Source organism: Phyllobates terribilis, unplaced genomic scaffold, assembly GCF_046119375.1.
Source record: "Phyllobates terribilis strain yellow unplaced genomic scaffold, ASM4611937v1 Scaffold_11__3_contigs__length_659146591, whole genome shotgun sequence".
Classification (NCBI taxonomy): Eukaryota; Metazoa; Chordata; class Amphibia; order Anura; family Dendrobatidae; genus Phyllobates; species Phyllobates terribilis.
This window is the reverse complement of record NW_027362771.1, coordinates 242,298,887-242,443,065: the sequence shown is the minus strand read 5'-3', so window position 1 is coordinate 242,443,065 and position 144,179 is coordinate 242,298,887.

Here is a 144,179-nt window from a genome sequence, read left to right as displayed (position 1 = left end):
ATAATAAGAACTGTGAGTAAAGGCCCTGGACTGCATCACTGACTCCGTGTCGTTACTGCTGCTGCCCTGCACCATCACCCCCATCCTCCGTATACACTGCCCTGAGGCTATACTCCTCCCGTGGGGAGTTATGCTACGCTCTGCTGCACCCACAACACCAGCCTCAGCGGTCTGCCCTGGAGCGGCGGTTCACTCTGACCGCAATCCACGGGTGGCGTAGTCGGACATTTAAACATCAAAACCACATAAATAGTTCCGCCACTGGTTTGACCGCCCTGAGCCACGGAACCGGGTTGCCGCCACGGAGACTACAACCACCAGCATCCACCAAAAAGGGTCCGGCTCCGGGTGTCCCAAGGCCCAGGGGGCGCGTCAGAACATTTTCATCACCTTTCACAATCACCAATGGGACAAGGCAGGGATGTTCTCTGTCCCCTCTCTTATACATCCTAGTGATGGAGCACCTGCTCTCATCAATTCGCCATAACCCCAATATTAGGTGGATTGGGGTGGGAGGCACCGAGTACAAGTGCTCTCTATTTGCTGATGATGTCCTAGTATATATCACTCAATCACATATATCCATCCCTGCTGTTATGGCTGAAATAGATCACTTTGTTACATGGTCAAATTTTAAAATCAATGCAGCGAAGTCTGAGGCCCTCGATGTCTCCCTCCCCAAATCCATATAGGATTCCATCCAGTCCAACTTTCCCTTTGCCTGTCCCTCACAGGGTATCAAATACTTAGGAATTCCTATTCATAGAGACCTCTCCCATCTATGTTATCTAAATTTTGGGCCCTTTATTGAACAACTCCATACAGACCACGGTTGGCAAGTTAGAACTGTAAGATTCACTACGTGAACCGCTGGTGTTTTGTGGAAAAGCACATGTACACTGCGTTCCAAATTATTATTCAAAAAGTGTTTAGGAGTGATAAGGGAAGAATTTGTTTGTTTGTCAGTTAAACTCATTGATGGTGATGTGTGTCAGGGCTCTTTATATCACTGTAAGCAATTGCAGACACCTGTGCTAATTAGTTTGGCAGGTGTGTCCAATGAAAGGCAAGACTACTTAAGAAGGCTCTCTCACATTATTAAGCAGCCTACATTTTCTGCCAAAATGGGAAAGAAAAAGGATGTGTCGGCTGCTGAGAAGCAACAAATTGTGGAGTGTTTAGGTCAAGGCATGACTACAATCAACATTGTGCGATGATCAGGATGAAGTGTCTTGGCAATCAAGAAGTATGTAGCTGATTCACAGTACACACGTGTGCGTGCTGATAAGGGCAAATTGAGGACTCTTTCCTACAGGCAATTACGTCAGGTTGAAAGAGCAGCGGCCAAAAAGCCTTGTCATAGCAGCAGACAAGTTTTTGAAGCTGCTTGTGCCTCCAACGTCCCCCGAACAACAAGATGCAGGGTCCTTCAGAGATTTGCAGCTGTGCATACGCCATCCTGTCGACCTCCTCTATCCACTTCACACAAGCAGAAACGGCTCCAGTGGGCCAAACATTACATGAAGACTGATTTCAAAACAGTTTTGTTCACGGATGAGTGCCGTGCAGCGCTCGATGGTCCAGATGGATGGAGTGGAGGATGGCTGGTTGATGGACACCCCACGCAAACACGGCTACAGCGCCAACAAGGAGGAGGTGGAGTAATGTTTTGGGCTGGAATCATGGGGAGAGAGATTGTCGGCCCCTTTAGGATCCCTGAAGGCGCTAAAGATGAACTCCATAATGTATGTGGATTTTCTCAAACAGCACTTCCTGCCATGGTTCAAGAAGAAGAACCGTGTATTTCACAGCAAGATCATTTTTCTGCATGATAATGCACCATCTCATGCTGCACATAAAACATCTGCATCTCTGGCTGATATGGGCATAAAAGGGGACAAACTTATGGTGTGACCCCCATGCTCCCCTGACCTCTACCCCATTCAGAACCTTTGGAGCATCATTAAAAGAAGTGTCTATGATGGCGGGAGGCAGTTCACATCTAAGCAACAGCTCTGGGAGGGTATTCTGTCCTCATGCAAAACAATTGAAGCAGAAACCATCCAAAACCTGACAAATTCAATGGACGAGAGAGTTCAGAAGCTCCTTTCGAACAAGGGGTCCTATGTGAAAATGTAACATCACCTAGAATAAAGTTTTGAGTTGAAAACTGTTTGATTTCAGTTTCTAACAACCTGCTAATGCTTATAATTTCAAAAATGACCATTTTTTTGGTCTTTATTAAAATGAAAAGGTTGATCGAAAAGTTTGGGGGATCTAAGAGTGTGGCAACCCAGTAGTCATGATTACTTCGAATTCTGACAATATGAGGGTCATGCTGCAGGTAGTGCAGCAAGAAGGCACTTATGTGTCTTGCGCATCTCGGAGCCCCAAAATTATTTTAAGGGCTAGATGCAGCTAAAAATTATTTTTAATTTTAAATCTGGTGAAGCTTTAGTATAGATGGCCTAATAGGATCAGTGCTGCACACTGCTACAAAGCCCAAATTATTTTCCAGTCAAGATACAGATAAACATGATTAGTAATTTGAAAGCTTAAAACGGTTGGTAGGGTGATTTTAACCAATCATCAAGCTTCTACTCTCCCCAGGATGACACAGGGGTAGAAAAGTCGTTTCGGATCCATGATTTGTTCATCTTTATGAACGTGAGTCTGTCTACATTATCAGTGGAGAGCCGCGTGCGCTTATCTGTCAGCCCACCACCAGCAGCGCTGAACACACGTTCAGACAGAACGCTGGCTGCGGGGCATGACAAGATCTCCAAGGCGTAAGTGGCTAGCTCCGGCCATTTATCCAGATTGGAAGCCCAAAAAGAGCAAGAGTCCAGTGACACAGTCGTGGCTTCAATGTTTACTTGGAGATACTCCTGTACCATCGTCTCTAGGCGTTGACTATGTGTCAGACTTCTTGTCTCCTGTGGCCTTGCAAAGGATGGGCTAAAAAAGTGGTGAAATGATTCCGCAAAATTGATGTTACCAGCAGATACTGTGGTTCTGTTACGGTTTGAGTGCTGAACACTTGACGGTCCCACGGTTGGCAAGTTGGAACTGTGAGATTCACTACGTGCACCACTGGTATTTTGTGGAAAAGCACATGTAAGATTCTGCAACAGTCTCTGCTGATACTCCTGCATGCGTGCATCCCTTTCTATGGCAGGAATAATTTCTGCAAATTTACTTTTGTACCGGGGATCTAACAGTGTGGCAACCCAGTAGTCAGGATTATTTCTAATTCTCACAATTCGAGGGTCATGTTGCAGGTAGTGCAGCAAGAAGGCACTCATGTGTGTTGCGCATCCAGGATCACCAAGTCCCTGTTGTGTTGGTGGCGAGGTAACAATCATGCTTCCTTCCTCTGTCCTCTCCCCCCAACCTCGCACAACAGAAATGTGATCAAGGTCTCCCTCATCTGATGAGTCTTCCATCAGTTCGTCCTCCACTTCTTCCTGGGCTCCTGCACCTTCCTCACTAGTTTGGCTGCTACCATGCGCCCTGGTAAAACCATCTCCCCCACCCTCACATGCCTGCCGCCTTGGTGCTGCCGACCGTCTGGACCTTGCAGATGTTAGCCCTTCCGCATACAACTCCTCCTCCTCTACTTCCTCCACCTCCTCTTGTGCCACCACCTGACTCCGAATTCTGTTTAACATGTGCTCCAGCATGTAAATCACCGGAATAGTCATGCTGATAATGGCATCGTCAGCACTAAACATCTTCGTCGCCATTTCAAAACTGTGCAGAAGGGTGCATAGGTCCCTGATCTGAGACCACTCCTCCAGCGTGATTTGCCCCACCTCTGAATCTCGTTGGCCCAGGCTATACGTCAGAACGTATTGCACCAGGGCTTGTTGGTGCTGCCACAGTCGCTGCAACATGTGCAGAGTTGAATTCCACCGGGTAGGCACATCGCATTTTAGCCGGTGAAGTGGCAGGCCCAACGACTTCTGTAGAGATGTAAGTCGCTGAGCTGCGGGATGCGAACGGCGGAAGTGAGCACACAGCGACCGTGCCCTCTGCAGAAGGCCATCTAGCCTGGGATAGTGGGCTAAAAATTGCTGGACAACCAGGTTCAACACGTGAGCCATACAAGGCACGTGTGTGACATTGCCCCGGCGAAGGGCCGCACCCAGGTTTGCAGCATTGTCGCACACGGCCTTCCCTGGTTTCAGGTCCAGTGGAGACAACCATTCATGAAATTGGTTCTCCAGAGCTGACCACAACTCCTCAGCTGTGTGATTCACATTTCCCAGACATTTCAATGTAAAATCCGCCTGATGACGTTGAGCCCTACTGCCAGCATAGTAAGGAGGTGTGCAGGATCCCTTCTGCGCAGTTAGAAAGCTTGTGGCATGACCAGACAGGCTTTGGGTGCAGGTGGAAGACCGAGAGGAGGTTGAGGAGGCAGAAGCAGTGGAGGAACTTTGACATAAAGAGGATTGACGCACAACTCGTGGGGACGGCAAGACTTGGACAGCAGCCCCTTGTCCTGCTGTCACCATAGTTACCCAGTGCCCAGTCAGCGAAATGTAACGCCGCTGTCCATGCCTACTCGTCCAAGTGTCTGTGGTGAAATGCACCCTGTCACACACAGAGTTTCTCAAAGAAGCGGTGATGTTGTGTGCGACATGCTGGTGGAGCGCAGGCACACCTTTCTTTGAGAAGTAGTGCCGACTTGGCATCTGGTACTGGGGCACTGCGACGGACATAAGGTCTCGAAAATCCTCTGTGTCCACCAGGCGGAAAGGCAGCATTTCTGTAGCCAAGAGCTTGCAGATGGTGAAATTCAACCTCTTAGCTTTCTCATGGCTAGGAGGAAATGGTCTTTTACTTGTCCACATCTGAGGGACCGAGGGCTGGCTATTGTGCTTAGACGGGGTTGATAAGGGTGTCCCCGGCAAACTGCTGGTCTGTGAGGAAGATGCAGGTGGACATGTTAGGTTGCCTTGATCCAAAGGTGGTGCTATCGATGTCGGACAGCGCTCAACACCAGCTGGTGTTCCCACCTCCAAAGAAAATGATGACCTGCCAATCACGCTGGCTGTTGCGGGTATAGAGGTGGCAGGTCTGCGCCCCAAAACAGGTGTGACTGCTGTCCCCCCAGTCATAGAGGATGAAGAGGCCGCGGATGCACAAGATGGCAGACGGTGGTTGGCCCGGCCGGCTAGGCCGCATTGTAGCACACTGAGCTTCCCACTGCAACTTATGCTTCATGTCCATGTGCCGGTTCATGCATGAAGTACTCAAACTATGTATTTATTGGCCTCTACTTAGCTTTTGCTGACAAATGTTACAGATAACACGAGTTGGGTCATCTTTATCGATCTGAAAAAATGCCCAGGCTATGCAAGGCTTAGCACCCATGCGACCTGAAGAGCCACCACGACTTGTGGTGAGAGGCAGAGTTGTGTTTGAGGATGCAGTTGTTGACGTGCTTCCAGTACTACGTCTCTGTCCAGGAAGGCGCAACCTGACCTCGTCGTCATTAGCATCTTCCTCCACCTCCTCTGCTGACCTCATCTCTTGGCTGACTGTGGGTTGACAGTAAGTGGGATCTCCAACCTCATCATCATCACCCTGTGTGTTATCACACCCGTCGTCCTCAGAGCCAACCTGTTCCTGCCCTGACAAAAAACTAAAGTTGTCGCTCCAATCAGGTATTCGAGTCTTATCATCGTCTTCCTCATCGTCTCCACCAACAGGAGTTACAGTTTGGGAATGAGGATCTACATTATGGTCAGAACCTTCTGCGTCTGGTCCTGGATCCGACTCATAAAGATTCTGGGCATCAGTGCAGATCATTTCCTCGTCTGGATTCACAGAAGCGCTGGAGTCGACCTCTGATTCCAAGGCTATAGTATGAGTAAACAGCTCTGCAGACTCAACCATCTGTTCTACCTCATACTCAGACGGGCAGCTGGAGATTTGGGAGCTGTGAGGAAGCAAGTGCGATTTGTGTGACACCTTTGAGGACTGGAGCATTTGTGATGTTGAAGTTGATGTGGAGGAGAGCCCACTTAAAGGAGCACTTGATATCCGTTGAAGCACCTGCTGTTTTTGTGCCTCATCTGGAATTTGTAGCGATTGGCGTGGCCGTAAGAAAGGGATCTTATCACATTGTCCGCTAAAAGAAGTAGACATTTTAGTTTGGCTGGAAGATGGTCTTTCTTCTGCAGATGTTACTGTTGCTTTAACACTAGTGTTGAGCCACCCCCGTAGTGTTCGAGTTCGGTTCGGTTCGTCGAACACCCGTGTGTTCGCCGAACTGTTCGTCGAACTGTTCGTCGAACACCTTCGAACACCGTTAAAACCAATGGCAGGCAAACAAAAACACATAGAAACACATAGAAAACACCTTCAAAGGTGTCCAAAAGCTGACAAACTGCTCAGAAGACACAACTAACACATGGAAAAGTGACAAGTACATATAGTCATGCGAAAAGAAAAGAGGTGGAGGAGTAAAAGGAGGGGGAGACACAGATATAGGCATGTCATGCCCTTCTAAAATCCAAAAAGTGAGAAGCCGAGACGGCCAGTCCGCTCCTGCCCGTGCCACCTCTGTGTCGCCGGGTTTGTGCCAGAGCCGCGGTGAACCCTGACGGCCAGCCCCCCTCTCCCAATACTGGTGCCTGTCCGCTGGTGGGTCGAGAGAGCCCCCCTGTGGTGGAGGCAGCTCTAAGCTTTTTAATTTAAATTGTCCCTCTAATTTGAATGAATACACTTTAAATCCATTTACAAGGATCTATTGGAGGGCAAGTCTCATGCCAGCAGCCGCGTAATTCCAGCTCCAGTAGCGTCCACTAAAGCTGCTGCAGTTAAAAAGCTTTTATAAGGATCGAGCTCGGCTGTCCACCGCAAGGCATCCTAGTGCCAGTCCCAGCCCCTATGCCTTGGGGTGCCTCCTGATGCTCTTCACTAAGTATCCCGTGGTCCCGAAGCATTTCCTTTGAAAAAATTAAGTGTCCAAACTACAGGTGGTGTAGCTTGCTTAACAGCCGGGATAATCCGCTGACTAGCAGACACTGCTACTAGGCACAAAGTATTTCCTGGGCTAGATGCAGTTAAAAATTTGTAAGCAGATACTCTCGTTGGATGCTGAGAAAGCATTCCATAGAGTCTCCTGGCACGCCATATATGATTCTCTTAAAAAGCTTGGGGTAGGGGTCTAGGGGACCCTTTTATAGCCAAAATCACGGCCCTGTATCACAATACGTCACCTAGGCTGAAGATAAATGGAACTGTAGCACCGAGGGCTCGGTTGCTACAGACGTATTGCACCTCACCCAGAGGTGTGATATCTCACTCTCAGATAAGGATGGAGTGTGGATCAGGACCCGACACCTGCATGCATTACACCACATTGCCGTGGGGCAGGGCGACCAATATGCCCCTGAGATGGGCACGACAGTCCCTGTCCCTGGCTGGAGTGGGGGGAGGGAACACTGAGGAAGGGGAACCCTGCAGTGCAGGAGCAGGGAGGAAGCAGTTCCTGGGTGCATTGAGAAGGGAGTATAAAAGGTGGGCACCATCTTAGTTCAGTGCAGAGAAGTCTGAGCAGAAGTGGCAGGGAGCAGGGGCTCTGCATGAGCTCTGCTCCGGAGGTGGGCCTAGTAACAGAGGCCCAGGCCTGCAAGAGAGAGAAGGAAGGAAGAGGAGCGGAGAAGGCTCCAGGAACGAGGAATGAAGGGATCCCAGGGGTGCGGACGGGCGAGTCACCACCGCACGCCCGAATCCACCTGCGTGGAGGGGTCAGGCCAAAGGGGGAGACCGGTCCCCGAACTAGTGGAGGCAGGAAACGACCCTCAGCTAGAAACCGGAGGCTCTGACATTTTATGTGGCGCAGCCCCTTGCTCCACCCGCTAGGAAGGCACCACATAGGGTCAGGGAAACTGGCGCCAAGTTTACCAAGAGGAGGCCCGCGGCAGCCGGACAGAAGTGTTGGTAAGAAAGGCCAGACAAAGGACACACAAAGGGGGTCCTGTGAAGCGCTCCAAAGTTATCTGGGAGTTGTCTGAGCCCCTCACCTGGTGAGCACAGTACGACGTGGGCAGCCGTTACCTGCAGACGTGGTCTGGATAATAAGAACTGTGAGTAAAGGCCCTGAACTGCATCACTGACTCCGTGTCGTTACTGCTGCTGCCCTGCACCATCACCCCCATCCTCCGCATACACTGCCCTGAGGCTATACTCCTCCCGTGGGGAGTTATGCTACGCTCTGCTGCACCCACAACACCAGCCTTAGCGGTCTGCCCTGTAGCGGCGGTTCACTCTGACCGCAATTCACGGGTGGCGTAGTCGGACATTTAAACATCAAAACCACATAAATAGTTCCGCCACTGGTTTGACCGCCCTGAGCCACGGAACCGGATCGCCGCCACGAAGACTACAACCACCAGCATCCACCAAAAAGGGTCCGGCTCCGGGTGTCCCAAGGCCCAGGGGGTGCGTCAGAACATTTTCTTCACCTTTCACAATCACCAATGGGACAAGGCAGGGATGTCCTCTGTCCCCTCTCTTATACATCCTAGTGACGGAGCACCTGCTCTCATCAATTCGCCATAACCCCAATATTAGGTGGATTGAGGTGGGAGGCACCGAGTACAAGTGCTCTCTATTTGCTGATGATGTCCTAGTATATATCACTCAATCACATATATCCATCCCTGCTGTTATGGCTGAAATAGATCACTTTGTTACATGGTAAAATTTTAAAATCAATGCAGCGAAGTCTGAGGCCCTCGATGTCTCCCTCCCTAAATCCATATAGGATTCCATCCAGTCCAACTTTCCCTTTGCCTGGCCCTCACAGGGTATCAAATACTTAGGAATTCCTATTCATAGAGACCTATCCCATCTATGTTATCTTAATTTTGGGCCCTTTATTGAACAATTCCATACAGACCACGGTTGGCAAGTTGGAACTGTGAGATTCACTACGTGCACCACTGGTATTTTGTGGAAAAGCACATGTAAGATTCTGCAACAGTCTCTGCTGATACTCCTGCATGCGTGCATCCCTTTCTATGGCAGGAATAATTTCTGCAAATTTACTTTTGTACCGGGGATCTAACAGTGTGGCAACCCAGTAGTCAGGATTATTTCTAATTCTCACAATTTGAGGGTCATGTTGCAGGTAGTGCAGCAAGAAGGCACTCATGTGTGTTGCGCATCCACTAGCACCAAGTCCCTGTTGTGTTGGTGGTGAGGTAACAATCATGCTTCCTTCCTCTGTCCTCTCCCCCCAACCTCGCACAACAGAAATGTGATCAAGGTCTCCCTCATCTGATGAGTCTTCCATCAGTTCGTCCTCCACTTCTTCCTGGGCTCCTGCACCTTCCTCACTAGTTTGGCTGCTACCATGCGCCCTGGTAAAATCATCTCCCCCACCCTCACATGCCTGCCGCCCTGGTGCTGCCGACCGTCTGGACCTTGCAGATGTTAGCCCTTCCGCATACAACTCCTCCTCCTCTACTTCCTCCACCTCCTCTTGTGCCACCACCTGACTCCGAATTCTGTTTAACATGTGCTCCAGCATGTAAATCACCGGAATAGTCATGCTGATAATGGCATTGTCAGCACTAAACATCTTCGTCGCCATTTCAAAACTGTGCAGAAGGGTGCATAGGTCCCTGATCTGAGACCACTCCTCCAGCGTGATTTGCCCCACCTCTGAATCTCGTTGGCCCAGGCTATACGTCAGAACGTATTGCACCAGGGCTTGTCGGTGCTGCCACAGTCGCTGCAACATGTGCAGAGTTGAATTCCACCGGGTAGGCACATCGCATTTTAGCCGGTGAAGTGGCAGGCCCAACGACTTCTGTAGAGATGTAAGTCGCTGAGCTGCGGGATGCGAACGGCGGAAGTGAGCACACAGCGACCGTGCCCTCTGCAGAAGGCCATCTAGTCTGGGATAGTGGGCTAAAAATTGCTGGACAACCAGGTTCAACACGTGAGCCATACAAGGCACGTGTGTGACATTGCCCCGGCGAAGGGCCGCACCCAGGTTTGCAGCATTGTCGCACACGGCCTTCCCTGGTTTCAGGTCCAGTGGAGACAACCATTCATGAAATTGGTTCTCCAGAGCTGACCACAACTCTTCAGCTGTGTGACTCACATTTCCCAGACATTTCAATGTAAAAACCGCCTGATGACGTTGAGCCCTACTGCCAGCATAGTAAGGAGGTGTGCAGGATCCCTTCTGCGCAGTTAGAAAGCTTGTGGCATGACCAGACAGGCTTTGGGTGCAGGTGGAAGACCGAGAGGAGGTTGAGGAGGCAGAAGCAGTGGAGGAAAAATGACATAAAGAGGATTGACGCACAACTCGTGGGGACGGCAAGACTTGGACAGCAGCCCCTTGTCCTGCTGTCACCATAGTTACCCAGTGCCCAGTCAGCGAAATGTAACGCCCCTGTCCATGCCTACTCGTCCAAGTGTCTGTGGTGAAATGCACCCTGTCACACACAGAGTTTCTCAAAGAAGCGGTGATGTTGTGTGCGACATGCTGGTGGAGCGCAGGCACACCTTTCTTTGAGAAGTAGTGCCGACTGGGCATCTGGTACTGGGGCACTGCGACGGACATAAGGTCTCGAAAATCCTCTGTGTCCACCAGGCGGAAAGGCAGCATTTCTGTAGCCAAGAGCTTGCAGATGGTGAAATTCAACCTCTTAGCTTTCTCATGGCTAGGAGGAAATGGTCTTTTACTTGTCCACATCTGAGGGACCGAGGGCTGGCTATTGTGCTTAGACGGGGTTGATAAGGGTGTCCCCGGCAAACTGCCGGTCTGTGAGGAAGATGCAGGCGGACATGTTAGGTTGCCTTGATCCAAAGGTGGTGCTATCGATGTCGGACAGCGCTCAAGACCAGCTGGTGTTACCACCTCCAAAGAAAATGATGACCTGCCAATCACGCTGGCTGTTGCGGGTAAAGAGGTGGCAGGTCTGCGCCCCAAAACAGGTGTGACTGCTGTCCCCCCAGTCACAGAGGATGAAGAGGCCGCGGATGCACAAGATATGGCAGACGGTGGTTGGCCCGGCCGGCTAGACCGCATTGTAGCACACTGAGCTTCCCACTGCAACTTATGCTTCATGTCCATGTGCCGGTTCATGCGTGAAGTACTCAAACTATGTATTTTTTGGCCTCTACTTAGCTTTTGCTGACAAATGTTACAGATAACAAGAGTTGGGTCATCTTTATCGATCTGAAAAAATGCCCAGGCTATGCAAGGCTTAGCACCCATGCGACCTGAAGAGCCACCACGACTTGTGGTGAGAGGCAGAGTTGTGTTTGAGGATGCAGTTGTTGACGTGCTTCCAGTACTACGTCTCTGTCCAGGAAGGCGCAACCTGACCTCGTCGTCACTAGCATCTTCCTCCACCTCCTCTGCTGACCTCATCTCTTGGCTGACTGTGGGTTGACAGTAAGTGGGATCTCCGACCTCATCATCATCACCCTGTGCGTTATCACACCCGTCGTCCTCAGAGCCAACCTGTTCCTGCCCTGACAAAAAACTAAAGTTGTCGCTCCAATCAGGTATTTGAGTCTTATCATCGTCTTCCTCATTGTCTCCACCAACAGGAGTTACAGTTTGGGAATGAGGGTCTACATTATGGTCAGAACCTTCTGCGTCTGGTCCTGGATCCGACTCATAAAGATTCTTTGCATCAGTGCAGATCATTTCCTCGTCTGGATTCACAGAAGCGCTGGAGTCGACCTCTGATTCCCAGGCTATAGTATGAGTAAACAGCTCTGCAGACTCAACCATCTGTTCTACCTCATACTCAGACGGGCAGCTGGAGATTTGGGAGCTGTGAGGAAGCAAGTGCGATTTGGGTGACACCTTTGAGGACTGGAGTATTTGTGATGTTGAAGTTGATGTGGAGGAGAGCCCACTTAAAGGAGCACTTGATATCCGTTGAAGCACCTGCTGTTTTTGTGCCTCATCTGGAATTTGTAGCGATTGGCGTGGCCGTAAGAAAGGGATCTTATCACATTGTCCGCTAAAAGAAGTAGACATTTTAGTTTGGCTGGAAGATGGTCTTTCTTCTGCACCTACCCCACGGACACAACCTTTTTTCCCCTTCCCAACACGCCTATTCCCCTTTCCACCAGCAGCAGGCCTTTTTCCACTCATTTTGGTGGTTAACTAATTCACAACTCTGGAGTTGTTTGCACAAAAAAACAATGGATGGTAACCGAGCAGAGCTGAGTGGCCAAACTGTGGTATTAGGCCAAAACTATTGGCTGGGTTAGATGCAGAAAAAAATTATTTTTAATTTGCAACCTGATGGAGGTCAGTATAGATGGACTAATAGACCAAGTCCCACACACCGCTAGAAGCCCAAATATTTTTTCAGAGCTAAATGAAGAAAAAAATTATTTTTAATTTGCAACCTGATGGAGGTCAATATAGATGGACTAATAGACCAAGTCCCACACACCGCTAGAAGCCCAAATATTTTTTCAGAGCTAGATGCAGAAATTTTTTTTATTCAATTTGCAACCTGATGGAGGTCAGTATAGATGGACTAATAGACCAAGTCCCACACACTGCTAGAAGCCCAAATATTTTTTCAGAGCTAGATGCAGAAAAAAATTATTTTTAATTTGCAACCTGATGGAGGTCAGTATAGATGGACTAATAGACCAAGTCCCACACACTGCTAGAAGCCCAAATATTTTTTCAGAGCTAGATGCAGAAAAAAATTATTTTTAATTTGCAACCTGATGGAGGTCAGTATAGATGGACTAATAGAACAAGTCCCACACGCTGCTAGAAGCCCAAATATTTTTTCAGAGATAAATGAAGAAAAAAATTATTTTTAATTTGCAACCTGATGGAGGTCAGTATAGATGGACTAATAGACCAAGTCCCACACACTGCTAGAAGCCCAAGTATTTTTTCAGAGCTAGATGCAGAAAAAAATTATTTTTAATTTGCAACCTGATGGAGGTCAGTATAGATGGACTAATAGACCAAGTCCCACACACCGCTAGAAACCCAAATATTTTTTCAGAGCTAGATGCAGAAAAAAATTATATTCAATTTGCAACCTGCTGGAGGTCAGTATAGAAGGACTAATAGAACAAGTCCCACACACTGCTAGAAGCCCAAATATTTTTTCAGAGCTAAATGAAGAAAAAAATTATTTTTAATTTGCAACCTGATGGAGGTCAGTATAGATGGACTAATAGACCAAGTCCCACACACTGCTAGAAGCCCAAATATTTTTTCAGAGCTAGATGCAGAAAAAAATTATATTCAGTTTGCAACCTGATGGAGGTCAGTATAGATGGACTAATAGAATGATGCTATGCCCAAAAGATTTTACTTCACTAGGTGCAGTAAAAAAATTGGTATTCTATACACAGGTGGTATATCTTGCAACACAGATAGGCTACTCCACTGACTAACACACTCTGCAATAGGCCAAAAAGGATTAGCTTTGCTAGATTCAGCCAAATGCTGTGAAAAAAGCTTGCACAGCACTGGCACAGACCTGCCTGGCAAAAACTGATAGGAACTGATGTAACCTAGTCCTGAAAAGGACTCCAATTACAATTAGTCTTTACTCCCACAATCTATCTATTTAAGAGCACAGACCTGCCTGATAAAAGTCGTAGGAAATGCTGTAACCTAGTCCTTAAAAGGACTGCAATCACAACTAATCCCTACTCCCAAGCTATCTGTATATTTGTGCGAAAATTGGCTTGAAATTAACAAGGTATAGCGCACACAGCAACAGCGGTGCCGTCTAACACGCAGCTGCAGCAGTGAGAAAATGGTGGTGACGGGGAAAATGGCTTGGTCTTATAGGGCAAGGACATGTGACATACACTGCCAATCACACATGCCCTTGCTTGTGTGAAAAAAAGCACTTCGCTCCGTGTGTGCGCTGCTGATAGGCTGACAGATTGCACCTCCCCACTGCAAATGCGGGAAAGAGAAAAAAAAATGGAGATCTTCATTGTTCCTGCAGAGATCCATCCCCTGCCCCTCCCCCCGCCCCGCTGTACACTCAAACTGCGTATTAACATTAATTTTCATCATTACTGAGAAAAAATCCAGTTATGATTTTGGTGCACGAACAGTTATCGAACATAACCTCGAACAGCCGAATTTTTCTCAAATTGTTCGTGTTCGCCGACCGGCTCGAACACCGCCCAAAACAGCTCGAATTTGAGATTGGCGAACAGTTCGAGTAGAACAACGCTCATCTCTATTTAACACCTACCCTACGGACACAACCTTTTTTCCCTTCCCAGCACGCCTATTCCCCTTTCCACCAGCAGCAGGCCTTTTTCCACTCATTTTGGTGGTTAACTAATTCACAACTCTGGAGTTGTTTGCACAAAAAAACAATGGATGGTAACCGAGCAGAGCTGAGTGGCCAAACTGTGGTATTAGGCCAAAACTATTGGCTGGGTTAGATGCAGAAAAAAATTATATTCAATTTGCAACCTGATGGAGGTCAGTATAGATGGACTAATACAACAAGTCCCACACACAGCTAGAAGCCCAATATTTTTTCAGAGGTAGATGCAGAAAAAAATATATTCAGTTTGCAACCTGATGGAGGTCAGTATAGATGGATTAATAGAACAAGACCCACACACAGCTAGAAGCCCAATATTTTTTCAGAGCTAGATGCAGAAAAAAATTATATTCAGTTTGCAACCTGATGGAGGTCAGTATAGATGGATTAATAGAACAAGACCCACACACAGCTAGAAGCCCAATATTTTTTCAGAGCTAGATGCAGAAAAAAATTATATTCAGTTTGCAACCTGATGGAGGTCAGTATAGATGGACTAATACAACAAGTCCCACACACAGCTAGAAGCCCAATATTTTTTCAGAGGTAGATGCAGAAAAAAATATATTCAGTTTGCAACCTGATGGAGGTCAGTATAGATGGATTAATAGAACAAGACCCACACACAGCTAGAAGCCCAATATTTTTTCAGAGCTAGATGCAGAAAAAAATTATATTCAGTTTGCAACCTGATGGAGGTCAGTATAGATGGATTAATAGAACAAGACCCACACACAGCTAGAAGCCCAATATTTTTTCAGAGCTAGATGCAGAAAAAAATTAGATTCAGTTTGCAACCTGATGGAGGTCAGTATAGATGGATTAATAGAACAAGACCCACACACAGCTAGAAGCCCAATATTTTTTCAGAGCTAGATGCAGAAAAAAATTAGATTCAGTTTGCAACCTGATGGAGGTCAGTATAGATGGACTAATAGAATGATGCTATGCCCAAAAGATTTTACTTCACTAGGTGCAGTAAAAAAATTGGTATTCTATACACAGGTGGTATATCTTGCAACACAGATAGGCTACTCCACTGACTAACACACTCTGCAATAGGCCAAAAAGGATTAGCTTTGCTAGATTCAGCCAATTGCTGTGAAAAAAACTTGCACAGCACTGGCACAGACCTGCCTGGCAAAAACTGATAGGAACTGATGTAACCTAGTCCTGAAAAGGACTCCAATTACAATTAGTCTTTACTCCCACAACCTATCTATTTAAGAGCACAGACCTGCCTGATAAAAGTCGTAGGAAATGCTGTAACCTAGTCCTTAAAAGGACTGCAATCACAACTATTCCCTACTCCCAAGCTATCTGTATATTTGTGCGAAAATTGGCTTGAAATTAACAAGGTATAGCGCACACAGCAACAGCGGTGCCGTCTAACACGCAGCTGCAGCAGTGAGAAAATGGTGGCGACGGGGAAAATGGCTTGGTCTTATAGGGCAAGGACATGTGACATACACTGCCAATGACACATGCCCTTGCTTGTGTGAAAAAAAGCACTTTGCTCCGTGTGTGCGCTGCTTATAGGCTGACAGATTGAACCTCCCCACTGTAAATGCGGGAAAGAGAAAAAAAAATGGAGATCTTCATTGTTCCTGCAGAGATCCATCCCCTGCCCCTCCCCCCACCCCGCTGTACACTCAAACTGCGTATTAACATTAATTTTCATCATTACTGAGAAAAAATCCAGTTATGATTTTGGTGCACGAACAGTTATCGAACATAACCTCGAACAGCCGAATTTTTCTCAAATTGTTCGTGTTCGCCGAACGGCTCGAACACCGCCCAAAACAGCTCGAATTTGAGATTGGCGAACAGTTCGAGTAGAACAACGCTCATCTCTAGTTATGGGTTCAGTGATGAGCAGGATGGTCACCGGAAGGAGTCTTCCATCCACGGAGGCGACTGACAATGGTTCAGCCAGAGGTTTGGTGGGAATCCGTTATCTCTCTACCAGGGACTGGGAAATGAGGTTTCCAGCAGCTCCAGAATCCAGGTGAGCCATTTCAAAGTAACGGTTCTCTCCCCATGAGATAGAGACAGACAAGATCAGGGACGGAGAGGGTTTACTTTTGTCCAGGACGACCTCTCCGAGCGGTCCTAGACACTGGAGTTTCCCGGCTTCTCTGGGCAGGAACGGATAAAGTGCTCCTTACTGCCACAATAAAAACAGCTTCCCTCGGCTCGGCATGCCTCTTGGCGAGATTTGACCATCTTGGTCTGGTCGATCTGCATAGGTTCGGGCAAGCATGCCTGGGGAGTAGCTGGTTGAGAGTCAGGCCACTGGAATGTAGGAGCAAGGCAAGGAAACTTTCACTCCCGGGTAGTCTCTTTAGCATGTTCCAAGAAACGGATGTCGAGCCAGGTAGCAAGAGACAACAGATCATCCAAGATGGCGGGAAAGTCCCGGCCGGCTAACTCGTCCTTAATCCGACTGGAAAGGCCCTCCCAGAAGGTAGACACCAGGGCCTCATTGCCCCAGGTCAGCTCAGAAGCAAAGGTACGGAAGCGTATGGCATACTGGGCCATGGTGAGACTCCCTTGGCGGAGACTGAGCAATGAGGAGGCAGTAGAAATTCTTCGTCCGGGCTCGTCGAAGACATTCCGGAAGGCAGAGAGGAAAGCCGGAAGATCAGACAACAGGGAATCCCCTCTCTCACATAGGGGGTTGAGCCATGCCAGTGCTTCCCCGGTGATGTGAGACATGATGAACGTCACCTTGGCCCGGTCGGAGGGAAACTGATGTGTCAAAAGTTCAAAGTGCAGCATGCACTGGTTCAGAAAGCCCCGACATGAGACGGGGTCACCTCCAAAACGATGAGGCGCAGAAAGCCGGGGACCTGGGCTGGATGCCGTGGTATTGGTGGGCAGCGGCGCTGCAGGAGCGGGAGTCGGACGACTCGAGGTGGATATAGGTGGGACAGACAGCATGTCCAGACGGGAGTTGACATTCCGCAGGTAGTTCAGAATGGTTTCCTGTTGGGATCTCTGACGAGAAACCTCCTGGTACAGGTCCGTAAGCGAGGGGACTTGGGGGCACCGGGTTCCATGGCCCGAGCAAACTGTTACAGGTCCGGAAGGTGGAACCTTGTGCTGCGGTGCAAGGAGGAACCCAGAGGGGCGTAACTAGGTATCAACTCGGAGCTACCAAGATCGTACGACGGCTCAATCGAGGATCCGAGCAGAGGGACCAGGTGCTACTCTGGGGATGACCTTGTAAGGGAGCAGGTGACTCCCATGGTACAGATGGCAGGGACTGACCAGTAATGCAGATGGGCACAGCAGGCAGGCTCACGAGTGATCCGGGTTGATGGACTGGCAGACATGGCAGGTAACAAGCAGGAACCTCCGGGTAGGTACGGTAGATAACAGGCAGAAGCCTCCAGGTAGGCTATCAGGTAGGTACAGCAAGTGCTGGCAGGAGTCTCTAGGTAGGCATGGCAGGTAATAGACAGGTAACAGGCAGGTGCTTCCAGGTAAACGGGCTGGCAGGCACGGCAGGTAACAGGCAGGTGCTTCCGGGTAAGCGGGCTGGCAGGTAAGGCAGGAAACAGGTAGGTAGCAGGCAGGTGCTCCCAGGTAAGCAGGCTGGCAGACACGGCAGCAACTGGGCAGGTAACAGGCAGGTAACAGGCAGGTAACAGGCAGGCAGGACTAGTAGTCAGGCTAGCAGCGGGACCTGAGGGCTGAAGCAAATGTAAGTAACACTGTGCGACAACTATTGCTCGGGCACCTCCATTTTGGAGGAGGTGCCTTATATATGGGAGGACCCTCGACTATTGGCCGGGGACTCATTAGGACGGCGCGTGCAGCCCCTTTAAGAGGGTGCGCGCGTGCGCACCCTTAGCACAGTGCCCGGGGAGATGCGCGTGCAGGCAGCAGGAAGAGGAGCGCTGGAGAACGCAGAGTGGAGAGCGAGGAGGTGAGTGGGACGGCGTCTCTGCCTGGCAGGGGGCAGAGACGCCGATGCTACACACAAGATGTCATGACATGATTCACTCTACAATTTCATGACATCTTTTGAAGCCCAGTAGTCAGTACTGGCACCAGAGCTAGAACGCCAGCCAGTGGCAGAACACGCAAAAGCTGTGGTGTCAGGACATGTGAAGTGCGAGGTGAAAATAATTTTTTTTATTTTTTTTTAATCCCTTTTCGGTTCTAAAGAGAACTATGCTAAATGTCAGCAGGCAGCCATTTTGCTTGATTAGCACAAATTGAATCATAAATAATTAGCATTCTGGCAAATCTGAATTTTTTGTGAGATGTTTAGTAAATTCAATTTGTTTGACATCAATTCCCTCGGCTCTAGTAATTTTATTATTATTAAATTATATATATTTAATTTAGCCAGAAAATTATTTTATTTATCTGATGCCTAATCTATTTATACAGCTTTTTATTAAAAAAAATCTGTAAAATATTTGTGTTGCTTTGTTAATCTATGCAAATATTCATGTACAATTTGTTTGTACAACAGCTGTTAGCTTTTTAACGCAGCACAATAAATTACACATAGAAAATATATCTTTGACACTTTATGATTAAACTTTCTGAATTACTATTTAAAGATCAATAAAATGGAATAAAGTCTGGTAAATCAATCATATCAAATAACCCAACTTACAAACAACTACACCTAAAACAATATTAAAGTCTAAAACGTAAATGTTTATATGAACAATATTGGATAAACATTTTTACATGTTTTATACTGTATTAACTGTAGGAAACAGGAGAGGATAGAAGGATATGAGCTGATATTGTCAACACATTTAAGGGAGATGTGCTATTCAACTCCATTTAATATTTATATTCAGCTGCCACCAGACCTAAAAGTAGCTGATCATGTTGATGCTGAATGACAGACCGCCAATGATCAGTTATCGATGACCTATTATAGATATATGTCATCAATATTAGATGGCCAGACAAACCCTTTATGATAATAGCACACTGTAATTATTGAATATATAGCATCCCTGTAGCCAAAAATTACCTTGACAGTTCATGAATTCGTACTTCCCTATAAATATTCCTTTAAATTTAATACTACCTACTTTCCTGCTACTTTGTGATAGCCAAATTTGCTCACAGTACTGTATGACAGCCCATATTAGCACCTTTAGTTTCCCATACCCCAGCCTGTTACTTTTTCAACTCTACTTAGACATCCACATTTGTCAAAAATGCCTTCAACATTTCTTCTCAAAAAAAAAGAAACAGAAGCATGGCATAACAAGGTCTCTTTTCTCAAAGCCATGGTTCACGTGTTGCAATAGTATTAATCTGCATGGCCCATTACTGTGCAGAAAAACTAATTTTACAGTTACGTGATGCAGTTCATGGGGATGTTATTTAACAGGTGGGACATGTTCAAAAAAATTAGGTATCTAATGACAGCATCACAAAGTCAAGGCAATTCATAATAAAATGCATATCATTTTGTTGCGTGGTAATAGGCAGTGCAGTACATTATTGCAAGATGTGAACCCAGCTCCACCTTAGCCTCCAAACCTTATATGTAACTTAATGGAGTTATTGTACACAGCCAGCAGACATCACACACCTTCACATGCATTAGCATAGGGAGCAAGAACTGTACCTGCCAACATTTAATAAGTGGTCAACAGATGACATATTAGAAGAACCTCTAACCTCCAAATGTGGAAGTGAAAGGGGCCAAATAACCCTTTTAGTTTAGCAATTTTTCAAAGAGCCTTATGTTACACAGGTTTTTTTTTCAATTGTAAATATAAATATCCTAATATTTTAACTAGCTACTCATAACATATTGTTCTGCATATTCACTGGTCACTTAGGACTTACGGGTAGAGATGAGGAAAGAAATTCCCAATACCCTTGTCAGGATCCCTCTGAACAGCCTCCTACCTTTCGGCATCTATGGCTCCTCTTTTAATTAGCTGGCCTGATGTGACATCAAGTGATTGCTTCTAAACAGGCTGGCTAATAAAAAGGGGAGCCATGGATGCCATAAGGTAAAATTATTTTTGTTGCAGGGCTCCTGTCCATCAGCTATGAAATAGAAACCTGGCTGCTGGACCAGGGTCCTGTAAACAATTCTCTCATCTTTACTTACAGGAGATACTTTCAATTTTGTATAGATAATTTTTTTAGAGTTTTAGATGCAGTTTATGAGCCAATAAAGGACTCAAAGAACTACATCAAAAATGACCACAAAATCTGTTCAGTGTTATTGCACTCTAACTTTTTAAGGCTGGAATATGAAAGGACAGAATCATGTCACTAACTATAGGTTACAAACATAGCTCACCTTTTCTCTGTACTGTCAGCATTGCACATGTAACATAGCATGCTCAAAATACTCAACCATAAAAATTAAAGGGAAGCCATAATCAGAAATGACCTATTGTTTAAATCAGGTTTTTGTGTTATATTTACTGTTTTGAAACTTTTGGCAATGATTTTTTTTTTTTTTACAAATCGCAATGTGAATGTAAATTGAAAAAATATAAATCTTGAAATTTTCATGAACGACACTAGTGATTTCTTAGACTCCAATTTCCCATCAATTTAGGGAACAACATATGGACATAGCCAAAATGGCCAAACTCCAAACCTATATTTTGTGCTTAAATATCTAAATAACCTGTGCAAAGGGCATTCTGAAGGAAGGGGAAGTGGGGTCAGCTGTGACATCACCTATTGTGAATGGTGGATCTTGTATTATCAGCAGAGGATACATCTGTTACCTGTCATTGTAACCCTTCCTTTGTTAAAATGAAGCCTCCCTGGAAACCCTTCCTGAAGGGACAGGAACTATGAACCGAAAAAGCCCTAGTAATCAGTGGGAAAATTACTATTTTGATTTTAATAAGCATCCTGGTATGAAAAATGCCAATCTTTTTTTTTTTTACAAATACATGTTACGCAAACATCTGATTTAAAAAATAGGTCATTGCCTAATTATAGATTTCCTTTAAAGAGTGATTTTCTGATAGAGATGAGTGAATTAGTTTGAGGCAAATCAAATACCCTGAATTGTACAAAAAGTTAGGTTTGGCCTAATTCTAAATATTTGGGATTTGGTTAGGGCAAATCCATGAAAATAATGGTTAGCCATAATTATCCTGTATTGTAGAGGGCCAGGAAGGGGTTTAATTAAAAAAAAAATTATAGTCACTCCGCCCTAATCTATCCTGCTGAATAGTCTTGCTCTGGTCTACTTCTGTCTGGTTAGTGATGTTGTCTCTTCAAGTTATCTTCAGCGCCAGTGGAGCTGACAAAACACTATGACTTCCTGATATTTGTCATTCCACAAAGTAATCAAATTGTGAGGCCTAATCAGTGCCAGTGATGTCTTTGAAGATACTAAATCAATGACCGGAGAGAAAAAGATTACATTGGGTGTGGTAGTACAGGTGAAAGTTGGATGAGGATATGTTTTACATATGTTTATTATGCTGTGGTGTCTGGAGAGACATCAAAGTATGATAATGAACATTTGATTCACATTGAATATCTTCAATGAAAATTTAATTTTCTATTCTCATTTTTAATTGCATTTCTGCAGTTTGATAATTTATTATAATGTAATCCAACACTCTGGGACACTCAATACTATTCTCTCTGGCCAATATTACTAGGTGAAAGCATTACCTTTTCTCTATGGAGCCTGCACTTTTTCTACAGGCTTTACCATTCCTCCATCTATGTCACCAATTCCTCAAAACTAGCCAAGGTTCACAGGCTATGCTCATCTTGATTTTACAATTCAGAGAACCCTGTTCTGAGTGCTACTGATAGTGTTAGAACCCTCCTGTTTGTTTTTCCATCTTGTGTTTTGCGGTCACGTGACCACCTGCCTTTATATTCCAGCTCCGCCCTTCTGGCTGTGCAGGACTTCAGTGTTGTTTGACTGTTTTGCTATCCAGGTGCATCTGTGTCTATCTCTGACAGTTCGCTTTGTCCTTCTGGGACCTCTAGTACCTTTTTGTCTGTTTGTCTTTTTGTATTCTGCAACAACTTCTCTGTATAGGAGGTGTCCCATTTTTCTTCCAGTCCTAAGTTCTTTTAGGGACCCCTACCCTTATGCTATAGGTCTTCATTCAGACTAGCCGAGGACTAAGGCGGGTCTGTTCGCTAGGAACAGGCAACCCGCTACATCGTAGGGATTCAGCTTAGTCTTACTGTAGGGACAGTTTTCCCCTTTCTTTCCTTAGTACATGTTGCAGATCATAACAGTAAGTCCAGCCCAAAAAACTAAAAGGAAAGAAATTCGGGGATCAGTATGGTTTCCGTCCAGGATTTGGCTCAACACTTGCAGGGATTGTCTCTGGAGGTGACCGAGCTTCAGCAACATGTGAGTAGCTGTTCTGGAGCGCATTTTGTGGAACCCAAGGTAGGACTGCCTGATGTTTTTTATGGTAAACAGCAAGATTTTTTTTTCCTTTAAAAATGCTTGTTTGTTATATTTTCGTTTGAGACCAAGGTCCTCTGGGAATGAATCACAGCACATTGGTTTTATTAAGTCACTTTTTTCTCTCCAACCTAATGATCCATGCTTAAGGTCTGTAGAAGAATTTTTTTTCGGCTATGGGTCTATTATATGACGATCCTGATCGAATCTCATCTGCTGAGGCAGAACTCAGGAGTTTGAATCAGGGGTCAGGTGATGTTGAAAATTATTGCACACACTTTAGAAGATGGGCTTCAGAAGTAAAATGGAATGATCCTGCTCTGAAATGTCTATTTTGCTGCTGGTCTGAATGAAAGGGTTAAGGATTTGCTAATTGCATTCCCCGCACCTGAGACTCTGCAGGATGCCATGCAATTAGCTGTTCATGTGGACAGGAGGCTGAGATTTAGGCAGAATGAGGTAAATACTCCTGTAATGCCAGGTCCTAGTCCCCAGAAAATCTGCTCTGACGGCGGATAACCGATGGAGGTTGGGGCGAAGTCGCTCTCCTGTCAGGAAAGAGACCGGAGGTTCACTGAGGGATTGTGTCTTTATTGTGGTAATTCTGACCATTTGATTAAGAATTGAGAGCTTTGTTTAAGTAAAGAAAAAAAAGAGGTCAGTTAAGCCCGAATAGCTTGTTTACGCTCTGCAGGAGTATTTCTTTGAGGGAGTACTACTTTGCAGGAAAATTTGATTGAATTCAAGGTATTTGTGGATTGTGGTTCAACACTTAAAGTGATTGATAAAGGGTTTTTAGAAAAACTTAAATTGAGATCCAAACCTTTGTCATCACCTATTTCTGTGATTGCAATTTATAACACTCCCTTGAAATGTATTACTCACAAGGTTGCTGCATTTCCCCTCACTATCAATGGAGTTCACGAAGAAATTTTGGACTTGGTTGTATTAGATAATTTACCCTCTCCGGTTGTTCTAGGTTTGCCTTGGTTAAAACTGCACAATCCTTTACTGGACTAGTCTACTAATGTGATTAAGTCTTGGAGTCCGAAGTGCTATGATAAATGTTGTAATGGTCACATTGCAGCTGTGGAAAAAGGGGAATTACCGGTACCTATTCAAGATTTCTGGAGGGTTTTTTCGGAAGAGGAGTTTTACCTCCTCATAGGGATTATGATTGCGCCATTGAGTTTGTTCCGGGAGCTACTCTTCCCAAGAGTCGCTTGTTTAATCTGACTATCCCTGAAAGAAAGGCCTTGGAGGAGTTCATACAGACTAGCCTGGCTGCTGGTCACATTAGACCTTCTAAGTCGCCTGTGGCAGTTGGATTTTTCTTTGTTAAAAAAAAGGAAGGGGGTTTACGTCAATGTCTGGATTTTCGTGAAATTAATAAGAATACCGTACGCAATTCCTTCCCATTGCCGTTAATTCCTGACTTGTTTAACCAGTTGGTGGGAACCAAGTGATTCACTAAAATTGATCTCCGGGGAGCATACAATTTGTTACGAGTGAAGGAGGGTGATGAATGGAAAACTGCTTTTAACACTCCAGTAGGTCAGTTTGAGAATCTGGTGATGCCTTTTGGTCTTACCAATGGACCTGCATTTTTTCAGAACCTTATTAATGACATCCTGAGACTTTGATTGGTAAGAATGTGGTTGTGTATTTTGATGACATTTTGATTTATTCGCCAGATCTAGAGTCCCATTGCCAGAGTGTATGTGAAATTTTGCAGTTATTGAGTGATAATTCACTCTTTGCTAAGCTGGAGAAATGTGAGTTTGCTGTGCAGAAAATTAGTTTTTTGGGCTACATTGTCTCCAGCGAGGGCTTTGAGATGGACCCGGTGAAGGATCAGGCTGTGCAGGAATGGCCTAGGCCTATTAGTTTGAAATCTAAACAGAGATTTTGGGGTTTTGCCAATTATTACAGGAAATTCATTAAGAATTTTTCTGTAATTGTTAAGCCTCTAACCGACCTCACCAGGAAAGGTGCGAATACGGTCCAATGGACTACTGAGGCCATTGAAGCATTTAAGTACACTACCGTTCAAAAGTTTGGGAACACCCAGACAATTTTGTGTTTTCCATGAAAACTCATACTTTTATTTATCAAATGAGTTGCAAAATGAATCGAAAATATAGTCCAGACATTGACAAGGTTAGAAATAATGATTTTTATTTGAAAGAATAATTTTCTCCTTCAAGCTTTGCTTTTGTCAAAGAATGCTCCCTTTGCAGCAATTACAGCATTGCAGACCTTTGGCATTCTAGCTGTTAATTTGCTGAGGTAATCTTGAGAAATTTCACCCCATGCTTCCTGAAGCCCCTCCCACAAGTTGGATTGGCTTGATGGGCACTTTTTGCGTACCATAAGGTCAAGCTGCTCCCACAACAGCTCAATGGGGTTGAGATCTGGTGACTGCGCTGGCCACTCCATTACAAATAGAATACCAGCTGCCTGCTTCTTCCCTAAATAGTTCATGCATAATCTGGAGGTGTGCTTTGGGTTATTGTCCTGTTGTAGGATGAAATTGGCTCCAATCAAGCGCTGTCCACAGGGTATGGCATGGCGTTGCACAATGGAGTGATAGCCTTCCTTATTCAAAATCCCATTTACTTTGTACAAATCTCCCACTTTACCAGCACCAAAGCAACCCCAGACCATCATATTGCCTCCACCATGCTTGACAGATGGCGTCAGGCACTCTTCCAGCATCTTATCAGTTGTTCTGTGTCTCACACATTTTCTTCTGTGTGATCCAAACACCTCAAACTTTGATTCGTCTGTCCATAAAACTTTTTTCCAATCTTTCTCTGTCCAATGTCTTTGTTCTTTTGCCCATATGAATCTTTTCCTTTTATTAGCCAGTCTCAGATAAGGCTTTTTCTTTGCAACTTTGCGACGTGAAGGCCAGCATCCCGAAGTTGCTTCTTCACTATAGCCGTTGACACTGGTGTTTTGAGTGTACTATTTAATAAAGCTGCCAGTTGAGGAGCTGTGAGGTGTCAATTTCTCAAACTAGAGACTCTAATGTACTTGTCTTGTTGCTCAGTTGTGCAGCGGGGTCTCCCACTTCTCTTTCTACTCTGGTTAGAGCCTGTTTGCGCTCTCCTCTGAAGGGGGTAGTACACACCGTTGTAGGAAATCTTCAGTTTCTTGGCAATTTCTCGCATGGAATAGCGTTCATTTCTAAGAAAAATTATAGACTGTCGAGTTTCACATGAAAGTTCTCTTTTTCTGGCCATTTTGAGAGTTTCATAGAACAAACAAATGTAATGCTCCAGATTCTCAACTACCTCTAAGGAAGGTCAATTTTATGGCTTCTCAAATCAGCCAAACCGTTTTCAGCTGGGCTAACATACTTGTGCAAGGGTTTTCTAGGGTTTTCTAAACATCCATTAGCCTTCTTACACAGTTAGCAAACACAATGTACCATTAAAACAGTGGAGTGGTGGTTGTTGGAAATGGGCCTCTATACACCTATATAGATATTGCAAAAAAAAAAGACGTTTGCAGCTAGAATAGTCATTTCCCACATTAACAATGTACAGAGTGTATTTCTGATTCATTTAATGTTAGCTTCATTGAAAAAAAATGTCCTTTTCTTTCAAAAATAATGAAATTTCTAAATGACCCCAAACTTTTGAATGGTAGTGTATCTAAAAGAAAGGTTCAGTTCAGCCCCTATCCTTATGCAGCCTGATGAGACTAAGCCTTTTTTGGTCGAGGTTGATGCTTCATCGGTGGGGGTCGGAGCAGTTTTGTCTCAGGAGAACAGGGATGGAGTACATCCTTGTGCCTTCTTTTCGAAAAAAAATTCGGAAACCGAACTGAATTATGATGTTGGAAATCGGGAGTTGCTGGCTATTAAACTCACGTTTGAACATTGGCGTCATTTTTTGGAAGGCACTAGATTTCTTATTCAGGTGTTCACAGATCATAAGAATTTGATCTATCTGGATGCTGCCAAGCGCTTGAATGCCCGTCAAGCTAGGTGGGCACTTTTTTTTTCTCGGTTTCAATTTTCTGTTACCTATATCCATGGTACTAAGAATGTTACAGCCGATGCTTTATCTCGCAGCTTCTCTCCTACGGTCGGTGCCGAGGAGGAGGAGAACATTTTACAGAAAGGAGTTGTGGTGGCGGCATTGGACTCCGTTTTGGAGAATGGGATTCTGAAAGCTCAAGATGAGGCTCCATCTAACACTCACCATGGGAGGTTGTCTGTGCCTAGAACCTTTAGGAGAGATTTGTTTTTGGAGTGTCATGAGTCTCGGTTGGCAGGTCATCCAGGAATTTCATAGACTAAGAGGCTTATCAGTTGCAGTTTTTGGTGGCCTGGATGGCAGAAGGAAGTCATCAAGTGGGTGCGTCAATGTACTGTCTGTGATAGGTCAAAGGCTTCACATATTCCTGCTGCAGGGTTGCTTTGCCCTCTGGAGGTTCCTAGTGCGCCTTGGACGCATCTCACAATGGATTTTATCACTGATCTTCCTGTGTCAAAGGGTTTTACTGTCATCTGGGTGGTTGTGGACCGTTTTAGTAAGATGTGCCATTTGGTTCCATTCATTAACTTGCCCTGCGCCAAGACACTCGCTAAGGCGTTTGTTAAGGAGATTGTCAAGCTTCATGGCGTTCCCACGGATATTGTTTCTGATAGAGGACCTCATTTTGTGGCTCGCTTTTGGCGTGCTTTTTGTGACAGCTTGGGAGTCAATTTGTCTTTTTCGTCTGGGTATCATCCTGAGTCTAATGGACAGACTGAAAGAAAGAACCAGGATGTTGAACAGTTTTTGCGTTGTTTTGTGGCGGACAATCAAGAGGTGTGGTCTGAGTTTCTGCCTCTTGCAGAATTTGCTCTTAACAATCATGCATCCTCCTCTGCTGGGTGTTCTCCTTTTTTTGTTGTACTGGGAGACATCCGTCTTTTGGTTCATTCTCCAAATTGGGGTCGGCGGTGCCAGAGGAGGAGAATTTTTCTGGTGATTTGGAGAGAGTTTGGACTAATGTACGTTGCAACCTTCAAGAGGCTAACAAGAAGTCCAGGAAGTATTTTGACAGGACATGTAAGGAGGTTTTGTTTACTGTGGGTGACATGGTTTGGTTATCCTCAAAGAACCTGCGGTTGAGGATTCCCTCTAAAAAACTGGGTCCTAGGTTTGTGGGTCCATTTAAAGTGCTTCAGGTTGTTAACCCGTCCGCGGTTAGGTTGGATGTCCCTACTTCCTGGAAGATTAATCCTGTGTTTCATGGTTCCTTGTTGAAAAAGGCTGATGTATCAGATAGGGATTCCACTGTCACAGTTCCTCCTGTGGTGGAGGACGGCGAATGTGAAATTTCTCGTATCTTGAATTCTAGATGGCATAGAGGGAGATTACAGTATCTTGTCTCCTGGAAGGGTTTCAGTCCCGAAGATAACTCTTGGGTAAGGGCGGATGATGTCTCTGCTCCTAGGCTTATTAGAGCTTTCCACAGGAGGTTTCTGGATAGGCCTGGGCCTGGAGGATCCAGAGGATCCTCATAAAAGAGGGGAGTACTGTTAGAACCCTCCTGTTTGTTTTTTCCATCTTATGTTTTGCGGTCACGTGACCACCTGCCTTTATATTCCAGCTCCGCCCTTCTGGCTGTGCAGGACTTCAGTGTTGTTTGACTGTTTTGCTAGCCAGGTGCATCTGTGACTATCTCTGTCAGTTTGCTTGGTCCTTCTGGGACCTCTAGTACCTTTTTGTCTGTTTGTCTTTTTGTGTTCTGCAACAACTTCTCTGTTTAGGTGTCCTATTTTTGTTCCAGTCCTTAGTTCTTTTAGGGACCCCTCCCCTTATGCTAAAGGTCTTCGTTCAGACTAGCCGAGGACTAAGGCGGGTCTGTTCGCTAGGAACAGGCAGCCCGCTACATTGTAGGGATTCAGCTTAGTCTTACTGTAGGGACAGTTTTCCCCTTTCTTTCCTTAGTCCATGTTGCAGATCATAACAGATAGAGTCCTGCGTGCAGGGCTGTGCTTGATTTACTGAATGAGGGACATTATGTTATCCACAGGTGCTTGCTATATATAACTTTCTGAAACTGCTTTTGAAGAAACTCATACTTGCCAATTTAACCAGAAAAATTTATGGTTTTATGCTAATTTGATTGTAAAGGACGTGTATCTGTCTGAGATTGGTGAGCTTTACAGTTTGTCCTAGATACAGAAGTTGGTACCTCAGTAGTTAGCACTATTAATTTGTAGTGCTAGTGTCCTGGGTTTAAATTAGAGATGAGCAGATACATTTGCAGAAAATCGAGTTTGAGTCGAATTTTATGAAATTCGTGGTTTCAAATATTTTGAGTTTCGGTATGCAGCTCGCAAAAAACTTGCCCAGCACCATTTACCAGACAGAAAGCAGGCAAATTTGTCTCACTGAGAGCTGGCAAATATCATTTTGCATTAGTGTGTGGGCCTCCCAATAGTGCCCTACAGCTATGACAGTTTAAAGATTTTCATACATTGTGCATTGGTGGAAAGTACCTGGGTCATCAGAAATCAGCAGTTCCCAGTGGAGCACAACTTGTTCAGCACAGTCATTTTCTAACTCCAGAGTTACTGGGTAAGTCTCTCTTCACTGTAGAGTTTAAGCTCTTATGGTCAGTGGGGTCCTCTCTCTCTCGCCTGTAAATTGTAAGCTTTTATGGTCAGCAGAATCCTGCCTCTCTCTCTGTAGAGTGTAAGCTCTTATGATCAGTGGAGTCTTCTCTCTATTCTCTCTCTCTGTATAGTGTAAGCTCTTATGATCAGCGGAGTCCTCTCTCTATTCTCTCTCTCTGTAGAGTGTAAGCTCTTGTGATCAGTGGAGTCCTCTATCTCTCTTGTAAAGTATAAGCTCTTATGGTCGGCGGAGTCCTCTCTCTCTCTATTCTCTCTCTCTGTAGAGTGTAAGCTCTTATGATCAGCAGAGTCCTCTATCTCTCTATTATTTTCTCTGTAGAGTGTTAGATCTTATGATCAGAGAAGTCCTCTATCTCTCCTGTACAGTGTAAGCTCTATGATCAGCGGGGTCCTCTCTTATTCGACTATAAAGTGTAAAATCTTATGGTCTGTGAGTTTCCTTCTTTTTCCTCTCACCCACATGCTGCACAAAGAAAAATTTGCTTGTAAACTACAACTCAGCCAATGAAAAATGTTTTATAAAGGAAAAGAACAAAATATATCCATAAATCTATTAAAGTTTCCATGAAAGTAATCAAAATGTATTCCTTATATTTTTTCTAGTAGTGGTGGTAAGCGCTGGATTTATATTGTCTGATAACTTTCACTAAGCTATCTTGGAACATGTTTTATATTGTAAAATGAAAAGGCAAGTAAGCCCTGAAGGCAACTGACAGTTATGATAGCAGGGTCTTTAATGTCACCTGCAAACATTTTCATTGCACACATTGATTTGTATGTAAAATGTTGTATTACATTAGTAAACTGTGTCAATCAATTATTGGAAGTGCTTTACAAGATTAGGGAGCTTCAATTATTTTCCTAAGAAAAAAGGAAATGTAAACTGTGCATTTAATTTTGTTTTCCTGTATCCCCAAAGTGCAAAGACATGCCGACAGACAAAAGTGTTCTTTGTGTTTCATACAGAAGTGATCACTTGCAACAAACAAAGACGCTTTTGTACGCTTTGCAAGCGATAAAATACCCAATGGACACAGGAGGCATATATCTGGAATCTATCCTTTAATGGCCTTGCTTAGTCCTTGAGCCTCTTAACATAGCATGTATGAGACCTGAACAGCTTATGGTTTGTTTATATACTTATTTCATCTTCCTTTATGGTGATTGTTATTCATTAAGTGGTGATAGTTTGAGTGTCATTTATACGAATAAGCTCAATGTCTTTACATAAGTGTTTCTCTCTTTTCAGAGACTAAAAGCACTTTTACTAATATGATTGTTATTCAATATATGTTGTAATGCAGCGGCTTGCTGCATTGCTAAAATGTCCAGGGGGTGTTTCTGGCTGACCATTTCACCTCCCCCTCAGGTGACTGATCACATGACTGTGACATCAACACAGGTCCTGTGTGCACAAAAGGATATATAAATCCTGGTGGTTTTGAAACAGAGAGAGAGAGAGGCCTGGGGAGGTCTGGTGAGGCCTGGTGAGGCAAGGATCTATGTCTGGGGCACCATTAGCCTGGAAGGCTGAGGCTGGATCCCTGTGTCTGGGATACCAGTAGTCTTGGAAGGCAAGAGGCCTGGTCCCTGTGTCTGGGACTCCATTAGCCTGGAAGGCAGAGGCTGGATCCCTGTGTCTGAGATACCAGTAGCCTTGGAAGGCACATGGCCTGGAGACTATGTCTGGGAAGCATTAAAGCCACAGATGTGGCAGAACCGAGCTGATAGAAGCAGCTGAGACCCGGCAAAGGTAAATTGGCGCTTTAAGTGAATATGGTTGCTGTACCTTGCTGAAGTCTGTATTTCAAGCCAAGCGGGCACAGCTGCCACTGAAAAAGCTCTAGGATACATGTGTAACATTCCTGCGAGCCACTGAGATGGACTATGTTATGAGTGGTTTATGATGTGTAATAAACTGCTGGCCTTCATATTACCGGAAAACGTTGCATGTGTGCTTTAATTGATCCAGTGAAGCGAGTGCCCTCAGTGTGATGAATAGCGCTACCTTACAATTGGTTGGAGAATGCAGACAACTGCAGCCTGGTTGCTAGGGGTAACGGCACAGGACGGCGATTGTGGATGCAAGCATCTTGCTGTGGCTCGGCGGGGTCACGAAGATTAAAGCATCTGGCTGTAACTTGGCGGGGTTACGAAAATTGTCGTCGCACTCAAACCTGGTTTGCTGTGGCTCGGCAGGGTCACGAAGATTAAAGCATCTGGCTGTAACTCGGCGTGGTTACGAAAATTGTGGTCGCACTCAAACCTAGTTTGCTGTGGCTTGGTGGGGCCACAAAAATTTTCCGGGGAGAGAGTGGTGTGACGTGTCTAGTGTGAACACCATACCGTGATTGGCTGTGAAGGGAGCAGCAAATGAGACTGAAGCTGTTGAGCGATTAGAGTGCCTGTTAAAATCGCAGCAGCAGGTATTTAAGAAACGACAACAGGACATGTTGCAGGAACGGCAGGAGCTGTTGGCACTGTATAGAATGGCGGCAGCGGACCATTCTGTGAGCTCTCCTGGGGCGCCGGTATTGTTCCAGGGTGCCCGGGGAGGTGGTAAGAGATGTTGTGAACTGGGTCCTAAGACTATTGCTGTTTTTTTTGTAAAGTACCCATTACCGGTGTGGTTGTTAAAAAGGGGGTGGAGTCAAAAAGGGGGTGGAGCATATAAAACAAGAATTGGTTACTAGTTGTGTGTTGGTACCGCCTAAAATGACAATTTGACCATTGATAACGGGGTAGCTCCAGTAGAAGGGGTTGACGTCAAAGTGGGAGGTGATTTGTTCGTCCACAACACCATGGGGATTGACACAGACCCCATAGCTGATGGTGACACTATGAAAATAGAAAGAGAGTTCAGTCAGGAGGACCTAGACGAGGTGAAAAAGTCCCCCTCTCGTCGTCGACGGCGCAAAGGCCACAAAACAGTTGCTCCTGTAGCCTTTGCTGAAAGGGCAAATAAAGAAAATGCAAAGTTGTGTGCCTTTATTCCGAGTGTGGATCCTCCTTTAGAAGCAGAAGAGATTAGGATTGAAGAGGAGGTGACGTTGCCAGTAACAACCTCCGGTACAGTATCAGTCAACAATTGGAAGGAAAAGTTCCTGAAAAATAAAGAGGAGGTTTTTCAGTTGGAGCTTGACAAAGCGGAGTTTTAAGATGAGCAGTGTGAAATGAAAGATCGTTTCTCCCTGGTACAGTTAGAGCTGATGCAGGTGAAGCAAAAGCTGGATGAGGGTCTACACCAGAGGGATCGGGAGCTGTCTGCTTTAAAAGAGGCGCTGCAGGATGAAGTTTCTAGACGTGATCAAAACCTAGAATGACTGCGCGAACAGTTCAACCGCGAGCTGTGTGAATCCAAGAAGGAGTATGGTGAACTCAGTAAGGATCTGCAACAAATTAAGAGAGACTATGAGGATCTCCTCAAGGTTAAGGAAAAACTAGAGGATGATAAGGTGGATGCAGAACACATGCGCCAAGTGATTGAGACCACTCTACAGGACACCCCGGATGAGAATGATGATCTCCGAAAAGATCCCAGGACAGGAAGCTCAGGTGAAGGAGCTGCAGACGTTCTGTGGTGATCTCCAGAGGGCAGAGACGTGCCTTAAGGATAGAATCTGCAGGAAAGAGGAGTCTATCGGAGAAGGGAGGTATGAAGCAAATGCCTCTTCGAATAATGCAAGCTTGGGTGATTCGGTGGATGTAAGAGCCGAGATAAGGGAGCTCAATGAGTCACTACAAGCCCATTTGAAGCAAGAGAAGCTTGAGAGACTGGCTGTCGAGAGCCAAGTGGGCGCATTGGAGACAGAGAGGTCTGAGAGAATTCTGCTGATAAAGGCGCAGTTGAAGCAGGAAGAGCTTCAGAGATGGGTTGCTGAGAGGCGAGTAGCTGAGCTAGAGGAAGAAGTTGTCAAGCTCAAAGGTCGCCTGGCAAAGTACCAATCAGTGAACGAGGCCTCCTTGGAGAAAGAGAAGAGCAAACAAATTGCGCTTAATCCTTTAAACCATGAGAAGGTGGACCTGAGGAGAGCTGAGAGAGTGTTAAAAGAAGATAAGTATGAAATGGAAGTGGTCAAGATGAGAATTCTTGAATTCATAGCTGTGAGTCAGCTCAGGGGAATCATACTGGGTGAAGAAGCTAAAAGTCAGTTGTCCCTGAAACCTGAGCCAGATGATCATTTGGAGACCACTGGTGAGACAGAAACGTCTCGGTACAAGTGTCTCATAGATGTACCCCAAGTTTTGAGAGAAGAATGCTCCAGAGAGTCAGTGCATGAAGAGTTTAAGAAGGCCGTGGGAGCCTGTAAGGTGTACTCAACCTCAGAAGCTAAACAGCTGGTGGTCCTGTCCACAACCGAAGTCACAGTGAAGAGGGTGGCTATCCTAAGTGACATGCACTGGCGATGTGTTCGCACGAAGGGGTTTGTCCTGTTGAAGACGGAACAAGCCATTAGACAACTGGAGCTTATGAGAAAAGCTCAAAGTCTGCGGGAAGAAGTCATGCGGGTGCCTCATGCTTTGGTAAGAAAGCTCATTGGGAGAAATGGCCGAACCATGCAAATGATGGTAAAGAAGTCTGGTGTGATGAAAGTAAGCAGTCCACATGATCGTCAGGACTAGATACCATATGAAGATGGCATGGTGTCATTCTCTGCTGTAGGCACGGAAGAAAATCTTGCATATATACGCATGCTGATGGAGTACCGAGTGACCTACCTGCGAGAGGTAGAACAGTTGAATCTCGCCAGACTGCGAATGGAAAGACAGCATCGCCTGAGCAGCAGAAGATGGCAGCCGTCTATAAATTGTTAGACCAGACAGAGAAAGGGCCCTTCAAATAATAGGATGGCTACAGTAGAAGTTAGAGACCTTTCAAGATTTCCTGAGGATAGTGGGCGTGGGTTTAGAGGTAGTGAGACCTCCAGTAACTCAGGTCTGAGAGGCCCATACAAATGACCCAAGAGAGTACGGGACAGCACAAAGTCAGACCAGACCCTCGTACAAGGGCAAGTAAGTCACACTGCTGTATCGACCGCTGGGAGCGGGGGAGGTCTGACATGGTTACGACTGACCGCTGGGAGCGGAGGAGGTCTGACAAGGTTATGACTCGGAAATGTGACTTGACGAAGTTAGTGACAATGACAGATGGTAGGTCCCTAAGGAATAGGCTAATGTTGATGACTAATGTTCCAGGGGCTGAGCAGCGCATTTGTCAAGTACATGGCCTCCGTGTGAACCGTGGGTTATAATGTGATTGTGTATATTATGTGTTCAACCTCACAAGTTTGAATAGGGGGGGGATATGTAATGCAGCGGCTTGCTGCATTGCTAAAATGTCCAGGGAGTGTGTTCTGGCTGACCATTTTACCTCCCCCTCAGGTGACTGATCACATGACTGTGACATCATCACAGGTCCTGTGTGCACAAAAGGATATATAAATCCTGGTGGTTTTGAAACAGAGAGAGAGAGAGAGAGGCCTTGGGAGGCCTGGTGAGGCCTGGTGAGGCAAGAAGCCTGGTCGCTGTGTCTCCGACACCATTAGCCTGGAAGGCTGAGGCTGGATCCCTGTGTCCGGGATACCAGCAGTCTTGGAAGGCAAGAGGCCTTGTCCCTGTGTCTGGGACTCCATTAGCCTTGGAAGGCAGAGGCTGGATCCCTGTGTCTGAGATACCAGTAGCCTTGGAAGGCACATGGCCTGGAGACTACGTCTGGGAAGCTTTAAAGCCACAGCTGTGGCAGAACCGAGCTGATAGAAGCAGCTGAGACCCGGCAAAGGTAAATCAGCGCTTTAAGTGAATATTGTTGCTGTACCTTGCTGAAGTCTGTATTTGAAGCCAAGAGGGCACAACTGCCACTGAAAAGGCTCTAGGATGCATGTGTAACATTCCTGCGAGCCACTGAGATGGACTATGTTATGAGCGGTTTACGATGTGTAATAAACTGCTGGTCTTCATATTACCGAAAACGTTGCACGTGTGCTTTAATTGATCCGGTGAAGCAAGTGCCCTCAGCGTGATGAATAGCGCTACCTTACAATGTAAAAAAACAAGAGTGAACACCAATGTCACTTTTGTTGTTATTTATTTACCAGAGCTCATAATATAGTACAGTGCAATGAGAACATTTATAAATGTCAATGTGTAAATAGTAGACATTTAAAAGCTGGTTACATGGAAGTTATGTATGCACTTTTGAAAGCACGTGTCATATTTTTGTATTTAAGTGCTAATAAGTATAATTTTTTATTACTTTACATGTTATATTGCATTGTAAATGTTTTTTGTTGCATTAAAAATGTATATGTTTGTGTGTGGTCAACCTATGCATGTACAGGTGCATCTCACTAAATTAGAATATCATTAAAAAGTTAATTTATTTCAGTTCTTCAGTATAAAAAGTGAAAACTCATATATAATATAGAGTCATTACAAACAGAGTGATCTATTTCAAGTGTTTATTTCTGTTAATGTTGATGATTATGGCTTACCGCCAATGAAAACACAAAAGTGTTTTAAATTTTTTACTGCACCTAGCCAAGTAAAACCTTTTGGGCATATTAGCAGTGTGTGGTACTCATTCTATTAGGCCATCTATGCTAAGCTCCACCAGTTTTCAAATTACTAATAATTTTTAGCTACATCTTGCCTGTAAAATAATTTTGGGCATATTAGCAGTGTGTGGTACTCATTCTATTAGGCCATCTATACTAAGCTCCACCAGCTTCCAAATTACTACTAATTTTTAGCTGCATCTTGCCTGGAAAATAATTTTGGGCCTGTAGCAGAGTGTGGTACTCATTCTATTAGGCCATCTATACTAAGCTACACCAGCTTTCAAATTACTAATAATTTTTAGCTGCATCTTGCCTGGAAAATAATTTTGGGCCTGTAGCAGTGTGTGGTACTCATTCTATTAGGCCATCTATACTAAGCTACACCAGCTTTCAAATTACTAATAATTTTTAGCTGCATCTTGCCTGGAAAATAATTTTGGGCCTGTAGCAGTGTTTGGTACTCATTCTATTAGGTATCTATACTAAGCTACACCAGCTTTCAAATTACTAATAATTTTTAGCTGCACATGTTAAACAGAATTCGGAGTCAGGTGGTGGGAGAAAAGGAGGTGGAGGAAGTAGAGGAGGAGGAGTTGTATGCGGAAGGGCTAACATCTGCAAGGTCCAGACGGTCGGCAGCACCATTGCGTCAGGCATGGGAGGGTGGGGGAGATGGACTAACCAGGGCACATGGTAGCAGCCAAACTATTGAGGAAGGTGCAGGAGCCCAGGAAGAAGTGGAGGACGAACTGGCGATGGGCATGGAAGACTCATCAGATGAGGGAGACCTTGATCACATTTCTGTTGTGCGAGGTTGGGGGGAGAGGGCAGTGGAAGGAAGCATGATTCTTACCTCGCCACCAACACAACAGGGACTTGGTGCTCCTGGATGCACAAGACACATGAGTGCCTTCTTGCTGCACTACCTGCAACATGACCCTCAAATTGTCAGAATTCAAAATAATCCTGACTACTGGGTTGCCACACACTTAGATCCCCTGTACAAAAGTAAATTTGCCGAAATAATTCCTGCCATAGAAAGGGATTCACGCATGCAGGAGTATCAGCAGAGACATTTGCAGAATCTTTCATGTGCTTTTCCACAAAACACCAGTGGTGCACGTAGTGAATCTCACAGTTCTAACTTGCCAACCGTGGGACTGTCGAGCCTTCAGCACTCAAACCGTAACAGAAACACAGTATTTGCTGGTAACAGCAAATTTGCGGAATCCTTTCACCACTTTTTTAGACATGCTTTGCAAGGCCACAGGAGACAAGAAGTCAGACAGATAGTCAATGCCTAGAGACGATGGTACAGGAGTATCTCCAAGTGAACATCGAAGCCATGACTGTGTCACTGGACCCTTGCTCTTTTTGGGCTTCCAATCTGGATAAATGGCCGGAGCTCGCCTCTCACGCCTTGGAGATCTTGTCATGCCCCGCAGCCAGCGTTCTCTCTGAACGTTTGTTCAGCGCTGCTGGTGGTGTGCTGACAGATAAGCGCACGCGGCTGTCCACTGACAATGTAGACAGACTCACGTTCATAAAGAAGAACAAGTCATGGATCCGCAAGTACTTTTCTACCCCTGTGTCATCCTGGGGAGAGTAAAAGCTTGAGGATTTGTTAAAATCACCTCACCAACCATTTTAAGCTTTCAAATTAATAATAATTTTCAGCTGCATCTAGCCCGGAAAATAATTTTGGGCCTGTAGTAGTGTGTGGTACTCATTCTATTAGGCCATCTATACTAAGCTCCACCAGCTTTCAAATTAATAATAATTTTTAGCCACATCTTGTCTGGAAAATAATTTTGGGCCTGTAGCAGTGTGTGGTACTCATTCCATTAGGCCATCTATACTAAGCTCCACCAGCTTTCAAATTAATAATAATTTTTAGCCGCATCTTGTCTGGAAAATAATTTTGGGCATAGTAGCAGTGTGTGGTACTCATTCTATTAAGCCATCTATACTAAGCTCCACCAGCTTTCAAAGTAATAATAATTTTTAGCTGCATCTTGTCTGGAAAATAATTTTGGGAATAGTAGCAGTGTGTGGTACTCATTCTATTAGGCCATCTATACTAAGCTCCACCAGCTTTCAAATTACAAATAATTTTTGTTCTCTCTGAACATGTGTTCAGCGCTGCAGGTGGTGTGCTGACAGATAAGCGCACGCGGCTGTCCACTGACAATGTAGACAGACTCACGTTCATGAAGATGAAGAAATCATGGATCCGCAAGGACTTTTCTACCCCTGTGTGATCCTGGGGAGAGTAAAAGCTTGAGGATCTGTTAAAATCACCTCACCAACCGTTTTAAGCAACTCTGGGACAATTGATGCCACTTAAGTGGTGTCTGTACCACAATTTTGGGAAAAAATGGAGACTCTTTTTGGAGTCCCCTTGCTGTGTTTTACATGACGTTGCCATCGTCAATTCCAGGTGTGTCAGGTCTCCCCCCCCCCCTTTTAACCATAAGAAACAACATACACTATGACTTGGGGTAACACAGATGGTTGAGTCTGAAGAGCTGTTTACTCATACTATAGCCTGGGAATCAGAGGTCTGCTCCAAAGCTTCAGTGTCTGCTAGTCAGCGGAGTAGCCACCACCTGTAGATCTAATTACAATTTTTTTTTTCAAATTCAAGTTTTTTTTTATTTTTGTGTTGAAAAAGTACAAGAAAATACAATATACATAGTAAAAGGGGTAGTATAACTATAAATCTATGCATAGTGACAGTACATTGGGGGGTACAGGGATGATTTTCCATCAATATCCAGATCAAGCATGTATTTTTCCATATGAAAGATAGAGAGAGAGGGAGCAGACCACGTCAGACCACCAATCAATAGAGTGTGATTATGATCATTGTTGTGCCGACATCACGGATAACTTTAGTTGGGGGCTAGATGGTAGGTGTCAGAGTTTTGCAAATCAATCCAATCGCTCCAAATCACACAGTATCTATCAACATCAGCCTGTGAGATGGCAATCAGATGCTCCATCCTATTAAGGAGGGAGATCTCCGCAAACCATTCCTCCACAGTGGGTGGGTCTCTGCTTTTCCAGTGTCGTGGAATGACATTCTTAGCCGCCTGTATTAGGTAGCCTATTGATGACCTTTTATAACTACATTTACTTATTGGTAACATTGATAAAAGGAGGGCTTCTGGCGTATTAGGGATAGTCAAACCAGTTATTTTCTCAATCATGGGAACCACCTTTTCCCAAAATGCATTTATTATAGGGCATGCCCACCATATGTGTGACATTGTCCCTTCCCCCTCCCCACATCTCCAACATCTATCTGAGACCACTGGATACCATCTATGAAGGACTGCTGGTACCCGGTACCATCTAGAGATAATTTTGAAGGAGGTTTCCTGAGCATTGGACCCTATTGAGGTTTTATGTGTTAGGAAGAAACATTTATCCCATTGTGAGTCAGAGAAGGACTTCCCCAGTTCCCTTTCCCATGCACCGCAGAATCCTGGCCTATTGTCAGTTACCTTGGCAATGAGGAGATTATACAGTAGGGAGATGGAGTGTGTAGGGGGTCACAATGATAGGCTCAATTTTTCAAAGTTTGTGAGATCTCTATGAAGATGTGTGCTCTTCTTCACAGTTGAATAGAAGTGTTGTAACTGGCTATATTCAAAATTAGCCTTCGGGGAGGTGTCTCTTCCCTGTAACAAGTCATTGAGGGGGAGCAGCGAAGTATTGGAGATGACATGAGAAAATAATATCGGATGGGATTTATTTGAACCGAGAAATCTATTTGCAGATAGTCCTGGTGGGAAATCTGGATTATCTGAAATCGGGAGCAAGGGGCCCTGGGGGTCGATTCAGGATAAGCTTTTTTTGGGGATCTCAAAGCCAAAGCAGTGGCATAAGTACTATATGACATGAGGCCAAGAGAGGGGACAATTAAATGGGCGCACCATGGGAGAGTGGTAAGAGCTTTAGGACAAATGGATTGAGGTATTTTGATCCACAATTTCCCCTTCGAATGATGGAAGAAGTCCAGGATTCTAGCGTGAACTGCTGCCATGTAATACCTTCTACAATCCGGAAGGCTAAGGCCCCCCTTTTGTTTGTGTCTGATCAGAACATCCCCCCGAAATGCGTGGATGCCCACTTGCCCAGATAAATCTGCAAAAGCTACTGCGTAGTCTTTTCCCAAAATTTGAGGGAATTACCACGGGAATGACTTGGAAGAGGTATTAGAGTTTAGGTAGGACGTTCATTTTTAGCTTATTTATTCTGCCGAACCAGGAAAAATCCTTCACCGTCCAAGAAATAAGATCTCTATGGAGTTGTTGAATAAAGGGCCCAAAATTAAGATAAAATAGACGGGAGAGGTCTCTATGAATATGAATTCATAAGTATTTGATACCCTGCGAGGGCCAGGCAAAGGGAAAGTTGGACTGGATAGAATCCTGTGTGGATTTGGGGAGGGAGACATTGAGGGCCTCAGACTTCGCTGCATTGATTTTAAAATTTGACCATGTACCAAAGTGATCTATTTCAGACATAACAGCAGTGATGGATATATGTGGTTGAGTGATATATACTAGGACATCATCAGCAAATGCAGAGCACTTGTACTCGGTGCCTCCCACCTCAACCCCCCTAATATTGGGGTTATCGTGAATTGATGAGAGCAGGTGCTCCATCACTAGGATGTATAAGAGAGGGAACAGAGGACATCCCTGCCTTTTTCCATTGGTGATTATTAAAGGTGATGATAATGTTCCCTTTATCTTCAGCCTAGCTGACGGATTGCGATACAGGGCCATGATTTTGGCTATAAAAGGGTCCCCTACCCCAAGCTTTTTAAAAGAATAATATATGGCGTGCCAGGAGACTCTCTGGAATGCTTTCTCAGCATCCAACGAGAGTATTTAATTACAAATTTTTAACTGCTTAACTGCATCTAGCCCAAGCAATACTTTGGGCCTAGTTGCAGTGTCTGCTAGTCAGCGGATTAACCCAGCTGTTAAGCAAGCTACACCACCTGTAGTTTGGACACTTAATTTTTTCAAAGTAAATGGTTCGGGCCCCTGGGACACTCAGTGAAGAGCATCGGGGAGGCACCCCAAGACACAGGGACTGGGACTGGCGGTAGGACGCCTTGCGGTGGACCGCCAAGCTCGATCCTTAAAAAAGCTTTTTAACTGCAGCAGCTTTAGTGGACGCTACTGGAGCTGGAACTCTTTTTTTATTTTATATAAAAGTACAAAAACACAAAAACAAAACACAAATATAAACCACAAATACAAACATTATACAAGAAAAACAAAAAACCCCAGCAAGACATAGCCGAAATACAAAATTATATAGAGTCCAACAAACTAACACATGACACTTGACTCGAAACATAAGACACAAAACGTCTTCGTTCTTTCCAAAAGACCTCCCAGCAAGGGAAGACCTTCCGTACCTACCAGCCAGGCCACGCCCTAAAGCGCACAAGACCCCTAACATCCGCAACATTCATACCTGCACATTCACACCTAACCCCAAAAAAGAAAACTAAATAACTGGCCCACTGCCAAAAATAAGAGATGGGCCACCTGGCCAAAACTAACACTCTACAACACAAAAAAAAATTTATTTTTTTTTCTTTTAATTTTTTTTTTTTTTTAATTTTATTTTATTTATTTTTTTTTCCCCACCACCATTTTTAAACACCCAAGGTCCCACGAAAGTCTGTGGCCTCTTAACACCAACAAGGTCCCACGAAAGTTTGTGGCCATTTACGCGCAAAAAGGGTCCTTTTTCCCGCATCCCGCAGGATGTCCATTTTTCTTTTTTTTTACAAAAACACCCCTTCCCCCACCCAGCCTAAAACTACACCCCCCCACACGCAATACACATATATATACATACAATACACATATACATACAATACACAACATAAAAAGTCTGTTTTAACACTTAGCAGTAACATGATAATTTCAAACCACAAAGAACCAACCATAAATCAAAAATCAGACCCAAGTTCAGTGCTTGCAAGCCCTATATTCCGATTCCGATACCGCAAAACAAAAAACTACAATGTGAGGGGAGCAGCCCACCACCAGGAAACTGGAGACTACAGAGGCTCTCACCCTAATCTAACACACAACACCCTGTCCCTCCCTATAAAAAAAAAAAAAAAAAAAAAAACAACACCTGTCCCTAACGCCCTACCAATCTTTCCCCACCTGTCCCTACCTGTCCCTCACTGACCCTCACTACCAACCTAATACTAAACTACCTATCCCTGATGACTGTCCCTGTCTGTCCCTCCCTGACCCTACACGACTTCCTGACCCTACAAATAAATATAAAGTATAGAAGGAGACTAACTCACCCTATCACAGACACGCATAACCTAACTCTCCCTAGGGCACATTGAATGAGAACCCCCTCCATAGAAGGGAAGCCCTCCCTGCACCCAGCCTCTCATACTCCAGCGAGCGCACTTTTGCCAGGTCACCCAGGATGTTCCTAATCACCTCTTCCCGGGGGAGGGCTTTCTGCTGGGTGGACACTAAGCACCGTGCGTTCCACGTGTAAAACCTAGTCACTAAGCTAACTAAGAAAACAGTGCCCCGATCTCGGCCACCCAGGGACCTGAATGCCCCATAGGCCCACTCCGCATAGGAAAGGCCTGCCAGCCTGGGCCAGCCAATGGAAGCACCCACCCTATTGTAGACCTCTGTATTAAAGGGACACCGAAGCAGGAAGTGCTCCATGCTCTCAAGCATGCCGCCATACTCCTCGTGGGGACAATCCCGGTCATCAGAGTTCCTGTACTTCAGGTTGTCCCTCACATACAGTCTCCCATGGAAGCAGCGCCAAGCCAAGTCCCAAAACTTCAAGGGGATCCGTTTAGAGTTCAATAACCCAAGCCCTACCTCCAGATCCTGGCTTGGGCAATCCTTGAGTGCCAGGGGCTTCTGAAAGTGGGTCAACAGGACTCTATTTTCAAGTAACCTCCTTGACAAGGTCCTAATCTCCCACACTCCCAGACCCCACCGACGGATCACCTTCAGAACCGGGGTAGCATAAGCCGGAAGATGCCCATGAGGCGTTCGAAGGTCCATCACCTGCCCTCCTGTCTCCCAATCCTGGAAGAAAGGCTGAAACCATCCCCTACAGGAGAATACCCACGGAGGAGCCCTCTCTAACCAGAGGTTGGCGATGTTTGCCTTAATAAAGGTGTTTACTAGGAACACCACTGGGTTGACCATACCCAACCCTTCTTGTCTCCTCGTGCGGTACGTGACATCCCTCTTGATTACGTTCAGCCTATTCCCCCATAATAGTTGAAAGAACAGGCTGTAGACCCGTGTCCAAAGAGGCTCTGGCAAGATGCAGACACTGCCCAGGTATCTTAGTAAAGGAAGCCAATACCCTTTGGCCAGGCTAACCCTTTCCCTCAGGGTCAGGGACCAGCCCTTCCACTGATCCACCTTCTGGGCGGCAATCTTAAGTCTGCCCTCCCAGTTATGCTGGGGGTAGTCCCCCGGGCCGAAACTGATGCCTAGTATTTTTGCTGTGGCCTGAGGCCCTGGAAGAGTGTCCGGGAGATCAAAACTAGGATCTCCCCCTCCCAGCCAGAGACTTTCACACTTATCCCGGTTGATCATGGACCCGGATGCCACCGAGTAGCGCTCAACCTCAGACATGACCCAATCTGCCTCCCCTCTCGAGGTTACAAAAAGGGAAATGTCGTCGGCGTACGCCACTACCATCAAGGTGGCATCTGGCTCCGCCTGGTCCATCCCGACTCCCACCAACGGTCCGCGCTCCACCCTCCTTAGAAGAGGGTCAATCGCAAACACGTATAACAGTGGGCTCAGAGGACAGCCCTGGCGAACACCAGACTTCACCTCAAAAGGGGGTCCGACCCAACCGTTCACAAGTGGAAAAGTCTCTGCCTCATTGTATAAAACTCTCAACCAATCAACAAACCTCCCGGGCAGACCGTACCTCAGAAGGACGGACCAGAGGTACTCGTGGTTAACCCGGTCAAAGGCTTTCGCCTGGTCTAAGGACAGCAAGTACCCCTTCCAGTGACCTGCCCTGCTCTGCTCCACTGCCTCTCGAACACCGAGCACAGCACTAAAAGTACTGCGGCCTGGAACAGAGCAGTGCTGGGCCCCCGAAAGGAGCCGGGGTGCAAACTTCACCAACCGATTAAAAAGCACCTTTGCCAGAACCTTTCGGTCCGTATTGAGAAGCGCTATGGGACGCCAATTCTCAATACGGGACGAGTCTTTACCCTTTGATAGAATAATCAGGGCTGACTTCCTCATTGAACTGGGCAGAGCGTCCGAGGAGAGACACTCATTAAACACCTCAGTCAAGAGGGGGACCAAGGAGTCCCTAAAAGTCTTGTAAAACTCGGATGTTAAGCCATCCGGACCAGGCGACTTTTTGGGCCGGAGCCCATCTATCGCCCGTCTCACTTCCTCTTCCCTGATTGCTTCCGCCAAAACATGAAGAGAGGGATCATCCCCTGGCTCAGGGATGGTTTCAGCCAGGAAAGCCGACATCTCATCCCGATCAGGTTCCCTCCCCCCCAAGAGATGCGAGTAGAAGGATCTGACCACCTCCAGGATCCCTGATTTGGATCTGTTCAGGGACCCCGTACTGTCGATCAGTCCTGTTACCACCTTACAACTCACTGACATCCTGCAGTTCCTGTAAGGGTCGGGCGAGCGGTTCCTCCCGAAATCCCTCTCAAAAACCAAGGATGTGTGCCTATCATACTGGCACCCCTTGAGCAAGGCCTTCACCCTAGAGATTTCCTCACGGTCCCCTCCAGTCGAGACGAGCTGCTCGAGTTTCCTCCCCAGATCCCGATACAGGCGGTGCCTGTTCAGGCCCCTGAGGCTCGAGAGCTGACGGAAGAACCTTGCAACCCTTCTTTTGAAGATCTCCCACCACTCAGACTTAGTACTACAGAGACCCAAGAGAGGTACCTGGCTCTGAAGAAATTCCTCAAAGGATTGTCTTACATCAGCTTCTTCCAACAGGGATGAATTCAGCTTCCACAGGCCTCTCCCCATCCGATGGGTCTCTGTAACATTCAAGGAAAAGAAAATGAAACAGTGATCGGAGAATTCCACCTCAACAGCGGACACTGCAGAAGAGACGGCCTCCTCCTTTAAATAAAACCTATCTATCCTAGACCTACTGCTACCCCTATGAAAGGTGAAACCCCCGTGACCTGGGGTGTGCCGGATGTGGACATCCACCAGGCGAGCTTCACTTGCTATGCTATTCAGGGCTATGCTTTCATAAGCCAGCTGGTCTCCGGGGCCTCCCCTATCACGGGATCTAGTTACAGTGTTAAAATCCCCACCGAAGACCACCTGCCGGCTTGTAAAAAGATAGGGCTTGACCTTCAGGAAGAGACATTTACGGTCCCACTTCGATTGCGGGCCGTAGATATTAATGAGTCGGAGCTCCTGTCCCCTCATGAAGACGTCAAGAACCAAGCACCTCCCCATTTCTACCTCAATCACCCGTCTGCATTCCACCGAAGCGGCCTTAAAAAGGACCGCTACCCCGCTATACGGCTCGGCCGCAAGAGAGACCAGTATGAGGGCCCACACCTCCACTCCCTCTTTGCTTTATAAATGGCCCCCATGTCCGTTAGTCTGGTCTCCTGCAAAAATAAAATGTCAGCCTCAACTCGGGTGAAAAAATCAAAGGCAGTAAATCTGGCCGCATCTGACTTTATACTGGCGACATTAATCAACGCCAGAGTCAACGGGGTAGGTTCCGCCATCATGGGTGATTGAGTTAGATGGCCTTCTTTTTCCCCGTACCCCCCTTTTTCCTCTCGCCTTCTGAGGAGGAGCCCGAGTCACCCCTCCTCTTTAGGGATACCGAGGTGTCCATGCCCGCCCCTCCAGCATCGGACACCTCCTTCCTAGCACAGGTTTCCTTGCCTCCGGGACCCCGCCGCCCCCTGAAGGCACCCCAGATGTTGTCTCCGGCTCCTTACCCCCGACCTCCGACACAGCAGAGTCATCGAGGGCTTGGAACCGATTGGAGAGGGGGATCAGAGGGGAGCCGGTGAGCCCTTCTGTAGGCACCGTAGCGGTCGGGGGGGGGGGGCTTTAGGTTTTTTTACCCTTTTCCTGTTCTTTTTCCTCCGACTACTGGTACTTTTGTCACCTGATTTTTTTGGCTGCTCCACCACCTCCTCATCCAGACTTTCATACTGGGAGGTGTTATCGGAAGCAGCCGCCTCCTCCCTCTCCATCCTCCTGATCTCCTCGCTCACTGCCTTTTCCCCCAGGGCCTCAGAGGCTCTGGCTGCAACCTCCGGGGAGGGGACAGTCATCACCCCAGTCGCCTGGGGCTTATCCTGCCCCCTGTCCCTTCGGCGCCTCACCTGTTGCCACTGGTGGGCAGGTGTATTCGCCTCGCCTTTCCTCCCTGACCCCTCAACTCCCCTCCTGCCCCCACCTCCAGTTCCAGCAGAAGATGAACCACCGCGGCCCTCCTCCACCTGACCAGAGATGGTGTTGGAAAAGGAATGTGGGCAGCGGCTATACGGGTGACCTAGATCACCACACAGGTGACACCTAATGTCTCCACAGGCCGCGGCCAGATGACCTACCCCGCCATACAAGGCACATTTCTGCAGCTTGCAGCCCGCGCTGAAGTGGCGGAGGTCACCGCACCTGTGGCAGACCTTCGGCTGCCCTTGGTAGAAGATCAGGATCCTCTCCCTCCCCAGGAATGCCGAGGAGGGGATGTGAGTGACAGTACCACCTGAAACCTTCAATTTCATCATGAAGGTCCAGCCCCCTGACCAAATGCCAAACTCGTCCCTGTTCTTCTTTGGGACCTCTGTGACTTCCCCATAATGAGAAAGCCACGTCATAATATCGATCCCTGAGAGTGACTCGTTATTTGTTAGAATGGTCACCCTCTTTACGCCATTTTGGCGAGACACCGCCTGTACGGCAAAGTCTCGCCAGCCGGGCTCCCCCTTCACCAGTTCAAAATTCGACCAGAAAAGCTCTAAGCCCTCCGGCCGAACAAAACTGATGTCAAAGATGGAGGTACCAAAAGGATGGATCAGGGCAAAGATGTCAATTGCCCTGAAGTCCATCTTCAGGAGGAGCTCCACGACCCTCGCTCTAGGCGGGCACGCTTCACTGCCCCTCCACCAAAGACGGACCACATTCCTCCTGGCCACCCCCTGCCCGGCTGTCGGGAGGGACCACACTGTTTCCCCCTCCCTTTTATCTTGGAAGGCAGCCTGGCCAGGCCTGTCCAGCCAAAAGGTCAGATCCACCTCTCTTCCCTCTACCATGATCGTCCGTTCTCCCTTCTTGAGGGCCTCCAGAAAACGGCGTCGCAAGTCACCGTCCCTGAGGTCCAGAGGCGAGGAAACCCCCCGAAAGAACCCCGACGCCCCGGCCACTACCCCCGCAAAACTCCGGGGGCTCGCGGCCGGGGGAGCAGATGGACCAGTCCCCCTCCCGTGCTCCCCGCTACCAACAGACACTCCATTCACTCACCCTACCGCAGACACCCCACCATTTGCATCCCCAGCCACAGACACATTCGTACCCACACCATCCCCATTTGTGTCCACAATCACCCCACTCGCCCCGCTCCCACTCCCATGTGCACCGAGGTCAATGTTTTTCTTGTTTTGTGTACACTTTCTGGGCACAGTTTCACTACCACCGTCCATATTACTTGTGTTGCCGGTACTGCCGCCTGCTGGTGGCGTCTTCCCTGCCGGGGGGTTCACTTTTAATGCTGCTGGCCTATCAAGCACCACGCTGCAGGACTTAAGCAGTGCAGCACCACTGCTCCCAGGATACCTGGAGCTTCCTGCTTTACTGGCAGGAAGAGAGCCAGGTGTAGCTCCTCCCACTGCACCATCCAGCCCTGCTGCAGCTTTCCTGGATACCCGCAGTGCTGGAGCCCCTGCTCCAGGTAAGCCCCCAGACATAGCGGACCCCGGCACACAGGCACCCGCATCAGCCACAGCAGCAGCCCCCACACTGGCACTGGCCGCAGCTGTGGTCTCTGTTGCTCCAGGAGCAGCCACCGGTGCCGGCTCTAAGCCCCGCCCCCGGGTGTGGCCACGCCCACATGGGCAGACCCGGCTCGGGAAGCCACGCCCCCAGCGCCCGGCAGCACAGTACTGCTCACTGTGGCCACTCCTACATGGGCGGCCCCCGCCTGGGAAGTCACACCCCCTGCACCCGGCAGCACAGTGCGGCCCTCCGTGGCCACTCCCACATGGGTGGGGGACGCCAGGGAGGCCACGCCCCCCCAAAATGGCCACGACGGGACCCCCAAAACCGGCCCAGAGCCCGGTCTACTCTCGGGGGTCCCCGGTCCAGCGGCACCAATTCCCGGAGGCACAGCACCCCCCACCGTCACTCCCTTAGCCACAAAGAGCTTGGCCACAGCAACTCCGGCGGCCGGCCCCAGGCTAGGCCACTCCCCCTTGGCATCCACCGGCGGCAGAGCCCTCAGCGCCGACCCCTTACTGGGCCCCTGCGCTGGGGGCCCCGACTTCGCCACGGACCCCGCCGGGGGAGCAGGCCCCACCACCTTCCTTTTACGAACCGGCTCTGCAGGAGCTGCAGGCCCCGCACTTTGTGCCCCACCAGATGCCTTACCGGGTGCCTGGGTCCCCAAAAGTGATCCAGATTTAACGGATCCGTGAGTGAGGGACCCAGACACTTTCCCAGCACACGCCGCCGGAGATGCGGCCCCGGCTGCCGGTGTGCCGCCAGCAGTGCAGGTGGCAGCGGCAGTTACGCTCGCCGCCCCCCGCACGCCAGCAGGCACACCAGGTGCCAGGCCAGCCCCCTCTCTCACAGGGGACCCAGCCTGAGCACCACCATGGTTTTTGCCCGCCGCCCTCCGTGCCATGCTCCATGTCAGACACATCCGACACACCACCTTCATTACTGCAAACAGAGGCGGCGCTCTGCGTGCCATGGCCTATAGTCTTCCCGCCCCCTCGCTGCGGACCCACATCAGGGCCCGAGCCGGGGTGGGTGGCGGGTGCCGCACAACGGGACCGGGGGGCCCCAGAGAGGGGGACATACACAAATTTATGTGTTACCGATGTTTTCTTTTTCATCACTCTCTTCGCTTTCCTCTTCATCCCCCTCCTGGTTGCCTCGTCCTCGCAGATCTCGTCCCCGAACGTCAGCTGGTTAAAACGTACCGGGGACCCAATCTGCCTGATCTGCTTCATGACGAGGTAGCCCTCCTCACTAGTACTACCACCATCCTCATCCTCCCCTTCGCTCCCGCTGCCCTCTGAAGGGCTAGAGTCAGATGGGAGAGCCATCTGCTGAGGGGCTATCCCGCTATGCGATGCCTGGAGATCACTTACCAGGCCACCAGATGGCGGGTAGGGCGCAACCTCCTCCTCACAGTCCTCTTCCTCCTCATCCTCCACCACCACCACCTGGCTGGAGCTCCGTGACCCCTCCAGAGATCCACCGGCCATGGCTCTGAACCGGTCGTCATTCTCCAATTTTTCTCTGAATGGCCCGCTGCCGGCCAGGATGGTACACCGTCGGTTCTCCACCTCCTGGATGGCCTTCTTAATCCTCCTGACCGCGGCAGATAGCTCAGGCTTCTTGCTGCTAGAGGCCCTGTCGGACCTCTCCTGAGCTACCCTCAACTCCCCCCAGAGGGATTTTAGCTTCCTAGAGGCGTCCTCATACTCGCAGAGGTGCGCATGGATGCGGGAGCGATAGATGACTGTGGACTCCTTCGCCACCTTGGTGCCCCAATCAGGGGGCACCGCTGCAGCACCCCTGCACGTACTCGGCCTACCTCCGGGGGGAGGAGCTGCCGCGGCCGTGGCCTCGGGGGTCCCTCTGGTCTTCATGACGGACCCCTTGTCTTTTCCGGACCTGGTCTTCCCAGCCACGATGGTATTCCTCCTGTCCCCCGCCGGCTTGGACCGGGGGGCAGTAGCTGGGGGCCCAGCCCCGGAGGCCAATCCCACAGCAAGTCTCCTTTCCTGGGAAGAGGGCAGACAAAAAGTCCCAGATGGAAAAGGCAAAACCTCCCTTCCCAGGAGCTCTCTCCACACACCAAACACAGCAGCACACGGCAGGCTCCTCCTCTTCCTCCTCCTGCAACCGTGGCTGCTGGCATGAGACTTGCCCTCCAATAGATCCTTGTAAAAGGACTTAAAGTGTACTCATTCAAATTAAAGAGACAATTTAAATTAAAAAGATTAGACCTGCCTCCACCGCAGGGGGGCTCGCTCGACCCACCAGCGGACATGCACCAGTATTGGGAGAGGGGGGCTGGCCATCAGGGTCCACCGCAGCTCTGGCACAAACCCGGCGACACGGAGGTCGCACAGGCAGGAACGGACTGGCCATGTCGACTTCGCACTTTTTTGGTTTTAGAAGGGCATGACATGCCTATATCTGTGTCTCCCCCTCCTTTTACTCCTCCGTCTCTTTTCTTTTCGCATGACTATATGTACTTGTCACTTTTCCATGTGTTAGTTGTGTCTTCTGAGCAGTTTGTCAGATTTTGGACACCTTTGAAGTGTTTCTATGTGTTTTTGTTTGCCTGCCATTGGTTTTAACGGTGTTCGAAGGTGTTCGACGAACAGTTCGACGAACATACGGGTGTTCGACGAACCGAACCGAACTCGAACACTACGGGGTGGCTCAACACTAGTACCAATCTGTGACAGAGTTTTTGCAAAAAAAAGTGATTTGAAAATAAGGCAATCAAGAAGTAGTGTAAAGCCACGCCAAATATGTCCTCTAACATGAGCCATTGTGATAAACTTAGTGCATTTTCAGTCTGTCTAGTGTAAGTTTATGCAGTCTGTCTACATATTAGACAGGATTAAAAAAAAATGGCCAAGTCTTTGTTTGCAGTCTGTTAACCTGTCAAGTTAGTACTATCAGAGTCAGAATGCATAGAGAGATGCCCCACTGACAGAGGAAGTATTAATGCCCAGTTATCAAATTTATATATATTTCCATGCAAAATGGCAATGAATTTAGAGCTCTAAGGAAAGATATTCTACCTTTATTTCTTGGGAAATACAAGTCTAAAACAAAGATTTCAGGAGAACTAACAAAACTTTAAAAAGACCCAAGTATAAACAGTAATCGGAGCTAAATATATCATTCATACTCACTCTAAAAGCATAGCAAATTATGTGCAGCATAACTGATGTCCCACCTCATATCAAGCTTTAATGGCTATGCCTTGTAAGATCGAAACTACTATACTGCATAATGCACCACTTACTTATTAAGGTTGATACTGAGTTTTGATTGGATTACCACAAAGCACATGCGTATCTTGCCTTTAATACTGTATAGTACTATCTTTTTTCTACTATGAGAATAAAAATAATAGACACATGTAAGAATATGTCAACTATCTACAACTATCTCATATGAAAGCATTTAACATGATGACTTCAACTCTGGCAGAAAAATATTGTTAAAACTAGCAAATACAATAGGGTAAATAATCTGGGCATGTGCAGAGCACCCTTTTTCTTAAAGTTAACCATCTTCATGTCCTGTGTATGCAACTTTACAGAACAATCTGCTCATCTAGTGCTATTAACCCTTTCACGACATGTGCCGTACATGTACAGCGCATGGTGTGCCTCTCCCTTTGACACGGGCTCCGGAAATGAGTTTGCACCTTTCCAGGGACATGACAGCTGATAAGATCAGCTGTCATATGCCCCTAACAGCTGCAGGTGGAATCGCGATCCACCCGTTGCTGTTAACATGTTAAATGTAGCTGTCAATCTCTGACAGCGGCATTTAAGATGTCAGTGGCAGAAGGAAGACAATAGTCCTGCCCATGGGCACATGTGTCACATTACTGCGGGTCACCGATGGGTTGGCATAACAAATATAAAAGTTAAATCACCCCCCCCTCTTCCCCCATTCAAAATAAAACAATAAAAAAAATCAAATATACACATATTTGGTATCGCTGCGTTCAGAATCACCCGATCTATCAATATATAAAAATAATTAATCCAAACGATAAACGGCGTAATCAAAAAAAAATCAAAACTCCAAATTACTTTTTTTGTCGCCGCAACATTGCAATAAAATGCAATAACAAGTGATCAAAACATTTTATCTACCTGAAAATGGTATCAATAAAAACGTTAGCTCAGCGTGCAAATAATAAATCCTCAATCTGGCCCAGATCCCAAAAAATTGAGACGCTACAGGTCTCGGAAAATGGCAACTTTTCTTTTTTTTTTAACAAACTTTGGCTTTTTTTTTCACTACTTGAATAAAAAATAACCTATACTTGTTTGTTATCTACAAACTCTTAATGACCTGGTGAATCCTAATGGCAGTTAATTTTTAGTATTTAGTGAACATGGTAAAAAAAAAACTGTGGAATTGCACTTTTTTGCAATTTCACCACACTTGGAATTTTTTTTCCAGCTTTCCAGTAAAAGATATAGTAAGACCAATGGTGTCGTTCAAAAGTACAACTTATGCCTCAAATAAAAATGCCCTTATATGGCTATATTGACCAAAAAATAAAAAAGGAATGGCTCTGGGAAGAAGGGGAGCAAAAAATGAAATCATAAAGATGGAAAAGGGGCATGGCGTGAAGGGGTTAATCAATAAAGCAAGGGAGAAGTTCAGCAGGCAAATTGACCAAGCAGGGGTAATTCTGAGTGCATTGAGCAGATAATTAGCATACTGCATTAAAGTTTGCTTTCTGGAACTCTAACCCATAGAATTTGAAATTAAAAGTATTATATACAGTGCTGGGAAAAAAAGTGTTTGCCCCCTTCCTGACTTCTTATTCTTTTGCATGTTTGTCACACTCAAATGCTTCAGGTCACAAAACAAATTTAAATATTAGACAAAGAAAACGCAAGTAAACAAAACATGCAGTTTTGAAAGAAGGTCTTTATTATTAAGGTAAAAAGAAATCCAAACCTACAGGGCCCTGTGTGAAAAAGTGATTGCCCCCTAAACCTAATAACTGGTTGGGCCACCCGTAGCAACAACAACAACTGCAATCAAGCATTTGTGATAACTGGCAAATGGCGATGAGTCTTTTACATTGCTCTGGAGGTATTTTGGCCAACACATTTTTGCAAAATTGTTGTAATTCAGCCACATTAGAGGGTTTCCGAGCATGAACCACCTTTTTAAGGTCATGTCACAGCATCTCAATCAGAATAAGGTCAGGACTTTGACGAGGCCACTCCAAAGTCTTAATTTTTTTTTTTAAGCCAATCAGAGGTGGACTTGCTGGTGTGTTTTGGATCATTGTCCTGCTGCATAACCCAAGTGTGCTTCAGCTTGAGGTAACAAACAGATGGCCAGAAATTCTTCTTCAGGATTTTTTGGTAGACAGCAGAATTTATGGTTCCATTTGCCACAGCAAGTCTTCCAGCAAAACAGCCCCATATCATCACACTACCACCACCATATTATACTGTTGGTATGATGTTCCTTTTCTGAAATGCTGTGTTACTTCTATGCCAGATGTATTAAGTCATACACCTTCTAAAAAGTTCAACTTTCATCAGTCCACAGAGTAGTCTCCCAAAAGTTGTGGTAATCATCAAGGTGTTTTCTGGCAAAACTGGGACAAGCCTTTATGTTCTTTTTGCTTAGCAGTGGTTTTCGTCTTGGAACTCTCCAGTACATGCCATTTTGCCCAGTCTCTTTCTTATGGTGGAGTCATGAACGCTGACCTTAACTAAATGAGGCTTGCAGTTCTTTGGATGTTGTTGTCCACAGAGGTCTTTTGTGACCTCTTGGATGAATCTTCACTGCTCTCTTGGAATAATTATAGTAAGCCACTCCTTGGAAGGTTCACCACTGTTCCATGTTTTTGCAATTTGTGGATAATGGCTCTCACTCTCACTGTGGTTTGCTGGAGTCACAAAGCTTTAGAAATGGCTTTATAACCTTTTCCAGACTGATAGATCTCAATTACTTTGTTTTTCATTTGTTCATAAATTTCTTTGGATCACAGAATGATGTTTATCCTTTGAGGCTTTGTCAGGCAGGTCCTATTTAAGTGATTTCTTGATTGAGGACAGGTGTGGCAGTAATCAGTCCTGTGTGTGGCTAGGAAAATTGAGCTAAGCTTCCCAAACATTGGATAAACCACAGTTAATTGATGTTTTAAGAGAGGAGGGCAATCACTTTTTACACATGGCCCGTAGGTTGGATTTATTTTTCCCTTAATAATAAAGACTTTCATTTAAAAACTGAATTTTGTGTTTACTTGTGTTATCTTTTTCTAATATTTAAATTCATTTTATGATCTGAAACATTTAAGTGTTTCAAGCATGCAAAGGAATAAGAAATCAGGAAGGGGGCAAACACTTTTTCAGACCACTATATTTACTGTATACAAGAAAATTCCACGATGACATGATCAGGGATAGTAGAAATTCTTATTTCTAAATGTGCCCATTTGCAAGAGAGTGGATATAACACACTTACCAAATGGCACATTACTCCAGCCAAACTTCACAAACATGAAACCCAAAGTGTTGTAGATGCCTCTCTGAAATTGGTACTTATTACTATTTGTGGTGGTTATGTCTAGTGATGAGGGACCATGCTCGCCACTGCTCGGTACTCGCCCGAGCATCTCAGTAATCGAGATGCTCGGAGCTCACCGAGTAATTGCGCGATGCTCGGGCGGGAGCTCGGGTCCCCGTCCTGCATGTTTGGCGCTATTTAGAGCACCAATCATGCAGGGATTGTCTGCCACTCACTTTAATGCCACAGCCATGGTGGTTGTGGCATTTCAGTGATTGCCCACATCGATGGGAACAGTGCTCACAGTGAAACATGAAAAGCCGGCAATTCAGCAGCGGCATACACTGGTACCCGACAATTTAGAATAGAAAGAATAGAGCATCACACAAAAATTAGATAGAAAGAAACATGTCAGTCACATATATAATAAGTACAGTGACATTGTTGGTTACTGTACTTGTTATTTAGTGTTAAAATAAATGATTTATTAAAAAAAATAATAGTGTTTTCATGCACCCGTTTTTTTAAAAAAGCCAGCCGGCAATTCCTCAGTGGTATACATCGGTACCTGACAATTTAGAACAGAAAGAATAGATCATCACACATTGATTAGATAGATAGAAACATGTCAGTCACATATATAATACGTACAGTGATAGTGTTGGTTACTGTACTTGTCATTTAGTGTTAAAATAAAGGATTTATTAAAAAAAAAATTGGCGTGGGGTTCCCCGTAATTTTAGTCTCTAGCGGAGGTTAAGCTGACAGCTGGGGCAGATGTTTGAAGCCTAGGAAGGGGGTAATACCCACGGAGCTTACCAGGCTACTAATATCAGCCCCCAGCTGAATACCTAGCCTTTACTAGCTATTAAAATGGGGGACCCAAAAAAACATGACGTGGGGACCCCCCGGTTTTAATAACTAGCAAAGGCTATTCAGACAGCTGGGGGCTGATATTAATAGCCCAGGAAGGGTGTCATGAATATTGGCCCCCTCCCAGGCTAGAAACACCAGCCATCAGCCGCCCCAGAAATGGCGCATCCATAGGGAGCACCAATTCTGGCACTTAGCCTCCCTCTTCCCACTGCCCTGTAGCGGTGGCAGTGGGGTAATAGGGTTGGGGTTGATGTCAGCTTATAATGCCAGCTGACATCAAGCCCAGGTTAGTAATGGAGAGGCGTCTATAAGACACCCCTATTACTACTAACCCCATAATGAAAGTTAAAAAAAAACACAAACACCCAGAATAAAATCCTTTAATTGAAATAAAGACACAATTCTTTAATGTTCTAAATTAAACTCTACTTACCCTCACGCCCATTCCAGCTGAAGCCAACGATCTCCTGCAATAAAAGTAAAATAATAAACCAACCTCATCCTTACCTTTCCATGGTTCCCAGGATGGCTTCAGCTCTGCTACATTGACATGACAGGCTGGATCGCAGCAGAACGCTGCAATCCAGCTTGCCATGCCGCAGACACTGAGAAGCTCCTCAGTGGAGCTTGATGTCAGCTGGCATTATAAGCTGACATCAACCCTAACCCTATTACCCCACTGCCACCGCTACAGGGCAGTGGGAAGAGCGAGGCTAAGCGCCAGAATTGGCGCACCCTATGGATGCGCCATTTCTGGGGCGGCTGATGGCTAGTGTTTCTGGCCTGGGAGGAGGCCAATATTCATGGAACACTTCCTGGGCTATTAATATCAGCCCCCAGCTGTCTGCCTAGCCTTTGCTACCTATTAAAATAAGGGGGACCCCACATAATTTTTTTTGGGTCCCCCATTTTATTAGCTAGTAAAGGCTAGGTATTCAGCTGGGGGCTGATATTAGTAGCCTGGGAAGCTCCATGGGTATTACCCGCTTCCCAGGCTTCAAACATCTGCTCAAGCCATCAGCTTAACCTCCGCTAGAGACTAAAATTACGGGGAATCCTTTATTTTAACACTAAATGACAAGTACAGTAACCAACACTGTCACTGTACTTATTATATATGTGACTGACATGTTTATATCTAATCTATGTGTGATGCTCTATTCTTTCTGTTCTAAATTGTCGGGTACCGCTGTATGCCGCTGCTGAATTGCCGGCCGGCTTTTTTAAAGAGACAAAAAACACTATTATTTTTTTTTAATAAATCCTTTATTTTAACGCTAAATAACAAGTACAGTAACCAACACTGTCACTGTACTTATTATATATGTGACTGACATGTTTCTTTCTATCTAATCTATGTGTGATGCTCTATTCTATCTGTTCGAAATTGTCGGGTACAGGTGTATGCCGCTGATGAATTGCCGGCCGGCTTTTTTAAAGAGACTGGTGCATGAAAATCGTAGGGCACTAGTGTGTTCTGAGTGCCCTGCTATGTTTTTCATGCACCCTCCTATATACCCTGCCTGCCTGTCTGCCTATATATTCTGCCTGCTTGACGTTTAATTGAGGTTCGAGCACCTGAGAATTTTAGTGCTCGCTCATCACTAGTTATGTCCTACAATTACAACCTTTAGGTCTGAGATCCTGTGCTCCATGAAACAAATCCTTAAAGTCCAAAAATATGCCTACTATCCTTTTTTCCAAACAAAATTTAAAAAAACGAACTATCTCTCCTTAGACACTTATTAGCATCAGCCAGAATTATAATCCCAGCTAGGTGGAAATTAGTGTTGAGCGAGCATGCTCGACCCTGCTTGGTACTCGCCCGAGCATCACGCTACTCGGAATGTTCGGCGAGCACTGAGCATTTCCGGGTTACTCGGGCAGGAGCTCGGGTCTCCGCCCTGCATGTTTGGCGCTCTTTACAGAGCCAATGAACATGCAGGGATTGCCAGCCAGTCACTGTAATGCCACAGCCATGTTGCTTGTGGGCATTACAGTGATTGGCTGGCTGCACAGTGTCACCTCGAGTTCCTAAAACCGGGCGCCGCCATCTTGGACACAGTCGCTCCGGACTAGGCAGTGTAGGGACAGCGCTGCTGAGCTAGGGAGAGATTTATCCTGCGAAAAAGTTAGTGTAGGGTCTGTAAAGTCTGCCAGATCAAACAAACAGTCCTTCTCAGGACTAATATCCATCCCAGATATCAGGCAGGTTGGCTGGCAGGCTGTACAGGAGACACAGTGGTTATACCAGCAAATGCTGCATTACAGTCCTGTGTGCTCCTGTTTCTGAAATTGCTGGACTTAGCTTCAGGTTTCGGGGTCAGTAAAAATCCTTTTTTTTCATCTAAATCCTTTTTTTTTATCCTCCATCACACTGTGCAAATACCCATCTTATTAACCTATTGGTGTCCCCCCCCCTCCAAAAAAAAAGTGTGTCTCTGATTTTTCAGACACAAATATATCTGTTGAAAAGAGTCTGGTATAGGCCACAGAAACAGAAGTGTGGTTTTGCAGTTCCACGGGTCAAATCTCTGTAGTATCCAGATTTTGGCCTTTTATATCTAAAAAAAAGCAGTTTGAGTGTGTCGTTCACTGTTTAGCCGCAAATCTATATATTTTAAAAAGTCTGGTATACACCAGTAAATTAAAACTGTGGTTTTGCTGTTCCACGGTAAAAAATCTCTATAATCCTGTTTTTGCGAATTTTTTGCCTTAAAAAAAAACAGTAGTGTCTCCTGACTGTTCTGCCACAAAAATATATCTGTTGAAAATAGTCTGTTGTAGGCCCGACAAATCCCAGGGTGGTTTTGCAGTTCCACGGGTCAAATCTCTGTAGTATCCAGTTTTGGGCCTTTTGTATCTTAAAAAAACAGTTTGAGTGTGTCGCTCACTGTTCAGCCGCAAATCTGTATATTTTAAAAAGTCTGGTATACACCAGTAAATTAAAATTGTGATTTTGCTGTTCCACGGTAAAAAATCTCTATAACCCTGTTTTTGCGAATTTTTTGCCTTAAAAAAAACCAGTAGTGTCTCCTGACTGTTCTGACACAAAAATATATCTGTTGAAAATAGTCTGTTGTAGGCCCGACAAATTCCAGTGTGGTTTTGCAGATCCACGGGTCAAATCTCTGTAGTATCCAGTTTTGGGCCTTTTGTATCTAAAAAAAACAGTTTGAGTGTGTCGCTCACTGTTCAGCCGCAAATCTATATATTTTAAAAAGTCTGGTATATACACCAGTAAATTAAAACTGTACTTTTGCTGTTCCACGGTAAAAAATCTCTATAATCCTGTTTTGCGCATTTTTTGCCTTAAAAAAAAACAGTAGTGTCTCCTGACTGTTCTGACACAAAAATATATCTGTTGAAAATAGTCTGTTGTAGGCCCGACAAATGCCAGTGTGGTTTTGCAGTTCCACGGGTCAAATCTCTGTAGTATCCAGATTTTGGCCTTTTATATCTAAAAAAACCCAGTTTGAGTGTGTCGCTCACTGTTCAGCCGCAAATCTATATATTTAAAATTTTATGGGCTACCCCAGTAAACAATAACTGTGGTTTTGCCATTCCATGGTAAAAAATCTCTATTATTCCGGTTTTGGTATTTTCTCCGTAAAGAAAAACAGTAATAGTTTCTCCCTGATTGTTCTGATTGTTTAAAAGAGTCGGGTGTAGGCCAGAGTAATAGAACTGTGGTTTTCCTCTTCCACGGTTCTAATCTACTTTTTATTACCCTTTTTCCATTGATAGCGCGAGTGTGGGGCTTTGTAGGGCGATCCCCAGGGTCCACGACCAGTGTCAGTGGGTGTCACCACTGCTTCTTCCGCTGTTGTGCGTGCAATAGAACCCCCTGTTGTGTGTGCAAGGCAATCCCCTGTCCATACTGCATGTAAAGATGCCCCCTCCTCTCAGTCTTCACTTGTTATGGCAGTTTCTCAAGAAACAGCATCAATGTCCACGTCCATGTCCTACCGCAGCGTTCAATTGTCCATATCCCAGACCTTTGAACGAAAGCGAAAATTCGCAGCTAACGCCCCACAGGCCACAGTCCTAAATTCGCACATTTCACGACTGCTTGCGTTGGAAATGCTGCCTTTTAGGCTGGTGGAGACGGAATCCTTCTGCAACCTTATGGCGGTGGCCATCCCTCGGTACTCGGTCCCCAGCCGACACTGTTTTTCCCGGTGTGCCATCCCCACACTACACAAGCACGTGTCCCAAAACATCTGCCGTGCCCTCAACAACACAGTTACTGGGAGAGTCCACCTGACAACGGACACGTGGACAAGTGCTTGTGGCCAGGGACGGTACATCTCCCTGATGGCACACTGGGTAAACATAGTGGAAGCCGGGACCCAGTCGGACCTTGGGACGGAACACATCCTCCCCACACCGAGGATTGCGAGCGCTATGTCAGTCAGAGTTGCCCCCACAGTGTACAGCTCCTGCGCATCATCCTCCTCCTCCTCCTCATGTTCAGCCTCCATCTCAGATATCACCACATCAGTTACAAGCTGGAAGCACTGCAGTACTGCCTACGCCAAGGGGCAACAGACTGTGTTGAAACTCATAAGCTTAGGTGAGAAACATCACACTGCTTGTGAGTTGTGGACAGCTGTGAAAGAGCAGGCAGATCTGTGGCTGAGACCGCTGAACCTACATCCAGGCATGATCGTGTGTGACAATGGCCGTAACCTGGTGGCTGCTCTGAGGCGAGGCGAGATCACACACGTACCATGCCTGGCTCATGTACTTAACCTCGTGGTTCAGCGGTTTCTTAAATCGTACCCCGAGTTGCCAGATCTGCTCGTGAAAGTACGCCGCCTGTCAGATCATTTTCGCAAGTCAGCTACAGCTTCCGCCGCCCTTGCTGTGTTGCAGCAGTGTTTGCAGCTTCCGGCACACCGACTGGTGTGTGATGTCCCCACACGTTGGAAATCTACCCTCCACATGTTGCTAAGGATTTGTGAGCAGAAGAGAGCAGTTGTGGAGTACCAGCTGCAACAAGGCCGTCGATATTCAGGTCAGACTCCACACATAAGACCTCAGGAGTGGACCTGGATGTCTGACATATGTACCATTCTGACAAACTTTGAGGAGGCCACCAAGATGGTGAGTGGCGATGACGCCATCATTAGTGTCAGCATTCCACTTGTCTGTCTTTTGCAACGCTCTCTGCAGAGAATTAAAGAGGAGGCATTGCAGCCAAAGTATAATGAGATGGATCAAGAAGCCGTAGCGGTCGATTACACACAGCCCAGCCTCATCTCATCCCAACGTGCATTGGGGGACAATGAGGGGGAGGAGGAGGAGGAAGAACAGGAGCTGGTATCATGCACTGCAGAGGGTAGTACCTCTACAACTGTCATACCGTCGGTTCAGCATGGGTGGCCTGAGGACAGGGGGGAGGAGGAGGAGGAGGAGGAGAGCATGGTCAGTCATCATCTTGGTGAGGACATGGAAATCTTGCCCGTTACCAGTCTGGCATGCATGGCTGGCTTTATGTTACGCTGCCTTAACCGTGACCCTCGCGTTGTCAAAATGTTGGGTGACAGTCATTACTGGTTGGTGACACTTGTAGACCCTCGATACAAGGGGAACTTTCACTCTCTTATTCCTGAGGTGGAGAGGTCTACAAAAATGGGGCAGTACCAGAAGGCCCTTGCGGCAGAATTGTTAAAAAAATTCCCATCTGAACACGCTAGTGGCAGAGGTCACAGTTCGTTGTTGCCCAACCAAGGCGTACATGCGAGAGAGACACAACTACAATCCAGCAGAGGCAGGGGAACACTGTCAACGTTCTGGAACAGTTTTCTCAGACCCTCCCTTCGGACAGACCCTGAGGCGCGGGGTACTCTCACAAGGAGTGGAAAGTTTCAAAAGATGGTGAGGGAGTACCTTGCCGACCGTACCAGCGTCCTCCGTGATTCCTCTGTGCCTTTTAATTATTGGGTATCCAAGCTGGACACTTGGAATGATCTCGCTCTGTACGCCTTGGAGGTCCTGGCCTGCCCTGCCGCTAGCGTGTTATCGGAGCGTGTTTTTAGTGCCGCTGGGTGAATTATAACTGATAAGCGCACTCGCCTGTCAACTGACAATGCTGACAAGCTGACCCTTATCAAAATGAACAAGGGCTGGATTGGGTCAGACTTCTCATCACCACCAAATGACAGCAGAGTAACATAAAGTCAAGTCCACTGTGTTTTTTCGGGAGGTATATTCACATGCACCGCTTCACACCCACACATGGGTATACACTTCCTCATTTCGGCTGTTTTATTCTCTTCTCCTTATTCTCAGCCTCCACCACCACTATACCACCAGGGTGACCGTGGTCCGTGTTGCCATTATTGAAAGTTCCTCCATCCTGTTTTTTGTCAGCTTTTGCTTGGAAGGCATAAGCAAATACTGTGGGAGACCCACTCCCCAATAATGGGAATAATATTTTTAAGATGCTGTACTGTATGGCTCTACCAAGGGGCATTAAAAGCATCTTGTTATACCACTCTGACCTCCACGTCTCTTCTGAGGGGCATTAAAAGCGTCTTATTAAGCTACTGGGACCTCCATCGTTCTTTCAAGGGGCATTAAAAGCGTCTTGTTAAGCTACTGGGACCTCCATCATTCTTTCAAGGGGCATTAAAAGCATCTTGTTATACCACTCTGACCTCCACGTCTCTTCTGAGGGGCATTAAAAGCATCTTGTTGTACCACTCTGACCTCCACGTCTCTTCTGAGGGGCATTAAAAGCGTCTTGTTAAGCTACTGGGACCTCCCATCATTCTTTCAAGGGGCATTAAAAGCGTCTTGTTATACCACTCTGACCTCCACATCTCTTCTGAGGGGCATTAAAAGAGTATTGTTAAGCTACTGGGACCTCCATCATTCTTTCAAGGGGCATTAAAAGCGTCTTGTTATACCACTCTGACCTCCACGTCTCTTCTGAGGGGCATTAAAAGTGTCTTGTTATACCACTCTGACCTCCACGTTTCTTCTGAGGGGCATTAAAAGCATCTTGTTATACCACTCTGACCTCCACCTCTCTTCTGAGGGGCATTAAAAGCGTCTTGTTAAGCTACTGGGACCTCCATCATTCTTTCAAGGGGCATTAAAAGCATCTTGTTATACCACTCTGACCTCCACGTCTCTTCTGAGGGTCATTAAAATCATCTTGTTATACAACTCTGACCTCCACGTCTCTTCTGAGGGGCATTAAAAGCGTCTTGTTAAGCTACTGGGACCTCCCATCATTCTTTCAAGGGGCATTAAAAGCGTCTTGTTATACCACTCTGACCTCCACATCTCTTCTGAGGGGCATTAAAAGAGTATTGTTAAGCTACTGGGACCTCCATCATTCTTTCAAGGGGCATTAAAAGCGTCTTGTTATACCACTCTGACCTCCACGTCTCTTCTGAGGGGCATTAAAAGTGTCTTGTTATACCACTCTGACCTCCACGTTTCTTCTGAGGGGCATTAAAAGCATCTTGTTATACCACTCTGACCTCCACATCTCTTCTGAGGGGCATTAAAAGCGTCTTGTTAAGCTACTGGGACCTCCATCATTCTTTCAAGGGGCATTAAAAGCATCTTGTTATACCACTCTGACCTCCACGTCTCTTCTGAGGGTCATTAAAATCATCTTGTTATACAACTCTGACCTCCACGTCTCTTCTGAGGGGCATTAAAAGCGTCTTGTTATACCACTCTGACCTCAACGTCTCTTCTGAGGGGCATTAAAAGCATCTTGTTAAGCTACTGGGACCTCCACGACTCTTCGAACAGGCATTGCATTTCCACATAATTTTTGGAAGCTTTTGCTTGGAAGGCATAAGCAAATACTATGGGAGACCCACTCCCCAATAATGGGACTTATGTTTGTAATATGCTGTACTGCATGGCTCTTGTAAGAGGCATTGCAAGTTGCTCCATCCTAATTTTTGGAAGCTTTTGCTTGGAAGGCATAAGCAAATACTATGGGAGACCCACTCCCCAATAATGGGAATAATGTTTTTAAGATGCTGTACTGTATGGCTCTTGTAAGGGACATTAAAACCGTCTTGTTAAGCTACTGTGACCTCCATGTCTCTTCAAAGGGGCATTAGAAGCGTCTTCTTAAGCCACTCTGAACTCCACAGCTCTTCCAAGGGGCAATGTTGTTTTTAATTACCTTACCTCTAATCTACATGACTCTTCCAACGGGCATTGCATTTCCTCCTAATTTTAGTCAGCTTTTGCTTTTCAATGCAAAGGTGAAAATTAAGGGAGGCACACTCCCCAATAATGGGTAGAAGGTTTTTAGTACACTGTAATCCACGTCTGTTTCAAGGGGCATTGCAGTTCCACATAATTATTGGAAAGCCTTCCATTCACTGCTTAGGCCAACAATGCACAGGAGACCCAGTTGCTATAAATGGAAAAAAAGGTTTAGTTAAGGCCCTCTGACCTCCATGTCATTTCCAAGGGGCATTGGAGTGCCTCAAAATTTTTGGTAGGCATTGCACTCACTGTATGCCCTATAACTGTGTAGCCGAACCGCTCCTTTTGGTACAGAAACATATCCTACAAGACATATGTGGTTGACTGGCCTGATATTGATGTGAATGGTCCCTGTTCCTCCTGCTCTTTCTCCTTTGCTGCTACCTCATCCATCATTTATCACCTGAAGCTTTGTTTTAACGGGAGTCATAGAACTTGGACAGTAGCAGGAAAACATCCAGCAATCCTCGGAGGAGGTAGGATATGCGCCAAAATGCTGACCACCTCAGGCCTAGCCGCTACTACATACATGCGCTTGCATTCCTTGAAAACAAAGCAGATGCTAACTTCTATCATCCTCATCATGCTCCTCACCTTGACACTCTCAACTCCCCTGATAGAGAAGCCAGGGCCCACCAGAGGAGTTGGGTTCTCTGGTGGGCTCGTTCAATGCTGCCCTAAAGCAGGCCAGTCTAAGAAATGTGTGTGGGGATGTTCCGCGGAGAAATCGGGGCGGCTGGGGACCGTTTATGGGCACCCGGCCGCCCCCTGGTGGCTGGGGACCATGTGTGGACACCCGGCCGCGGGGCGGCTGGGGACTGAGTGTGGACACCCGGCCGCCGGGCGGCTGGGGACTGAGTATGGATAAATGGGCCGCCGACGCAGCTATGACATGGTGGCCGGCGTCTGCCTCCAGATGCCTAAAAGGCCCAATTTCAAGTGCAAGCAAGCTAGCAGTATGGTATTGCAGCCTGGGGGTGGGTGTGTGGCAGGTTGCACACTTACGCTTGCATTCCAAGAAAACAAAGCAGATGCTAACTTTTATCATCATCATGCTCCTCACCTTGGCACAAACAACTCCCCTGATGGAGAAGCCAGGGCCCACCGGAGGAGTCGCGTACTCTCGTGGGCTCATCCAATGCTGCCCTAAAGCAGGCCAGTCTAAGAAAAGTGTGTGGGGATGATCCGCGGAGAAATCAGGGCGGCTGGGGACCGTTTATGGACACCCGTCCGCCCCCTGGCGGCTGGGGACCGTGTGTGGACACCCGGCCACGGGGCGGCTGGGGACCGAGTGTGGACACACGGCCGCCCTCTGGGGGCTGGGGACCGAGCGTGGACACCCGGCCGCCGGGCGGCTGGGGACTGAGTATGAATAAAAGGGCCGCCGACGCAGCTATGACATGGTGGCCGGCGTCTGCCTCCACATGCCTAAAAGGCCCAATTTCAAGTGCAAGCAAGCTAGCAGTATGGTATTGCAGCCTGGGGGTGGGTGGGTGGCAGGTTGCACACTTACGCTTGCATTCCAAGAAAACAAAGCAGATGCTAACTTCTATCATCATCATGCTCCTCACCTTGGCACAAACAACTCCCCTGATGGAGAAGCCAGGGCCCACCAGAGGAGTCGGGTTCTCTGGTGGGCTCGTCCAATGCTGCCCTAAAGCAGGCCAGTCTAAGAAAAGTCTGTGTGGATGTTCTGCGGAGAAATCGGGGCAGCTGGGGACCGTTAATGGACACCCAGCCGCCCCCAGGTGGCTGGGGACCGTGTGTGGACACCCAGCCGCGGGGCGGCTGGGGACCGAGTGTGGACACCCAGCCACCCCCTGGCGGCTGGGGACCAAGCGTGGACACCCGGCCGCCGGGCGGCTGGGGACTGAGTATGGATACCTCGCTGCCGAAGCATCCATGAGGTAGTGGCCAACTTCGTCCTCCTCAAAACTAAAAGTCCTCATTTCAAGTGCAAGCAAGCAGTATGGTATTGCAGCCTGGGGGTGGGTGGGTGGTTGGCTGCATATTTGCACTTGCATTGCAAGGAATGGGGGAGGTACAATTGAACACTGCCCTGGGACAAGGACTTGCACGGGGATAGTTGCAAGTCTGCATCTTCTGATGCGGCAAGGATCACTTCTGATGGGCACACTTTTAGGCAGTGACTTGGGAGTCAGAGATGCTTCCAGGGGTCTTCCCCATGCTGTCCCCATGTCTTTTCAGCACTGTATGCATGTGTCACACAGCACATGGCCAAATAAGGTTGTAAAATGTTAAAATGACATTTCCCGGTGAATGCATTTGTCACAGTTGAAAGCAATACAAAAGTGCAAAAACGCATAAAAAATGCTACTTGTGAACATATCCCAAGGTGTGGAGGATTAGTTTTGTTTACGGTTATTTATTTTACCTTATACACAAGTCTTTACCCTGGAAAAGAAATTCCTTCACATATTTCACTGGAAAAAAGTTTCACTTTCGTTTTTGAACGTTTTATTATGAGCCTGTAAAAGTGGCTTAATACCTCTGAACACGTTGTTGACAACAGTGACCTGGGGGTCAGAAATTCTTCCTGGGGCGATCCCCATGCTGTCCCCATGTCATTTGAGCACTGTCACTATCGTTGTGGGCACTTGTTAGGCTTTTAAATGACTGCCGGGGTGCCGCCGCAAAAATGCTCGGGTCTCCCATAGACTGACATTGGGCTCGTTGCTCGGGTCGAGCACTCGAGTATCACAGCGAGCTCGGCCCGAGCTTCGAGCGCCCGAGTATTTTAGTGCTCGCTCAACACCAGTGGAAATCCATTATAGCACCTTCTATCACCCAATGGAAATCTGAAGTAGATCAAATATAGAGACTTGAAGTACTCTCAAGCAGGGAACTTAGGAGACACAGACGATTCAAAGGAATCTGGAACCCTTGGTGACTCTTCGTGGACTCTACTTTCTCAACCCAAGTCTCCAGCTTACAGAAATTCTTCTGTAATATTAAATTATCCTTCACTGTGTTAATTATCTGCAAATATTGTAATTCTACTCTTATTATTGCTTCTCCCTCCCCTTATCTCCACCCACAGTGACTCTACATTTTCATTAGCCTCACATATATTATCACATAGGATGGGCTGTAGGGACAAGTTTACATGTAATCAAACCCCTCCCACTTGCTTATTTGTACTGTCAGTCCTGAAAAGACTATAGTCCTGTAAATTAACAGACCAGTAATAGCTGTCATCCAGTCATGTCTCCGTTATCCCCATCATATCATAATTTTCTTTCAACAACTTTAATTCTAATTCCTCCATCTTGTTGGTGAGGTTTCTACACTTTGTGTATTTCTCTGTACCTTTATTCCTGCTTAGTGTAATGAGTGCCCTAACCCCTCCCCTCATGTCACCTCCAATTTCATTACTTATGTCAAGGTCACTGACTACACTATCTTTCCCAGTTGTACAGTAATCCCCCCTCAGGGTCTAGTTTAAACGCTCCAACTTCTAGCCATTTTTTCCTCCAGCACAGCTGCACCTTCTCCATTCAGATGCAGCCCACTCCTAGCATGCAACAAAGAGGGAAGTCGGCGCAGTTCTCCAGAAAACCCAAACCCTCCTTCCTACACCAATTTCTGAGCCACTTTTTTATCTCCCTAATCTACCGCTTCCTCTCTGGTGTGGCATGTGGTAAAGACAGAATTTCAGAAAATACTACCTTCGAAGTCATTGCTTTAAACTTACAGCTTAATTCCCTGAAATAATTTTTAAGGACCTTCCTCTTACTTCTAACTTTGTCATTGGTGCCGATGTGTCATGACCATTGAGTGCTCACCAGCTATCTCCAATAATCTTTCAACCTGATCAGCAATCTGCCAAACTCCAGTGCCAGGAAGACAATACAACATTCAGCAATCCCTGTCTTTGTGACACATTGTCCTATATGTCCCCCTTGTAATGGAGTCCCCACATTTTATTTGATGTTGTCATATGCACTATATATACACTGCTCAAAAAATAAAGGGAACACTTAAACAACAGAATATAACTCCAAGTAATTCAAACTTCTGTGAAATCAAACTGTCCACTTAGGAAGCAACACTGATTGACAATCAATTTCACATGCTGTTGTGCAAATGGAATAGACAATAGATGGAAATTATTGGCAACTATCAAGACACCCTCAATAAAGGAGTGGTTCTGCAGGTGGGGACCACAGACCACATCTCAGTACCAATGCTTTTTGGCTGATGTTTTGGTCACTTTTGAATGTTGGTTGTGTTTTCACACTCGTGGTAGCATGAGACGGACTCTACAACCCACAGAAGTTGCTCAGGAAGTGCAGCTTATCCAGGATGGCACATCAATGCGAGATGTGGCAAGAAGGTTTGCTGTGTCTGCAAGCGCAGTGTACAGAGGCTGGAAGCTCTACCAGGTGACAGGCCAGCACACCAGGAGACATGGAGGGGGCCGTAGGAGGGCAACAACCCAGCAGCAGGACCGCTACCTCCACCTGTGTGCAAGGAGGAACAGGAGGAGCACTGCCAGAGCTCTGCAAAATGACTTTCAGCAGGCCACAAATGTGCATGTGTCTGCACAAATGGTTAGAAACCGACTCCATGAGGGTGGTATGAGGGCCCGACGTCCACAGATGGGGGTTGTGCTCACAGCCCAACACTGTGCAGGACGCTTGGCATTTGCCACAGAACACCAGTATTGGCAAAGTCGCCACTGGCGCCCTGTGCTCTTCACAGATGAAAGCAGGTTCACACTGAGCACATGTGACAGACGTGACAGAGTCTGGAGATGCTGTGGAGAGCGATCTTCTGCCTGCAACATCCTTCAGCATGACCGGTTTGGCAGTGGGTCAGTAATGGTGTGGGGTGGCATTTCTTTGGACGGCCGCACAGCCCTCCATGTGCTCACCAAAGGTAGCCTGACTGCCATTAGGTACCGAGATGAGATCCTCAGACCCCTTGTGAGACCATATGCTGTTGTGGTTGGCCCTAGGTTCCTCCTAATGCATGACAATGCCAGACCTCATGTGGCTGGAGTGTGTCAGCAGTTCCTGCAAGATGAAGGCATTGAAGCTATGGACTGGCCCGCCCGTTCCCCAGACCTGAATCCGATTGAGGGCATCTAGGACATCATGTCTCGCTCCATCCACCAACGTCACATTGCACCACAGACTGTCCAGGAGTTGGCGGATGCTTTAGTCCAGGTCTGGGAGGAGATCCCACAGGAGACCATCAGCAACCTCATCAGGAGCATGCCCAGGCGTTGTATGGAGGTCATACAGGCACGTGGAGGCCACACACAATACTGAACCTCATTTTGACCTGTTTTAAGGATATTACATCAAAGTTGGATCAGCCTGTAGTGTGTTTTTACACTTTAATTTTGGGGGTGACTCCCAATCCAGGCCTCCATTGGTTAATAAATTTGATTTCCATTGATGATTTTTGTGTGATTTTGTTGTCAGCACATCCAATTTTGTACAGAACAAAGTATTCAATTACAATATTTCATTCATTTAGATCTAGGATGTGTTATTTGAGTGTTCCCTTTATTTTTTGGAGCAGTGTACAAAAGTGCTTGTTTAGCAGAGATTGTAAGTATGTTTCACCCTCTGTCTGGGAAGTCTGGCTGTGTATGACAGTATAGCTGCACTTTGAAATGCTATGAATAATAAATTTAGGAAATTGGAACTGCATTACTGCCATAGAAAATAGGTAAACCTGCTATTTTTTGAGCAGTGTATATACTGATGATCAGTTTGTGTCCAACTAGCTCCTCTTTAATTAATTATACCAACCCATAGCATCTTCGGTTTGAATATGTACTTAAAATTAACTTCTAAACCTAGTGCCAGTTTTTAGAAGTCACTTTTTTCAAGCAGTGGTACAGAAAAAAGCCTGCATCTTTCAAGAAAACCAAGATTTTTATGAAGGACAATGCTCCATCACACACACAATGAAGTTCTTCACTGCTTGACTAGCCGGTAAAGGCCTTAAACATGAAAGAATAATGACATGGACACCTTCCTTATTAAACCTAAACCCTATTGAGAATGTGTGGGCCCTTCTCAAATGGGAGATTTTAGTTAAAGGAACACAGTACACCTTTTTATACAGTGTTTGCGAGGCTGTGGTTAGTGCTGCCCAAAAAGTTCTTCGTTAACAGATGAAAAAGCTGTCAGACTCCATGGATGGAAGACTTATAACTATTATTGAAAAGAAAAATGGCTATACTAGTCACTGATATTTTGTTTATAAATGTCAGAAATGTATTGTACATTTTGAGTTTTTTTGGTTATTATTGATTAGTGGAGTCCTCGGTTCAAATCACACCAAGGGCAACATCTGCAAAGAGTTTTTTTGTTCTTTGTGTTTTCCTGGGTTTCTTCCATGTACTTCAGTTTCCTCTCACTCTCCAAAGACACACTAATAGAGAATTTAGATTGTGAGCCCCAGTGAGGACACTGATGATGATGTCTGTAAAGCACTGTGGTTTTAATGGCGCTATATAAGTGAGTGAAAAACAAATAAATAAATTAGTTGTTTGCTTATTATTCTCACTTCAACAGATGGAAATAAACAATTGAGATGTAAACATTTATATTTTTCATTTAGTTGCATAATAATTCTGCACACAGATATTCTTCTAAGAAAGACAAAATCTCACTTTTACTTTCTTAAATATTCAGTTTTCAGGTTTATTAACCTTTTCAATTGATTAACAACATTGTATTTGTTCAATAATAAAATGAATCATCAAAAATACAAATTGTGCACACAGTATAAATGTCACTGTCAACCTCAGGCAGCATCATTTCTAGTGTTGAGCCACCCCCGTAGTGTTCGAGTTCGGTTCGGTTCGTCGAACACCCGTGTGTTCGCCGAACTGTTCGTCGAACTGTTCGTCGAACACCTTCGAACACCGTTAAAACCAATGGCAGGCAAACAAAAACACATAGAAACACATAGAAAACACCTTCAAAGGTGTCCAAAAGCTGACAAACTGCTCAGAAGACACAACTAACACATGGAAAAGTGACAAGTACATATAGTCATGCGAAAAGAAAAGAGGTGGAGGAGTAAAAGGAGGGGGAGACACAGATATAGGCATGTCATGCCCTTCTAAAATCCAAAAAGTGAGAAGCCGAGACGGCCAGTCCGCTCCTGCCCGTGCCACCTCCGTGTCGCCGGGTTTGTGCCAGAGCCGCGGTGAACCCTGACGGCCAGCCCCCCTCTCCCAATACTGGTGCCTGTCCGCTGGTGGGTCGAGAGAGCCCCCCTGTGGTGGAGGCAGCTCTAAGCTTTTTAATTTAAATTGTCCCTCTAATTTGAATGAATACACTTTAAATCCATTTACAAGGATCTATTGGAGGGCAAGTCTCATGCCAGCAGCCGCATAATTCCAGCTCCAGTAGCGTCCACTAAAGCTGCTGCAGTTAAAAAGCTTTTATAAGGATCGAGCTCGGCTGTCCACCGCAAGGCATCCTAGTGCCAGTCCCAGCCCCTATGCCTTGGGGTGCCTCCTGATGCTCTTCACTAAGTATCCCGTGGTCCCGAAGCATTTCCTTTGAAAAACTTAAGTGTCCAAACTACAGGTGGTGTAGCTTGCTTAACAGCCGGGATAATCCGCTGACTAGCAGACACTGCTACTAGGCACAAAGTATTTCCTGGGCTAGATGCAGTTAAAAATTTGTAAGTAGATACTCTCGTTGGATGCTGAGAAAGCATTCCATAGAGTCTCCTGGCACGCCATATATGATTCTCTTAAAAAGCTTGGGGTAGGGGTCTAGGGGACCCTTTTATAGCCAAAATCACGGCCCTGTATCACAATACGTCACCTAGGCTGAAGATAAATGGAACTGTAGCACCGAGGGCTCGGTTGCTACAGACGTATTGCACCTCACCCAGAGGTGTGATATCTCACTCTCAGATAAGGATGGAGTGTGGATCAGGACCCGACACCTGCATGCATTACACCACATTGCCGTGGGGCAGGGCGACCAATATGCCCCTGAGATGGGCACGACAGTCCCTGTCCCTGGCTGGAGTGGGGGGAGGGAACACTGAGGAAGGGGAACCCTGCAGTGCAGGAGCAGGGAGGAAGCAGTTCCTGGGTGCATTGAGAAGGGAGTATAAAAGGTGGGCACCATCTTAGTTCAGTGCAGAGAAGTCTGAGCAGAAGTGGCAGGGAGCAGGGGCTCTGCATGAGCTCTGCTCCGGAGGCGGGCCTAGTAACAGAGGCCCAGGCCTGCAAGAGGGAGAAGGAAGGAAGAGGAGCGGAGAAGGCTCCAGGAACGAGGAATGAAGGGATCCCAGGGGTGCGGACGGGCGAGTCGCCACCGCACGCCCGAATCCACCTGCGTGGAGGGGTCAGGCCAAAGGGGGAGACAGGTCCCCGAACTAGTGGAGGCAGGAAACGACCCTCAGCTAGAAACCGGAGGCTCTGACATTTTATGTGGCGCAGCCCCTTGCTCCACCCGCTAGGAAGGCACCACATAGGGTCAGGGAAACTGGCGCCAAGTTTACCAAGAGGAGGCCCGAGGCAGCCGGACAGAAGTGTTGGTAAGAAAGGCCAGACAAAGGACACACAAAGGGGGTCCTGTGAAGCACTCCAAAGTTATCTGGGAGTTGTCTGAGCCCCTCACCTGGTGAGCACAGTACGACGTGGGCAGCCGTTACCTGCAGACGTGGTCTGGATAATAAGAACTGTGAGTAAAGGCCCTGAACTGCATCACTGACTCCGTGTCGTTACTGCTGCTGCCCTGCACCATCACCCCCATCCTCCGCATACACTGCCCTGAGGCTATACTCCTCCCGTGGGGAGTTATGCTACGCTCTGCTGCACCCACAACACCAGCCTTAGCGGTCTGCCCTGTAGCGGCGGTTCACTCTGACCGCAATCCACGGGTGGCGTAGTCGGACATTTAAACATCAAAACCACATAAATAGTTCCGCCACTGGTTTGACCGCCCTGAGCCACGGAACCGGATCGCTGCCACGAAGACTACAACCACCAGCATCCACCAAAAAGGGTCCGGCTCCGGGTGTCCCAAGGCCCAGGGGGTGCATCAGAACATTTTCATCACCTTTCACAATCACCAATGGGACAAGGCAGGGATGTCCTCTGTCCCCTCTCTTATACATCCTAGTGACGGAGCACCTGCTCTCATCAATTCGCCATAACCCCAATATTAGGTGGATTGAGGTGGGAGGCACCGAGTACAAGTGCTCTCTATTTGCTGATGATGTCCTAGTATATATCACTCAATCACATATATCCATCCCTGCTGTTATGGCTGAAATAGATCACTTTGTTACATGGTAAAATTTTAAAATCAATGCAGCGAAGTCTGAGGCCCTCGATGTCTCCCTCCCTAAATCCATATAGGATTCCATCCAGTCCAACTTTCCCTTTGCCTGGCCCTCACAGGGTATCAAATACTTAGGAATTCCTATTCATAGAGACCTCTCCCATCTATGTTATCTTAATTTTGGGCCCTTTATTGAACAATTCCATACAGACCACGGTTGGCAAGTTGGAACTGTGAGATTCACTACGTGCACCACTGGTATTTTGTGGAAAAGCACATGTAAGATTCTGCAACAGTCTCTGCTGATACTCCTGCATGCGTGCATCCCTTTCTATGGCAGGAATAATTTCTGCAAATTTACTTTTGTACCGGGGATCTAACAGTGTGGCAACCCAGTAGTCAGGATTATTTCTAATTCTCACAATTCGAGGGTCATGTTGCAGGTAGTGCAGCAAGAAGGCACTCATGTGTGTTGCGCATCCAGGAGCACCAAGTCCCTGTTGTGTTGGTGGCGAGGTAACAATCATGCTTCCTTCCTCTGTCCTCTCCCCCCAACCTCGCACAACAGAAATGTGATCAAGGTCTCCCTCATCTGATGAGTCTTCCATCAGTTCGTCCTCCACTTCTTCCTGGGCTCCTGCACCTTCCTCACTAGTTTGGCTGCTACCATGCGCCCTGGTAAAATCATCTCCCCCACCCTCACATGCCTGCCGCCCTGGTGCTGCCGACCGTCTGGACCTTGCAGATGTTAGCCCTTCCGCATACAACTCCTCCTCCTCTACTTCCTCCACCTCCTCTTGTGCCACCACCTGACTCCGAATTCTGTTTAACATGTGCTCCAGCATGTAAATCACCGGAATAGTCATGCTGATAATGGCATCGTCAGCACTAAACATCTTCGTCGCCATTTCAAAACTGTGCAGAAGGGTGCATAGGTCCCTGATCTGAGACCACTCCTCCAGCGTGATTTGCCCCACCTCTGAATCTCGTTGGCCCAGGCTATACGTCAGAACGTATTGCACCAGGGCTTGTCGGTGCTGCCACAGTCGCTGCAACATGTGCAGAGTTGAATTCCACCGGGTAGGCACATCGCATTTTAGCCGGTGAAGTGGCAGGCCCAACGACTTCTGTAGAGATGTAAGTCGCTGAGCTGCGGGATGCGAACGGCGGAAGTGAGCACACAGCGACCGTGCCCTCTGCAGAAGGCCATCTAGTCTGGGATAGTGGGCTAAAAATTGCTGGACAACCAGGTTCAACACGTGAGCCATACAAGGCACGTGTGTGACATTGCCCCGGCGAAGGGCCGCACCCAGGTTTGCAGCATTGTCGCACACGGCCTTCCCTGGTTTCAGGTCCAGTGGAGACAACCATTCATGAAATTGGTTCTCCAGAGCTGACCACAACTCCTCAGCTGTGTGACTCACATTTCCCAGACATTTCAATGTAAAAACCGCCTGATGACGTTGAGCCCTACTGCCAGCATAGTAAGGAGGTGTGCAGGATCCCTTCTGCGCAGTTAGAAAGCTTGTGGCATGACCAGACAGGCTTTGGGTGCAGGTGGAAGACCGAGAGGAGGTTGAGGAGGCAGAAGCAGTGGAGGAAAAATGACATAAAGAGGATTGACGCACAACTCGTGGGGACGGCAAGACTTGGACAGCAGCCCCTTGTCCTGCTGTCACCATAGTTACCCAGTGCCCAGTCAGCGACATGTAACGCCCCTGTCCATGCCTACTTGTCCAAGTGTCTGTGGTGAAATGCACCCTGTCACACACAGAGTTTCTCAAAGAAGCGGTGATGTTGTGTGCGACATGCTGGTGGAGCGCAGGCACACCTTTCTTTGAGAAGTAGTGCCGACTGGGCATCTGGTACTGGGGCACTGCGACGGACATAAGGTCTCGAAAATCCTCTGTGTCCACCAGGCGGAAAGGCAGCATTTCTGTAGCCAAGAGCTTGCAGATGGTGAAATTCAACCTCTTAGCTTTCTCATGGCTAGGAGGAAATGGTCTTTTACTTGTCCACATCTGAGGGACCGAGGGCTGGCTATTGTGCTTAGACGGGGTTGATAAGGGTGTCCCCGGCAAACTGCCGGTCTGTGAGGAAGATGCAGGCGGACATGTTAGGTTGCCTTGATCCAAAGGTGGTGCTATCGATGTCGGACAGCGCTCAAGACCAGCTGGTGTTACCACCTCCAAAGAAAATGATGACCTGCCAATCACGCTGGCTGTTGCGGGTAAAGAGGTGGCAGGTCTGCGCCCCAAAACAGGTGTGACTGCTGTCCCCCCAGTCACAGAGGATGAAGAGGCCGCGGATGCACAAGATATGGCAGACGGTGGTTGGCCCGGCCGGCTAGACCGCATTGTAGCACACTGAGCTTCCCACTGCAACTTATGCTTCATGTCCATGTGCCGGTTCATGCATGAAGTACTCAAACTATGTATTTTTTGGCCTCTACTTAGCTTTTGCTGACAAATGTTACAGATAACACGAGTTGGGTCATCTTTATCGATCTGAAAAAATGCCCAGGCTATGCAAGGCTTAGCACCCATGCGACCTGAAGAGCCACCACGACTTGTGGTGAGAGGCAGAGTTGTGTTTGAGGATGCAGTTGTTGACGTGCTTCCAGTACTACGTCTCTGTCCAGGAAGGCGCAACCTGACCTCGTCGTCACTAGCATCTTCCTCCACCTCCTCTGCTGACCTCATCTCTTGGCTGACTGTGGGTTGACAGTAAGTGGGATCTCCGACCTCATCATCATCACCCTGTGCGTTATCACACCCGTCGTCCTCAGAGCCAACCTGTTCCTGCCCTGACAAAAAACTAAAGTTGTCGCTCCAATCAGGTATTTGAGTCTTATCATCGTCTTCCTCATTGTCTCCACCAACAGGAGTTACAGTTTGGAAGGGTCTACATTATGGTCAGAACCTTCTGCGTCTGGTCCTGGATCCGACTCATAAAGATTCTGGGCATCAGTGCAGATCATTTCCTCGTCTGGATTCACAGAAGCGCTGGAGTCGACCTCTGATTCCCAGGCTATAGTATGAGTAAACAGCTCTGCAGACTCAACCATCTGTTCTACCTCATACTCAGACGGGCAGCTGGAGATTTGGGAGATGTGAGGAAGCAAGTGCGATTTGGGTGACACCTTTGAGGACTGGAGTATTTGTGATGTTGAAGTTGATGTGGAGGAGAGCCCACTTAAAGGAGCACTTGATATCCGTTGAAGCACCTGCTGTTTTTGTGCCTCATCTGGAATTTGTAGCGATTGGCGTGGCCGTAAGAAAGGGATCTTATCACATTGTCCGCTAAAAGAAGTAGACATTTTAGTTTGGCTGGAAGATGGTCTTTCTTCTGCACCTACCCCACGGACACAACCTTTTTTCCCCTTCCCAACACGCCTATTCCCCTTTCCACCAGCAGCAGGCCTTTTTCCACTCATTTTGGTGGTTAACTAATTCACAACTCTGGAGTTGTTTGCACAAAAAAACAATGGATGGTAACCGAGCAGAGCTGAGTGGCCAAACTGTGGTATTAGGCCAAAACTATTGGCTGGGTTAGATGCATAAAAAAATTATTTTTAATTTGCAACCTGATGGAGGTCAGTATAGATGGACTAATAGACCAAGTCCCACACACCGCTAGAAGCCCAAATATTTTTTCAGAGCTAGATGCAGAAAATTTTTTTATTCAATTTGCAACCTGATGGAGGTCAGTATAGATGGACTAATAGACCAAGTCCCACACACTGCTAGAAGCCCAAATATTTTTTCAGAGCTAGATGCAGAAAAAAAATATTTTTAATTTGCAACCTGATGGAGGTCAGTATAGATGGACTAATAGACCAAGTCCCACACACCGCTAGAAGCCCAAATATTTTTTCAGAGCTAGATGCAGAAAAAAATTATATTCAATTTGCAACCTGCTGGAGGTCAGTATAGAAGGACTAATAGAACAAGTCCCACACACTGCTAGAAGCCCAAATATTTTTTCAGAGCTAAATGAAGAAAAAAATTATTTTTAATTTGCAACCTGATGGAGGTCAGTATAGATGGACTAATAGACCAAGTCCCACACACTGCTAGAAGCAAAAAATATTTTTTCAGAGCTAGATGCAGAAAAAAATTATATTCAGTTTGCAACCTGATGGAGGTCAGTATAGATGGACTAATAGAATGATGCTATGCCCAAAAGATTTTACTTCACTAGGTGCAGTAAAAAAATTGGTATTCTATACACAGGTGGTATATCTTGCAACACAGATAGGCTACTCCACTGACTAACACACTCTGCAATAGGCCAAAAAGGATTAGCTTTGCTAGATTCAGCCAAATGCTGTGAAAAAAACTTGCACAGCACTGGCACAGACCTGCCTGGCAAAAACTGATAGGAACTGATGTAACCTAGTCCTGAAAAGGACTCCAATTACAATTAGTCTTTACTCCCACAATCTATCTATTTAAGAGCACAGACCTGCCTGATAAAAGTCGTAGGAAATGCTGTAACCTAGTCCTTAAAAGGACTGCAATCACAACTATTCCCTACTCCCAAGCTATCTGTATATTTGTGCGAAAATTGGCTTGAAATTAACAAGGTATAGCGCACACAGCAACAGCGGTGCCGTCTAACACGCAGCTGCAGCAGTGAGAAAATGGTGGCGACGGGGAAAATGGCTTGGTCTTATAGGGCAAGGACATGTGACATACACTGCCAATCACACATGCCCTTGCTTGTGTGAAAAAAAGCACTTCGCTCCGTGTGTGCGCTGCTGATAGGCTGACAGATTGCACCTCCCCACTGCAAATGCGGGAAAGAGAAAAAAAAATGGAGATCTTCATTGTTCCTGCAGAGATCCATCCCCTGCCCCTCCCCCCGCCCCGCTGTACACTCAAACTGCGTATTAACATTAATTTTCATCATTACTGAGAAAAAATCCAGTTATGATTTTGGTGCACGAACAGTTATCGAACATAACCTCGAACAGCCGAATTTTTCTCAAATTGTTCGTGTTCGCCGACCGGCTCGAACACCGCCCAAAACAGCTCAAATTTGAGATTGGCGAACAGTTCGAGTAGAACAACGCTCATCTCTAATCATTTCCACTCATTCTTCACAGAACCACTTGTTTGTGTGGTCAGAGAGCCTACCCCTGCCCTTTGCCCCATCGTCATTTAGTCCTGTGAAGCACAGCTTTAGGCTTTGCTCCCTAGGACAGAGATATTTTTTCACATCTCTTGCAATACCGTAGTATTACGGTATAAAAAGTATATACAGTTCAAGCTTTGAATATTCTCTTAACATCAGTGTTAGAGAAACCACCACTATTGTGGCTGAGATTGATACAAGGCTAAATTATTTGAGGCGAGGAGTCATTTTTCCTAAGCTTTGTCCCTTATTTACAGAAAGTGACTAAAAATATTCAGCTTTGAACCAAGAATGCTTTGCAAATAGTTGTACAGGCAGCCAGCCTACCCAATTACCCCATTTAAATATTCTCTTTATCGGAGGAATGGCAATAGACTGGCCACATTGGACTTAAAGGGGTTGTCTGGTCCAAGTCGATAAGTCAACAGTCACTCTGTGTGACTGCAGACTTATGAATCCCCCCCAACACACGCACTGTGTGCTGCGTGGATTCGTCAGTTTCTGACCCGGTACCGGATGGTATGTATGCATTATAAAAGAAGATTTCCAGCTTCATGAATAGTCCAAAATTCTTTTATTGTAGAAAAAACTTTTTAAAATCAGATTCCACAGTCATGTTTTATAGCCAAGGCAATGCATTTCAAACGCGGGATTTGCGTTCTTTATCAAGACTTGTGTGCACTATGTATGCATTATACATACTCCTGGTCAGTGGGTGTGGCCTCTAGTCAACCATGCCTACTGAATCGCTGCGTCTATAGATGGGGAGCGGCCTTGCTCCATATAAGTGTATGGAGCGAGGCCACGCCTGCTGGCCAGGAGTATGTATAATGCATACATACTCTCCAGTCCCGAGTCAGAAACTGGCAAATCCCCGCAGCGCACAGTGCATATGCTGGGAAGATTCATAAGTCTGCAGTCACACAGAGTGACTGCAGACTTACCCACTTGGACCGGACAACCCTTTTAAAACCTGTAAGCCACCCCCTGTCCCTTCACAACCACATCCTGCTCCTGGCCCTTCTCAAATGACCTACGCTTAGCCACTTAGCCCTTACAGAGCTCTGGGTAGCTCTGATTTGAAGCCTCAATTCTATGTTCCCATTGACCTTTTTATCATGGTTGCCAGCCTGACCATTCTTTGTGTCCTTCCCATCCTGGCACTTCGTACACTACCCATCAACGTGTCTCAACATGAAACTCTTCATACCCCAATCTGCACTCCTCTTGATCCAACTTGTGACCAGCACATCAGATCTCAGAAAGGTTGGAGTTCCCCAGACAAGTACATTCTGCTCTTGGATTTCCTGGTTCTTTTTTTTTTTTTACAAATTCTAAAGTTTATTTGGACTACAGAGGCTGTTGTCTGTTTTACATAGGTTGTTATTGCATTATCAATTTTTGTGATACAAGCTGTGGGTGAAAGCACACACAATAGGGTGACTCTATTAAAGGAGAATGTTATAGACATTATCAATTTTTGAGACTATTGAAGTATCTTTACTTTCATTTTTTTGGGCAATAAAAATTCTGAAAAATGTGTTTCTTTGTGTTAAAAATGTGTACAGAGTTTTACAACATATAGTATTTATAGCATCATTATTCTTCAGTTTATACAAGTGAATATATTCAATACTTAAATACAGTTAGTTGAAGAAGCAATTTTTTTCACCGCTTCCGGACCTGGCCATTTTCCCTCATTCTTGATGAGGAACAATTTCAGGTTTTATCATATATGCGCTGTTAACGGCTCTAAAAAATGTTCTCGTTTGGATATCCACATAATTGAATAAGAACCTGCAGCTCCTGTTCCCTCTCTACACCAAATGATCACATGACCACAAGAAAGTATCATCAGTGGTTCAGCGCTCTGCATACATGATGGAGAATGTAAACATGGTCATAAATCATGTTTATCTTTTCCGTGGGGAGTCTAGCTGAGACTGACAGCCAGATAACCACCCCTGTAGCTGCACAATATTGTGCAAGCTGTTTATACAGCAACAGCATTGACCTATTAGAACATCAGTGCATAGTAAAAATAATGGACTGACCCCCTCCCCCAAAACTTTTATTGTCTATGGTAAGTCCAGAAATAGTTAGTTAAGTCCAGAAGTAGTTAATTTGATCAGAATAATAAAAAATTCAAACAACCACAAACAGGATCTTGTTGCTATGGAGTAGCTCTCTCAAGGTTCATAAAGTAATCCGTGAAGAAATCACGGATCCTGATTCCAGAAAAGCCAGGTACATTTTGCCAAGCATTCTGGAGAGTGACCGCAGCACATCTTCACCACAATCCACTGGTGTATCTGTGTCACATTGTTGAAACTTACACAAGCTTTTATTACACAGTTCACATTATGCAAACTCATAAATACTCTCCATCGGGCTCTTGCTAGCCAATGCTTGAAATCTAGTCTTCGGTAATGCAGGTCTTTTTGCAGCTATCTGGATGCACTAATTCTGGGGTGGCTGCAGGCTGGTATTTTTAGGCTGGGAATGGACCAATATCCATGGACCTTCTCAACCTGATAATATCAGCCAGCTGCGGCCTGCTTTACCTTTGCTGGTGATCAAACACAGGGGGGGGAACCCCACATCATTTTTTTTTATTTATTTATTAGCTAAATACAAGAGCAGTAAATTACACACACAAAGCACTGATTATACACTGTGTGCAGAATTATTAAGCAAGTTGTATTTTAGAGGATTATTTTTATTATTGGTCAACAACTATGTTCTCAATCAACCCAAAAGACTCATAAATATCCAAGCTTAATATTTTTGGATGTTGGAGTGTTTTTTTTTTTTAGATTTGATAATCTTATGAGGATATCTGTTTGTGCAGGTAACTATTACAGTGCCGAATTATTAGGCAACTTAATAAAAACCAAATATAATCTCATCTCACTTGTTTATTTTCACCAGGTAAGCCAATATCAGTGAACAAAATTTAGAAATAAACATTTCTGACATGCAAAAACAAAAACCAAAAAAATTAGTGATCTATATAGCCACCTTTCTTTATGATGACACTCAACAGGCTTTCATCCATAGATTATGTCAGTTGCTTGATCTGTTTTCGATCAACATTGCGTGCAGCAGCCACCACAGCCTCCCAGACACTGTTCTGAGAGGTGTACTGTTTTCTCTCCATATAGATCTCACATTTTATGATGGACCACAGGTTCTCTATGGGGTTCAGATCAGGCGAACAAGGGGGCCATGTCATTATTTTTTCTTCTTTTAGACCTTTACTGGCCTGCCACGCTGTAGATGGATGCATGTGATGGAGCATTGTCCTGCATGAAAATCATGTTTTTCTTGAATGATACTGACTTCTTTCTGTACCACTGCTTGGAGAAGTTGTCTTCCAGAAACTGGCAGTAGGTCTGGGAGTTGAGCTTCACTCCATCCTCAACCCGAAAGGTCCCACAAGTTCATCTTTGATGATACCAGCCCATACCAGTACGCCACCTCCACCTTGCTGGTGTCTGAGTTGGAGTGGAGCTCTCTGCCCTTTACTGATCCAGCCTCTGGCCCATCCATCTGGCCCATCAAGAGTCACTCTCATTTCATCAGTCCATAAAACCTTTGAAAAATCGGTCTTATGATATTTCTTGGCCCATTCTTGACGTTTTGTCTTATGTTTCTTGTTCAAAGGTGGTCGTTTTTCAGCTTTCCTTACCTTGGCCATGTCCCTGAGTATCGCACACCTTGTGCTTTTTAATTCTCCAGTAACGTTGCAGCTCTTAAATATGGCAAAACTGGGGGCGAATGGCATCTTGGCAACTTCACGCTTGATTTTCCTCAATTCATGGGTAGTTATTTTGCGCCTTTTTTGGCCAGCACGCTTCTTGCGACCCTGTTGGCTATTTGCCATGAAACGCATGATTGTTCGGTGATCACGCTTCAGAAGTTTGGAAATTTCAAGACTGCTGCATCCCTCTTCAAGACATCTCACAATTTTGGACTTTTCAGAGCCAGTCAAATCTCTCTTCTGACCCATTTTGCCAAAGGAAAGGAAGTTGCCTAATAATTAAGGACACCTTATATTGGGTGTTGATGTCATTAGTCAACACCCCTCGTCATTACAGAGATGCACATCACCAGATTTACTTAATTGGTAGTTGGCTCTCAAGTCTATGCAGCTTGGAGTAGGACAGCATGTATAAAAAGTATCATGTGATCAAAATACTCATTTGCCTAATAATTCGGCACACAGTGTATATCTCACAGACATCTATCTATGCATTTATTTCTATCTTTGCACATTTAACCCCTAAACATTTGCCATATCTCTTCTGCATTTTATTCCAGTAGGTTCACACGGACGGCACTTGGATGACACACACGTATACCCAGAGACATGGACACACGGATACAGGGACACGGATAGCAGCTGATCTATTTTTTTCAGTTTCTGAATTATCAGGACATGTGAAAGGGGCCTTATATAGCTTTTTGCTTTTTTAATAACAAAGAGGGGTAGCCCACTCCTCTCAAAAGCTTCATAAGAGCTGCATAGTGCACCTCTGCGGTACACAAGCACTTCATAACTTCATATAAATAATAGAGTTTAGCAATGTAAAATAATGTATGAAGAGGGAAAAAAATTAAACAGAAACACGGTTACTTAAAACACCTGGTGGAGCTAAATGATTGCATGCCAATGTACTAATTTGGTTACATATACCGATATGTGTTATATAGTCAATAAATTAATTGACACAGCTTACTATACATTCTAATAAACAAGGCTTAAAAAGTTCTGATTTCATGCTGGTGCATTAATTATCGTGTAACCTGGCTATTTCTAAACAGAGCTGAACTAATCAATAATACATCTTCCATAATAATGATGGCTTTATTTCTGCCTGGATGTGTACGAGAAGATAACAGCTTATAATGTCTATAGCTAGCAAGTGGTTTATTAAGCAGGGTTCATTGATAAAATATTAAGAAATAAAAACAATTCTGCAGGCAACCAATATAAATCTTAAAAAAATACAATTTCCCACTTTTTACAATAATAATAGCTTATTCATTGAATGTGTAACGTCTTTAGAGTTTATTGAAGACAGCACTATGTGGGAATAGCCACCAATAAATTAGATCCCTCAGTTTGCAAAACAGATGTTAGAGGACCCTCATCCTTCCATCAAGACATTTGACATCACTGGTTGCCACTAACACACTGTACACTGACAGGAGTATAAGATCACTCCTGTCAGTGTACATGGCTGTGCTGTAGGCTGAGGTTAGGTTAATTCACCAGCTGAAGATCAGCTGATCAGCCCCGGTGACCTTATACTGCATCAGTGGTACGTGGGAACATTTGGAGAATATTCCCAGGCAGCACCGATGCCGTAAAGTGAGGTCCCAGAGCTCTCAGCTGATCTCCAGCTGATGAACTCACGTGACCTCAGCCGTCAGCGATGTACACTGCCGGAAGCAAGCGCGCTCCCGTCAGTGCACCGTCGGCTGCCGGGATGATCGGGTCGCCGGGGGACACTGGGAGCATGTCGGACAGGTGAGCATTTTTTTTTTACACAGACCCCGACTCAGTTGCTGAGACTACTTCTCCCCTCAGCCGCACAGCTCTCTCTGTTATCAGCAGGAGCGGCTTGATAAAGGGAAAAGTAGTCGTCTTCCCTGGCCCGGATTACCATTCTTTGTGCGATTTTGCGCTGCAGAAACGCTGCAAAGAATGGACATGCAGTGTATTTTATTGCAATGATAATCCTGAGCAGAAATTTCGCATCATGTGCACAGCACATCAGGATTGTCATTGCATTAGCTCGCAGACGGATTACCTAGCATTTTTGGTGCATTTCTGCATGGAAAAAACGCAGCGAAAATGCATCAAAAACGCACAGCGTGCACATAGCCTAGCCCTGTTAAATTCCACTGTCAAATTTTGACAGTGGAATTAAAGCGAGCCAGCATGGGGATGCTTCATTCTATGTGCCCATCGGACCCTTTTTGACCCAACTGTGGGGCATCAATGGGTTGCCATTACAGCCGGGGTTCTGTTGAAGACTTCCATGCCTGTCATCAGCCTGTGGCTGAGCTTCAAAGCGTGATTTTAACTTTATGAAGAATTACTGTGATATTTCTGTATTTAGTACAAGCACTCAGATGATCACAGGTTCAAATCTCCTAAGCGGCCTATTAAATACAGTGAAAAGTAAAAAAAGTTTAAACATAATAATAAAAAAAATGAATCAACCATAAAAGTTCAAATCACCTCATTTTTCCCTTATTGAAAATAAAGATAATAAAAAATTAACATATGTGGTATCACCACATCCAGAAAAATCCAATCTATCAAATCATAACATAAATTAACCAGAATGATAAAAACCGTAAAGAGAAAAAATAAATAATTAAATAAAAAAAATCCAAAATTGCTTTTTTGTTGTCACAATAACACAAAAAATGCTGTAAGAAGCAGCTGTATTGACCAAAAAATGAAAACATAACAAGTCTCAGAAAATGGCGACACAATCCTAAAAAAAAATTTTTGTCCCAAATTTCTGTTTTTTTTTCACCAACATACTGATGAGGAGAATCATATTAACAGGTCATTTTTACCACACAATGTACAGCATAAAAATAATTCACAAAAACTATTTCAGAATTGTGTTTATTTTTCACAATTTCACTGCACTTTGATTTTTTTTTCCAATTTTCCAGTATGTGGTGAAATGAATGGTATGTAAAGATAGAATTGGAAAACAGAGCGCACAATAGGGTGATACCCCATGGTGAGAGAGTAGGAGATTGCTGATTACGCTCACCTGGTGAAGTTGTGACAGGCACAACTCCTATGTAGGCAAGAAGAAAAGTAGCTTCTTCTGTCCTGTGGCTGGAAGATAAATGCTCCAGGAGATATTGGATCCAGATTGATGAACAGGTAGGAGGGCTCCGCAGTTGGAGTATAATGGGTTTGTTTCTCTCACTTGATAAAGACGCCGGTACAGTGTTGAAACGCATTGTGAAAAAAAAAACTTTTTCTCACCATAATTTCTGAAGAGTTGATTTATTCAAACAGTACAGCCACCCTACGTGTTCATCCAACTGGATCAAGTAAAATTAATGGTGTCATTCAAACGTACAACTCATAGAGCAAAAAACAAGATCTTATACTTCTATGTGGTCAGAAAAAAAAAATGGCTACTGCCAGAAAGGGATGAAAAAACGAAAATAAAAAAACAGACATTAACTAAGTCGGAAATGAATTAAAACATGGTTACAAAGTTACATAGGTTGAAAAAAGATAAAGGTCTCTACACTTTGGCTAACATTTTTTAACGAGCACTTTCTGACTAGCATTGAAAATGAAATAATCTGGAAAATTCTAATTATAGGAGAACTCCGTGAATGGCACATATAATAAGTATAATCTCTAGCTGTTATTGTTAATGGGGTATGTTCTTGCTGTTATTACCACTTTCTTTTGCAAAGTTATGAATTTCCATAGTATACTTCATGTTTTTCTTCCTTTTCTAGAGAGAGAACAGATCTTGGCTGAGCAGCAGTTGAAAGAAGCTTCTAAAGCATAAACTGGCCATATGTAAAAGCACTGCAACCTAGTGTTTGGGAGAGAATGAAGCAAAATAATGTAATCAAGTATATTAAAAAATGTACAACTTTTCAATGTCTGGATGATCCTAAATAAAAAAAGTTTAGGTACTCTTTAAATTGAAACAGCAGGCACGACTATGATTGAACTGACAGGAGCTAAATACAGTGGGGGAAATAAGTATTTGATCCCTTGCTGTTTTTGGAAGTTTGCCCACTGACAAAGACATGGACAATCTATAATTATAAGGGTAGGTTAATTTTCACATTGAGAGATAGAATATCCAAAAAAAAAAAAAATCAAGAAAATCACATTTTATAAATTAAATATTTTTTTGCATTTTGCAGTGTGAAATAAGTATTTGATCCCCTGGAAACCATTATGAGTTCTGGCTCCTACAGACCAGTTAAACACTCCTAATCAACTCATTACCTCCATTAAAGACAGCTGTCTTACATAGTCACCTGTATAAAAGACTCCAGTCCACAGACTCAATTAATCAGTCACACTCTAGCCTCTACAACATAGACAAGACCAAAGAGCTTTCCAAGGATGTCAGGGACAAGATTATAGACCTGCACAAAGCTGGAATGGGCTACAAAACCATTAGTAATACGCTGGGTGAGAAGGAGGCAACTGTTGGTGCAATAGTAAGAAAATGGAAGAAATGCAAAATGACTGTCAATCAACATTGATCTTGGGCACCATGCAAAATCTCATCTGGGGTATCCTTGATCATGAGGAAAGTGAGCGATCAGCCTAAAACTACATGGGGGGGAACTTGCTAATGATCTCCAGGCAGCTGGGACCACAGTCAGCAAGAAAACCATTGGTAACACATTATGCCTTAAAGATTTAAAATCCTGCAGTGCCCACAAGGTCCCTCGCTCAAGAAGGCACATGTGCAGGCCCGTTTGAAGTTTGCCAATGAACACCTGGATGATTCTGTGAGTTATTGGGAGAAGGTGCTATGGTCAGATGAGACAAAAATTTTGCTACTTGGCATTAACTCAACTCGCCGTGTTTGGAGGAAGAAGAAGGATGAGTACATCCCTAAGAACATTGTCCCAACCATGAAGCATGGTGGGGGAAACATTATACTTTGGGGGTGCTTTTCTGCAAAGGGGACATGACGACTGCACCATACTGAAGAGAAGATGGATGGGGTTATGTATCGTGAGATTTTTATCAACAACCTCCTTCCCTCAGTAAGAGCATTGAAGATGGGTTGTGGCTGGGTCTTCCAGCAAGACAATGACCCAAAACATACATCCAAGGCAACTAAGGAGTGGCTCAAAAAGAAGCACAGTAAGGTCATGGAGTGGCCTAGCCAGTCTCCAGACCTTAATCCCACCGAAAACTTATGGAGAGAGTTGAAGTTCTGAGTTGCCAAGCGACAGCATCAAAATCTGAATGATTTAGAGATGATCTGCAAAGAGGAACGGACCAAAATTTCTCCCAACATGTGCGCAAACCTCATCATCAACTACAAAAAACGTCTGACTGCTGTGCTTGCCAACAAGGGTTTTGCCACCAAGTATTAAGTGTTGTTTGCCAGAGGAATCAAATACTTATTTCTCACTGCAAAATGCAAAAAAAATTATCTAATTTATACAATGTGATTTTCTTGATTTTTTGGGGATATGCTATCTCTCAATGTTAAAATTAACATACCCTTACAATTATAGACTGTTCATGTCTTTGTCAGTGGGCAAACTTACAAAAACAGCAAGGGATCAAATACTTATTTCCCCCACTGTAAGGGGGCTAACTGGCTGTTTTTGCTATATTGACATAGTATATGTTTTGTGGCAATACAGTTTATAGATTACTGCAGCCACAGATTAGCTGCAGTGCTCACCTGACAACCCGGCTGAAAGAGAAATCCAGGAAACCACAAGGGGGACAAAGTACAGATTATAGCGAAGCACATAGGGTCCTGGAGGTCAGTATATATTTTTTTTTTATTTCATCCTGAGTCCATTATTAATCTCTTTTAATGTAGTGGACAAATACTTTTAAATTGTGTCAGCAACCCTAGTAGCTGCAAAGTGGCACAGATATGAATTATTGCTTCCCTTTCTTCTTTTCTCCAATCATATATGAATAAAAGGAAAGAATGGAGGCTGCGACTTTTCCTAGGCTGAAAATGTTTCCAGGTTGTAAAAAAAGTTTTTATATGTAAAATATAAGTTAGTGTTCTACTGTATATGCTGTGTATGTGCAGACAAAGGGATTCATTTAGACTGTGTACTAGAGATTAGCAAATTGAATTTGTATTTAATTTCCACTAGAATCCACATTTTTTGCAATTTACTATGGGCAAATTCATAAAAATATTGGCCAACCATTATTTTGCTGGATTATAGAGGACCAGGAAGAGGTTTTTTAAAAAAAGGATCTTAAACTCACCTTCCAGTGGCTCTCCCTATTCCTATCGCACTACAGCTGGAAGATAGGCAATTGAAGACAGAAGAAAGAAAATAGAGCCAATTAGAACACTAGCACTAGTGGGATAGTTATGGAGAGGGCCAGTTAGAGGTGAATATATTATTTTTTTAAAAGCTTCCCAGATTATTCAATTTGCATTAACCCCTTCACCCCCAAGCCAGTTTTCACCTTCATGACCTGGCCCAATTTTACAATTCTGACCAGTGTCATTTTATGTGGTAATAATTCTGGAACGCTTCAACGGATTCCAGTGATTCTGAGAATGTGTTCTTGTGACATATTGTATTTCATGTTATTGGTAAAATTTGTTCGATATGACTTGCATTTATTTGTGAAAATATTGGAAATTTTTCAAATTTTAATTCTTATGCCTTTAAAACAGAGAATTTTGTAACACAAAATAGTTATTAAAAACAATATACGACGCATCTACTTTACATCTGCATAATTTTTTTTGTTAGGAAGTTAAAAGGGTAAAAATTTGATCAGCAATTTCTATTTTTTTCTGCAAAATTTACAAAACCATTTTTTTTTTAGGGACCACATCACATTTGGAGCATCTTTGGGGGTCTATATGACAGAAAATACCCAAAAGTGACACCATTCTAAAAACTGAAACCCTCAAAGTCCTCAAAACCACATTCAATAAGTTTACTAACCCTTCAGATTCTTCACTAAAATGAAAGCAATGTGGAAAGCAAAAATTAACATTTTACTTTTTTCACAAAAATTTTACTTTAGCCTCAATTGTTTTAATTTCACAAGAGTAACAGAAGAAAAAGGACCTCAAAACTAATTGTGCAATTTCTACTGAGTATGCCCCTCATATGTGGGGTAAAACTACTGTTTGGATGGATGGCAGGGCTCGGAAGGGAAGAAGCTCCGTTTGACTTTTTGAACACAATAATGGCTGAAATCGAGAATAGATGCCATGTCGCATTTGGAGATCCCCTGATAGGCCTAAACAGTGTAAACCTCCCACATTTGAACCCATTTTGAAAACTAGACCCCTCAAGGAGTTTATCTAGATGGATGGTGAGCACCTTGAATCCCCAGGTGCTTTACAGAAGTTTATAATGCTGAGCTGAGAAAATTAAAAATCAGATTTTTCCCACACAAATATTGTTTTTGCCCCAAATTTTGCATTTTTACAAGGGCAACAGAAGAAAATGAACTGTATAATTTGTTGAGCAATTTCTGCTGAGTACGGCAATACCCCAAATGTGTTGAAAAACTACTTTTTGGGCGCACGACAGGGCTCAGAAGAGAAGGAGCGCCATTCGACTTTAGGAACACAAATTGGCTGGAATCTTTAGCGGACATCATGTCGGGTTTGGAGAGTCCCTGATGTGCCTAAACAGTGTAAACCCATCACAATTGGCACCATTTAAGAAACTGTACCACTCAAGGAATTTATCTGAACATGTGGTGAGCGCCTTCAAATCACAGGTGCTTCACAGAATTTTACAACGTTGAACTGTGAAAATGTAAAAATAAATTTTCCCTCAAAAATGTTTGTTTTGCCCCAAATTTTTCATTTTCACAAGGGTAACAGGAGAAAATGGACCATACAATTTGTTGTGCAAATTCTCATGAGTATACCAATACCCCATATGTGGTGGAAAACCATATTGAAGTTCAGATTTTGCTGGAATAGTTTAACCCCTTAATGCCCAATGATGGGGATAACCCATCATGGCAGGATGTCAGTTCGCGCACCATGACTGGTTATCCCCATCATGATTTTGAACTGTCACTGCATGTAAACATGCAATGACAGTTCAGTGCCGACAGCTGTCACAGACAGCTGAGTGGCAGGAGAAGAGGAGCAGGGAGCCATGTCGTCGGTCCCTGCGCCCAGATCGCTGTGATCGGTCAGATTGTGCAGGAGAAGCGGAAATTTCAGCGCCAGAGGTAAGCGCTGCCAGTGGCTGAGCTCCAGCACTAAACAGCCAGGAGCAGTGTCAGCGCCGACCCTGGCTGTTGACCCCCTGAATGTTGCTATAGAGCGCGATCGCAGCATTCAGGAGGCAGGCAGAGGGCTGGGAGCTCCCTCTGTCTTCAGATCGGTGCGCATGCAACATCATCGCGGGGGCCTGACCATTGCCATGGTGACCTGGGGTCATCATGACGACCCCCAGGTCACCTAGCTATGGAAAACTCCTGAGACCAATGCACAGCATTGTCTCAGAAGCTTTCATCATAGGTATAATGTACTGCAATGCTAGTGCATTGCAATACATTATACCTGTGGAAAAAGTGAAAAAAGTGAAAGTCCCATAGAGGGACTAAGTAAAAAAGTTAAAAAAAAGTAAAAAAAAATTGTAAAATTCTAAAAAAAATGTTAAAAATTAATAAAATATATTACACTAATAAATACACATTTTTATGTAAAAAAATAAACAAAAAAAGTACACATATTTGGTATCGCCGCATCCGGAATGACCCAACCTATAAACATGTCACACTAGTTAACCCCTTCAGTGAACAGCATAAAAAAAAAAAACATATGGGAAACTATGCCTTTTTATCATACTGCTGGAAAAAAGTGGACTAAAACGCGATCAAAAAGACGGATGTAAATAAAATGGTACCGCTGAAAACGTCACCTTGTCCCGCAAAAATCAAGCCACCCTACAGCTCCATCAGCAGAAAAATGAAAACGTTACAGCTCTCAACACACAGAGATTCAATGATAATTATATTTTCTATAAAAGTTTTTATTATGTAAAAGCACAAAAACATAAAAAATTAGATAAATGTGGTACCGCTGTAAACGTACCGACCCTAAGATTAAAACTGCCTTATCAATTTTACCACACATGTAGCAACAAAAGAAAAAACAAAGAAAAAAAATTCCTGAATTGCTGGTTTTTGTTCATTCTGCCTCCCAAAAATCTGAATAGAAAGTGATCAAAAAATTTAATGTGCCCGAAAATGCTACCAATAAAAACGTCAACTTGTTCCACAAAAAAAAAGCCCTTACATGACTCTGTCTCTGGAAAAATTATAGCTCTCTAAGGTTGTGTGCGCACTATGCGTTTTTTAAGCATTTTCGCAGCGGCAATTCCGCTGAAGAAACGCATAAAATACGCTTGGTAGAAGGTCTGCCATGTTCCCCAATGATAATCCGCATGTGCTGTGCTATGCTGCGGAAATTTTCGCTGTGGATTATCATTGCGTAAAAATCCGCAGCACTACCAATTATTTTGCGGAATCGCGGCATTTTCGCTGCCATTGACTTGCATTGGACCGCATGACATCTGCATCACTACATATGCACATGCGGATATCATGCGGTTCAATGTGCGGATGGTACCCGGGTTTGGAAAAGAGGAGACTCTCCTCCAGACCCAGGTACCATTGTACCTGTAAAAAAAAGAATAAAATAAAAAATATACAGTATACTTACCTTCTGATGGCCCCCGTTGTCCCTATCCGATCTGCCCTGGCTTGCCGGCAGCTCGCGATGGTCTAAAAGGACCTGCCATGACGTAATTTAGTCATGTGACGGGTCATGAGACCGCTAATGATGGCGGTCGCGTCACCCGTCACATGACTAAATGACGTCATAGCAGGTCCTTTTAGACTATCGTGAGCTGCCGGCAAGCCAGGACAGATTGGATAAGGACACCGGGGGCCATCAGAAGGTAAGTCTAATATTTACTTTTTTATTTTTTGCCATTCTTTTACGGTCACACTGTATAAATCTATGCCGGTTGCATGGATTTAAATAGTGTGACCAAGTTGTCAAGCACTTTTCAAGTGATGCTAAAATCGCTTGGAAAGCGCTTGACAACCCGCATGCGGAAATGCATGTGAAAAACGCTTCACTTCCGCTTGTCCCTGGCAGCAAAAATGCATGTAAAATCTGCATGCATTTTTTCTGCCAGGGAGATGCAGAAATGCTCAGGAAAAACCCAGGAGCATTTCTGCATCGTGGGCACATAGCCTAAATAAGGCGATTAAAACATTAGTTTTTGAAAAAAAAAAGCGTCTTTTAGTGTGTGATAGCTGCCAGTCATAAAAACCCGATAAGAATCTGGCATCACTGTAATTGCACCGACCCAAACAATAAAGTCGCTTAATCACTTTTATACAGAACGAGGAACAGCGTAAAAAATAAATAAAGCCAATTCTTCACCTGCTGCTGTTTTGTTTATTCTGCCTCCCAAAGATCACAGTAAGGCTCGGCACACATTTATCCTGCCCTCTGTGCTGAGCGCTTACACCGGAGTTTCCGTGTAAATCTCTGAAATAAGTAATTCAGACGGAACCCCTGATGGAAGATTCCCTGTAATGAGGCTGATGGAGGCACTGTGGACGCCGTCTAACCTATGATTTGGAGGTGTCCATCTTTTTAGGCATAGATAAAAGTGCGGTCGGCTACAGTTTTGTGCACCTCTGAAAAGAAGGACAACGCTGAACAAAGGCCATATGGAGCCCAGAGTAACTCTGCTGCCTCATCTCATTATAGTGAATGGATCCCTCAGGGGTTTCATCTAAATCACGTTATTCGGAGATTTAGATGGAAAACCCAAAGTGCTCAGCATAGAATGCCAGATAAATGTGATCTAAAATGTTATGTAAAATGTTCCCAATAAAAGCTTCACATAAAAAGCCCCCACTCAGGTCTGTCATGTGTTAATGGAAATATAGGGGGCTTCCACGTTACTGGTAGTACAAAGGCTCTGGAAAAGCAAAATGGCTCCTTGACCCCCCAACAGAAATTCAGCAAATTCTTCACAACCAAATCCAAATCCCCCTCCCTTCTGAGCACCACAGTTTGTCTAAACCACATTTAGTGTCCACATGTTTGGCAGGGGTATAATTTCCAAAATTGGGTCACTTGAGGAGGGATTTTGCTCTCCTAGCACTTAGGGTCTCTGTATATGGAGTCCGCAAACTATTCTAGTAAAATCTGCAATCCAAGAGGCAAATAGCACTCCATCCCTCCCGAATGTCGCGGTATGGCTAAGTAGTACTGTACAGCCACATATGAGGTATTGCCACATTCAGCAGAAATTATGGTACAAATTTTGGTGCCATTTTTATCCATTATCCCAGTGTTAAAATGTAAAATCTGGGGCTAAAACAAAATTTTTGCGGTAAAAATGTAATTATTTTTTCCTCACTGCCCAATGGTATAAAATTCTGTGACACACCCTTGGTGTCAGTATGATCACTGCACCCCTAGATGAATTCATTGAAAGGTGTAGTTTGTAAAATGGGGTATTTTATGGGGGGATTCTGCTGTTCTGACACCTCAGGGGCTCTCCCAGTGGGTAATGTCACCTGCAAACCACAATAGGAAAATCTGCACTATAATATAGTGCTCCTTCCTTTCTGAGCGTTGCACTGTGTAGGGTATTGGCATACTCAGAAGAAATTGCACAACAAATTGAGAGGTCCATTTTCTCCTGTTACCCTTGTGAAAATAAAAAAATTGGGGCTAAAAGAAAATTTTTGTGATTTTTTTATTTTTACAGCTCTACGTTATAAACTTCTGTGAAGCATCTGGGGGTTCAAAGTGCTCAACACACATCTAGAACAGTTCATTGAGGGGTGAAGTTTTTGGAATGGTGTCACTTTTGGGTATTTTCTGTCATATAGACACCTCAAAGTCACTTCAAATGTGATGTGGTCCCTAAAGAAAAGGGGTTTATAACTTTTGTTGGAAAAATGAGAAATCGCTGGTCAACTTTTTACCCTTATAACTTCCTAACAAAATTAAAAAAATAAATAAAATGGCGCTGATATAAAGTAGACATGTGGGAAATGTTATTTATTAACTATTTTATGTGACATATCTCTCTGATTTCAGGGCGTAACAATTCAAAGTTTGAAAATTGCAAAATGTAAAAAATTTTCGCCAAATTTCCATTTTTTTTACAAATAAACGTAAGTCATATCGAAGAAATTTTACCACAATCATGAAGTACAATATGTCATGAAAAACAGTCTCAGAATCAGGGGGATCCGTTGAAGTGTTCCAGAGTTATTACCTCATTACCTCACCAGTCCCCTTCCATATTTTTTCTTGGGGCTGAGCCTGCCATCTTGTCCTCTGCTGGACTTTTTTTTTTCCATTTTTATTAATAGATTCTGGTCATCGATACATTGACTGTACAACAACACTAGTTAATGTCTCTGGAGATATTTTGGGCATTTTGTATGTTAGTGTAGGACCATTTTACTTTTTCTGATGTACGACTGTGACGGACTACACGTATTGTATATACATACAGTACAGACCAAAAGTTTGGACACACCTTCTCATTTAAAGATTTTTCTGTATTTTCTTGACTATGAAAATTGTACATTCACACTGAAGGCATCAAAACTATGAATTAACACATGTGGAATTATATACTTAACAAAAAAGTGAGAAACAACTGAAAATATGTCTTATATTCTAGGTTCTTCAAAGTAGCCACCTTTTGCTTTGATGACTGCTTTGCACACTCTTGGCATTCTCTTGATGAGCTTCAAGAGGTAGTCACCGGAAATGGTCTTCCAACAATCTTAAAGGAGTTCCCAGAGATGCTTAGCACTTGTTGGCCCTTTTGCCTTCACTCTGCGGTCCAGCTCACCCCAAACCATCTCGATTGGGTTCAGGTCTGGTGACTGTGGAGGTCAGGTCATCTGGCATAGCACCCCATCACTCTCCTTCTTGGTCAAATAGCCCTTACACAGCCTGTATATATGCATACCTCCCAACTTTTGAAGAAGAGAAAGAGGGACAAATTATGTGGCGCTCATAGCGCGCCGCGGCAAATTTTGGCCACGCCCCTGATCACACCCCAATCCATGCCTATTTACCATTATATTTGTCCCCTGGTGGGAGAAGTTGTCAGAGGAGCGCTGGTAGTGAGAGAAATTCAGCAGACACCCGAGACTGCAGGGTGTAGACCTAAATCCAGGACTGTCCACTATATCAAGGACAGTTGAGACTAGAGATGAGCTGATGGATTCCCGTGTCTCAGGTCCAGCAGCCAGATCAGTGCTACCTGGCGGCTGAACGGGAGGCCGCGAATCTCTATGTTTCAGGGCAGCGCAACGTCATCTGTGCATCCTGCTCATCTCTCGTTGGGACTTGAGGATTTTTTTTGTTCCCTTATTCATAGTCGGAGCCGACAGAACTTTCTCATCTTTCTGTAGCTTCACTATATGACATTCAGCTTTCTTGTGTCTATAAGGCCATGTTCACACGTTGCAGAAATACTGTGTTTTATGTTTTCAGCAGATGTCCACACCAAACTCCACAATAAGAATCTCTTCCCCCGTATTTGATGCGTTTCTGGTGCAGATGTGAAGCTGTGTTTTTAAGGTGCTTTTTATAGCACAGAAAAGCTTTGATTTTGCACTTAATGAAGTGTCTGCGTTTTTTTTTAGGCTCCACATAGAAGCATCTGAAGACGCTGCTGAACTCTGCTGTAGTGGTGAGCGAGCGTGTATTGCTAACCCTTTCGGTGAGCATGCTCGGGTGCTCGCCGAGTATTTTCAGCGTGCTCGGCATCTATGTTTGTGCCGCCGCGGCTGCATGTGTCACAGCTGTCTAACAGCTCATCACTACTCTGCGGTTTTGGTGCATTTTCTTTCTATAAGCTTCTTCTGAAAAAACGCATAGAGAAAAAAAACGCTGCTGCATCAAAGCTTTACTGTACTATTAAAAAGCATTAAAAACTCTGCTTCATATCTACCCCAAAATCGCATCTAATAAGCGGGAAAACACATAAAAGATTGTTACTGCGCTGTCTGGTGCGATCACCTGCAGAAAAAAGCAGCAAAAAAATGTAGCATTTACGCTACGTGTGATCACGGCCTCAGCATTACAGTTTTATTACATTTTTTTTATGGGATTAATAAAGAAAAATATCAATCATGCCATTTTATTTACGCCATTTTACCGATCCCGGTAAATAATCTGATCCCTGTGTTCTGCGGGTCTCTACAATTACAGGGACATCAAATGTGTCCTTGTTATGTGCTGATTTTTTACAAAACACATTAAAAATGACAATCTTTTTTTCATTATTAAATGTTTTTCTGTTATTTTTTAGCAATCTTACAGGCTGAAAAAATCTCTTATTCTCTCTGTAAAATAAAATTACATATATAGTACCCAGCAGTATATTTAGATCTGTACAATAAGCCTATAGTCAAAGCCTATAGTCAAAGCCTATAGTACAGGTCAAGTAGACAGAATCCCAGCAATGCTTCCACTAGAGCTGGTGGCCCAGCAGGGTAAGTGTCTGTCAGAAATATTTTAAGGTTGTGGGTTCAAGACCCAGGGACTCCCAGGAAAAGAAAATTGTAATTGTTCACAAATTAAGTACTTTTACTTATAGGATCAAAAAAATCATTTTCTTCAGCTCAGAATACAGGTACCATAAAATACATTGTTATATACAATGTATTTCCATGGAGATGTATACTTTGCTTCTGTACTGTCTATGCTTCTTGACTCTACAATGCATTGCCTGCATTGTAGAGTCAAGTCAACTAAATCCTCCTATGTTCACCAGTGAGGGCTGTAGCTCAGTGGTTAGAGCTTCAGCCACTGAACATTGAGATGTAGGTTTGAGTTCTGGCAGAGGTGATCACAGGAGAAGGAAGAGGTGAGTGTAATATAATCTAATTTATTCACTGACCCCCCCCCCCACAAAGAGGAAGATGCACCCCAACATAAAAGAGGTAAGTATAAATAGAAGCCAGGAGAACAGCTGAGTGCCACAGAATACAGGACAGTTGGGAGCTGTGACATATGTGGTGCTTGTTCTTTCTTCTTACAGATAATGTAGATAAGTCCTGTCCGGTGTACCTGTTCAATCGACCTTGCAGCCTTTTTTTTGTTTTTTGTGCAATTACTGAGATTCTCACAGAAAGAGCAGGGTCTATGGCTCAGAACAGTGCTGTGCATTGGTTGTACTGTGCTCCATGCACACCTTCAATCTATTTTTGCACTTGCTAGTGTGATAGAACAAGCAAGTCCTTGTAGGCCACTTTTTGTTTTTGTGGGGTTGAAATTCAGCTATCTGCAGAGCTTCTGAGTGCAGAGCACAAAAAACTTTTTTCTTATCATTTGCTAATATGATTTGTTTCTGTTGCTAGCCACAGTCCACCAAAGATTTCTTTTAGTGTCGCAGACGTTTTACACTCTGCTATAAGCCACCTTTTTTACTGTTGCTAACGTTATACAGCAGCCTAGATCTGAATTTGAAATAGTTTGGAGAATATTTCCTATGTTATACAGGCGTCATCCACAGTTAAAAAATACTTTGTTTGGTTCCTAACGTTATACAGCAGGGACATCTCAGTTTGAAATAGTTTGGAGAAAATCTCCTATGTTACATAGGCATCATCCAAGGTAAAAAAAATGCTTTGTTCGGTTAGTAACGTTATACAGCAAGCCATATCTTACCTTGTCATTTAGTGCTGCTAAAATTCAGGTGTGTGCAGAGCTGTTGCAGAGGAAAAAATAAATTTTTGTTTTGCTAATAGCATGCTCCTACTACAGTATCTGAGCAACATGAGTGGGAAAAAGATAGGTCATGGTGGAATGGGGATTAGGCTTGGTGTTCAAGGTATACGTTGGGTAAGTGGTAATGTTAGTGAAAGCACTAGTGAACCAACACCGTCATGTCAACTGACAACTTCTGTTACTGGACGGGCTACTCCACTCCCTTTCTTTGGCAGCCACACAGCGATACTCCTTGTTGATAAGGGCCAGAAAGAGCAGGTTCTCCAGTGGATGCCAAATGCTGCTTCAAGTGGCCTCTCCTCTTCTTCCTCCACCTCAACATCACACACAGTACAGTCCACAGAGGTGGCACCCCAATTACCCTTGCTTCCCCTGTGTCACAACTGTTCAAGCGCTCAACTGACTGTAGCGAGCCACAGATGGGCGAGTCTGTAGAACTGTTCACCCATTCTATACCATGGGCATCAGAAATGTACTCCAAACATTCACAGAGTCAAGAAGAGGAAGAAAGCATCTGCACCGATGCCCACAATTTTTTTACATTGGATTCGGGGCAGGGTGGAGTAGGATCCGAGCAGGTTTCTGAGCCTCATCACCAGACGTTAACCACCAGGGAGGGAGGTGATCCTGATGAAACTCAGACACCTGAGGCTCATGCGGACTATACTGTGCTGTCAGGACAACAAGAGGAGAAGGGTCATTCTGAGGGCGAAGAATGGGATAACATATTGGATGATGACGAGGTTGAAATCCTACATGGTGTGAACCCAGAGTCACGTAGCGAGTAAGTCATCTGAGGAGGTGGAGGAGGAAGATGAGGAGGTTACCTTCAGCCCTATGGCACAGATATGGAGTGATGCAAGCACGAGGAGCACTGCATCCTTGGCCACAACTATGGCTGTGGCCAGCAGCAGTCGCGGGTCTGCAGCTACCAGGGGTGGCAAGGGTTGCCTAGCCAGGGCCTTTTTTGAGACTGCAAAGGGTGAGCCAACTCACATTATCTGCACACTTTGCAAGAAAAAACTCAGTAGAGGGAAAAAGTGTAATAATTTGACTACTACATGCATGAACCTTCACATGCGCATACAACATGTGTTATGCTGGGAATCTCACTGCGCTAAAATGCAGACCAACAGACCTCAACAACCATCAGCTGTCCCATCAACTGCATCCGCTGCTTCTATCTCCTCCTCTGTTACCGTGCCAAGTATTGGCATGCAGGTCTCTCACCACAAAACTTCTGGTTCTCTACCCGCTCCAGTCAGGCTGAGTGAGAGCTCGTCAGCTGTAATGGAAGCGGGCATGCATGCTGTGTTTGTTTTACCGAGCACACCACACGTTTCTCAATCCACCGTAACATCTGCACCTCACTCAAAGTCCAACAGTTTGTCTGTTTCACCATACTCCACCCTCTCTGAGCACCACAGCCAGCACTCGGTCCTGCAGTTGTGGTCACGTAAAATATTGTCTCATCCTACACATGACAAAGCTAAGAGGTTGAACTCCACCATCTCAAATCTGTTGGCCACGGAAATGCTGCCTTTTCGCCTGGTAGATGCAGACGGTTTCCGAAAGCTGATGGCCGTCGCAGTCCGCCAGTACCAATTGCCCCGTCGCCATTAATTCTCTAAGAAAGCTGTGCTTGTGCTACACCAGCATGTCGCATACAACATCACCAGCTCCTTGACTAAATCTATATCTGCCAGGGTGCATTTCACCACAGACACCTGGACGAGTAAGCATGGCCAAGGGCATTACATCTTGCTGACTGGGCACTGGGTGACTCTGGTGGCTGTGGGGACAGGTGGGGAAGTGGCTGCTCCACAAATCTTGGAATCCCCAAGGTTTGCAGAAGAAGCCTCTGTATTTCACACTTCCTCCACTGCTTCTGTGTCCTCCATCTCCTCTATGGCCTCCACCTGTGCAATCAACCTCTGCCTTATTGAGACACGCATTCCAACAGTGCAGAGAGAATCCACAACACCTCTGTACTGCACAGTCAGGGCTCATCGCAATCAGGCAGTCTTCAAATTAATATGCCTTGGAGATCGCAGTCATACAGCTGAACAGTTGTGGACAGCTCTCTAGGCTCAGTTTGAGCAATGGCTGTCTGCGCTGAACCTGGAGCCAGGGAAGGCCATGTGCGATAACAGTGCAAACCTGTTGGCGACCCTACGCCGAGGCGAACTCACACATGTGCCTTGCATGGCTCACGTCCTCAACCTGGTGGTACAGCGATTTCTCCGCCACGATCCAGGCCTGGATGAGTTGCTTCTTAAAGTACAGAAGCTGTGTGCTCACTTCCGCCATTCGTATCCCTCAAGTCATCAACTTTCATCCACACAGAGGTCTTTCTCCATGCCAATTAACAAGTTGATATGCAATGTGCCGATGTGGTGGAATTCCACTCTGCACATGTTGCAGCAACTGTGCCAGCAGCAACGAGTCCTGACGCAGTATGCCATGTCGTATAGCCTAAGTCAGCACAGTACGGAAGTGGGGCATATCACGTTTACGGAGTGGGAACAGATTAAGGACATCTGCACCCTTCTGCACAGTTTTGAAATAGCTACTAAACAAGTTAGCGCTGACAATGCCATTATCAGCATCACTATTCTGGTCATCTACTTGCTGGAGAAGACTTTGAATAGCGTGCTGCAGGAGGTGGTTGTCCCAGAAGAAGAGGAGGATGTGGAATGGATACCAATGTCTCAAAGTTCCAGACTGTCGTCACACAGGCGGATGACAAGTGACGGTGGCTTCCTGCAATCGAGGGGGTTTGGTGATACCAGACATACTGTTAGTGAAGGTGCAAGAGCCGAGGAACAATGGAGGAGAAAAAGGTGATGGGCAAGCAACAGTCAGAAGACAAAGAGGCCCTAATTTTTTGATTTGTGAACACTCCTGTATGGCTGCTTTTTTACTGAGAAGGTAACCGGAGAACCAGAAGGAAACCCCCGCAAACACGAGGAGAACATACAAATTACTTGCAGATGTTGTCTTCTAGCATCTTAAAGGAGTTAGCTCGCTGTCTAGGAGACCGATCACGGCTGTTGTCTACCTTGTGAACATTGTGTTGAAGCTTGCAAGGTGTCACGGGTTTACCGTGACAGAGAGGAGCCAGAAGACCGCAGCGTCTGATTCCTCCCACTCCTGCAGTCATTAAAAAGAAGCCTTATGCCTTCATATTAATCAGTGCAGGGGTTAATCTGCTCAGTTGTGAGCTCCTGGAAGCTTAACTTGATTTAGGCTCTCCACAGATTTGTCCTGTGCATCTCCCCTGCTGTGATAACGCTGTACCCCAACACATTAGACTGTCACCTACCATGGAAACCTTGAAAAGAAAGCTGAAGGCCCACTTCTTGTAACAAGTGCATAATCTGCGGTAACCCTCATTCCAGCACACTGTTGCATGACTTGCTGTACCCTGACCTACTGTATCCTCACCCATCCCTTGTAGATTGTTTGTGCACACTGATGGGCAGGGTCCTGTCTCCTCTAGTACCAGTTGGTGACCCCTTTTGACATATAACGTGCCACGTAATAAATATCACTGTAATAGTAATAATAATCATAGTACTTGTACTCTGGGTCAATTTATGGCATTTTTCAGGTGTCTACCCTTAATTTAACAGCTTTTTGGCCGTTTTTAAGTTGTTGCATATGCTTTTTTTTTGTCCCCCCATTGAATCCTATGGCGTTCGGTAAGGTTCGACGAATAAATTGGCGAATATCGTAAATTCGGCCATCGTAATCCGAATTGAATATTGAAACATTCGCTCATCTCTACTCTCAATTACTCTAGGAGTGCTGTGCACTGTATCGAGGAGGTGCTTCCAAAATAGCCTTCATGATTTTAAGGGGCTTTGAAATATTAAGCTGTGGATGTCAGTTACCAAATCAGACAGTTTTCTACAGATGTAGCACACTTTAGATTTAACACATTCAACTCCAAGATACAGCATAGCTTAACATGAAATGTATCACAGCGCAAGCTATTGTGAATGTCAGGTTAAGGTTTGCTGCATTATAGTATTTAACATGTTGAGTGTGAAGTTCACATTACCCACTCATGTACATGCAAGGTGCTTGTCACAGGCAATAGGATTTTTCCCTAAATACTCAGTTGCCAAGTTTTATATGTATTGTAATGAGAAAGAATGCATATTGAATTTGTGATTATGTTTATTAGTCTACCTTGATGTGCCTCCAACTTTACTAATGTTACAATTTAACATAGTATATTATACATTTTTGAGATAGCTAGAAATGTAAATGGTTTTCAGTATATTATTACTTAGGTAATCGTTTACAGCTGATTTACGTAGGAGGATGATTAAAAGGCCTAATTAAAATTCAAAGTGTTCCGGTTCTTAAACTGGAAACAATATCTACCGGTATCCAGAAAATGATATAATCATTGTGAAACAGGGCTGCAATAATAGCCTGTGTTGTAGAACTACGGCATATAAGTCACTTACTTTGCTTTTTAGTAATTTCCTTGACACATATTGTAACTGCAAATAGCTTCAAGACAACCTGCTAAATAATATGTTAATTGCTTTTCCTGACATATGCTTGAAGAAACTGAGCATTCCCCAATGTTTTCACTTATCTATATTTGTCTATATAATGGCTCAACCAGCCTGACCCCCAAAAAGCTGTTTCAATCCAATCTTAAACATTAAAATTGACTAAGGCGCTGTTCTTTCATTTATATATTTACTTTTTCTACTAAGCTGTCTGGCTTTAATCACTCTACGGCGAGGTTAGTATTCCTTGGTCCCTGATGTATTATGCCTGCTAGATTCAGCACAATGCTGAGGTTAAAAACTGTTTCAAAAGCAACTATAGCCATAGATCACAATAAAAAGCTTCCTTGGTGTTCAGACCAATAAATAAATTAGAAGGAGGGCTTTAAGCTCTGCATGATAAAACAAACTGAAAGTGGGCCAGGGAATGAACAACCTCTGCAATGAGCCTCGCCCGGGGCTAGAAAGAATCAGACATTCTTTTTGTATAACAATGTATGGTACTGTAACAATACAGAGAGTTGGTGACTGAGATTTTCACAGCCTCGGGATAGCAGTGATTTGGCATTGTATAATGATATTGATGGCCAGAAATTCACTAAATAAATCTCGTCTTTGCGACTCAAATTTTCAACCTGCAACTCTGAACAAAATTGAAGATTTGACTTGATGTTTTATCTCCTAGAGCATGGATATTCTCCTTGTATATATATATATATATATATATATATATATATATATATCTGCACAAAACATAAGATGGTGTTTTAGTGTGATTTAAAATGTTATTAAAAGAAATAAAAATATATTGGCATGTAAAATATTTTTACTTTGGGCATGTGAAAAGTTACCACTATTTAAATATGAAAGTTTTGGAAATAAGTGAGCCCTTCAAATTCCGTTTAACTATCAGTATTAATTTAGTGATTTGTGTAAGAGATGAGCAGATCAGGAAAAATTAAAACTTGCTTGCTTCCTGGTAAATTCGATTTGTAGTGACGTTATTCTCCGCAAATTGAATGCACCTAGTTATGTCCTGGGGTCTCTTTAGAGCCCATAGGATATTAAACGTAAGTTTTAAAAAATAAAAAAAATCTTTATACTCGCTTTTCTGCTCACCACTCTGGCCTCTCCAATCCTCACTTTCACCTGTCTGCACCATGCTGCATCTTCTTATCACTACTGCAAATGCTGAATCCCTGGAACTCTTCATACTCAGCCCAGGATGGTTATGCACAAGTGCATATAAGGTCACATCGACAAGACATCACAACATACCCATTGACTTTGCACACACATGTGCGGAAATATCATAGGCCTCTTCATAGCAGGAAGTTCTGACTTAATATGAAAAGGCACAGAGATTCAGGGTTTGCCACAGAAATTATAAGATGTGATGGGGAAAGGACAGGTGATGTCCCTTCATTGCGGCAGGCAACCATTGTTCTGAATCAGCACGGAAGTGAATTACAAAAAATCCGCATTTTGGCTAATGCAGATATTTGTAATATTCAAATGGAATTCAATTCCACTTGAATATATTTGCTTATCTCTAATTTCTGTCATGTTGTAGTGATGAGCGAGCACTAAAATGCTCGGGTACTCGTTGCTCGGGTCGAGCAAATTTGAATACTTGAGTGCTCGACCTGAGCAACGAGCCCAATGTAAGTCTATGGGAAACTCGAGCATTTTTCAGGCGGCTCCCCCCGGCGGTCTAAAGAGGGCCTAAAAATTGCCCAAATCAATGGGAACAGTGCTCAAATGACATGGGGACAGCATGGGGAAGGCCCCAGGAAGCATTTCTGACTCCCAGGTCACTGCTGTCAACAACGTTGTCAGAGGTATTACGCCACTTTTACGGACTCACAATAAAACATACAAAAACGAAACCAAAATGGATTTTCCTGGGAAATATGTTAAGGAACATCATTTCCATGACATGTACAATGTATATAAAGCAAAATAAATAACCAAAAACAAAAATACTCCTCCACACCTTGGGCTATGTTCACACGTAGCATTTTTGATGTGTTTTTGCACTTTTGCATTGCTTTGAACAAAGACAAATGCATAAACTGGGAAATGTCATTTTAACATTTTACAACCTTATCTGACCATGTAGTGTGTGACACATCATCAGACACATGCATACAGTGCTGAAAAGACATGGGAACAGCATGGGGAAGACCTCTGGAAGCATTTCTGACTCCCAGGTCACTGCCTAAAAGTGTACCCATCATTAGTGATCCTTGGCGCATGCGAAGATGCCTCCCACCATGCACCTGTGGTTGCAGACTTGCAACAATCACCGTCCACGTTCCTGTCCCAGTGCAGCGTTCAGTTGTTCCTACCCAATTCCTTGGAATGCAAGCGTAAGTATGCAGCCAGCCACCCACAGGCTGCAATACTATACTGCCAAATTTTTGACAGCTGCTTGCACTTGAAATGTGGCCTTTTAGGCTCGTGAAGGTGGAAGCTTTTCAGAACCTTATGCCGGCAGCGGCTGGGTGTCCATACTCGGTCCCCAGCCGCCACTGTTTCTCCCGGTGTCGCCTCCACCTTCCACAAGCACGGGTCCCACAACATTACCCGTGCCCTCCCCAGTGCACTTACTAGGAAGGACCGCCTAACCACAAACACGTGGACAGGTAAATGTGGCCAGGGATGGTACGGAGCCAGTCCACAACTTTTTTTGCTGAGAGTTGTATTTAGCTCGGTGAAAGGACTGACATAGAGGGAAACCGTATCTGCCTGGGGTGACATTTCTCCCAGGAAGTCCTCTAATGCAGCTTGTTCCAGAAGCAATGGCAGCCTGTCCAACATCAACTTGCACTTGTGCTTTGACACACACACATCTTTCTTTGCGCATTTAATTTCATGAATACAGAGTTGGACAATGGACTGATCTGCAATGCGGTTTAAGAAATAACATGCATTAGCATGTCCGATCCATATTAAAAAAGCAGCCATAGAGTGTCAGGGAACCTTCCGCCACACTTTTCTTAGCCAGGGCTGCTTCTCAGCAGGGTTGGACAGGTCCACCAGAGAACCAGAGACTCCTCCGGCGGGCCCTGGCTTCTCCTTCAGGAGAGTACATAGTGCCGAGGTGAGGCCATGATGATGATAGAGGCCACCATCTGCTTAGTTTTATGTTACTTGGAATGCAAGTGCAAGTATACAACCAGCCACCCATAAACCCACAGGCCACAATACTAAACTGCTAGATTTCTGGGCAGCTGCTTGCACTTGAAATATGGCCTTTTAAGCTCATGGAGGTGGAAGCTTTTCACAACCTCATGCCGGCGGCGGCTGGGTGTCCGTACTCGTGCCCCAGCCGCCACTATTTCTCCCGGTATCGTCTCCGCCTTCCACAAGCACGGGTCCCACAACATTACCCGAGCCCTCCCCAGTGCACTTACTGGGAAGAACAGCCTAACCACAAACACGTGGACAGGTGAATGTGGCCAGGGACGGTACGGAGCCAGTCCACAACTTTTTTTTGCTGAGAGTTGTATTTAGCTCGGTGAAAGGACTGGCATAGAGGGAAACCGTATCTACTACGGCTGTCATTTCTCTGTCACCAGGTCCGCCCAATGTCTCACACGACCATGCCTGGCTGTATGTTCAGTGGTGTGAGCTACAGATCAGGCTGCTGTGTTACAGCTTTAAACAACTCTGCAGCGCTGGGCGGTTTGTCAATTAAGCATTAAGCATGTTATCTTCAGCACAGCTTGTTGCTGCTTGGTAAAGGCAGTGCTGCAGTGATTTCAGTTTGTGACTGATGTGGTCATTTCGGAGATGGAAGAGGAGGTGCATGAGCTGAACAATGTGATTACATTGAGGTTAAATTGGTGACGCTGTTTTTTATACTAAAGAAAGATCCTACTGTTTTGTTTTTGTTACGTTATATTTAAGACAAATTCATTCACCGGGAAATGTCATTTTAACAGTTTACTGTAACGGGTCTGGGAGGCGGAACCTCTGAGCTACTATACAAGGGGGCGGTCCTTGTAAGGGAGCGGGTGGTGACCAGGGAAGATGGGCAGGCAGTCACAGCAGGTGACCGGAACAGTCTCTGGATGAACGGGCAGGAGGTCACGGCAAGTGACCGGGGCAGTCTCTGGATGAACGGGCAGGAGGTCACGGCAAGTGACCGGGGCAGTCTCTGGGTAAAGGGTTGGTACGACCTGTGACGGCTGAGCCTCCAGGTAGGCTAGCAGGCAGATGGTAGACGTGAGCTCCCAGGTGAGCAGGTGAGAGTCTCTGGATAAGCGGGTGGTCACAGCATGTGACGGCGGAGCCCCCAGGTAGACCAACAGACAGGCAGCAGATGAGCGCTCCCAGGTGAGCGGGCAGGAGTCTCTGGACAGGCGGGTGGTCACAGCACGTGACGGCGGAGCCTCCAGGTAGACTAGCAGACAGGCAGCAGATGAGCGCTCCCAGGTGAGCGGCCAGGAGTCTATGGACAGGCGGGTGGTCACAGCACGTGACGGCGGAGCCTCCAGGTAGGCTAGCAGGCAGGTAGCAGATGTGCGCTCCCAGGTGAGCGGGCAAGCTGGTCCATAGACAGACTGACAGGAGTTGGAGGGCAGACCGTCGGACCTCAGGCTAGCAGGCAGGTAAGCGGAATATCAGGCAGGAATTAGACAGCAAACTGGCAGGAATCTGGCAGGTAACTGGCAACGGGACCTGAGGGCTGAAGCAGAGTAGTGAACAGTGCAACAACATTGCTCGGGCACCTCCATTTTGGAGGTGGTGCCTTATATATGGTGAAGTCCTCCGGCCATTGGCCGGGGACTCCTTAGGACGGCGCGCGCGGCCCCTTTAAGAGGGAGGGAGCGCGCGCGCGCCCTAAGCACAGTGGCCAGGAAGGAGCGCGCGCTGCCAGCAGAGCGGGAGGAGGACGCCGGGCTCGGAGCAGAGGGGTGAGGGGAACAGCGTCCCTGCCTAGCAGAGGGAAGGGACGTCGGAGCTACAGTACCCCCCCCCTTTAGGCCCCCCCTTTTTTAGGCCAGAGAGAAATTTAGCTAGGATGAGAGGGGCATGGATGTTCTCCCGGGGCTCCCACGTTCTCTCTTCAGGACCAAACCCCTTCCAATCTACTAGAAAAAAGGTCTTCCCTCTTACCCTTTTGGTGGCCAGAATGTTCTCTACCTCAAATTCGTTTTCAGCGGAAACCGGAGCAGGAGGCGTACCTGTAGACTTGGAAAAAGAGTTAAGTACCACAGGTTTGAGGAGAGATACATGGAAGGAGTTAGGGATCCGCAAGTTGGCCGGGAGTTTCAATTTATAGGCCACCGGGTTGATCTGACTGATGACCTCCAGAGGACCGATGAACCGAGGCCCTAACTTATAGGAAGGAATCTTGAGCCGGACATACTTGGACGAGAGCCAGACCTTATCCCCTGGACGGAATTGAGGAGGATCCAGACGTTTTTTGTCAGCATGTCTTTTCATACGCTCAGATGACAGAAGGAGTGCGGACCGGGTGCTCTCCCATATGGAGGAAAATTTGTTAACAAGAGATTCCGCAGCCGGATTGTCCACCGAGGTGGAGACGGGAAATGGGATCCGAGGATGCTGACCGAAGACAAGAAAAAACGGGGATTTGGAGGAAGATTCGCTCTCGTGATTGTTGTAAGAAAATTCGGCCCATGGCAGGAGATCCACCCAGTCTGAATGGTGGGCATTAACGAAGTGCCGGAGGTAACTGGTCAGTTTCTGATTGATCCGCTCCACTTTACCATTAGACTGTGGGTGGTAAGCGGAGGAGAAGTCCAGGGTGACGTCTAGCAGTTTACAAGTGGCTCTCCAGAAGCGTAAGGTGAACTGTACCCCACGATCCGACACTATGTGGAGGGGCAGTCCATGAAGACGGAAGATGTGGCGGATAAAGTCTTTAGCCAGCTCGGGTGCAGACGGGAGGCCTGGCAGGGGAACGAAATGAGCCATCTTGGAAAAGCGGTCAGCGACCACCCAAATGACCGTACAACCGGCAGAGACGGGGAGATCAGCTATAAAGTCCATTGCTATATGCTGCCAGGGGGCAGCAGGTACTGGGAGCGGAAGGAGGCGACCGGCTGGCAGATGTCTCGGAACCTTGTTGCGGGCGCAGGACACACAGGCAGAAACAAAGTCTATTACGTCCTTGTGCAGGGTAGGCCACCAGTAGTGCCGGGTAATAAGCTGGAGGGTCTTTTTCTGACCGGCGTGGCCAGCTAGTTTAGACGAGTGACCCCAGTGTAGGATCTTCTCCCGATCAGGTACTGATACGAATGTCTTACCGGGAGGGAGACGATTTAGACTCACGGGAGCCACCTGCATTACTCTGGCAGGATCGATGATGTGTTTCGGTTCCTCCTCGAGATCAGACACCAGAAAGGATCGGGACAAGGCGTCCGCCTTGATGTTTTTGTCAGCCGGGCGAAAATGAAGAATAAAATCAAAGCGAGCAAAAAACAAGGACCACCGAGCTTGGCGCGGGTTAAGTCTCTGGGCATGCTGGAGGTAAGCCAAGTTCTTGTGGTCAGTGTAAATTATTACCGGATGAAGAGCCCCTTCGAGCAGGTAACGACACTCCTCCAATGCCAGCTTGATGGCCAATAACTCTCGATCTCCTATGGAATAGTTGCGCTCAGAAGAGGAGAAGAATTTGGAGAAGAAGCCACAAGTTACCATTCTCCCGGAAGATGATTTTTGGGTAAGTACCGCTCCGGCTCCAGAGGAGGAGGCGTCAACCTCCAGGAAGAACTGCTTGTTGCCATCTGAGCGATGCAGCACCGGGGCGGAAGAGAAGGCCTGTTTTAAGGAAAGAAAGGCCTCCTCTGCTTCGGGCGGCCACTCTCTGGGATTAGTGCCCTTACGGGTGAGCGCGGAAATTGGGGCAGTCCGGGAAGAGAAGTGCGGTATGAAGAGGCGGTAGTAGTTGGCGAAGCCCAGGAACCGCTGAATGGCCTTCAACCCCTCCGGTCGGGGCCATTTCTCGATGGCAGACAATTTCTCTGGATCCATTCGTAGGCCGGTCTGAGAAATAATGTAGCCCAAAAACGGAAGCGAGGTCTGCCCAAAGAGGCACTTCTCATATTTAGCGAAGAGGTGATTCTGCCTGAGCCTGAGCAGGACCTGACGAACATCCCTCCGGTGAGTCTGGAGATCCGGAGAGAAGACCAAGATGTCGTCCAGGTACACCACTACGCAGGAGTAGAGAAGGTCCCGGAAGATGTCATTGACCAACTCTTGAAAGACGGCAGGAGCGTTACAGAGACCAAAGGGCATTACCAGATATTCATAGTGGCCGTCCCGGGTGTTGAATGCAGTCTTCCATTCATCCCCTTGACGGATACGGACCAGGTTGTACGCCCCACGGAGGTCCAGTTTGGTGAAGATTCTAGCCCCCCTCAGACGACCAAATAATTCTGGAATGAGCGGAAGGGGGTACTTATTCTTCACCGAGATCTGGTTAAGGCCTCTATAGTCTATACAGGGACGGAGAGAGCCGTCCTTCTTTTTTACGAAAAGAAGCCTGCTCCCGCCGGGGAGGTAGATTTCCGGATGAATCCCCTGGCCAAATTCTCCTCAATATATTCGGACATCGACCGGGTCTCAGCAGCGGACAATGGGTAAATACGCCCACGGGGAGGCGTAGTACCGGGTAACAGGTCGATAGGACAGTCGTATGGTCTATGAGGGGGTAATGTCTCTGCCTCCTTTTTATTAAAGACATCAGCAAAAGACCAATAGGGAATCGGAAGTCCAGGTAGATTAGTTGGGGTAGGAGAAGGATGGGCGGGATGAACAGGAACCAAGCAAGTCTTATGACAGTCCTGTCCCCAGCGAAGGACTTCTCCGGTCTGCCAGTCAAGCACGGGTGCATGTCTCTGGAGCCAAGGTAGACCTAGTAAGAGGGCGTGAGAGAGTCCAGGCAGAACATGAAAAGAGATGCTCTCAGAATGCAGCATTCCCACCTGCAGAGTTATGGATTCGGTGATGAGTTGGATGGGACGTAGTAAGAGGCCCCCATCCACAGCAGCGACAGATAATGGTATAGCCAGAGGTTTGGTGGGAATGCGGTATTTTTCTACCAGGGCCTGTGAAATAAGATTCCCGGCTGCTCCAGAGTCAAGTTGGGCTAGTTCGAAATAACGATTCTCCCCGCAGATAATTGAGACTGACAGTAGCAGAGATGGAGAGGATTTATTCTTGTCTAGGTCGACCTCTCTGAGCGAACCTAGACACAGGCGTTTCCCAACCTCTCCGGGCAGGTACGGATCCGGTGCTCCTTACTGCCACAGTAGAAGCAGCTCCCCTCGGCACGGCGTAAGTCCTGCCGGGTTTTGACCATCTTGGTCTGGTCGACCTGCATAGGCTCAGGAGAGTGTACCTGGGGAGAAACGGAGGGAGTGACGGGTTTCTGAAAAGTAGGAGCTAGACGTGGAAACCTCCTCTCACGGGTGACTTCTTTGGCACGCTCCTGGAACCGTAGGTCAATCCGGGTGGCAAGAGTTATTAGGTCATCGAGAGTGGTAGGAATGTCTCGACCGGCGAGTTCATCTTTAATACGGCCGGACAGACCCTCCCAGAAGACAGATACCAGAGCGTCGTTATTCCAGGCCAGCTCCGAGGCAAGGGTACGGAACCGTATGGCATATTGGCCCACGGTGAGACTTCCCTGACAGAGGCGTAGCAGAGATGATGCGGATGAGGACTTCCGTCCAGGTTCGTCGAAGACTTTCCGGAAAGCCGTGAGAAAGGCAGGCAAGTCGGACACCAGGGGGTCTCCTCTCTCCCATAGAGGATTTAGCCAGGCCAGGGCCTCCCCGGTGAGATAGGACATGATGAAGGCAATTTTGGCCCGGTCGGAGTTAAACTGGTGGGACAGGAGTTCAAAGTGCAGGGTGCACTGATTTATAAAGCCCCGAGCCTGAGCGGAGTCGCCTCCGAAGCGAGGAGGTGCAGAAAGCCGGGGTCCGGGGTAGGATACCATAGTATTGGTGGGCAGCAGAGCTGCCGGATTGCGAGTCATGGCACGGGCGGTGGTTGCTGGTGGAGCAGTCAGAGTGTCCAGGCGAGAATTGACATTCTGCAGGTGACCCAGGATGGACTCCTGTTGGGACCTCTGACGGGACAGTTCATGACACAGGTCCGAGAGTGAGGGAGCTTGGGTGCCACCGGTTCCGGGGCCCTAGCAAACTGTAACGGGTCTGGGAGGCGGAACCTCTGAGCTACTATACAAGGGGGCTGTCCTTGTAAGGGAGCGGGTGGCGACCAGGGAAGACGGGCAGGCAGTCACAGCAGGTGACCGGGACATTCTCTGGATGAACGGGCAGGAGGTCACGGCAAGTGACCGGGGCAGTCTCTGGATGAATGGGCAGGAGGTCACGGCAAGTGACCGGGGCAGTCTCTGGGTAAAGGGTTGGTACGACCTGTGACGGCTGAGCCTCCTGGTAGGCTAGCAGGCAGATGGTAGACGTGAGCTCCCAGGTGAGCAGGCGAGAGTCTCTGGATAAGCGGGTGGTCACAGCATGTGACGGCAGAGCCCCCAGGTAGACCAACAGACAGGCAGCAGATGAGCGCTCCCAGGTGAGCGTGCAGGAGTCTCTGGACAGGCGGGTGGTCACAGCACGTGACGGCGGAGCCTCCAGGTAGACTAGCAGACAGGCAGCAGATGAGCGCTCCCAGGTGAGCGGGCAGGAGTCTCTGGACAAGCGGGTGGTCACAGCACGTGACGGCGGAGCCTCCAGGTAGGCTAGCAGGCAGGTAGCAGATGTGCGCTCCCAGGTGAGCGGGCAAGCTGGTCCATAGACAGACTGACAGGAGTTGGAGGGCAGACCGTCGGACCTCAGGCTAGCAGGCAGGTAAGCGGAATATCAGGCAGGAATTAGACAGCAAACTGGCAGGAATCTGGCAGGTAACTGGCAACGGGACCTGAGGGCTGAAGCAGAGTAGTGAACAGTGCAACAACATTGCTCGGGCACCTCCATTTTGGAGGAAGTGCCTTATATATGGTGAAGTCCTCCGGCCATTGGCCGGGGACTCCTTAGGACGGTGCGCGCGGCCCCTTTAAGAGGGAGGGAGCGCGCGTGCCCTAAGCACAGTGGCCGGGAAGGAGCGCGCGCTGCCAGCAGAGCGGGAGGAGGACGCCGGGCTCGGAGCAGAGGGGTGAGGGGAACAGCGTCCCTACCTAGCAGAGGGCAGGGACGCCGGCGCAAAATTTATAACCTTATCTGGCAATGTGGTGTGTGACACATCATCATACTCATCCTGTCTTATTTATGCTGGAGGGACTCTGAAAGTCAAAAAGCCTATTTTTATAGGGACATCAGACGGCCCTTACTATTCTTAAAAGGCCAGCAGTCGGCCCTCGCTATTGTTAGAGACAGCCATCATCCGGATATGCTTTGTTGTTCCCATTATTAACAAGTGGGTCTCCTATACTGTTATTGCGTATCCAGAGACTGCAAGGGCTGCAAAAAATTTGGACGCAACCCAATACCCCTTTGAAGAAACATAGAGGAGTGTCTCAGTAAAAAAAATGTTCCCATTAAAAAGGAGCGGGTCTCCTTTAGTGGTAATGCCCGTGATGTGACTGCAAGGGCTGCCAAAATTTGGGAAAAACCCCACTAAGAATTTAAACACACATAGAGCAGGGCCAAACTAACAAGGTACGACATGTTCCCATTAGAAAGGAGAGGGTCTGCTATATAGTCCAATTATATAGACCAATTTTATGAAAAACCTCACTAGGAATTTAAAGACACACAGAGCAGGGCCACAGCAACAAGGTACGTGTTACGGATCCGGGTGGTGGAAACTCTGTGCCGCGATGCAAGGAGGGACCCAGAGGGGCGTAACTAAGTATCAACTCAGACCGACCATGGTCGTACGGCGGCTAACGACTCCGTCACCAGGGAGGGACCAAGCAGAGGGACCAGGTGCTACTCTGGGGATGACCTTGTAAGAGAGCAGGTGGCTCCCACGGGTCAGCAGACTGGGACTGACCGGTATAGCGGATGGACACACCAGGCAGGCAGAAGTCTCTGGATAGTTGACAGGTGGTCACAGCAAGTGATAGCAGGAGCCTCCAGGTAGGCTACGGTAAGTGACGGCCGAGCAGGCTGAAGTCTCTAGGTTAGCAGGCGGGTGGTCACGGCAAGTGACAGCAGGAGCCTCCAGGTAGGCTATCAGGTAACAGGCAGGTAACAGGCGAGTGCTCCCAGGTGAGCGGGCTAGCAGGCACGGCAGGTAGCAGGCAGGTAACTGGCAGGAACAGGCAGGTAACAGGCGAGTGCTCCCAGGTGAGCGGGCTAGCAGGCATGGCAGGTAGCTGACAGGTAACTGGCAGGTGCTTTCTGGTAAGCAGGCGGACTTGCCCATTGACAGACTGGCGGGTAGAGCGGAAGGCAGACTGTCGGGCTGGAGATTAGTCAGACTGGCGGACTGGAACAGTAGTCAGGCTGGCAACTGGACCTGAGGGCTGTAGCAGAGGTAAGTACACTGTGCATCAACTTTTGCTCGGGCACCTCCATTTTGAAGGAGGTGCCTTATATATGGGTGGACCCTTGGCTATTGGCCGGGGACTCCTTAGGATGGCGAGCGAGGCCCCTTTAAGAGAGAGGGAGCGCGCGCCCTAAGCACAGTGCCTGGGAAGCTGCGCGAGCCGGCAGCAGCAGGAAGAGGAGCGCAGGAGGATGCCGTGGTGAGAAGGACGGCGTCTCTGCCTGGTAGGGGGCAGAGACACCGATGCTACAGTACGACATGTTCCCATTAGAAAGGAGAGAGTCTGCTATACAGTTATAGAGTATGCAGTTAGTCCAACGGCTGACCAATTTTAGGAAAAACCCCATTAAGAATTTAAAGACACACAGAGCAGGGCCACAGTAACAAGTACGACATGTTCCCATTAGAAAGGGGATAGTCTGCTATACAGTTATGGGGTATGCAGTGAGTCCAACGGCTGACCAATTTTAGGAAAAACACCCACTAAGATTTTAAAGACACATAGAGCAGGGCCACAGCAACAAGTTATGACATGTTCCCATTAGAAAGGAAAGGGTCTGCTATACAGTTATAGGGTATGCAGTGAGTCCAACGGCTGACCAATTTTATGAAAAAACCCACTAAGAATTTAAAGACACACCGAGCAGGTCCACAGTAACAAGTATGACATGTTCACATTAGAAAGGAGAGAGCCTGCTATACAGTTATAGGGTATGCAGTGAGACCAACGGCTGACCAATTTTATGAAAAACCCCACTAGGAATTTAAAGACACACAGAGCAGGGCCACAGTAACAAGTACAACATGTTGCCATTAGAAAGGGGAGTGTCTGCTATACAGTTAAAGGGTGTGCTGTGAGTCCAACGGCTGACCAATTTTAGGAAAAACCCCACTAAGAATTTAAAGACACACAGAGTAGGGCCACAGTAACAAGTACAACATGTTCCCATTAGAAAGGATAGAGTATGCTATACAGTTATAGGGTATGCAGTGAGTCCAACGGCTGACCAATTTTAGAAAAAACCCCACTAGGAATTTAAAGACACACAGAGCAGGGCCACAGTAACAAGTTCGATATGTTCCCATTAGAAAGGAGAGAGTCTGCTATACAGTTATAGGGTATGCAGTGAGTCGAACGGCTGACCAATTTTAGGAAAAACCCCACTAAGAATTTAAAGACACATAGAGCAGGGCCACAGTAACAAGGTACGAGATGTTCCCATTAGAAAGTATAGAGTCTGCTATACAGTTATTGGGTATGCAGTGAGTCCAACGGCTGACCAATTTTAGGAAAATCCCTACTAAGAATTTAAAGACACATAGAGCAGGGCCACAGTAACAAGGTACGAGATGTTCCCATTAGAAAGGAGAGAGTCTGCTATACAGTTATAAGGTATGCAGTGAGTCCAACAGCTGACCAATTTTAGTAAAAACCCCACTAAGAATTTAAAGATACACAGAGCAGAGCCACAGTAACAAGTACGACATGTTCCCATTAGAAAGGAGAGGGTCTGCTATACAGTTATATGGTATGCAGTGAGTCCAAAGCTGACCAATTTTAGGAAAAACCCGGCAAAGAATTTAAAGACACACAGAGCAGAGCCACAGTAATAAGAACGACATGTTCCCATTAGAAGGGATAGAGCTTGCTCTTCAGTTATAGGGTATGCAGTGAGTCCAACGGCTGACCAATTTTAGGAAAAACCCCACTAAGAATTTAAAGATACACAGAGCAGAGCCACAGTAACAAGTACGACATGTTCCCATTAGAAAGGAGAGAGTCTGCTATACAGTTATAGGGTATGCAGTGAGTCCAACGGCTGACCAATTTTAGGAAAAACCCCATTAATAATTTAAAGACACACAGAGCAGGGCCACAGTAACAAGTACGACATTTTCCCATTAGAAAGGAGAGAGTCTGCTATACAGTTATAGGGTATGCAGTGGGTCCAAAGCTGACCAATTTTAGGAAAAACCCCACTATGAATTTAAAGACACACAGAGCAGAGCCACAGTAATAAGAACGACATGTTCCCATTAGAAAGGATAGAGTTTGCTATTCAGTTATAGGGTATGCAGTGAATCCAACGGCTGACCAATTTTAGGAAAAACCCCACTTAGAATTTAAAGACAAATAGAGCAGGGCCACAGTAACAAGGTACGACATGTTCCCATTAGAAAGGGAGAGGGTCTGCTATACAGTGATAGGCTATGCAGTGAGTACAACGGCTGACCAATTTTAGGAATTTCCCCACTAAGAATTTAAAGACACTTAGAGCAGGGCCACAGTATCGACAAATTCCCATTAGAAAGGAGAGAGTCTCCCATAGTGTTGGCCTATGCAGTGAATGCAAGGGCTGCCAAAAATTTGGAGGCACTTCAAAGCCCCTTGGAAGAGACATGGAGGAGAGCCTCATAGAAAAATGTTCCCATTAGAAAGGAGCGGGCCTCCTATACTTGTAATGCCCATGAACTAAGAGTATGGGCTGACAAACATTTACCCCTGAAGGGTATACATGAACATACTGTATAAAAAATTTTTTTTACTGGCATCATAAACACCCTTTAAAAAAATTATGTGGGTGTTGCATCACAGACCACAGTCACCTTGGTGATATGGTTGTGGAGGATGAGGACAAGGAGGAGGACAAGAGCAAATAGCCAAAATCAAGAAGCGTATAGCCATGTGTGGGTGTGAAAAGGTGCATGGGAATACACCTCCCAAGAAAAGACACTGAATTTGAGTTTAAGTTACGCTGCTATCATTTTGTGGTGTTCAGAAGTCTGGCCCAATCCAGCCCTTGTTCATTTTTATAAGAGTCAGCCTGTCAGCATTTTCAGTTGACAGGCGGATGCGCTTATCAGTTATAATTCCACCAGCGGCATTAAACTCCCGCTCTGATAAAATGCTGGCGGCAGGGCAGGCCAGAACCTCCAAGGCATAGAGAGCCAGGTCATTCCACGTATCCAGCTTGGATACCCAATAATTATAAGGCACAGCGGAATCACGGAGGACGTTGGTATGGTCGGCAAGGTACTCCCTCAGCATCTTCCCAAACTTTGCACTCCTTGTGAGAGTACCCCGCACCTCAGTGCCTGTGCGATGGGAGTGACTGAGAAAACTCTTCTTTAACTTTGACAGTGTTCCCCTGCTGGATTGAAGTTGTGACTCTCTTGCCTGTACTCCTTGGTAGTCCAACGAAGTGTGCCCTCTGACACCAGCGTTTTCAGATGGGAATTTTTTTAATAGTTCAGCAACAAGGGCCTTCTGCTACTGCCCCATTTTTGTAGACCTGTCCGCCTCAGGATTAAGAGATATAAAGTTCTCCTTGTAGCGTGGGTGTAGAAGTGTCACCAACCAGTAATGATTGTCACCCAAAATTTTTTATGAATGCGAGGGTCATGGGAAAGGCAGCGTAACATAAACTCAGCCTTGCGTGCCAGACTACTAACAGGCAAGACTTCCATCTCCTCACCAAGAGGATGACTGACCATGCTCTCCTCCTCCTCCTCTCTGTCCTCTGGCCATCCACGCTGAACAGACAGTATGACAGCTGTGCAGGTAGTACCGTCTATAGTGCATGAAACTAGCTCCTGTCCTTTCTCCTCCTCCTCCTCTTCCTCATTGTCACCCAATCCACATTGGGATGAGATGAGGCTTGGCTGTGTGTAATCACCCTGTATGGTTCCTTGCTCCATCTCATCGTGCTCCGACTGCAATCCATCCTCTTTTATTGTGTGCAGAGAGCGTTTCAGAAGACAGAGAAGCGGGATGGTGATGCTAATTATGGCGTCATCGCCACTCACCATCTTGGTGGAGTCCTCAAAGTTTTGGAGGATGGTACATATGTCTGACATCCATATTCACTCCTGAGGTCTTATGTGTGGAGTCTGAACTGAATACCGACGGCCTTCTTGATGCTGGTACTCAACAACTGCCCTCTTCTGCTCACAAATGCTTTCCAACATCTGCAGTGTAGAGATCCAACGCGTGGGGACATCACACACCAGTCTGTGAGCCGGAAGCTGCGAACGCTGCTGAAACACTGCATGGGCGGCGGAAGCTGTAGCTGACTTTCTAAAATGGGCACAAAGGCGGCGTACTTTAACAAGCAGATCCGGCAGCTCTGTGTAGGATTTGAGAAACCGCTGAACCACGAGGTTCAGCACATGAGCCAGGCATGGTACGTGTGTGAGCTCGCCTCGACTCAGAGCCGCCACCAGGTTCCGGCCATTGTCACACATGACCATGCCTGGCTGGAGGTTCAGCGGTGTGAGCCACAGATCTGCCTGCTCTTTCAGAGCTGTCCACAACTCTTCAACATTGTACGGTTTTTCACCTAAGCATATTAGCTTCAGCACAGCCTGTTGCCGCTTGGCCGAGGCAGTGCTGCAGTGCTTCCAGCTTGTGACTGATGTGGTCATTTCGGAGATGGAGGCTGAAGAGGAGGAGGAGGCTGAGGAGGATGATGTGCAGGAGCTGTAGACCATGGGGGCAACACTGATTGACTTAGGGTCCGCAATCCTTGGCGTCTGGAGGACGTGTTCTGTCCCAAGGTCCAACTGGGTCCCGGCTTCCACTATGTTAACCCAGTGTGCCATCAGCGATATGTACCATCCCTGCCTACAATCATTTGTCCACGTGTCCATGGTTAGATGGACTTTATTGGTAACTGCGTTGTTGAGGGCGCGGCTAATGTTTTGGGACACGTGCTTGTGTAATGTGGGGACGGCACACCGGGAGAAATAGTGGTGGCTGGGGACCGAGTACCGAGGGACGGCCGCCCGCATCAGTTTGTGGAATGCTTCCGTCTTCACAAGCCTAAAAGGCAACATTTCAAGGGCAAGCAGTCGTGAAATGTGAGAATTTAGTAGTGTGGCCTGTGGGGCATTGGCTGCATATTTGCGCTTGCGTTCCAAGGACAACTGAATGCTGCTCTGGGACAAGGACATGGACGTGCTTCCTGATGCTGCTGATGCTGCTGATGCTGCAACGACAGGTTCAGGGCAGGAGGCATCTTCGCATACACCATGGACAGGGGATTGGCTTGCACAACAGCGGAAGAAGCAATGGTTCCACCCGCAGACACTGTTCCTGGACCCTAGAGTTCGGCCCACAAAGTCGGGTGCTTTGCTGCCATGAGCTTGATCATGCTGGTGGTGGTCAGGCTGTTTTTTTTGCCACCCCTGCTGATGCTGGCCTGGCAGGTGGTGCAAATGACCTTTTAGGGGTTATCGGCAGAGTCTTTAAAAAACAACCAGACTCGGGAAGACCTAACTTCCTTTGTGTTTGTGTTACGGGGAACGGTTGCCTGCCTTCTGTCTGTGGCCACCACACTGCTTCTTCCTGCCTGTTGGGGTGCTCTGCCTCCCCCCCCTGTGTGCTGCTGTCCTCACTCTGCATGTCCTCCTGCCAGGTTGGGTCAGTTACTATATCATCTACCACCTCATCTTCCACTTCCGCACCCTGGTCCTCCTCCTGACTTTCTGGCAATTGTGTCTCATCATCATCCACCTCTTGTGACACTTTCACACCATCACCTTCGTGTGACCGTGGCTGCTCAAATATTTGGGCATTGCTACACGCGATCTCCTCTTGCCCCGCTTCAAGTGGACCGGGCGAGAGGCCCGAATCTATAAACGGAAAAGTGAACAGCTCTTCAGAGTGTCCAAGTGTGGGATCAGTTGTCTCTGGGTACTCGGCATGGTGGGAGGAAGGAGGATCAGGGTGAGGAATATGCGGTCCAGACTCACGGCTGCTGAGACTTGACCATGTGGAAGACAGGGTGCTGGTGGTGGTGGCTAGGTGACTGAAAGCATTTTCCGCTATCCAACCAACAAACTTTTGACACTGCTCTGGGTTCAATAGTGGTGTGCTGCGGTCCCCTAGAAATTGGGAAGGTCGGGCGAGAAGATGTGGGTGTTTGATGTGGCACAATTTCAGCTTGCCCACGACCTTGTCCTCGGCCTCTGCATGCACCATTACCATTATGTCCAGTTCCCTGTCCCTTGCCACGTGCCTTGCCCATTTTAAATGGAGGACAGTATCTTCCATGCTCACTACAAATGACTGAGTTGGGAGCGAACTTATACTGTATGTGATCCGTGTGATGGAGAAAACAAAGTTTTAAATACCTGGCCTGTAGGTAAGTAGTTTGAACAGCAAACTGCTGGGAATTGCTTCACTGACACACTAAAGAAAATTTTTAATGGAGGCCAGAAATGGCAGTATTTTCTGACAATGTATATGTGATCCGTGTGACGGAGAAAACAGAGTTTTAAATACCTGGCCTGTAGGTAAGCAGTTTCAACAGCAAACTGCTGTGAATTGCTTCACTGACACACTAAAGGAAATTTTTAATGGAGGCCAGAAAAGGCAGTATTTTCTGACAACGTATATGTGATCCTTGTGATAGAGAAATCAGAGTTTTAAGTACCTGGCCTGTAGGTAAGTAGTTTGAACAGCAAACTGCTGTGAATTGCTTCACTGACACACTGAAAGAAATTTTTAATGGAGGCCAGAAATGGCAGTATTTTCTGACAACGTATATGTGAACCGTGTGACTGAGAGAACAGAGTTTTAAATACCTGGCCTGTAGGTAACTAGTTTGAAGAGCAAACTGAGGTGAAATGCTTCACTGACTCACTAAAGGAAATTTTTAATGGACGCCAGAAATGGCAGTATTTTCTGACAACGTATATGTGATCCGTGTGATGGAGAAAAAAAGGTTTTAAATAGTTGGATTTCTAGCGCTGTAATATGAAAAGGACCTGGTTGTATTCTGCAGTGCTAACAAGCAAATGGCGCTGAAAAACGGTGTTCTCTGGATCGCTTTTAATGCAAATATTGAGGATTAAGATCCAAAGAAAAGAATTCCTGGCGCCTGAGTCCTGGGCCTTTGTATAGAAATATCTAGCAGCAGCAGAAGGCTTAATTGGAATGGAGCCTCTTGTGCTATATGCACTGCAGTCTGCTATATACACTGCCTGCCTATACACCCTGCCTGCCTGATATCTCTGCAGATGGATTAGTGCTTAGAAGGACTGTTTGTTAAGATGGATATGTGTAATGTACGGTTTTTCTCCCTACACTACCTAATACAAAAGCAAATCTCTCCCTGACCCAGCAGCACCTCTCCCTTCACAAGCAAATGGCGCAGGAAAACGGTGTTCTCTGGAATGTTTTTAAGCAAATAATGAGGATTAACATCCAAAGAAAAGTATTCCTGGCCCGTGCAACCTGGGCCTTTGTATAGAACTATCTAACAGCAGCAGAAGGCAGAATTGGAATGGAGCCTCTTGTGCTATATACACTGCGGTCTGCTATATACACTGCCTGCCTATATACACTGCCTGCCTGATATCTCTGCAGATGGATTAGTCCTCAGAAGGACTGTTTGTTAAGATGGATATGTGTAATGTACGGTTTTTCTCCCTACACTACCTAATACACAAGCAAATCTCTCCCTGATGCAGCAGCACCTCTCCCTACCTTGTCTAATTCCGGAGTGACTGTGACGAGCATGGCGGTGCCATGTCTGATATAGACCTGATGACGCTGTGCGGCCAGCCAATCACTGTAATGCCCACAACCAACATGGCTATGGCATTACAGTGCATGGCAGGCAATCACTGCATGTTCATTGGCTCTCTAAAGAGAGCAATACATGCAGGCAGGGGACACGAGTTCCCGTCCGAGCAACCCGGAAATACTCGGCGAGCGCCGAGCATCTCGAGCAGTGAGATGCTCGGGCGAGCATCGAGCAGTAGCGAGCATGCTCGCTCATCACTAACATGTTGGTTAGTAAGTACTTTTTCTGTTCCTGAAACATTAGAAATGTTTAAATAATTGTAGTAAATATTGATTTCTTTATAAGTGATAGAATGAATTTCACACCAGCCTGAATAGTTTATGGAATGAGAAAAAAATCTGTAGATCTGAAAAATGTTTCACAGTTTCCAACTCCTGCAGATTTCCCACAAGCTTATTAATATTGAAAAGTACATTATTTTCTATGCTTTATTATTATATTATGTCTGGGTCATTGTCAAATTTAATGTTTAAGAAAAAATAAAGCATCATAGATATATTACAGAACAAGACTGACAAGGATTAGTCAGAATGCAGAAAAAAAATATAGGCATCAGGACAGCATGTCTATAGTAATAACTGAAGGCCAATATAAAAAACACATACACTGTGTCAACACTCTGCAATTATTGAATGTATAAATGACAATATTGCTACATACAAAAAAAGTGAGGTACTCATTTAATCGTTTTTGATCAAAAAGTGTATAAGCCATCCATCAACGACACCTCTCTATATTCTTGAAGAAATCATATGTACTTTGGAAGGGATAGGATTAGTTTAACTCTAAAACCTGTCTGAAAAAGATGGGTGGGAAAGGATGCATTTTTTTGCATTGTGCATTGAAGTGAGGAAGGGGAATATTTGCCCCTTGGGCCATCCACCCTTATCCACCTATCTTTACCAGACATATCTTTATAAGAGCTCATACAGATGTTATCCTTTTTCCAATACATGTAAGGCGTTCAGGCACAAACAGAGGTGAGTAACTTGAGCAAGGGTTTATTTACTTTTTGATCAAAAAGAAGTATTTAAAGAGATTCTGTCAGCACAATTTTGTAATGTAAAGTAAAAATATGGATGTAATGGCACTGTTATACTGATTAAATTGATACCTTTGATGAAGAAATCTGCTTTGTTGTTCTTCTTTACCCACCATTTGAAGTTTTCAGATAATTAGATTTAGGTGCCCAAGGGCCAGACTGAACACTGGGTCTTCTCCTCCCTATCTGTGATTTCCCGGCCCATCAGCCTGCCTCCGGTCTTTAAATGACAGGTCACTACTGAGATTTCGCACAAAAGAGGCAGGACAGTTAAAGCCTGGAGGCAAGCAGAGGGGCTGAGGAATCACAGGGAGGAGAAGATCCAGTTTACAATCCGGCCCCTGTGCACCGAAATCTAATTAGCACAAAACTTCAAATGGCAGTTAAAGTAAAACATCAAAGCGGATTTTAGATTACAAAATTGTGCTGACAAGTTCTCTTTTAGTATCTCAAATTTTTATGTTTGAAGTAATAATGGAATTTATGTATTTATGAATTTCAGGGTGCTCATGAATTAAGCATTGGTCACATCAAGAGATGACAAAATGAGAAAAATGCTCTAAAGCTAACTGTACACTTTAAATACTTTTGGTAGAGATGTTCTTCTATGGAACAGTCAATATTTTTAAAATAAATTATGTTGTGATATCGTAAATGCTAGAAAAATTCATGTGAATACTATGATGTAAAAAAAGCATATCACTCTTAAAATACTATTGTTATTTTTGACATAATAGAATTTACATACATCTTTTTAAATAATAATTCTTCTCATAATTCCAATGATATTCAGATGCATTTTTAAGTAGTTCAAAACCTAATTTTAATAATCCATTTTGGGACAACTTTAGTAAGACTTCTCAGAGATCTGAGGCTCCAGAGAGGTCTTAAAAAAACTTAAGGCAACTCTATTAGCATGGCGCTGCTGTTACTTACAATTCCATTTTAACAAAGTACCTTTTAATTAATAGATTTTGTATTAATAATAAGTTCCACCATTGGACGTGTTAAAAAAATATTTCTGTGATGAGATAATCTTATAAACATGCCCCTGTTATGTACTCTGCAATGGAGGTGTCCTACCATGCAGAGCTGCTCCATTTTATGATTAGCACTTACCACAGCTCATGGCAAAGGGACCAAAGCATAAGTCACTTATGATAAGTGAGTATTCAGATGAAACAGCCGGGTCTCACAGATGCTGCTTTTTGAGGTAAACATTTCCTTGCCTATTTTTTCCCAGGAGCTAGTATTTCTGTCATGTTTCAAGCCCTGTGAGCTCCTCATAAATCAAATCATTGACATGGAAGGTCATTGGCCGCTGGAATTCATATATGACTGACTTTTTTTATGATGAAGTCAGAGGGAAGAAGATGCAGCAGAATAGCTCGCTCCTGTGATAAAATAGCTAGGGAAATGTGCTACCCCAGAAAGCAGCAGTTGTGAGGCCCTGCTGTTTAGACTGTACAGTATATTCACTTATCATAAGTTACATATGCTTCCTCTCCTGGCTAGGAGCTGTGATATGTGAAGACCATGAACTAGAGCAGCTCTGCATGGTCTGACACATCAAATAAGACAGTACACAGCAGGAGCACATTTACAACATAAGATTATCTCAGCATAGAAACAAGTTTTTTTTAACACATCCAATTGCAAAACTTATTATTATTCCAAGATCTAACAATTAAAATGTACTTTGTTCATTAGATAAGCCCTATAAGTGGGCTTGTCAACACTCTGCTCTTCTGTTTATTTTAAAAAAAAATGCCTATTAACACTAAATTGGGATAGTATAAATACTGTTATGATGCCACTTTATTAAGAGGAATTTCTAAAAAAATGCCCTCTTAAATCTTTCCCCTTTTTCATCAGAGTATTTTTTTTATAAATGGAAAATGAAGATTTCCTGCATCAAAGATTGTCCATATTGAGGAATTCACTTTATCCCTTAAAGAATCACTTTATCCCTTAAAGAATAGTTAAAAATAGAAAACGCACAGGCAAACAAAATATATCCCACAATTTTACTTTTTCCATTAATCTTGCAAATCTCATATTGGAATTGAAACAAAGAAAATACAACACTGTGCAAAGGTTTTAAGTGGGTATGGAAAAAATGTTACAAAGTAAGAATGGTTTCAAATATACCAATGTTAATAGTTTATTTTTATCAATTAACAAAATGCAAAGTAAATGAACAAAAGAGAAATCTAAATTAAATCAATGACCACCCTTTGCCTTCAAAACAACAACAAAGCATCAATTCTTTCAGGTGCAAGTGCACACAATTTTTGTAGTAACTCTGCAGAGAGGTTGTTACAAACATCTTGGAGAACTAACCACAGATCTTCTGTTGATGTAGGCTTTAGGATATCCTTCTGTCTCGTCATATATTCCCAGACAGACTTGATAATGTTAAGATCAGGGCTCCGTGGGGGCCATATCATCTCCTCTAGGAATCCTTGTTCTTCTTTACTCTGAAGATAGATTTTATTAATATTGACTTTATGTTTGTGGTCATTGTCCTGCTGCATAGTAAATTTGGAGCTCATCAGATGCTTTCCCAAAGGTATTACATGATAAATAGGTATCTGCCTGTTTTTCACAGCATTGAAGATACCATTAATCTTGACCAAATCCCCAACTCTATTTAATAAAATACAGCTGCAAAATTTGCCTGTCCCCTCATTACTATGTAGCTCTCCAGCACTTCGGTAAATAAACTGCCTTTTGTTATAGTTAAATATTTAAAATTTTTACTCATAAGTCAAGAACACCTCCTGATATTTTCTTGTACCGCAGTTCCTATGTTTTCATGCATAGATGAGTCACTTGGCTTTATTTCCATTTCAAATGTATTGGTTATGGTTGTGTTTACAGCCGACATCCAACACTAACAGAGCTTGCTTTTGTCGCTGCTGTTGAACAGTTCCTATGGGTTGCTTTGGTAAATGGGGACATGTTGAAGGCTCTCATTACTGTCAAATTTCTACTTGTGTGGAGCCCAATCACAGACTGGACTTAATAGGAGACCGAGAATCTTGCTATCTACTCCAACACTGTGGTTTTGCAGTACAGTGAACAAGCAATGAGATAATTGCAGGTCCCCTATGACATTTTTTTAAGTTATTTTAATAAAATAAAACCATGAAAATTTAATTCATCCTCCTTTTCTCTCTTCAAAAGTAAAAAAATAAATAAAATATAGAAAAAAATATATTGATCTATCAAAATACAAAGTTATTTCATCCATACCATAAATGGTATAAAGCAAAAAATGAATAAATAAAAGCAAAACATATGTGTGCTAAAATAGTAGTAATGCTGCATTCACACATCCATGTGTCACAATCCAAGAATGGTTCATGACACTCTTGACTGCATCTTAAAGGGGTTTTCCCAGGAGCAAAGTTCATTTTAATCAATAGATCTTGGAATAAAAATAAGTTTCACAATTGGATGTGTTTAAATAAAATATTCCTGTGCTGAGATAATCTTTTAAATGTGCCCCTGCTATATACTGTGTAATCGTATATATCTCAGTACTGTTCACTTGTACACAATGTTCTAGATGCCACTATTTCAAAAGTACTGTTTTACTGATAACTTATATTACAACACAATGGCTCAGTCTTTTCTGACATTGGGGCAGATTTATTTTTGCATGTGAAAAAAAGATCATTCAAGTAAATTTCATCAAATTTATTAAAAGGCATATGCAATTTAATACATCTAGAGCATTTTTAGATTTCAATGAAATATATACCTCCTATAAGCAGTTGCCATCATGTTAAATATCCTGTATTCTCAACAGTTTCCCCCTCTGCATTCTCTATATGAACCTTGCAATCCGTTGGGAGATGGGGGAGACAAGATGCAGTGATTCATCCCATAGACAGCTCACCACAGACTACTCTTCATTCACTTTTTAGCTTACAGATACAGGCTGCAGCAATGTGGGTAACATTATCCAGCAGAGCTGAGCTGTGTTGACCTGAATCAATTATCTGTCACCAATCTGATGTGAGGTAAAACACTTGTTACAAAGTTCTGCACAATGTTTTTCTTTCTGACTCTGTCTTTTCCATTCGCTCATTCCTCATCACTCCTCCTCTCTCCATGGGAGATAATGGGCTGTGTGTCATGGCGGTAACTCACATGCCTCCTCAGCACTGCCCTACTCAACATGGTCACAGCGCGGCTTCCCCTCATTTCAGGCCGTCTGGTGTATGTTTGTCTTTTGCAGCTCTCCTCTGCACTGCTGCATCAGCATCAGCATGTAGTTTCCATTTAGCTTTAGGGTAGCATGGCCGGTCTCTGCAGGAATTTAAACCTGCTGTGTCCTGCAGAGAATAGATTTCCTGGTCTATTCCATGCTAGCAGGGTCTATATTAGGCAGCTCCTTCCAACACTCTTTGCCCGAACATTGATTTCTAGCCTGCTAGAATCTTGTTTATGCATTTCTCCATATTCTGCCCCGTACGCTCATTTCTGACCTTAAGGTCAGCTGCTGCTGTCCCAGGGACTGCCCTGGAGTGGTACCTGGTGTCTACCAGCAGCTCAGCCTATCCTCACCTTCAGAGGCCCTAGTGGAGACCCAGTAAACACTTAGTCATGCCTCTTCAAGGTAAGCCTGGTCCAGTGGGTCCACACCCATCAGCGTTACACTATGTTCAGGCCATGGACCCCGCTGACAATTTGGGACCCAGGAATCTAGGTCTACTGTAGAAGTATTGTACGGGGAGGTCCACTCTCAGTGTGAGCATCAGGACTAGCTGATGCAGGCCATCAATGTGGTGCCAACTCCGATGCACGGTCTGTCCACTGCAATGTCTGCTCTGCTTTCCGCTTCTACTATGTCTGACCAAACCTCTTTTGGATAGTCAGCCTCGCTGTGGGAACCACCTAATTCTTCAGTTTCTGGTGGAACTGCTAAGCTCCAGTTTACACTTCCGTCCCACTACAATGGAGACACCAAGAAGAGCTGCGGTTTCATCAATTGTCAGATCAATTTAACATTCCATGCTCACCCCTTTCCTTTGGACCAGACCAAGATAGTGTTAATGGTATCTCTGCTGTCTGGACAAGCCCTGGCCTTGGCAAACCCCATTTGGGAGCATGGAGGTCCGGAGACCCTCCATGTTGGGAGGTTCCAGGAAATGTTCTGAGAGGTATTAGAGGTTCCAGGCCACACCTCCTCTGCTGCTTCAGCCCTGTTGTCTCTAAGGCAGAGCACGGATAATGTGGCACAAGCATAATGTAACGCTAATGGGCCGGGCTTATCCTGGAGGCGCGTGACTGTGTCTACCGGGTCTTCACTAGGGCCTCTGATGGTGAGGATAGGCTGGGCTGCCGTTTGACACCAGGTACCACTCTAGGGCAGTCTCTGGGACTGTAGCAGATGATCAGATGGTCAGTGGTAGGGAAAAAAACACATACATAAATATATATGAGTAGTAAATGTAGTACATAAGATCCCTGTGAAGAGCTGGAGATGAGGTGAGCTGTGATCATCACCTATTGTGAATGGTGGATCCTGTTTTATCTACTGTATGTTAAGGTGCCACTTTTAGTTGTAATCCTGTCTGTGATGATCATGAAACTGCCAAAAAGCCTTCTGTACAGAAAAGAAAGTGTGAATCTAATGTTAGACTTAGTGACCAGCGTGAAATTTAAAAGATTTCAGATAATCTTGAGAGATAGTGATATGGAAAATGTAAATAAAAGGATCCAAACAGTTTTAAAAAATAAATTCAGCTTTAAAAAATCATAATTTAAACTGTAAGTAATTTTCTGACGACATTCAATAGTTTGCAAAGAGTTATAAGTTTAAACCATACTAAATTGAAGAGTTTAGAAAGCTCTACACCTTTTATTTTCCCAAAGCTGCTCATAGAGGTGGTGCTCACCTCTGTTCAATTTTATCGCTATAGTATTATAAAGATGAGTTCATTTATAGAACTAGTGGTGGCTCAATGCATGCGTTATCGAATGACAGAAAAGGAGGCTGGCTTAGCTATTGTATTAATCAGTCAGCCAGGGTACTTCACACATTGCTCTGGAAACACTGTTTCATGATGAGCACAAGACCAGAAGTAAAGCTGCCACAACCCAGGATGGAGTTACTGTATTTTGCAGACTGTAAGAAGCATCGGACCATAAGACGCAGCCCAAATTTTGAGGCGGAAATTAGGAGAAAAATGTTTTTAATAAAATGGTGGTTTTTCTTATAGTCCGCTTTTATAATAACTTGGTGGCTGCAGTGGCACAGGGTCGCTGCTGCAGGAAGCTGATGGCGGCAGGAGTGGAGCGATGCAGCGGGCCCCGGGCTTTCACAAAACGTTGGCAGAGTCCCCGCACTCCCAATCATTTTCTGCATGTGCAGATTGAAATTTTAGCTCCCAAATTTCACCGCAGTGAAAAAGATGGAAATGCAGGGACTCTGCTGAAATTTTGTGAAAGGCTGGGGAACGCCGTAGTCTCATAACTCCAACACCCCCTCCTCCCAGCCTGGGGCCCACAGTATCGCCCCACTCTTGCCGCCAGCTTCCTGTAGTAGCGACTCTGCCTCCTGGGACCCCTCTCAACCACAGTCACCCCTCAAGTAAGCTACATTTGGATTATAAAATGCACCCCAATTTCCCCCCCAAATTTGGGGGAAAATGTGTGTCTTATAATCCGAAAAATACAATATATACCTTATCACTTAAAACTGATTCATGTATCATTTTGCTTGGATTGAAAACCCCTTTAATAATTTAGTTTATATCATAGTAATAACAGCATGCTCGCAGGAGATAATAGTGGATAGGTAATAGTCTTTGAACGTAGTTGAGTGTAATATACTGTATAATCATTGATTTACTATCTTTTATCAGTGTGACATGAATATTTCTAATAAAGCTTTACTTTAAAAATCATCCAAATATACATAATGGCGGTTTGAAATATATTGCTCTGTTTTATCTAATAAAGAAACCTGTCTCTTGTAAATATAAAGATCAGAAAATTAATTATTGCAATAAATTACTTTGCCGTAAGATGTAACCTTTTCAGCAGACGGCATAGGAGGGAAATGTCACAGAGCATGCTGTTTTTTGTGCACTGGCAACAGTATATACTACAGCTGTGGAAGCAGAATCACCTGTCATCAGAGCTTTGTTATCTAATTTGCCCTGTTTGATATTATTGACCCTGCTCTTTACTGATCCGTTAAAAAATCTTAACGCTTTCCAAGCTGCAAAGTTTCCAAACACTTTATGAATGCTACCTTGTTCTAGGCTTATATGGAAGCGTTAATCACTTTTATAGATTTTTTATGTGAGTATTGAAGATTTTACCTAGCACAATTTCATTTATTTATTAGCTGGAGGAAATAGTCTTTCTTGTCACCAAAGTGAGAAAATACCAAGTTTTCTTAAATGGCATTTGCTAATTTGTCACGTAAGTGTCCCTAATGTCTGCATCCCTTGAGCTAATGTATGATCTTGTTATAAATCCTGCCTTTAAGATAATCTTTTCTATTGAAGTGGAAAGAAGTTTAAAGGAAAGACTCAGAAATTTATAGCAGCAAATAAAAGAAATATATAGATAACTACACAACCTGATCCAGTATGAAGCTTGTAAAATTCTTCTGCAAATATAAATGAATCACCTATCATCCAGGAGGGAACTGCCAGGGTTTTAGACAAAACTGTTATGAACAATTTTAGATTCCAACATGACAAAAGTTAAAATTATTTACCTCCTTAGACTACGGGCCCTATTAATCAAAGCTTTCATTTTGTGTAAAAATCATTGAAAAGTCATGTCATTTTGGTGAAACTGGTGGCTGTGCTAAAATTATGTGACTTTTAGCATTCTCATGCCATTTTTGCCCAGCTTCAGCAAAGAGGGCGAAGCAGGGCAAGAGAGGGGCATGACGGCTATATTCGCTATGCCACAAATCTTACTCCAGCAGGGACTGGAGTAGGATCTGTGGTAAGATGCACACAGATATGAACACCACTCATCTGGCACTCCTAAGGCATATGCCTATTCATGAATCAAGAGCGTCTGACTCCAGCCCATCTTCTCATCAACACAGGCGTGAACAACACTGATCTTGATGTATCAGGCTCTATGTGTTGAATGTAAAGCTAAAATTTTTAGCAGCTTCAATACGGCCCTTTTGCTAATGGTTCCTGTCTAAACTTAATGGGAAATGCCAGGAGGAATTAATACATTTTCTGAGTTTAGGCTTACCAAATGGAAAATGCTATTCTAGCAAGATATCTTTAAAGAAGCATGAGAGCTGAGGAGGGGGTGTGTATGTATGTGTGTGTGGGGGGATACTAAATCTGTCACTTCCGCTTCTGAAAGTTTAGCTTCTGATTATGGCTATCTTACACATTTTTTTGGGAGGGGGCAGAGATAAGGGTTGTTTTGTAATCCAGTGAGAGTAATACAACATTACTTTAATTTATAAATAATAATAAAATAGTGTTTTTAATCAATCAAATGATAATGACTATATAGCAAGAGTAGTAAGGTAGGTCAGTCCTTCTCAATCTATGAATTTCCACAGACATGAATATCAATTGCAGAATCCTTTACGTGGCTGCAGCAATAAAATTTTTTACTAATTTTTACTTATTGTATATTGGGCTACATTCACACATCTGTGTGACAAGTCCTAGTGCTCCAGACAGCGCACTGACCTATATTTCCTAATTGATCCATACACACATAAGTTAAAATCTGGTCCATGTCTCTGCTCTGTGAGACTCAGAGTTTGCAGATCAAACTCAGTCATTAAAGACTATGGGGGTCTGTAAGCCACAAATGAAACTAGGATGACTGACTTTGTACTTCAGAGATCCTACTAGATTACTACATTGTTATAAGTTAAAGGATTAAATAATATCAGACAGTCTACCTGATTCTGTGAAAAACAAGGGGTGAGGAAAATACAGATTCAACAAAGATGTAACAGGAAAACAACTAGGATGACACTTGTGTAAAAAATCGGTCTATTTCTCTTGGATGGTTACACTCAGTCTGATGTGTAAATCTAGCCTTAGCCCCACTATCAGTATTTCAGTATTTTTCCTCAGTATTTGTAAACCAAAACCAGGAGTGGGTGAAAAATGCAGAATTGGTGACTTGTTTCTATTGTATCTTTTCTCTGTTTGTTCCTCACTTGATCCTGGCTTACAAATACTGAGGAAAAATACTGATCAAATACTGACCAAATACTGATAGTGGAACAGTAGCCTCATATGGAGTTCAGGAGGAAAATGAAATGTAAATTGAACAAAATTTTTAATTTTAGCATGATCTTTAACCACATATACACTCTCAAAAAAATAAAGGAAACACTCAAATAACACATCCTAAATCTGAATGAATGAAATATTCTCTTTGAATACATTGTTCTGTACAAAGTTGAAAGTGCTGACAACAAAATCACACAATATCATCAATGGAAATCAAATTTATTAACCAATGGAGGCCTAGATTTGGAGTCACCCTCAAAATTAAAGTGGAAAAACATACTACAGGCTGATCCAACTTTGATGTAATGTCCTTAAAACAAGTCATAATGAGGCTCAGTATTGTGTGTGGCCTCGACGTGCCTGTATGACCTCCCTACAATGCCTGGGAATGCTCCTGATGAGGTTGCGGATGGTCTCCTGTGAGATCTCCTCCCAGACCTGGACTAAAGCATCTGCCAACTCCTGGAACAGTCTGTGGTGCAACGTGACGATGGTGGATGGAGTGAGGCATGATGTCCCAGATGTGCTCAATCGGATTCAGGTCTGGGGAACAGGTGGGCCAGTCCATAGCTTCAATGTCTTCATCTTGCAGGAACTGCTGACACACTCCAGCCACATGAGGTCTGGCATTGTCATGCATTACGAGGAACCCAGGGCCAGGGCCAGGGAGGAATTTGAAGGGTTAAAGTTCAAAACATTGTTGTGGAAGCCTATTACCATCTAACCGTCAAAGCACAGAGATAGAAAGGAAGCACAAGAAAGAATCTTCATCATCAGTGATTACCTGCTGTAGCAATAAACAAAGCTGATAGAGGAGTAATTCCTCTAGGCAGCCAGAAAGGAGTGGGCTATAGGTCAATGCGTCAAACTGGTCCTGAAAGTCTAGAGAGAAGTCTTTTCTGACCAGTAAGGAACATGGAGTGCTGCCCTGTAGTGGAGGATACTGTTAATGGAAGGTTAGAACTAGGAAGCTCTTGGAAGAAATACTCTGTCACTCTGCAACCGTACCTGAACATTGTTATACCGCTTGACCGTTTGCTATGAAACTAAGGTATGAGCCTCTGCCTTATGCAGAAGAAAAGTTCAAAGAAATGCATGCCGTTTATCAAATCTTAATGATCTGGTTCAAGAATTCAAGTAAAGATGTTTTTAACTTTTTTAAATGGTTGTCGGCATACCTGATTTGTGGCATTAATTTAACAACTTTGCCCCCGAAGGTGGTTTGCACGTTAATAACCAGGCCAATTTTTACAATTCTGACCACTGTCACTTTATGAGGTATTAACTCTGGAATGCTTCAACGGATCTCCCTGATTCTGAGAAAAAATGTTCATGATATATTGTACTTCATAATAGTGGTAAAATATCTTCAATATGACTTGTGTTACTTTGTGAAAAAATCGGAAATTTTGCGAAAATTTAGAAAATTTTGCAATTTTCAAACTTTGAATTTTCATGCCCTTAAATCAGGGAGTTACAGTAGGGAAAAAAGTATTTAGTCAGCCACCAATTGTGCAAGTTCTCCCACTTAAAAAGATGAGAGAGGCCTGTAATTGACATCATAGGTAGACATCAACTATGAGAGACAAAATGAGCAAACAAATCCTGAAAATAACATTGTCTGATTTGGAAAGAAATTTTTTTCAAATTTTGGTGAAAAATAAGTATTTGGTTAATTACAAACAAGCAAGATTTCTGGCTCTCACAGAACTGTAACTTCTTCTTTAAGAGACTCCTCTGTCCTTCACACATTACCTGTAGTACTAGCACCTGTTTGAACTTGTTATCAGTATAAAAGACACCAGTTCGCAACCTCAAATAGTCACACTCCAAACTCCACTATGGTGAAGATCAAAGAGCTCTCGAAGGACACCAGAAACAATTGCAGCCCTGCACCATGCTGGGAAGTCTGAATCGGTAATAGGCAAGCAGCTTGGTGTGAAGAAATCAACTGTGGGAGCAATAATTAGAAAATGGAAGACATACAAGACCACTGATAATCTCCCTCGATCTGGGGCTCCACACAAGATCTCACCCCGTGGGGTCTAAATGATTTCAAGAACGGGAAGCAAAAATCCCAGAACCACACAGGGGGACCTAGTGAATGACCTGCAGAGAGCTGGGACCAACGTTACACAGGCTACCATCAGTAACACACTATGCCACCAGGGACTCAGATCCTGCAGTGCCAGACAAGTCCCCCTGCTTAAGCCATTACATGTCTGAAGTTTGCTAGATAGCATTTGGATGATCCAGAAGAGTGTTGGAAGAATGTCATATGGTCAGATGAAACTAAAGTAGAACTGTTTGGTAGAAACACAATTTGTTGTGATTGGAGGAGAAAAAATGCTGAGTTGCAATCAAAGAACACCATACCTACTGTGAAGCATGGGGTTGGCAACATCATGCTTTGGGGCTGCTTCTCTGCCAAGGGACCAGAATTACTGATCCGTGTACATGAAAGACTGAATGGGGCCATGTATTGTGAGATTTTGAGTGCAAACCTCCTTCCATCAGTAAGGGCATTGAAGATGAAATGTGGCTGGGTCTTTCGGCATGACAATGATCCCAAGCACACCGCTAGGGAAACAAAGGAGTGGCTTCGTAAGAAGCATTTCAAGGTCCTGGAGTGGCCTAGCCAGTCTCCAGTTCTAAACCCTATAGAAAACCTTTGGAGGGAGTTGAAAGTCCGTGTTGCCCAGCGACAGCCCCAAAACATCACTGCTCTAGAGGAGATATGCATGGAGTAATGGGCCAACATATCAGCAACAGTGTAAGCCAATCTTGTAAAGACTTACAGAAAACGTTTGACCTCTGTCATTGACAACAGAGGATATATAACAAAGTATTGAGATGAACTTTTGTAATTGACCAAATACTTATTTTCTACCAAAATTTGAAAAAAAAATTCTTTCCAAATCAGACAATGTGATTTTCAGGATTTGTTTTCTAATTTTGTCTCTCATAGTTGAGGTCTACCTATTATGTCAATTACAGGCCTCTCTCATTTTTTAAGCGGGAGAACTTGCACAATTGGTGGCTGACTAAATATCTTTTTTCCCCACTCTGTCACACAGAATAGTTAATAAATAACATTTCCCACATGTCTACTTTACATCAGCATAATTTTTTAAACAATTTTTTTTTTGCTAGGAAGTTATAAGGGTTAAAAGTTGACCAGCGATTTCTAATTTTTCCAACAAAATTTACAAAACCATTTTTTTAGGGACCCCATCACATTTGAAGTGACTTTGATTGTCCTTCATGACAGAAAATACCCAAAAGTGACACAATTCTAAAAACTGCACCCATCAAGGTGCTCAAAACAACATTCAAGAAGTTTATTAACCCTTCAAGTGCTTCACAGGAATTTTTGGAATGTGGAAGAAAACAATGAACATTTAACTTTTTTTCACAAAAATGTTACTTTAGAAAAAAATATTTTTATTTTTGCAAGGATAACAGGAAAAAATGGACCACAAAATTTGTTGTGCAATTTCTCTGAGCAAGGCAGTACTCTATATGTGGAGGAAAATCACTGTTTGGGCGCACGGCAGGGTTCAGAAGGGAAGGCGCGCCATTTGACTTTTTGAATGTAAAATTTGTTTGAATAATTAGCGGACGACATGTCGCATTTGGGGAGCCCCTGATGTGCCTAAACAGTGGACACTCTCCACAAGTGACACCATTTTGGAAACTACACCCCTCAGAGAACCAATTTAGATGTGTGGTGAGCACCTTGAACCCCCAGGTGCTTCACAGAAGTTTATAACATTGAGCTGTTAGAATAAAATGTTCACATTTTTCCCACAAAATGTTTTTTCAGCCCCCAATTTTGCATTTTCATAAGGGTAACAGGATAAATTGCACCATACCATTTGTTGTGCAATTTATCCTTAGTAAGCCAACATCACATGTGTCGGGGGAAAATCACTGTTTGGCGCACGGCAGGGTTTGGAAGGGATGGAGCACCATTTGACTTTTTGAATGTAAAATTTGTTTGAATAATTAGCAGATGCCATGTCGCGTTTTGGTAGCCCCTGATGTGCCTAAACAGTGGAAACCCCCCACAAATGACACCATTTTGTAAACTACACCCCTCAGAGAACTTATCTAGATGTGTAGTGAGCACTGTGAACCCCCAGGTGCTTCACAGAAGTTAATAACATTGAGCTGTAAAAATAAAATTTTCACATTTTTCCCACAAAAATATTTTTCAGCCCCCAATTTTGAATTTTCATAAGGGTAACAGGAGAAATTGCACCATAGCATTTGTTGTGCAATTTCTCCAGAGTAAGTCAATACCCTATATGTGGAGGAAAATCACTGTTTGGGCACACGGCAGGGTTCAGAAGGGAAGGAGCGAAATTTGACTGTTTGAATGTAAAATTTGCTTGAAAAATTAGCGGACGCCATGTTGCGCTTGGGGAGCCCCTGATGTGCCTAAACAGTGGAAACCTCCCACAAGTGACACCATTTTGGAAACTACACCCCTCAGAGAACCAATTTAGATGTGTGGTGAGCACCTTGAACCCCCAGGTGCTTCACAGAAGTTTATAACATTGAGCTGTAAAAATAAAATGTTCACATTTTTCCCACAAAAAAATTTTTCAGCCCCCAATTTTGCATTTTCATAAGGGTAGCAGGAGAAATTGCAGCATACCATTTTTTGTGCAATTTATCCATAGTAAGCCGACATCACATTGTTAGGGGGAAAATCATTGTTTGGCGCACGGCAGGATTCAGAAAGAAAGGAGCGCCATTTGGCTTTTTAAATGTAAAATTTGCTTGAATAATTAGCAGATGCCATGTCGTGTTTGGGGAGCCACTGATGTGACTCAACAGTGGACACCCCCCACAAGTGACACCATTTTGGAAACTACACCCCTCAGAGAACTTATCTAGATGTGTGTTGAGCACCTTAAACCCCCAGGTGCTTTACAGAAGTTTATAACACTGACCTGTAAAAATAAAATTTTCACACTTTTCCCACAAATTTTTTTTTCAGCCCCCAATTTTGCATTGTCATAAGATTAACAGGATAAATTGCACCATACCATTTGTTGTGCAATTTATCCTGAGTAAGCCAACACCCCATGTGTAGGGGAAAATCACGGTTTGGCGCACGGCAGGGTTCGGAAGGGAAGGAGCTCCATTTGACTTTTTGAATGTAAAATTTGCTTGAATAATTAGCGGACGCCATGTCGTGTTTGGAGAGCTTCTGATGTGCCTAAACAGTGGAAACGCCCCACAAGTGACACCCTTTTTGAACCTAGACCCCTAAGATAACTTATCTAGATATGAGGTGAGCACCTTGAACCCCCAGATGCTCCACAGAAGTTTATAGCATTAAGCTGTAAAAATAAAATTTTCACATTTTTCCCACAAAAATGTTTTTCAGCCCTCAATTTTGCATTTTCATAAGGGTAACAGGAGAAATAGCACCATATCACTTGTTGTGCTATTTCTTCTGAGCAAGCTGATACCCCATATGTGGGGGAAAACCACTGTTTGGGTGCACGGCTCATGTGTGGTGAGCACCCTGAACCCCCAGGTTCTTCACAGAAGTTTATAATGTAGAGCCATCAAAATAAAAAAATTAAACTTTTTCCACAAAAATTATCTTTTAGCCCCAATTTTTTATTTTCACAAGGGTAAGAGGAAAAAATGGACCATAAAATTGTTGTGCAATTTCTCCTGAGTACGTTGATACCCCATATGTGGGGAAAATACACTGTTTGGGCGCACGGTAGAGTTCAGAAGGGAAGGAGCACTGTGTGACTTTTTGAACGCAAAATTGGCTGGAATCGAGAGCCCACATCATGTCGCGTTTGGAGAGCCCCTGATGCATTTTGGAAACTGGACCCCTCAAGGATTTTATCAAGGTATAGTAAACATTTTGAACCCAGAGGTATGACACAGAATTTGATAACATTAGGTCATCATGTTGAAAAAGTTGTCATTAGTCTTTCATGTTGTTAGACACCCAAAAAAAACATGCGAGGATCGCTCGTGCATGGCAGGCAAACCCTGAGTGGTGTTTTTGACTGTATAGCAGCCACGAATGATATGAGGCTGAGACTTAAGCATATCACTCAAGCACCCGCAATACTCGGTGCATACCCTAGCCCCCGATGCAAACTCAAGTAGCGAGCAATTGCCCTCAACACTAGTCGCCATATCATCATCATTTTTTTTCTTTACTTTTGAAAAAATCCCAACCTCAACACAACCCAAACCCCCACCCTAATACAACCCCAACCCTAATACATCCCCAACCCTAACACAGCCCTAACCCTAGCACAACCTTAACCCTAACACAACCCTAGCCCTAACACAACCCTAACCCTAGCACAACCCTATGCCTAGCACAACCCTAATCCTAGCACAAACCTAATCCTAGCACAACCCTAACCTTAAAATTAATTTTTTACGCTATTCCTCATGCGGAATAAGGGATTAGACGACTTTATTCTTCGGGTCTGTGCGATTACAGCGATACCAGATTCATTTCAGGTTTTTATGTTTGGCAGCTGTCACACACTAAATGATGCTTTATTTAGCAAAGACTAGTTTTTGCAATAATTTTTCCATATTTTGGCTGACAGAGTCATGTAAGGGCTTGTTTTTTGTGGGACAAGTTGACGTTTTTATTGGTACCATTTTCAGGCAAATGACATGTTTTGATCGCTTTCTATTCCAGAATTCAGGATTTTTTTTTATTTTTATGCTGTTCCACATGAGGTAGTTTACAGCGATACTACATTTATATTTTTTATGTTTTGGTGCTTTTGTACAATAAAAACTATTTTATAGAAAAAAATATTTTTTCCATCGCATTATTCTGAGAGCTATAACTTTATTTTTCGGCTAATGGAGCTGTATGGTGGCTTGTTTATTTGCGGGAAAAGATAACGTTTCCAGCTGTACCATTTTTATGTACAGCTGAAAAGCAGCTTATGTACAGCATCTTTCTGATCGCGTTTTATTCCATTCTTTGTTTGGCAATATGATGATAAAGCATCGTTTTTTGCTTTTTTTTTTTAACGTGTTCACTAAAGGGTTAACTAGTTGGACAGTTTTATAGGTCAGGTTGTTCTGGACGTGGCAATATCAAATATGTGTACTTTTATTGTTTATTTTTTCATAATAATATTTATTTATGGGTGCAGTATATATTTTTTATTTTTATTTATTAATTTGTCATTTTTTTAGTATTTTTACATTTTTTTTTTCACTTTCTGACACTGTTTTTTACATTTACACTTTGTTAAAGAATTGGAATATATTTGTAAGGTATCAAAGGGGTAACGTTTCTCCTTGTGGAGAGTGACATTAAGCATGTCAAGGTGAGAAGACTTTTAAGCCATAAGGCTCCTCTGGGAAATATGTAAATTGTCTCTTCAGAGAGGAAGAGATCTAGAACTGCTATTTCCAATAGGTGGCACTAGAGTTCTAGTTCTCTTCCTCTCTGAAGAGACAATTTGAATATATCTGTAAAAAATGCTACACTGTTGCTCTTTATGGATTCTGATTTTTATTGCGCACCCATAGACTTTAATGTGCAAGTCTCATCTGAAACAAGGGAGAAAGTAGGGCATGTTGTGATTTTTCCTTCACACACAGATTTGGTTCTGTGAAAAATATCACTTATCTGCACTGCCCCATCAAATATAATTGGTCTGAGTGTTGTTCATGCGTTTTTTTCACTGACAGCACTCAGACTAAAAGTATAGTGGTGTGAACGTGGCCTAGGGCCACATTCATACGTTTCATATTTTACATCAGTATTTGAAAGCTAAATGAGTGGGTGATAAATACAGAAGTGGTGACGTGTTTCTATTATACTTTTCCTCTGATTGTTCCACTCCTGTTTTTGCCTTACTGAACGTGTGAACGTGGCCTAACACCGTGTTATCAAACCAAAAAAAAGCCATGAAAAAAATCAAAGAAAAAAATGGAACTTAACCTTAATCATGTTGTATGTAAAACCAGCTTAAAGGGGATCTTGTCATGTCCCCCACCCTGCATTACAATCATGCCACTGATGTTCCATACTTTTGTTCATATTCCAGAGAAAACTTTTATTGGCATTGTTCAGCATTTGCAAATGGTTGTAAGAAAAGCATTCAGCTCTTTTTAAATGCTCATATAGCATCTGTAATTACTACATTTTGTGGTAGGACTTTCCACAGTCTCACTACTCTAACTGTAAAGACCCATTCCTATTTCTTACACCCAGCTTCATTGCACATGCCCAAGTAAGAATGAAGATGCATGCTTGCAAAAGATTTCAAAAAGTCCTAAATCCCTAAGATTCTACAAAAATACCAAAAAATGCTGCGCATGTATATTTTTGATTTAAAAATACAAGTAAGGATAAGTTCCCATGATGAGTAGATTTTATATGAGTAGATTTTCTGCAGCGTTTGTGCACCAACTAGTTTATTTAGGCTAATTGTGTGTGTGTGGGGGGGGTTATTACATTTTTAAGTGAGTTTGGTTTACATAAGTTTTTATCATATTTTTTGCCTGCTTTTTTTTGGTATGTCATGTTTTTAATAAAACTACTTTGTTTGATGAGTTAGCTTGCTTTGTTAAAACGTTATTAATAGTATCAGATGCGTATTACATGCATTTCTACTGCTTTACCACAATGGAAATGGATTAAAAAAGATTATGCATTTTTTTCTGCAGATTTCCTACATTTCATTCAAGTCTATGGGGAAAATCCACAAATAAATCTCATGTGTGCCACAAGAGACATTGACATGCTGCGAGTTTCAAAAACACACAGCAGGTTGATTTCCAAAGCATTAGGGCTCATTCCCATCTGAGTATAAATCGGACAAGTGCAATACGATAAAAAATTGGTTTGCACTCTGACTAATGTTATTGAATGATTCAGTGCTCATTTGCGATTTTTTTTTTCTCAGCTCTGATTGGTTCTCACGCTTCAAGAGATGACGTCAGTAAAATTACCTAAGTTCAGTGGTTGTGACCTGCGGTAACCTTAATCACATCATCGCTTATTACAGCAGCAGGGTTCTTGCGCTGTGCAGAGTGAAACCCGGCAGTGACTGAAGCTACAGTCTATGGAGCTGCGTTCTCTGAACAGAGCTCCATAGACTGGAGGAAGAAGACAGATCGTCATGGGACCTGCATATTATGGATTATGGCAGACACTATGGATTACTTTTTTGGGTAATAAATGGGTAAAAGAGGGTAATTGTCGCAGAATGCCTTTTTACAATTAAAGTACTTTTCTCTGTGTGTGTTTTTTTCTTTTTACTACGGGGTTAGTAATGGGGGTGTCTGACAGACATCTCTCCATTACTAACCACCAAACTTGATGTCAGGGGACATTACACAGCTGACATCAACCCCAAACCCATTACCACTATTGCCACCGCCCCAGGGCAATTGGGAAAATCAAGGCTAAGTGCCAGAATTGGCGCATCTAATGGTGTGCCATTTCTGGGGTGACTCAGGGCTGGTGTTATTTGTCTGGGAAGGGGCCAATATCCAGGTTCCATTCCCAGCTTATTAATATCAGCCCACAGCTGTCTGCTTACCCTTTGCTGATTATTGAAAATAAGGGGAGCCCACATATTTTTTTTGGGGTGGTCCCTATTATTTAATAGCCAGTAAAGGCAACGCAGACATCCGTGAGCTGATATTAATAGACTGGGAAGCTCCATGGTTATCTGTCCCTTCCCATCCTATTAAGTAAGATCATAGCTGTCTGCTTTCCCTTAGCTGGTTATTAAAAAAAGAGGAGACCCCACGCCTTTTTATTTTAATTACTTATTTGTTTAATAAGGCTAAACGCCCTTTATTGCTACATGAAAGGCACTAAAAGGTGCTAGTTTATTATATTAAATATCTACAGGACATCTATCCTATTTATTCTATCTATCCAGTCTATGTATCTATATCTGTATATAAGATTGCTTTATTTAGTTTGTAAACTAGCTTTAAATGACATAGAAAATTACAGTATGTAAAAGCGGATGCTAAAAACGCATTGAAAATGGATTGCATACGCATATCATACGGATGTCATATGGATGCTAGGTGAGAAAAATCACATTGTACTCGCATGACACTCGCATGACATTCGTCCTACTTTTCAGGATGAACACCGGAGTAAATTTATTTTACGCAGATGAGTGTGAGCCCTTAAACAGCATAGTGGGCATTAGATTTACAAAAATCAGTAATATGCTACATTTTTAAATATGTAGCAGAAAATACACACACCAGATACTGGAAACTTAATCTAAAAGCACAAATGCTGTGTTTGAAATCAATTCTGAAACTTATTCTCAGTTTAGGTTCCATTCTGGGCTTTAGCTTAAAAATGCTGATGCAAAATACTAATTAAATGCTGCAAGTTTGGCCTAAGGCTAGTGATTGCAGCAGTTTCTCTGGAGTTCTGAGATAATTCCTAGACTAGAATCACACCCGCAGTTTTATGTCAGTTTTTTGAGTCAAAGCCAGAACTATATTAAAAAAAATTAGCATAATGAAAAGAGTTTTACTTTTTTCTTTTGTATATACTTCTGTTTGGATCAAAAACTGTCAAAAACACTACATATCTAAACCCAACCTTTTAGGCCACTTCCACATGGTAGTACTGTATTTTTGTTAGCCTTTTTCATGGTGTTTTTCAGTAACCTACAAAAACACAATACTCGCCATGTATGAATGGGTATAAATAAGAGAGCATAAACAATCTAAATAACAAATAGCCACATATATATGCACTGCTCAAAAAAATAAAGGGGACACTTAAACAACAGAATATAACTCCAAGTAAATCAAACTTCTGTGAAATCAAACTGTCCACTTAGGAAGCAACACTGATTGACAATCAATTTCACATGCTGTTGTGCAAATGGAATAGACAATAGATGGAAATTATTGGCAATTATCAAGACAAACTCAATAAAGGAGTGGTTCTGCAGGTGGGGACCACAGACCACATCTCAGTACCAATGCTTTCTGGCTGATGTTTTGGTCGCTTTTGAATGTTGGTTGTGCTTTCACACTCGTAGTAGCATGAGACGGACTCTACAACCCACAGAAGTTGCTCAGGTAGTGCAGCTCATCCAGGATGGCACATCAATGTGAGCTGTGGCAAGAAGGTTTGCTGTGTCTGTCAGCGTAGCATCCAGAGGCTGGAGGCACTACCAGGAGACAGGCCAGTACACCAGGATACGCGGACGGGGCCATAGGAGGGCAACTACCCAGCAGCAGGACCGCTTCCTACGCCTTTGTGCAAGGAGGAACAGGAGGAGCACTGCCAGAGCTTTGCAAAATGACCTCCAGCAGGCCACAAATGTGCATGTGTCTGCACAAACGGTTAGAAACTGACTCCATGAGGGTGGTATGAGGGCCCGACAGCCACAGATGGGGGTTGTACTCACAGCCCAATACCATGCATAGTTACATACAGTGCCTACAAGTAGTATTCAACCCCCTGCAGATTTAGCTGGTTGACACATGCGGAATTAACTTGGCATTGTGACTAGTGTTGAGCCACCCCCGTAGTGTTCGAGTTCGGTTCGGTTCGTCGAACACCCGTGTGTTCGCCGAACTGTTCGTAGAACTGTTCGTCGAACACCTTCGAACACCGTTAAAACCAATGGCAGGCAAACAAAAACACATAGAAACACATAGAAAACACCTTCAAAGGTGTCCAAAAGCTGACAAACTGCTCAGAAGACATAACTAACACATGGAAAAGTGACAAGTACATATAGTCATGCGAAAATAAAAGAGGTGGAGGAGTAAAAGGAGGGGGAGACACAGATATAGGCATGTCATGCCCTTCTAAAATCCAAAAAGTGAGAAGCCGACACGGCCAGTCCGTTCCTGCCCGTGCCACCTCCGTGTCGCCGGGTTTGTGCCAGAGCCGCGGTGGACCCTGACGGCCAGCCCCCCTCTCCTAATACTGGTGCCTGTCCGCTGGTGGGTCGAGCCCCCCGCGGTGGGGGGGGAGTAACATCTGCAGAAGAAAGACCATCTTCCAGCCAAACTAACATGTCGACTTCTTTTCGTGGACAATGTGATACGATCCCTTTGTTACGGACACGCCCATCGCTACAAATTCCAGATGAGGCACAAAAACAGCAGGTGCTTCAGCGGATATCAAGTGCTCCTTCAAGTGGGCTCTCCTCCACCTCAACTTCAACATCACAAATACTCCAGTCCTCAGAGGTGTCAACCCAATCGCACTTGCTTCCTCACAGCTCCCAAGTCTCCAGCTGCCCGTCTGAGTATAGGGTAACACAGATGGTTGAGTCTGCACAGCTGTTTACTCATACTATAGCCTGGGAAACGGAGGTCTGCTCCAGAGCTTCTGTTAATCCAGACGAGGAAATGATCTGCACTGATGCCCAGAATCTTTATAAGTCGGATCCAGGACCAGATGAAGAAGGTTCTGAGCATAATGTAGACCCTCGTTCCCAAACTGTAACTCCTGTTGGTGGAGACAATGATGAAGACGATGATGAGACTCAAATACCTGATTGGAGCGACAACTTGACTTTTCGGTCAGGGCAGGAAGAGGTTGGCTTTGAGGACGACGGGTGTGATAACACACAGGGTGATGATGACAGGGTTGGAGATCCCACTTACTGTCAACCCACAATCAGCCAGTCGATGAGGT